General features: G+C 39.8%; 4 protein-coding genes and 1 pseudogene across 5 annotated transcripts; 2 read left to right on the plus strand and 3 right to left on the minus strand.

The window, feature by feature from the left end:
- Positions 1-12,934: 12,934 nt before the first annotated feature.
- LOC139647479 (alpha-2A adrenergic receptor-like) lies at positions 12,935-14,140 on the minus strand. Its single transcript, XM_071523378.1, has one exon. It carries the CDS (start codon positions 14,138-14,140, stop codon positions 12,935-12,937), a length of 1,206 nt encoding a protein of 401 aa, XP_071379479.1.
- Positions 14,141-16,617: 2,477 nt separating this feature from the next.
- On the plus strand, positions 16,618-21,082 carry smndc1 (survival motor neuron domain containing 1). The gene is made up of 6 exons (XM_071523376.1): positions 16,618-16,755; positions 17,162-17,281; positions 17,432-17,574; positions 18,757-18,918; positions 19,195-19,348; positions 20,462-21,082. Exons 2-6 carry the CDS (start codon positions 17,162-17,164, stop codon positions 20,597-20,599), a joined length of 717 nt encoding a protein of 238 aa, XP_071379477.1. The 5' UTR covers positions 16,618-16,755; the 3' UTR covers positions 20,600-21,082.
- Positions 21,083-21,107: 25 nt separating this feature from the next.
- LOC139647477 (max-interacting protein 1-like) lies at positions 21,108-32,738 on the minus strand (annotated as a pseudogene).
- Positions 32,739-36,425: 3,687 nt separating this feature from the next.
- On the minus strand, positions 36,426-58,836 carry add3b (adducin 3 (gamma) b). 2 transcript variants are annotated; one of them, XM_071523367.1, is made up of 15 exons: positions 58,679-58,836; positions 49,434-49,673; positions 47,951-48,095; positions 46,999-47,150; positions 45,971-46,051; positions 45,166-45,315; positions 44,703-44,846; positions 43,907-44,005; positions 42,963-43,136; positions 41,393-41,653; positions 41,050-41,166; positions 40,413-40,502; positions 40,044-40,167; positions 38,541-38,636; positions 36,426-38,277 (listed from the first exon to the last, which is right to left on the minus strand). In XM_071523367.1, the coding sequence occupies exons 2-15, from the start codon at positions 49,632-49,634 to the stop codon at positions 38,027-38,029; spliced, it is 2,085 nt and encodes a 694-aa protein (XP_071379468.1). In that variant the 5' UTR covers positions 49,635-49,673; positions 58,679-58,836; the 3' UTR covers positions 36,426-38,026. The 2 variants fall into 2 exon arrangements, with proteins under 2 accessions (XP_071379468.1, XP_071379469.1); XM_071523368.1 differs by lacking the exon at positions 58,679-58,836 and adding an exon at positions 50,693-50,816.
- Positions 58,837-79,676: 20,840 nt separating this feature from the next.
- Positions 79,677-119,519, plus strand: LOC139647472 (VPS10 domain-containing receptor SorCS1-like). Its single transcript, XM_071523369.1, has 27 exons — positions 79,677-80,408; positions 91,676-91,743; positions 92,551-92,650; positions 95,752-95,910; positions 97,568-97,641; positions 101,060-101,124; positions 101,866-101,984; positions 102,326-102,415; positions 103,486-103,665; positions 104,757-104,903; positions 106,557-106,659; positions 107,034-107,110; positions 107,432-107,523; positions 107,666-107,773; positions 108,119-108,236; positions 108,401-108,534; positions 109,570-109,683; positions 110,037-110,208; positions 110,572-110,758; positions 111,174-111,307; positions 111,430-111,553; positions 111,681-111,793; positions 112,667-112,801; positions 115,642-115,741; positions 116,077-116,185; positions 117,279-117,433; positions 119,461-119,519. The coding sequence occupies exons 1-27, from the start codon at positions 79,677-79,679 to the stop codon at positions 119,517-119,519; spliced, it is 3,768 nt and encodes a 1,255-aa protein (XP_071379470.1).
- The last annotated feature ends 3,849 nt before the right edge of the window (positions 119,520-123,368 follow it).

Genomic DNA, 123,368 nt, shown 5'->3' on the forward strand with positions numbered 1-123,368 from the left:
AAATATGCAAGTGATGTCTATGGTGCTCAATGCGATTTGAATGAAAAGTTCAAAGAGTATATCACAACAGTAATATATCTAATAATATGGGATACCAAAATTGCAACTGTTTCTGTTGACTTAAGTTTTTCCTCATGTTCATTCAGTGTTGTCAGCGTCTATAATGGAGGCAATATTGGTAGTAATATTGCTAAGTATAGTAGATGTTGTGTTCTGCTCCACATCCCAGCACTCATCACAAGAGTGCTCTTACCAGATGGCATTGGTACCACAATGAATGCTGTCTACAATGTTATGATAATGCCCCTCCATCACGACACTGAATTATTTACCATTTCAAGAGTACTACATGGCTTTTACCAAAAGCTTTCACAGCTCAGCACAGAATCTAATGGAAGAGATACCGCAAAGCACTGATAAAGTAACATACCAAAACACAAACAACTTACTTTGCCCCATGTATGAGTTCACAAGACCAGTGTACAGCTGGTCTTGGGAATACCACTGAATTTCAGAGTTCATATACCTATTGTTTGGGACAGTACGACCAATAAGCCAGAAACCAAGGAAGACTTAAACCTATGATTATATCAAGATGTAAAATCTGGAGCTGCCCGACCAATAGAGTTTTACAAAACTGACTGGAAGCAGCTCAAACACAGCCTCATTATTATAAGATTATATAGACTATATATAAAGGGAGAGGTGCTCATCCATATCAAAAATAAATAGTTATTATTGTAAGGTAAAGGGGACCCAGAGGAAATAATATGATGGCAACATATAGGGAACTTTACTATGTACAAAATGTTCACCAAAGCCCAGGAAGGAAGTCTCCCTTCAGGCCATTAAACTAGACCAGAAATGAGCATCAGGAAGTCAACCACAGATAACCACAGATAACCACAGATAACCATAATCTGCCATTATCAGAGATACCGTATCATCCCCTACACAGGAGAAAGCCTCATCCTGTTTTGCATCAACTGAGACAGAGACAAAAAAATAATAAAGCAAAACAAAGCTAAATGCCAGTGGTATTAGAAAAGGATCAGGGAGTGGATAAAGTTAATAAAAAATAACATCTCTAACAATATTAGTCATGGCACACAAACAGAGCAACTGTCCACTCAAGAGTCAGGCAATGATGACTGCTAATCCATTCTCTAAGCCTAATAATCAAGCCACACGATGGAACAACCCATGCATAGGAGGCTGCCCTTTTTGAGGAGTAAGAGGTCTGCAAAGCATGGTACAAGCAAGGTACAAGTCCAACATGAACTGTTTCACAAGGACAAACTCTATGACCATGGAACAAAGTCATCCTAAACCTATCTGCCCTGTACCTGTTGTATACCTATCCACCTGACTCTGCCTTGACTCCACCTTTACTCTACTTTTAGTGGCTCAGCAATGTCTTTTGCAGACCTACCCACAGGTATGTGGGTATGTCCATTCATTCATCCGTCCCATTTTCTTACTGGTTCTCCAGGTCAAGGTAGTGATGAGAACAGGGCAAGCAGAGCGGCCTAGATGTCCATTTCCCCGAGAAACTTCCTCCAGCTCCTCCTGGTAATGTTTTTCCTTTCATGATGGACAAACCACACTGTACCTGAAAATATCCAGAGCAGTACTATTGGGTCCAAATCTGACAAAAGAGTAACCTATAAAGGTAAATCATTTTGCAAAAAGGAATAAGCTAACTTTGTATTATAGATCAATGTAAACAAATTCACCTGCTGTGTAGGTACAGTACCTACAGTATAAATGTTAATCTGAATGGATTTATGTTGTACTCGGTTTTGGCTGTAATCTGCAATGCAAATGGGACAAATCTACATTCTCTACTGAATTTGTTTGATCGTGATCTCAGCTCTCTGGCTCCCAGTTCATCAGATGCCTGTATAGTAACGTTAGGCTACTTCACTTGCTAGTTAACGTTAGCAACTAAACCGTTAGCAAAAATAGCTTTTAGCGTACATTAGGCTACATACTTAGAAGCACTGCTTATACAACAACACTGCTTATACAACAAGATTTATTACAAAGCCAGAGTATGTGTTGTCTTACAATCATCCAAAGATTTATATCACCGTACATCACTCGGCAGTCCATGCAAACTATGGATGAAGCACCAGAAGTTCGAACTCCCGTCGTTTGTTGACGGTTATCATTTAAAATCATTTACAAAGAGGATTGTGGGAGTTTTTTACGGAGCCTCTAAAGTCCCGAAAGGTGATATTTTTTATCGCACAAGTTAATTATCTTGTAGGAACAAGTTATTATCTTGTGCGCACAAGAAAATTAACTTGTGCGCACAAGATAAAAAAAAATATATCACCTTGTCACAAGTTAATTATCTTGTGGGAACAAGTTATTAGATAATTATCTTGTGCGCACAAGATGATATTTTTTTTATCTTGTGCGCACAAGTTAATTATCTTGTGCGCACAAGATAAAAACAAATATCACCTTTCGGGACTTTAGGGGCTCCGTAAGTTTTGTAAAAAAAAAAAAAAAAAAAACACACAACTAAGATATGAACATTTATAGTTAAAGAAATTTCAGTAGGCTATATACAACTTTTACTTCCATGTTTAATTAAATACTGTTCAATAAATGGCTTCATTTACAAAATTATTTTTACTACACTGAGATGAAGCTAGGACCAAGTGGGTTGCCAACTATTCTCAGAGAAACTATATAATTAAACTGTTATATTGGGAGAGCTGAAGAATTACATAATGGTCTTGTGGTCCACAACTTAATACTGAATACTGAGTTTTCAAAATTGGCTCATTTGTTAATTTACTCATTTAGTGATGAGGACACAAATTCATCCATGGTTCCCCGGTTCTAGTATAGCCTGTGTAGCACAAATATAATTTACACTAAAAGCCAGCTACGTTAATGCTACACACTAAACTCAGATGAAAACGTTACACCAACGTTACACCTTCCCTACGTGTGTTTAACACCTGTGTCTCCATCCTATGTCTTAGAGTTTTGGTCTCTACAGGTCTGATGCTAGGTAGGCTAGACGTTGCAGGCGCTGTTGCCAACTCTTTTCCAATCAAAGTAGCGATTGGCTGCTCAAACAATTGATAGAAGTTGCTAGATGGCATCATTCGCAATATTTGGTACAGAAGTCATGCTCTGGCGAGGGGAAGGGCTACACTGTGTATGGAAAGCTCTCTGGATTAGACAAGCTAACAGCAAAAATAAAAAGCGTACATACTGGGCATTCACTTCCATCTTCCACAACATGTTACTTCACGGCACCATTTCCATATGGTGAGGCCTTGCAAACTACCTTCACAGGTTTCTGTGGGTCAAAGTGTCACTGTCAGAGGCTATCATTTTCTTTTCATTTTGAAATGCTTTCTCGCATTGTTTACGTCCACATCCACTTTCTTCTTGCCTGTAGTAGTTTAATACATTTTTTATCAAAATCTTCTCACCCTCATGTTAGTCAAAATCTGTTTCAGTTTATGTGCACATGGCACACAGCGAGTTGCGCAGCTCCATGTCAGCCTTCTCCAAAACTACAGAAGTGGCCGGGGATTGCTTCTGTAGAGTTCCAAAAAGGGTAAAATTTGACCATAAAATCATTCCCAGCTCGTGCAGCATAATACAAGTGTTCTGAAGCCAAACGATTGCACTGTGAGTCCAAAATATTTATATTTACACCAGTATTGAGTATTTAGCGCAAGTCTTCACATAAACCGCTGTTTTGGAAAGTGTTCGTGCTTGCACGTCGCTTGTTCCTGACGTGCTCTTCTTGACGTGAACGCATGACCTTTCCCCATTTCTGTGTTTACACTCCTACGCAGAGGTCTACTTCACACAAACAGAAAGAGCTCTCCTCCAAGTGCCAAGATCCTAACCACTTACAAACCTAACTTTCAAACAAAGATGAAAAATGTCAGATGACTTTGATAGAGAAGAGGAACAACAGATATTTGGTCAACCTTTTTTATTTGAACCTGAATATACAGAAAAGTTGACATGAGCGTTTTTTTCCCATGTCAGCAGATCATATTTTCTGAAAAAACAGATATGACTTGAATGCAGCATCAGAGTACTTGAACAGTCTACTTGTCAACTAGCTCACACAAGTTTAAATAATATATCTAATACCCTCCCTAAAGCAATACTCCACTCTAAACCTGTACACTATGTTATACAATATTAAGGAGGAGCAGCAAGCACAAAAGGACTTGCAGGATGCAACTGAACTGGCGCTTGAAGCGGCACCCTGCTGAGGTGTTAAAAGACATACATGAAGCTGCATCTCCCACAGTGCGCACCATCAGCCACTTACAAGAGGAAATCGCCAGCTGTTCTCAACAGCTCAACAGTATGAGTCTTGAGGTTGTATCCATTAAACAACAAACCCTCCCACCCAGTACCCACCCCATCTATGATAAACACAGCAGTTAAAACTGTCCCATCTAACTTAGCTTAATTTTAGTCTCAGAGGGGGTGATTCTTGAAAAGCATGGCATACACATTATTTTCCCTCTTCCCCCAGAGAGAGAGAGTGAGTGAAAGAGAGAGAGAGAGAGGCACAGATTTTCATCAGCGTAGATGTTTCTACACCCATTCACCAAAATATAATGCAAAGACCAAAATATTGTTTCATAAAGGAAGATTACATAATGAGTTGGGTAACTTTCGAACAATACCATGTTTCATCTACAGTCATAATAAATTGAAGCTGGAGTTGATAGGTTTTTGATCAAGGAATTGTTATTGATCTAAAACTATCATTTTGCTGTTGTTCATATGTTGTGTTTTGGTTGATGGCAGGTTTTCAGTGTGTTATTTTTTACTTTCCAGGGGAGGAGTTATCTAGATGTTACAGTAGTTTCTAGATTTGATTGAAGTCTTCCATTCTGGTTATCTGGTCATCATTATGGTATGTGATGTTATACAAGTATTTGTATACAGTGACCTTAGTGTATTGGGTGCAGATGAAGTTGTTCTTTATCTGAATGTTGTCATGGGCATCAATGAAGGAAATAATTAGAAATGCTTTCATTTAAAGAAGAAGAATAAGAAAAGAAGGATTTAAAAGTAACTTAAAACTACGAGGCAAAACTCTGTCCAAGCTCTGTCATAGATGAAATGCATCATGCTCATTGTAGCTCACCTTGGTGCCATCTGTATTTGGCAGCATTTAACCCTTTCCAGTCTGTTTTTTGAAAGCTGTTTTTTGAAGCTATTTAGCAAAAATCACAGGTTTGAATGGCAGATTGGTGGATAATAAAACTCAAAATATAAAACAAAAATGTACTTTAAGAGATAGTAATTTAGCATAATCAGTATATGGGAAACATGTTTTACCCAAATGATCATGGAGCTGTAATAGTCTTCATTTTCACTGGCAGAGAACTTGTCAAGCAAAACAATCTCCTGATGATATCCACTAATGGCAGACGCAGGCCATGGAGAAATTTTACGGTGTGAACCACAAAGGGCCATGACTGGAAAACAACAAAGAAATATGAAAGTAATTGCACAGCTTAAGGAGCTATTAAAACACATGTTGAATCTAACAAATTATATTGAGCTTGAGAAAACTAATACAATGGGCACAGTACAGTGGATAAAGTAAAGGCACATTCCAACATTTTGTGTATTTGCAACAAATAGCTACATGCCTGTCTGAGAGACTTGTCCCATATGGCGCGTATCCACAATACGTCACAGCCAGTACAACAAAATACAATTGCCATTTGGTGGTTCATTACCATATTCAAAACAACATTATGATAATGATAGTAAATAATTAACCCGTTAAGTTTAAAATCAAAACATTTTCTTCCCTATAAAGTCCCCAACATCACAACCATAGCAGCTGATTTGATAATTAGAAATTACAGTGATAGTCTTCAATTCCTATTTCTGCACTCCCCTTTCCTCCTGGGTCCTAGTGCAAGCCTGGGTTTACTCTCGGGTGTCTTGGATCTTAATACTGAACCTGTCACACTCAGGTTTTGTTTTGGGGTTTTTTTGTCATTTTTGTCCACCACTTTTGCGATGGGGCATCTTAGCTGTTTGCTGTTTTCTTAAGACTTCCAAGCTAACGCACACTAAGTGACGTTTTTTCATGAGTGTGCCAAGTCGGCAATCATAAGGGAATACTGTCTGACCTGTCACCTCTGCCTAATTTCCCATCATTATTGCCACTACATCATGGTAAAAAGAGAGTCAGGATTCTCTATTGAAATTGTAAAATTAAGTGTTGTAAATCTATTAACAAATTCCATTTATTCAGTGTAATTTTGCAATAAAGTATGATGATAAGAATTGTTTGCTGATGCCATGGTAAAAAAAAAAAAAATGATACATAGCTTGAGACTGACATACATAATGACACTTTCCGTTAAGGCAATGCAGCATGATAGTGCAGACACTTTACAAATGACACTCATCAGTGATTCAAATTTGAATGCCTGGTTTGTATTTAGAGGACCTGTGAGGATGAAGCTCTTGCTCAACTCAAAAATTTACCTCCAAATATGTTTAAATCTTAAGGGAAACTCATGAGGAGAGAATTCACTCACAGTATGTCAGTATGACAGACACCATCTGTTGTATTGTATAGTCTAATCTCCATCCCCAAATGACTGAAGCTGTGTTTTATTCATTTCAGAAATTGCACACATATTTCCATGTTGTTGTTTTTTTATTTAACCTTTGGTAGTCCCATTGAGATTAAGTACCCTTTTTTCCAAGAGTAACCTTACCATGAAAACAGCATCATGGCAAATATAAAAGTTGTTGGCAAACAACACAAAAGCAAAAATACAATCAAAACCATATCACAACTAAATACAAAGTCAAAATTCACTATATTAGTTTAGATTGGAAAATGTAATGACAGTGAATTAATTTTGCTTTATTTTTTATATATTGTATTGTTGCATAAGCAATTCTATTTCAATACATCTGCAACCATCCCTGATGCCCTTTCACATTATTTGTACACCAAATAATAACCTCAAATATTACTTCATCTGCATCTACTCCATCTCCATCAATCAAGTGATATTTTCGCTTAAATAATTCAGCAACACTGTGACTTATGATGTCAGCATTAGCTTGAAACATGTGGATTAATCAGTTGAACGATTCTTTTCAGATTTGCGTCATTCAGCCTGAGAACCTGTCAAAAGGAGATAAAAAAAGAACAACACTGTTGACAACCCAGCAGTACATGGTGAGGGTGAAAAGGAGCAGCAGAAAGCCCATGGAGAGGTAATTTACAGTCGATAGTGTGACACAGCTTGCTGTGTGTGTGTGTGTGAGTTAATTGACAGCATACTGAGGGATGAATCGTGGTCCAACACAGCTGGCTGCTGAGGACAGTGATAAAGTACACCAATGATAGCGAGCTTGATCAGGTGTGCGTATATGTGTTGTCTGTGTGTGTGTGTGTGTGTGTGTGTGTGTGTGTGTGTGTGTTCATGTAAGTGTGTAGTTGTGCAGGTGTGGAGGGAAGTCTGGTCAGAAAAGGTAGACGTGGTCCAGCAGCACGGGGGCAGGCGGAAGGCTGTGGAGAAGCTTGAGAAGAGAAGAAGAAAAGGCCAGACTGGAATTGGATACGATCGATAGCGCAGACAGGGCAAGATGGCTAAGGAAGAATTATGGTGTCCGGAGTGGGAGATTTGCCAGAGCTTTGTGTGGTTTCAATGAGGATTCGCTGCAGAGAACAGAAAGCCTTGTTGTAGATGGAACTTGGTAACAAGTTTCACCCAGAGAGCCCAGGGCAGAGAGTCTCTTCTTCTGATGGTGATGATTAATAAGGAGAATCAGTGGTTTCAAACTAGTAAGAACTTACAGGTATGGACCAAATCCTTATTCCCCTCTAAGTAAGACTATGGTCGCTATCATGATTACACAGTGCTCAAATAATTCATTCATAAGTAAGTCCCTTACTTTCAGCTTGTGTCCCAGCCATGGGAATATTTACAGCAGCTCAGCCTCTAACCTCTCACCCGGATCCCCACCCACCTCTCTGTCCCTCTCTCTCTCTCTCTCTCTCACACACACACACACACACACAGAGGCATCTGTTATTACAAGACAGGCTCTAGGGTCAGAAAAGTTCAGAATATCCTTTAAAACATTTTGTTGTTTATTAAATGTAACTTTAGAGATGTGTTTTAATGCACTCAAAATGAATAGATGAAAACAGGCAGACAGAGTACAGCCAAAAAAAGCTTGGCACCTCGTGTGCTTGAAAAGGAATAACCTAGTTATAGTGACTGAATGAAACTCCTGCAGGAACATTAGATGGGGGCATTATGGTCTAACATTTAAACCTTGCTCCTCCCAACATAACAGAAGGACATACCGCATTGTATGATGCCAATAAGAGATCAACTGTTTTGCAGAACATTTGCCCCTACATCAGTTGAGCCCACATGTTTTTGCGTTCTTATGTATGAAATTAGGCAGAGATAAGACTGATGTGACTAAAGTTCTGTTTTTCAATCAGAAAAATCTCGAGCCATTTTGAAATATACTCATATCAACTTAATCTGATTTATGATTTTTGATGATTATAATTTAACCACTGTTTTATTTTCTGTATCATATCCATATGGTCAGAAGAGAAAATCTGATTGAATGTAGACATGAATGAATAAAGGCTACACTGACTGTCCCAGAGAGTGAACTACCATTTGTTGGTAGGTTTGTTATCCTTGGTTAATTCCACATCCTCCATGGCTTTCTCAAATCCCGATGGGGTCCTCTCTCCCAGCGGGGTCATAAGCCGCTCTCAGACAGGCATGTTTTGCTTTTGTGATGAGCTAAGGAAATGCAAGAACCTAGTAAGATTTCTTCATCCCTGACACTAATCGCACTCATTGTCTTTCTCAAGGAAGGGAGATCTGAAATGTGTCTTTATAGGTGCGATTTCATCGGTCAGAGAGCATTGGGCTTGGCAAGACAGTCTGGAAATAACCATATTTTCAGTTTTCTCATTGACATGGCAGGTCATTTGAAGATTTGTACATCTTGCATAAATGCAGCCATCTTCCCCTCTGTTACTTAGATAGCTAGAGAGATGGTAGTTAAATATTTATGCACATTTTTAATGCTACATGCATTCAGAAACCAGAGTTTAAAATAGGCTTTTTCATTATATTAAATCTCCATTGTAGATGCAATGGTGAGACGGAGGAGGAGAGAGAGTGAGAATGAGATTACATAAGGCAAATTAAACTGGATCCTCCTGCTGCCTACATCCCTCAGTATGTAATTTGATTATCTTGTCTCCTTATCAGTTCAAGAGAGAGGAAGTATGATACACCCCACGTTGCATGACACATTGTACTCTACCCATAATAAACGACCCACCATTCAATTAAAATTCACTCTATATATCACTGGCAATGATTTAAACTCATTAGTATGGTCTTGATGCCTCTTCGTCTGAGTCTTTGTGTGATCCTGCCTTGACACTCTCAGTATTTTTGGGGAGCAGTCTTTTCTATTTGGTCTTATATTGCCTTTGAGTTCATCAGCCTGTTTGAAATACATGAGTTGGGGCTTCAAAAAGAACATATTGTGTTGTAGGCAGGAGGAATTAGGAAGAAATGGAGAAGGCTGACTGGGGAGCTGTGTGAAAGTTGTGGGAACCCCTGCCAGCAGCAGCTTATAAAGCATAGATTTATAAGCTGTGGTGTCACAGACATAAATTGTGACGCTCTAAAATGACCTTTAGAGTGGGAAATAAATCACTGATTGCGGTCCCAGCAGACAGCAAAAGTGTATGTGTGTGTGTGTGTGTGTGTGTGTGTGTGTGTGTGTGTGTGTGTGTGTGTGTGTGTGTGCACTTTGAGAATAGCAATAGTTGCGCAATTTGTAACCAACCAGAATGTACATGGATGTGGAATGAGATATGAGATCATCAAGAGGAAATTTAATTCATGCCACTGAAACATTATATGTAGACATGACACAAAATATTCAGTTAGAAATGATTCATTCAATAGTAATAATAGTAAACTAATGATAAGATATTTCCAAGTCAAAGCTTGATTAAAGTTTAAGTTGTTATTTTGATTAAAGAATGCATTCAGAGGGGCAATCATTTTGTATTTTCATCATTCAAGTCACGTTGATGTCTCCTGGATCAGGGCCAAGTAGAAATATTTGAGGGATTTACTTGCAAAACGTTACCTTATGTTACCAAATGTTTATTCCTCAGTATTAAAACATACACAAATGATTATGTCAGTTAAAATGTTAACTTCTGTAAGAACTCATAGTGAGTTTTATTTTTATGACAGCAATCGTTTTGTAAGAGTAGGAGTAAAAGTTTTCAAATGATGGGAATCTCATTTTGGAATAAAACTCATTCATGTATCAAGTGGGTACCACAACTTTTTCATGACGTGTAGGCAGCTAATAGAGGCACCCAGCTACTGTATAATTTAAGCATACTGATAGTATCTGTCAGCATTGGTGCTCTAACAAAAAGCCTTACAATGATTAAACAACCTTGTGGAAATAGATCGGTCTTGCATAAAGTCTCAGTGACACACAGAATTTCAAAAACCATTTGTTTTCCAACAGTCAGTGACATTTTGGACTACAGCATCAATATTTCACGTGTCAGATTCTCCGTGGGAACTCTATCAGTAATGGGTCTATAGTTTACCATTTGTGGTGAGTAATAGATGTTGTATTTTAAGACTTGGAAACATGGCTGAACCCAGACATGTGTACCACAGGAATCTCAAAACACAAGAGTCCCAGAAAGAAAGTCATGGGGATTATCCCATTATTTAAAAGGAGAAGGGATCGCATAAGGGATCACAAATGTTTGCTGAGTTAAAGGGACTATGAATGCTGCATTCCAGGGTCACAGACAAATATTGGTCTGAAAGGCTATTTGATGAAAAAAAAGAACAAAGATATACAGTATATAAGTAGTACAGCGAAAAGTAAGCTAATGTGTTAAGAAGGAGGAGAGAAGGGAAATGTTGATAACAGACCCATTCTAGCAACACAGCACCTTGATAAGCTTATGTGGATATTAACCTCAGAGTGTAATTTGCTGTGGCCAATCACATTTGTATTGCGGCATGATTTCTGTTTGACTTAAGGGAAGGATTTAATGATATCTCCAACTGAACAATTATAATTTATGGTAAACTGCACTCAGTATTGTTGTGCCACGCTTAGCTGCAAGGCGTAATTTCCCTTTCTTATAATTGTCTTATTCTCACATGCTTATTATGAGAGCAGTGGATAGTGGGTGGTGGGGGGATAGCACATTTTTGTGTGCAATTTGTTTTCATCAGGCACTTCCCTTTCTACTGTACAAGGATAATATGTGTTTTTCTGTATTTGATAGTATTTGCCATTATCTGTTTTTCACAGTCTGTCTTTTCTTCATTTAATTTTTATGGCAATGAGCAAGTGGGGGGGGGCTTACTTTCAAATTAAGATGCAGCATTTTACCATTTCATTTCTCTTGTATAATTGCTGCCATAAACATATAACTCAGTTTGGAACATTAATAAAGTTATTAGCCATCTTAAGCCTCTTACAAAATATTGGCATTTCAGTGGATGTAGTATCTGTATTGTTAAAATATTAAGCAGTGAACACCAGAAAACATTTTTTCCACAACAACATGGATAGTGTTAAGGAATTAAAAGTTTGATGTAATATTGAATAGAATTGAAGAAATAAAGCAATAATCCAGTTACATTTAGTAAGCACGTATCACAGATGCTGCGTAATTGCCTGAACTAAACATTTTTTTAATATATGGTAGCCTTTTGTCTCGATTATCGAAGAAGACTGTGGTGTTAGTTTTCCAACACCACAGTCTTCCTCTATAATCGATAATCAGATGTTGAATACTTCAGTTTATATTCTCCCAGGTAATGCACTCTAGTTTACACTGAAAAAGTGGCCCTAATTGAGGGGCATCCTGGGCATTCAGCAGCCTAAGGCTCAAACCATTTACTTAGAATATCATGAATTTGAATCCAGCTCACATATGTTGCATGTCATCCCGTCTCTGTCCTGGAGATACTTGTCACTCTCCTCCATATACTGTCTAGTAAAGCAGGACTTCTATAAAAAAATTTCTTTAAAAAACTCACATATCAAATTACATGTACCAACAATGTCATATAAAGATCTGATAGCTATCCCTTTTCCCATAATCCAGACTGACTCAAATAGTGTTGAGTGAGAGTATGGCAGTCCATCATAAATGTTATATATCTCTGTAAAAAAGCCAACATGCCAGATCGTTACCCACCTCCTCACCACTCCAACACACACACAAACACACACACCATATATCTGGAGTCACAAGTATTGCTATCACAATTTGGCATTCACCTTTTGCAATACTTGCTACTGTAAATAAGTAGTGTGGGTCCTCAACTGCCTTTTATCCCCATGTAAATCATACAATCAATCCCCTTCACATTGACATCCATTTGAAAGTGTATACTGATACCATAAACATCTGGTCCCTGATAAAGCATCAACACAGTTACATAATACATGGCATACCTATAGAAAAGCATCATCCATGAAGTCACAGTCCCACAACATCAAGTTTTAAACTCCAAGTTCAGTACATGATAGATAATATATAGGGTTGATGTAATACTAGCTGTCAAACAAACTGTGTACATCACGTATTTTCTGCATGACTTAATATTACAAAACAGTTGTATGACATGAAACACAGAAGCTCAATGTGCTACAGTTCACATACGTTACTAGATTTCAAATATTAATAATATTTCAAAAAATCTTTTTCAGGTAATATTTACATTCATAGGAGACTCTGTATATTCAAGGAGCTTTAATAGTGTAAAATGACCAAAATTGTGGTGATAAATGAAAGCTTTTCTGAAATGTTTACAAAAAACAAACGTATTTATAAACCTCTTCTGTCCGACTTGCAAAGGATCTTTTTGAAAGACCTCCTGAAGTCATTATTGAATATGGTGTATATAACCGGGTTTAGTGAACTATTGCAGTAACCAAACCAGAAAAACATTTTGAACAATGTCTCTGGGACGCAGCAGGAGTCACACACAGCAGTGAGCGTGTAGGTGAAGAAAAAGGGGAACCAGCAGAGAACAAACACTCCCATGACCACAGCCAGAACAAACGTGAAGCGCTTCTCTCTGTTCTGCCTTCCCTTCCACCTGCTCACTTTCACACAGGGCTGCACATCTCCCTTCGGGGAGGTTTCTCCAGGCTTCACCTGAGTCACTTTGGTCTTTCTCATACCCCTCATCTTCTTCAGGGAACATAGGCTGGTTTCATTCCCATCAGACGAGGAGCACTCTTCCTCCACATCCACCCCGTTGACCTCCCCGCCTCCCCCCTCTCCCGCCTCCCTTCCTTCTCCATTTTTTCTCTCCAGGGGGTCCGAACCGCGCCGCCTGTCATCCAAGTTGCCATTTTCTCTCCTCCTCTCGCCTGGCGGGGCTCTGGTTCTCTTCTTGGCGACCTGGTAGATTCGAAGGTACACCAGAATCATGATGACGCAGGGGGCGAAGAAAGAGGCGGTGCTGGAGAATATGATGTACCATTTCTTGTCATTAATTCTACAAGTGGGGCCGTCCTGCTTGTCCCCTTCCTTTTCCATGGTGATGAGCGGTGGGAATGAAATGATGGCAGCCAGCACCCAAACTATGAACACTATGCATTTAATCCTGCGCGGTGTCCGTCTCTGGTTATACTCAATGGCTTGAGTGATGGACCAGTACCTGTCCAGGCTGATGGCACACAGATGCACGATGGACGAGGTGCAGAACAGCACATCCAAAGCCAGGTAGATTTCACACCAAACTTTACCAAAGTACCAGTAGCCCATCAGCTCATTAGCCAGAGAGAACGGCATCACTAAAGTGGCTACCAGGATGTCTGCACATGCCAGTGAGACTAAAAACAAGTTCTGTGGCGCTCTCAAGGCCCGACTAGTGATCACCGCAATCACCACCAGGACATTGCCAAACACGGTCAGTAGAATCAAGATACCCACCAGTATTGTTAGAGGCACAGAGGTCTGGACAGTATAAGGGTGCCTGCTTGGCAAAGTCCCATTTCCACTGGTTAAATTATCACACCCCATCAGGATGATCTGTGGCGTCCTTAATATTGGCCGGACAGTGTTTGGTTTGGAGCTCTGGAGACTGTGCTCACCAGCAGTCCATAAATGTAATCCATTCAGGAGCACAGCATCACAGAATGAAGTGTCTTTTCATTTTGCTCACTGGAAGACATTGTTTGAAGAAATTTCCGCTTCTTTCCTCTTTGTCAGTCAGAAAAATTGACACCGACAGACAAAATCACAAGCAAAATATATATTAAAAAAAAGACGAGAAGAAACAACAAAGGGAACGTTCATTTATTCCCAGTTTCAAGCATCAGATGTTTGAAAAAATCTTAATCCACCAACCTTTTTGATTAAAAACTCGCCGAAAGGTCCCTTGCAAGACTTTTCACAGAGTGGGATTCAGCTATACAGAGAATATATCCCTTGTATCCCTGAAAATGTTGGCTCAGGCAGATCTTTTCATCTGCTGTGGCTGAAGTGGGGAGTACGTCTTTTATATGGGCTTGATCTGAGGCTGAGGATCTGTGATGCTGGCTCCAGTATATCAGTGGGAACGGTAATGGGCGGAGTTCATCTGCTACTGGAGATTCAGAGGCAATTTACTGTCACTCCCAGAGCACGAAAGCAGTGGCTGGTAATGACATTAACAATATTTCTGATTTATAAAAGTAATACCTATAGCCTATTGAATTGCAGTGGGCTAAGACTATGCTTTATTTCAGACTTGGCAAAATGTGGAGAAACAACATGACAGAGAAATAGCTTAAAATAATGTCTCGAAGAGGGGAGATCAGGGCGAGTTGTTGAAGGGATCGGCCATTATAAAGCAGTCACACCTGTAAGAGCAAACGTTTCAGCTATGCCAATGTTTGCTTTCTTGATAAGAGGTGATCCAGAGTAGTTTCAACAGAAATGAATGGGTGCTTTTTGATACAAAAATATAATAATTTAACTTTTAGCATGCTTGTCCTAAATTTGTTACAGTGCAAGCAAGTGGTGCTGTATGGCATATGCAGGCAAGGGCTATCTATCACTTGAGACTGAATATGTGCGGCTAAATTAAAGTATGTGTTGGATATTTGGTCACAGTAGCAGCTTGCAGTGCTTGTGACAACATGCCACACAGGAAACACAATTTCCTTTGCCTAAAGTAGCAGCTTCATCACAGACAAGCCAGCATTCAATGCCAATACATATTGTTTGATATAAGCTACCATTTATCCTACTTAATCCTACTGTTTAGGATTATTATATAACTGTGTGATTAGATAGCACCATTCACTGTGACTATGTAGCCTAAATCTAAATAATTATTATCATATAGTATAAAGAGTTTGTATTGCAGTATTAATGTTTTTGTCCTTATTCATAAGATTAGCAAAAGGGTATAGGTTAGTGTCCATAAAGTGATATATTGGGGTTTTAGTGTATCTCCATGCTGCTCTCTACTCATCTGATGGAAGAGCCTGCCTACATGCAGTGAGTTTGCCACATAAATAGCACAAAGCCTATGTTATGTTCTGTTGTAGCCTACATAGCACAACTTTGCTCGCCTTGCTTTTCAGCAATCACAGTTATATTCTCTGTGCTGCAGTTGTAGGCTATTCTTTAACTTTGACTTGTCTGGCTTAAAGAGGGGAAGCTCATCTAGCCTTTAGTGACATCTAGCAGGAGTGATAGGCAAATGTAGGGTATTATGAGTGATTTTCACCATGATATCATGGTTTCTCTTCAACCCCCTGTTTTCCATGATGCCAACTGTTTCAGGGGATCATTCTGCAATTGTGAAATTAGGAAATTAGGGGGCAGTAATACAGATTTCCCTCCCCATAGAGACTAAATCTCAAAAGAGAGCCATTACTGATTTACCCGTGAATAAATGGTGTGATAAACCAACAGTCTCTCCCCTAAAAGGCTGTAAGCATCTGGGCTGCAGTTCCAACAGACAGGCTTATTCAAAAATCATATTTTTATTTGATATGGTTGCTGTCTCCATTGATAAAATCAATACCTAAATGTATGAGAGACCATGGGACTTAATTCAGACTTTGCACACAGATAAATTATGTATATTCTTTTGTCTTTTGTCTTTTGCGTTGACTATCTTGTGGTTAGGGTGCAGGCCCATCTGCTGGCAATTTGTGGGACAAACACCAAAATTCAATCAAAGAGAACACAATGATAGAGGGTCGACATGAATGTGGTCCCTGGGAAAGTGTTGATCCAGTTTGTAATTCGGAAGTGCATGTCTCCAATCTATTATTAATAACACGTATTATCAGTGTCTATTCTATTGTGTGATTTGACGGAACACCGCGCACAGCTCATGGAGGTAAATATTTATGAGAAATAGCAGTAGACAGAGATGGCAATTACAAGATCGTGCAGACTTAGATGCACGTCCCCCCCTAGCGTTTACAAGTCAAAAGTCTCTCCTCTGGCCATCTTGGACACAGTGTTATCGCGAGAGGGGTTTATGTTAACGAGAGTCTACAAGCTTCCGTTTGGCTATTTGTTTTTTGGGGAAGACGAGCGTTCTGTTGTTTGTCATTAGGCAGTCATTTTGTGATACAATTGGGTTAATATCTGTCTGTTTATCGTATTTATTTGTCAAATAGAACTATACAGAGGTAAGATTGTATACGAGACATGTTTTGAAGTGTAATTAATTCTGTATTTGTGATGGCTCCTTCGTCGCTCATAGCTAACGTTAGCCGTCGAGCGTACCGTGCAACATTTTAATTTACGTCGACGGGAGAGGGCCTGACGAGCGCGAGGGGATCTCGCTAACCGTTCTCAGCTAAATGTTATAACTAACATGATTTATTTTCGATTTTAAATGGTCCGAAGTGCTTTAGCTTTGCGACCAGTTGAAACGAGACGAGAAACATGGCCGATTGGAACCGTAGCGTACTGCTAACCCTAGCTAACTTAAGCTGTGTGTGTGTGCCTTTAGCCTAGCTATCATGTGTGCCGATAACGTTAACAGTTACGTTAGCTACCGAGGCTAACTGTTTCTTCTTTGTCATCACACAGATGTCAGACGACCTGATGAAGCAGTTGAGCAGCTACAAAGCCCAACTGCAACAAGTGGAAGCTGCCTTATCTACCGACACAGAAAATGAAGACCTCCTCAAACTGCAGAAAGACTTACAGGTGTGTGTGTGTGTGTGTGTGAGTGAGAGAGAGAGAGAGAGAGAGAGAGAGAGAGAGAGACTGATCTCTGTAATGAATTTACAGTCTACTTGAGTAACATGCCCTCCACGAGCATCTTAACTCCCTCTGTTGATTATCTTTCCTCTTCAGGAAGTCATCGAGTTGACGAAAGACCTCCTGACCTCTCAGCCATCCGAAGGAACTACCAGTGCCAACAGCTCAGATGCCGCTCCCTTGAAGCACAGCTGGAAAGTGGGGGACAGGTGTATGTCTGTGTGGACTCAGGATGGACAGTGAGTGTCACCAGCCTCTTCTCACTGAAAACACTACATGCAGCAGCCTATCCTATAGCACTGTCATATGAGGATGGATGGATGAGCTGTTGCTTATGAAATTGGGATAGGGGCTGCTACGGATTGGGCTTTGTCCGTGGGTAACTTAGTTGTACACCATATCCCAGTAAATACTGCCCCGATTTTAATAAAACTTGTGATAGATGTGTGTGGTAAAGTTAAAGGATAACACCATTGTTTTTTTTTTGTTTGTTTGTTTTGTCAGTTGTCTAGTTTGCCCCTCTCCTTTAGATTATTTCTGGTGGCATCTACAAACAGTCAGCATTGTTGCCGATATCAAGGCTTATTTTCCTACCTTCAGAGCAACCCCTTTTCTGCCATTCATTTTTGGAGAGTATGAAACTTCTTCCATAGACTTGGAAAAAATATCCCGACCTAGATAATCCATCACAGTTGACATGAAGCCCAAATTTTCAAAGTTCCTCTGTTTCATCGTTACTTCATTGTGCCAGAGTTGAATGTTTTCATATCAGTGCGTGCATTACGTTTCACTCTGCTTACTGTCAATCACCTGACACCCACAGGAAGAAAGTCTCCACCAGAAAATAATCCTTCAAAAACATGTCGCCTTACAAACTCTTTAACAAGTTTTTAAAAATGACAGGGTGTAACTCTAAATGATGCCAATATTCTCCTTTTTAAATATACTTTCCGTGAACAACTAGGTTAACAGCAGTGAGAAACTGATTCCATTCATTGTTTAAAGAGAAGACTGTGACGGTCTGTGATCAGCTGAGTGTTTTTTTAAGTGGTTGCCAATCAGAGCAGCAAGGTTAGCGAATGCTCTTTGGTGTGTGTGGGGCTGGCTCTGCAAATTCTTTGCCACATTGTGCAGCATTACTATATTTTAATGATTATTTTTGTTGTATTAGATAGTTGACAGTGGAGATTGATGAGGGATGAGAGAGAGAATGTTTGATTTAAAGGGGAGCAACAGTCAGATTTTAGAAATTCATATTCTTGAGGTAAACTATAATCATACAAAACACACTGTGACCGTGCCCCCTGTAGGATCACCTATTCATCTATATTTCACATTAACATTATTCTTAAGCTTTGCTTGTTAAGTAGGGCTTGAGTGTGACTCGTACTCACCTGCTTACAGACGTGATTCTTTGGCAGGTTGTATGAGGCTGAGATTGAGGAGATAGACGGGGAGAACGGCACGGCAGCCGTCACCTTCAGTGGCTACGGGAATGCAGAGGTGATCCCACTGCAGAACCTCAAACCCTTAGAAGAGGGGAAACGTCGTGATGAGGATGGAAATGGAAAGCCCAAATCCAGGTATGAACAAAGGGTTTTCAATGTGAGTGCTCTTCTAAGTTTACCACGTATACATTGTACCACAGTGACGTCTTCAGTGTGAGGCTTCAGTTTACTGTACAATATCTTAACGGCATGCCTGTTGTGTTAATGGTTATAGTGCTCTGTTAATGCCGTGTTCCTTCAGTCACAAAGTTACTCACTGATATTACAATCTCATCTCTTTGTCATAACATGGTTGTGGATGTCATCATATATATTGTGGATTTAAATGTCCCCTTTCCCTTGTCTTTCTAGGAAAGAGCAGATAGCTGAGCAGAGGGAGTACAAGAAGAAGAAAGCCCAGAAGAAAGTGCTAAGGATGAAGGAATTGGAGCAAGAGAGGGAGGACCAGAAGTCAAAGTGGCAACAGTTCAACAACAAAGCCTACTCAAAGAACAAGAAAGGACAGGTACCAATTTTGGTTCTTCATAGGCCTAAGATTATTCGGGAATAGTGGTGGCAACCCCGTGATAGATTGTGCAAATACAGTGGAGCAAGGATATGTAGATGTCTGCTACCTGGTTTGATATTTGGTTCTCGGCAGCGATTCTGTAGTGTAACGCCACAAAGGAATCAGCTCATAATTAGAGCAAGCAATGGCTCTCACTTCGGCCTGATACTACCAGCATAGTAGAAAGTTTCAAATAGGCAACTAGCAATAAGCAATGGTCATAAAGTCACATGGTCAGGTGATCTGGTCTTCTACCTCTTACCACAATTAAGACTTGACTAAATGAATACAAAAAGACAGTGTGTCTGTGTGCAAGCTACCGTTTATCTCCACTGCAAAGAGTTACTGCAGCAAAGGTCTATTAGCGTTTAGGGTACTTTTATTAAGTTGAGCTCCACTTTCATGAGTGAAGTTCCCAGTTGGGGACTCTTGGGGGGGTGCTAGCTACTACAGAGACACTGCAGAGAAACTGTACTTTGATTATTTCATCTGGGCTTCATTGTGGTACTTGGTCATACCACCATGGTAAGACAGTGACTTTAAAACCAGCTGCTTTTGCTGCCTGACTCACTGTGTAAGTAATCAATTTCCCCACAGGGATCATAAAAGTTTCATGTTATAATCAGACCCAAGCCATAACTTGTGTAGGGTTTCAACTGAAGTTTAAGCTGCTCGCTAGGTAGATTTCTAGCATTAAGTGTGTGCTACATCAGTAAAAATACAAATTGTAACAAATCCATGTAAGAAATATAAAGCAGTTCAATCATCATTTACGTTTTGAGTGGGAAATTGTACAAAATAATAAATGTAAATTTGGCTTCAAAATTGTGAATTTTGGCAGCTATTTAGCCAGCTAATTAGCTCACTGCTTGTCCTTCACGCTGCATGATGTTGCATAATGTAGTGTGCTGTGGGTCTGGAGGATTGTCTAACTTGAAAAAGTTGGCACACAGTCCATTCAATGAACCCCATGAATTGCTGCTTAAGATTTACTTTGGTAAAAGCAATCCATAACCTCAGATTTTTTTGGTTCTTAACCATTACTAATGAAATTTCTGTTGTGTTTTGCAGGTCAAGAGGAGCATATTTGCATCTCCAGAAAGTGTGAACGGGAAGGTGGGAGTGGGAACTTGTGGTATTGCAGACAAACCCATGACCCAGTACCACGACACATCGAAATACAATGTCAGACATCTAATGCCACAATGACCTAATATGCTGTGTAAATAATAGCCCACTGTATACCAGCTGTATCAGTGCTTTCCATTGTGTTTATACATGATTTAAGTTTCTCAAGTAAAAGCTTTGAAATGAATCGCTTGCACACCATTGGTTGAATTATTGATGTAGTTTTCTTATATATTATGTAGGCAGAACAACAAAATTCCAAATAGAAGGAATTTCCCCTGTTGTGTAAGAACGGGAAATGGTGTTTAGGATTTTCATAGAACTTGCTGTTATGTATTTGGATGCCACAGAGGCCAAATACCCGCTAAGATTTGTATAATTGTACAACTGTAGACTGTTATTTGAGACTAGATTTTGCAGGCTGAGCTGGATTTTAAACACTGACCGGTTCTTCTGTACAGTAATAATAATGAAGATTTAAAAGCGGATATCACAAGGCTAAATTTACATTTCATATTTGTATATATACCAGTGAAATAAACATTGTTTGGTTTTGTTTTCAGATTTTTTGATACTTGCTTCCATCTCATTGTTTTTTTTTAATTTATGTTTCCATTGTGGGATTGTCAGTTCCTGTAGATGGCAGTAAAGACTTGTACCTGGTAGTAAATTTATGTCATGAGCAGCATGTCACAGCTGTTAATACAAACTTATATTTTTCTCCATAAAAATCAGGGATGAGTTTTGTTTTTGTTTTTTTTCCTGCTGTTCAGCTTTGTTAATTCAGGATGCTTTATGGACAGTATTACATCACACTTGACAATTTACATGGAATACTTATATTTTCTTTGAATAAAATGTGTCATTTACTGATATGGAGCATGTGCTATGTCAACATGAGAAACATACTGAAGTTGAAAACATGAACATTATAGGTACGCTTAAAAAAAAAAAAAAAAATGAGACAGCACTTCACTGTGGTGTACTTCTGGGTGGTAGAGGTTTATTAAGATTCCAGGGACAATAATCAGGAACCGTAACAAAGTATTAGCAGGGGACCAGCAGCACATGTTTTGCAAAAGTCACCTTGGATGGCTGATTAAGCACAAGAGAAAACATTCTGGGGTGTGCTTAGACATACTTCCTCAACACAAGTCTTTTTCATAGTGCATTTTACATTTTCCCAAACACAGATGTTGGGGAAAAAAAGACCTGTAACAAGGAGCTTTGTGCAAGAGTCCATTTACCCATGTTAAGACACATTTTGGTGGTGATGATCTACTTAGGACTTGTACCAGAAGAATGCAGATAAATGGTCATATATTGAAATGTCTTATTTGGTTTCTTGGAGTAGAACAGGATAGCAGTGCAATTCTGTGTCAAATAGGCATTTAATTATTGATGGGAAGTCTCCAAATGAATAGGATTTTAACTTTTGAATACTTTTCTGCTACAATACAAAAAAGAAAAGATACAGTATTAAACATTGGTGGAATATAAACCAAAATGACTGTTCTTTCTGTAGTGTTTGTGTTGTTCATGCTACAGACATTTTTTTTCAAGACTTGTCAATCCAAAGCACATTACAACATGATTAGAAAGGCTACATTCAATACACATGCACCATAGCTTTTTTTTTTCAACCATTACAATCATATTTTTTTACTGCTGATTATTAATAACTGATATAGCCACTGTAGCAAGTAGAAAACTTCAACTTGGTATTGGACGGACAGAACTGTGTGCCAAACACAGCCAATACTAAATATTCAACAAAACTAGGTGTTATTGCTTGAGCCTTGTGCTTGGACAAGTGCAGGATAGCTTATTACTGTCTAAATAAAATGAAATTGAATTTGCTTACAGTTTGACTGAGGTGTGTGTCATTTCTTTTTTTTTTTTTTTTTAACAAAATACCACTGAGTACATTAAGCCCGTCTTGTAGCACTGCATAAGCTTTGGTGGGGGTAATATGTCCAGTAATATCAGTAAACATAAGGTGGCAAAACATTGAGAAAATAACTTTTAACTGCAGAGTATTTTTTTTCCATTCTTTTTTTCATTCAAGCATGACCAAGACCTAGCTACAGTACAATTAAATATACCAAAAAAATAAATACTACACATATGATAATCATATGCAAAATAAATTAGAATAACATTGGTGGGCTGAACCACCTGTTTGGATAAGACTGTGTTTCAGTCGTGAAGAGGGATGCCACATGGCTCTAGGATGGTTGTGGGTCCTAAAGCAGCAGTTCTACAAATGTAATAAACATCTTGGAATGCAGATATCGTAGCCCTTGCCACTGGCTTGTTCACTGACAAGAAGTGCTGTTTGGATATATAAGGGGTATCCAAAGAAAAAGGGCAATGTTTTTACAAGGCAAATGGAGCAACCTTTTTCAATGGTGAGCTTCTAGCTGGTATTGGGCTTTTTTTCGCTGGTTTCAGGAGATCAACTTGACTAAAGGTACAGTTGCCCTTTCAAATATTGGACATTAGTGTGATTATGGGTCCTCTACAGGTTCAGATAGGATCAATATAGAATGCAGGTATAGTTGATTGAAGCTGGTTATGGGAAAAGAGACTTTCAGGTGATTATTTTAACTTGGAGCTGCAACTTTGGAAGTGAGGAAATTGTATATTGCCGGAGAAGTTAACTTGAGGCTCACTGTAGTGGAAAATGCCAGTTTCAGATTGTTGTAGAGGAGCCACCTGGTTCTTGGTAGGAGACCATTTTAAACCTTAGATTGAGTTGAACTTAAGGCTGGTTCTTGGGTGAAGGGTAGAAAGTTTCATGCTTCAGGTAAAGGTGGGATTTAGGCTGGTTCTTCTTGAGACGATTAGCTTAAATTGCAAGGCTAAGGAGCTGTAGGCTGGTACTTTAAAAGGTGAAAGCATATAAGACTGCAGCTGAAGTGAAAGTATAGGCTGGTGCTTTAAGCAGAGAAGGCCAGTTTTAGACTGCAAGTGGAGTAGCCCTCATCACTGACTGAGCTCTGCCGGCTGCTGTGTCGTCCAGGTCACTTCCACCACTGGTGCTTACGCTGTCCATTTCTCCATGGGAGAACTCAGTGCTTTCCACATCCACCTCAATCTCCTCTGTTCAAACACAAAGACAAAAACAACACACCAGTGAGTGGAGATCTTTTAAAATATCTCAAATACATACAATAGCTATAGATTGATGTTATGGAGCCATACTGTAGTAGCATCTAAGACTTAAACTTAGACATTAGAAGCACTCAGACTTATGGAAATAAAAAAAACATGATTATTGCCACCAGTACGCTGAGTTTGCCCTTGCATCAATGATAAAGTCCCTGATTTGGTAACTAACCTCTGTCAGACTCTGAGCGGTCAGAGTCCATCGGGGAGCCCAGGCTGTCCATGCGGACCCTCTCCCTCTCCCCAGGTGTCTGCAGGTGGGCTAGCTGCCTCTGCAGGTGCCTCTGCTCCCTCTCCAGGTTCTCCAGCTGGTGCTGACTCCTCCGGTCCATCTCTTCAAGTTTCTGAAAGAGAGAGATGCACAAGAGTTATTACCTTGTTGTTATGTAGAAAATGAGAGGTAATGAGTGTTTGGTTCCAATGTGTCACGCTTGATATTTATATGAATTATTTGCAGAAAAGTACAAAATCCTCCATTAAGAAGACTCCTCTCATGATACTGAGTTTCTATCACCTGATTATGTTGATGAGAGCATAGTGAAATTGTCTTGTATGCAGTGGGGTGATGTTAACATGTAGTTGCCTCTGGCGTCATGCCTGACCCCCCGTGCCCTCTAATAAATCATTAAACTAATGAGGACAGCAAGGTGCCGGTTGGATCCTGGAGAAACAGCTGATACCTCTGAGCTAAATGCAGCAGGAGGATGGATGCAACTGGAAGATGACAGGATGGATGAGGCAGGATAATTGGATTAAGGCTTTTGATATACGTACATGAGCGAATAGGAGGCTCAGCCTATTCGCATTTGGTACAAATCAATATTGGTTTACTCATATAGCCCTCGTCCCAAACCTACGCTGAAACTTCCCACTTCGGTCACCAAATTTGGTTAATTTGTGGTGCTCAATAGTAACTATACATTAAGTCTGTATATTTAAAAGAATGTGCTCAAACTGCTCATTAAATGCAAACAAAAAAAGTCCTACAGATGCACTCTGAACCTCAATAATCATATGGGAATCCAACCATTCACATCTGACCATGCCATAAATAAAAATTGATTCATACAACTGTCAAATTAATCCTGACATTGTATGCCAGCCAATTACAGAACAGGATTTACTGCTGGTAGGAAAACATGGGCAACTATTATGGTGTCTATGCAGCTTGCTAGGCTAACACAAATGAGGACTAGCAACTAATACTTCCACTTGAGTTGCATGGAAATGGAAATATGATGATATTACTGTATGTCAAAATGAATATTGCAGCTGTTTTTTTTATATATATATTTCACAACTTTATTTATACATTTCAGTTGAGTAGACCTATAACAGTAGGCCTCAGATAAAATGCGAATCAGCTTGCATAGCATGCCCAGACATGCATGTTGCTAATTGGTGAGAAGAATGTATTATTACCTGCATGAAAAACAAATGGCCTCTGATCGATCATTCTACAGTCATACAGTAGAGTTTCAGCAGTGCTTTTTTTTCGCACAGTATTTTTGTGAACCTGTCAGTGACTATCAAAGCAAATTTTTTTCCCACTCTTCAGAACCCTATGATATAGAGTGCAGAATGATAATGTATCCAACAATACAGCAATGCTCAAATTCTCTTTCCACTACATCTGTTATTGAAAAAGAGGAGCAAATACCTTCCAAGGCTAACGTGAGTGAGCTGGTGAGGTCATGCGAGGTGATGCTTTTAATGAGCAGTTTATATCCATACAAGCAGCACTTATTTCAGTACACTTTCAACTTTTAAAATTGATTTGCCTGTTATCCCCATAATTCTCTCTCATCACACACATCGCTGGCCGGTAGCAAGCAGAGAACCAATTTTAAAAGTTTTATTGAAATAAAGTGCTGCTTGGTGGGTCATCTATATGCCGTAATGGAAGAATAAAACACAATGATTCAGAAAAGTCTTGAATCATGTTTAAAAAGGTATGTACCTGTCCGAATCAAACAAGGTATATTATTAAATTGGAGTTTGGCATTTCACTCCATACAAGAGGAAACAGCACATATCCAGGCTTAACTCATAAGGCAATACAGGCTGGCTTTTCCTGCAGTTGTGGGTTTCACCCTGGCTCCACCCACTCCACCTTTTACTCCTCTGTGCAAACTCTGGTTCCAAAAATACAACAGGACAGCATCCAGAAACCCCACTTCCTGGGCTTCAAACCGGCCAGTTGAAAGCCAGCGTGTGACATCACTGTCACTTTGTCCATTATTCCCCCATGAACTGAACTCCCATTGTCTCACTAGACATAACATTAACACTAGCCATAATCTCACTAGCCATAACATTAGCATAAGTACACAAATGGTAACTGGTCTTCACATTCCTATCTGTGGACTCCAGCACATACGCCAAGCTATCAGTTATGCCCCTGGACAGGTATATCATTTTTGGGGTAGGGGATTCTCGTTTTTGCTTAATTTTGAGGCAAGACCCAGAGAGAATCACGTACTGTGTGATCCCACATCTTTACATGTGTGATGCCCCAGTTTAGTGTGCATATCTTTCCAATGACAAGGCAAGAACGTTCTCAAGACCAGTAATTTGGTCTGAACTGCCCATGTCGGGCACAATTGGAGCTGTCTTGTAGCCTGACCTAAGCTTAAGCAGACTGCCAAAACAAACAAAGATGTAAGTGTCACCTCTGCCTCCACAGTTACACCTACATGGTGTGAGTTGGTTTCAGTGGCTGACTCTAAGCAGGCTGCCAAAGCAGACAAGGAAGGTAGAATAAACATTCTCACCTTTTTTCTTCTGTGTCCTGTTGTCACCACATCTGTGACAAAATAGGATTCCATTTTTCCAACATCAATTTCAAGTGTTTCCAGAAATTGTACGATCTAAAATGTCTGCCAAAGTATTCCAGAAAGCTATTGATCAACTTCTTAGCTCTGCTCCTGTGGATCTTTTTGCCACCACAAATCTGACCACAAAGGAGGATTCCGTACTTTCGAAAGCTGATGAGCTCGCCTCTGAGGTGACCAATGAGCAGGCCGTCAAAGCCGACCAAGACTCCATTGGGAAATTTACCAACTGCTGGGATCTCTGCTGGGACCTCATGCCATCTCAACTGTGGATGTGAACAAGGTTTCCTGCAAATTTGCCTCAGAGGTTGCTATCAAGCTTGTGGTCACAGCAGAACTGGATCAGACCAGACCACAACATACCACCTCTGTACCTTTGGATCCTCTTTTCACTACTTTGACCACCACAGCTAAACTCTGAATGGGCCTCAGTGGCCGGTAACAAGCAGGCTTTCTTCGCACATTCCATGTTGATGTGACTCTAAAGCCGTCGTTACACAGAGCATCTAACCCGGGGAAAGGTGGGTTAAAATAACCCGGTTCTGACCCTCCTCACCACCAAGAAGAAAAGCCATAGAAAAGCCAGATCTGACCCGGTATGTGTTCTGTGTAAATGAAAGCCGGAGAATAAGTGGAGCAAATACCATGGTAACCATCTCACGCCACTCAGGCATTTGATCACTAGCCTAGACATAATGGCAAAATCAGCTTGAAGTATCAAGCGCCACGGTATACGCGTTAAGTTATTTCCCTCTGCAGTGTAAAGATGAAAAGCCGGATGAGAGGCGAATAAAGAACGTCAGTGTAAATTGATGATTATGAAAAATAACCCGGCTCAGCATCGGCTTTTTCACCCTGGGTTAACTTCTTGCTCTGTGTACAGACGGCTTTATACTCCAGCACACTTTTGCAGAGAAAAATGCATTAATATAATATATAGAACAATGGAGTGATATTAAATTTGACAAAACTAAACAAAATCTAGAGAAGATGTAACAAGGGAACCAAAAAGAAGAAAATAATATCAGTAATTTTCTTTTTTCTTCTTTTATCTTTCCATTGTACCTGGCACTAGGCCAAAAAGGGCGCAGAAGAGACTCTGAGGCAGACCGGCTGCTCTAACATCTACGAGGAGGAGGGCCCTCGAGTCCACTGAGATCCCATTCTCAAACAAATAAAACTATCAGCGATAGCATATACAACTATAAATTCCATTCCTAGTGTTTATACAGTGTCAGCTACGATTACAAAACAAGTAGGAGTGGTATCATATGTCTTTATCGATGGATAACTTTCAGGCAACAAGGACTGAACTGAGATCCTAATGCACCTAGGAATGTATAGAATTTCAGTTCAAATGGATTTCAGGCTAAAACTGATACTGAGCTTAAATATTTCCTATGTAGAAAGAGCTGCACTGTGATTATGTCTGGTGCCAAGTTTTTGTTCTTCTGTGAACTGATATGTGGACAGTACAGTACAGTACAGTACGGTACAGTACAGTACAGTACAGTAGCTTGTACCTCAAGGGGAAACCAGAGACTGGGGCTCAAACAGTGAGAGCTAGGATGGTAAAATACAATTTTGCTCGTCTATTGATAATTAAGTCTTCTGCTTTGAAAATTCATCACTCTGCAGTTACATTAGGCCATGTCCATAGAAATAAAATGGATTCTTCTGTGGTACTGTAGACCTACAGTGGCTGCCAATATTAAGTCAAGTGTATCCTTACTCAGGGAAGTAAAATTTATTTTTGCTTTGTGACTATTTTGATTTGAAATTCAACTATGCACAAATAACTAATAGTGACTGAATGGTTATGCTGCTTAAGACACTGATATAATCAAATGGAAAGGAGGAAGATTTGCACCGTGGATGTTTTTGAGCGTCTTCGAGCTAAAATCATGACATGAAAATAACTATAATTCTACCTTCCCACATGGTATTGCCAACCGTTAACGCGTGTGCAGTCAGGAAAAGGAAGGAGAAGGAACAGTAATTAGATTAAGTTGTGTTTACAAACTGATGCATCCTCTTGAGCAGAGAATTGACAGAGTCTTCCATTTAACCCTTGATCCCATGAAGTACCCATAATGCAAAGGCTGCTTCGGGCTACCCCACCTTGATATGTGCTTTGGCCTTATTGAGCAGTCCCAGTGTGGTGTGCCGACTGCAGTCTGGTCCCAGAGGTATGAGGGACTTCAACCTCTCCAAACACAAGCGGAGATGTGCTCGTCTGTGGGAGGAGAGACACAATCAAGAAGGGTTGATTGTTTTGTTTTGTTCTTTTTAGTGACAGCATACATTTAGCATGGTTTTACTGATTGTGCTTGTACACTGTAAAAGCAGACTAAACGATTAATTGCTGTATTCCTGTCCCTCTGCATTGGTTCTGATCAATTCAAATTATGATACTAGTTACCCCTCCCTCCCCCCAGTATTATGGCTAATAATTTTATTTATTCATTTTTTGCTACTCTGTGGCAGCCAGCCATGGACCACCATCTGTACATAATCATTATCGTTCATAATTGTAAATATTAATAATCGTTACTGTCAAATTGAATAGGCTATGCACAAAAGCTGGGGTGATGCGTTAGTGCAATGGGAACATTAACACCAGTTTGTTGTTGATGGGGCACTATTAGTGCAACACCAAACAAGGAAAATAAGATGCGTCCTACTCCCTCTGATGAACTGTAACATATTTTGTCAAGATAATGTTTGTGCCGACTGAAGTTTGTTTTTGAGATATGAATGTTTGTGATCTTATTTAACCCAAGTTAAATAGCATGGTTTAAAGAGTGTAAATGTTACCAGCATGCTAGCACAGGCTACTAGACTATCAAACTCAACCAAAACTTCTAAAAATGTATTTCATTATTGTTTTTTAAAACTGAAAGTTGCAGAAAATGAGTTTTGAGAACCTTGAAAATGTTCTGGCCCGTTGAATATATACTGTAGTTCTGGCTTTGTAGTCAATGCATGCAGGTAGGCTACTTGATTTATCTGTTTATCCATTCTGCTGGTTAGCTACACCAGCTGACCAATCTGCAACCCTCCTGCAATTACATATGGATCTGTCTGGGCCCAGCTTTAAAAGCTGCTGAGGTAAGCCAGATGACTGTTTCTGATCCACCAAGGCCTCTGGGCCTGTGGTCTGAAAGAATGGACATACTGGCAGAGGACAGTCACTTTCCTTTCAAATAATGGAGTAAAAATGTAGGTCAAGTTGTGATGTCATCTCTCCTCTCTGCATTGGCCACCATTTTGCAATGAAAAAGAGTCAAACGTGAAATAAGCCTTCATATTCGAGAGCCTTAACTCATACCAAGATTCTCACACACATTGGTTGCTCTTTGGAGATAAACTGGGCATTTAATTTGAGGAAAAATATGCCCTGACGTTAGTTTCTTCTTCAAAGCAAAGGTCCAGTTTAGCCCAGCAGCAATATAAGCAAGCTGCTATTAGATTTGCAGCTGAGAATCTCTCAGGAAGGAGCCCTGTTGTCTGGAAACAGACGGTTCCCGTTTGCTGAGTGGGGAAATGTCTGAATGTCCTCCAGGAACACTGCTGCTACAGTGGCTGGATTACACCTCCCTCTCATTTGCCTTGCAAAATGGACACTTCTATAATACACAATAGGTGAATTTCCAAGTTCTTGATAAAAACGGCTTATTTTAAGTCCAGTGATGGTAATCAGCTGGTTTATAGGCCTATACCCTAGTTTAAAATGGTATGGTCAACATATTTAGCATAGTACCAGGATATGCAAAAATGGCAGCCTGGAGAGTGTTTTTGGATTATCAGCTCCAAGCTCCATTTTGAGACAGCTGGCTCTTGAGATAAAGTCCCTGTGAACCTCATATTTGCTACACCAGTTTTAAGGCTGTGACAATGCTGTATTCTCTCCATCCTGTGTGACTTTTGCATGTCCACATTCTGAACTTGAAACCTTCTGCATACACAACGAAGGTGGATTAAAGTATGATTGAAGTATAAATCTAAAATGCCTGCCTCAATGTCTTCACCTTGCTCTCTCATCATGTCTCTCAATGCCTTTCAATATTGTCTTTACCTTTCAATACTGACTTGTTTTGCCAAAAACAAACAAATAACCACTTAAATTGATTTTTTTACTCACCTATTCTTTTCCAGTTCATTGTGTGCTGACCTGTTGAAAATATATATAAGGAACTGTAATACTAGTCTCAACAATGCAAAATAAATCACACCATACAATCTGTATATATGGACATATAAAATCAAACAGCTCTAGGTTACTACTTCAATAATAGTATAACCATGTCATAAAACAATTGTGATAATGAGGTTATTAATATGATTGATTTATAAATCCTAGGAAAACCAAATAAACTTAAATGGTGCAGGGAGGATTTAAAATCCCTACATTTTTTATCCAGATACATCAATGAAGATAACCATAGTCAGTATTCACCTCTGCTACATTTTTTATTTGTTGACAATTCTCAAGATTAACCTACCTATTGTGAATATTGTCCATTTTCTTGTTCTTGAATTTACGTTGTTTCTGATGATGTGCAGTCTGAGTTGCAGGGTATGTTGAAGCATACCCATGTTCACATTCTGGTGATGAACAAGAAAAACAATATTAAATACACTGTGCAGTTTTTTTTTGTCAAGTGCTTCAAACAAAAGGCTTCACCAGGACTTGGTTTTGCTAATTTGATGTTAATTTGGACTTAATCTGTGACACACACACACACACATCCCTGGAATTAAATTTAAAAGAATTACAATTCAATTCAATAAACAACCCTTCTTGGAAAATATAGTAACTATCAATAAAGAGTTGCAAAATCTCTAATCTCTATGATGCAAATATCATGTTATATTGTTGCAATATGTTGTATGAGTCTGCCTGTCGTTACTTATCATTCACAGTAGCCCACATTAGTCGGGGTCTGCTGGATTAACACATCTCAGCAAAGATAATTTAGGCCTAATGAATACAGGTTGATAGTAAAACAATTTCTCTGAACCAGAAATGTACAGTCCTCTCAGATGGGTTATTCTATTCTATTCTATTCTGTTCTATTCTATTCCTACTTTTGCTAACAAAAAAAGGGGCCTACAAGTCCCATGAACCCTCTCTCCCGACCCCATGAGTCCGACCCAGTAACATGCGACGTTAGATATGAACCTGAGCGTGATTGGCTAACTGCAGTGACTCTCGCGCTGGGAACATAAGCACAGACCAATCAAAACTTTACAATTTGTTCCATGTGGAAACCATGTGAACAACAGATACAAGGAAGCGCAGACTGCCTCTGAAAATGATAGCTGGGCTTTGAATTGGAAATTTTGATTGGGGAAAAAGACTAAATGTAACTTGCCATTTGCCTATGCAGAAGGTTCCATGAATGCAATATCTTTCCTTTATATATGGGCACTTGTGAGAGGAATACGCTCTATTTCCATGTCTTGAAATAAGCTGCAATAAACTACAATAAATTAAAGTTAAAGTTTGAGTCTCAAAATAGCCACAATTTAGACATGTATTAAGCTAAATATGCACATAGCCTACTCATGCCTAAGTAAAATAAAGAATAGACTATAACATGCTTAACTCTCACATAGGCTGCAAAAGACCAATATAAATGGTAGCAGATTATTTCTAGACTCTATTGTTGGAGAGATCTATTTCCTTTAAATTCCATGTCCAAATCGATGCATTTGCAGCCTGGTTCCCAACATTACATTTACCCAATCTTCTGACTTGTATTATTTATGATCATGTTTCACAAGGTTTAAGAGAGGTGGGTCGACTATACTGTTTTCCAAAAGCAGGTGAAATATTATTGGTCGCTGTCAGGGCAATTCATCTGTCCGCTGCGCGTCTTTTGTCGCCTTCGCTTCTATTGTTGTCTGCCCTGCGCATTACGTGTTAATATCCCACACATCCCATGTTTACTTACTTCCGTTGTTCTTTTCGATATTTTCAATGTAATTTGCTGCATCGAGCAACACTTGCACGTTTTTCATAAAAGTGCCGATTTGGTCCATTGCGGAACATTTGGAGTATAAAACGTCGTTGAAAGAATAGTCGGACATCTCTCTAAAATCCTGCTGGTCCATGGACGCATCAGACTCCGAGAGCACCTCTTCGGATTTCAGCTCGCTGTGCTGTCGCATGTATTTGACCATGTTGCCTATAGATTGTCGGTGTTAGACAAATAAACGACAGTGAAATTGTTCTCCTTGTCCCGGCTGTGCACTGAGCGGATGACTGAAATGAACTAGGCTGGATGGAATTGCAGTCCTTAGCCTCAGCCACTTGCCCTACTTGGTGGATAATCCCTCCCACTAACGCATGCACATTGCATTCATTGTCAACAGTGCCATAATAAATCCTCATTATCAATACTGCAGGAGAGTAACAAATAACACAGTTGTAAGTTGACTATGATGCCCACTGACATGCTATTAAAAAATAAAAGTTAATGCTTTCACTTCATCTGCTTTCTTTGCTATCTCACATAGCATGATTTGTAACAATACTGCATTGTTTCAATTGCAATAAACCTATTTAATGATGTACAGCGAGCTTAATGATAGCTTATTTTCATGTTAACACACTTATGTCTGAAAATAGGCTATATGAAGAGTGAAAAGACAAGGCCACGTGGCAGTAGACAATATCAGGTCTAATCAATACTGCAACCTGGATATCAAGGGCAGCCTCCAGGGTTGGCCTCAGTTATAAATATGTAATCACTTGAGGCCTCTATTTTGCTTAGTGGGCCCCCAGACAGTGATGGGGATTTGTTTCATGTTAAAAAAAAAACCCAGTTATATTACTGCCAAATTTTTATTTTTGATTTGCGATTTGCAATTTCTATGCAATTGTTAGGTAAACATAGAAGTCAGAAGAACAATTCAGAGTGACCCTACAGTTCCTCACATATTCCTCCTATCCACCTATTTTTGCAGTCTGTCTCAGATCACTGTGGCCACTACTGTCTGACAGTGACCACTGTCACAACCAAAAATGACAGCTGTGGGATTCAGAAGCCAGTTGAATGTATGTTTGGCCGATCTCTACAGTAAAAATTATTCTGTCATACCACAATGCTGTGAAAATGGGCCCTAATTGGATGCAATTGTGTGTGTGTTTTTGTCAATCACTGACAAAGTGCATTGTCAGGTTTCAGTCAGGTAAGGTGTCCTACATTGAATGCGATGTGAGACTTTGAGGTGATTGATTACTCCCCCCCAAAGTCAGGAGTGTTCAGGATTTCCCTGTGGACGTGAATGCAATACATTCAAATGACCCGAGAGGCAACTTGAGATTATTTGCCTACAATAAATCCATTGTTTTCCCAAACTAGCGCCTTTCTTGAAGTCTCTTGTTGCCACTTAAGCCCCCCCCCCACCCCCCTCCGGGTGTGTTGTTCCAGTTCTAAGACAATCTAAATCCATAAGGAGATAACAAGGAAATCTAAGATCTAAGATAGCAATAAATCAGTAAAATTATAGTCTATTAGAGTCTGTGAAATCCTTCGGGGATGCCTCAAACCCAGTGGACGACAGCATGTATATGATACTGCAGAATGACCATAAATTATTTCACCATCTAAAGCTAACCTTTTAAGTTACCCGTCCATTGAAAAACTAACCTTGAAATTGAATTCACTTCTAGCTGGACGGTCCATTTCTGTTGTCCCTTTGACTGATTAAGAAGTCATTTTTCCCCAGACTGAGAGGGATGGAGGAGGACAGAGGGGAGAGGGCCTGCCTTTAAGGGGGCAGCCATGCGTGCAAGGCTGTGTTGTGCCTCTGAGACAATGGGTGCAGATGGCTGGCCCGCTGCAGATGTGGCCAGGCCTGTAACGGACGCCTGTGAGAGAGAACACCCTCCCATGGAGTCTATTTCAGCTGCCTGGCAATGCCTGACACACACACACAGGCAGCCCTAGTCTGGACGCTGAAACACACACACACACACAACTGGCGAACATAAAATCAAAAACCAAATGTGCTTATGCTAACAGACTATGCATGCAAAGGTACTTTATCAAATGACTAATAAATAGAGATCTATTTTTAGAGATCTATTTTTATTTTTAGACATTGAGAGAGTTTTGCGCCTTCCTATCCTACTATGCATTTTTACATTCAAGTTAACATTCCTTCTCTTGATCCTGGATTTCCCTTCCACTTTGTCAAATGGCAACATTCATGTTAAACTCAAACATCATGCTCTCAAAAAGATAGATAAATAGAGATGTACATGGACAGATATTTCAGTGAGGGTTGCAAACTGACAGCATTTGAGCAGGAAAAGGCCCGTCTCTGCTGAACGGCTGTGCAGGCTGCGCTTGCTGCACGCTGATAGCGACAGCATGGAAAGCTGACCCACTGTAGGTTGGTGTAGAATGTGACCCCAACTGGAGTAATCTGAAAAGCCTGAGGATTACACCAGTGGCTCGGCTGTCACAGAGGAGGCAAAGTCACACGGTGTGTGTGTGTGTGTGTGTGTGTGTGTGTGTGTGTGTGTGTGAAAGAATGTGCCAAACATCCCACACTGGTCTCACTCAGCAGGGAGTATATGGCATGATGTGTGTTGTTGAACAGAAAGCTGAGTATTTTTGTACAGAAAAAAATAACACATGGATGAATTGCACAAGTACCTCACATTTGAAAGTGAAATCTATGCATCTATGCATCTATCTATCTATCTATCTATCTATCTATCTATCTATTTCTCTATCTCTATCTCACTCTATCTATCTATCTATCTATTGATCTGATGCTGTTCCTCAGCATGGTGGTGGTCTGCAAGACGTTGGTCTCAGATGCAGCATTGTGTGGCTGTGTCCTTTTGTTTTAACACAATAGCTGCACTTTGCCCCGAGGTCGCAGCAGAAGGACACTGCAGCCGGCCCAAGTGTGTCACCTGCTCCGTCCTCCTTAACACTGTCAGGAGACGGAAGAGCTCAGCGCTAAGCTTTGTCATCCACACATTGTAAGGGATTGTTCAGATGACAACTTTGGAGTCTGTCAGCTGCCCTGCTTTCTGTGTCCTTTGGAGTAGATTACAGCTGGAAGAAATTACAGAAGAATCCTTTTGTGAAAGTCTTTTTCTTTCATATCTGCATTTTCCTGACCAGAGAACATTCATTCTCCTGAACTGAAATGTAAATCCTTCATAAATGCCAAATTGTGACGCTGTTTTATTAACTTCAGCTTTAATGTGACTTGTTTTAGAAGAAATGCAAAGAACGTCATTCACTTCTGTTTCCTAAGAAGTGCATTATTATCTTTGACCCTCTCGTCTTCCCCTCGCGTCACCTCGCAGGCAGGGTGTGGGTGGGGGTGGGGTAGGTATGGATCCTGTCACTCCCCTAACATGAACACCTGTTGGAGACACCAAATCCCCTCTTTGTCTCCACGGCCCCTCTCAGTGGATTACCATGACAACACCCATTCATATCATGGCAGAAGACTGATTATACGGCTCCACACGGACAATTATCACTGAACAGAGCACATTGTTTTAGGGGGACGCTGCTGTTTTTTTCACTGAAAGCTGTGTAAATAGTTTTGTAGAAAGCTTTAATTTGTACCTGGGGTGTTATTTTGTCTCTAATGAGGGGCGTTCAGAATCTACGAGCAGTATGGTTAGCTGGATTTCCATACCCATCATAATGAAATATAGCAAGCGAAATAAGGAAATGATGAATAAAACATGCTACTTGGAATATAGCAGGTGAAATAAATGCATAAATATTCAACCGCATCAAAAACCTGTCCATGTTTTGAGCTATATTTGTGTCAAGGTAAGACGTACCAAAATCAAATAGCTTTCAGTCAAAAAGCAAGAGAGCAATAAAACTATTAAGTAAACACATCCCAGTTTTTATTACATCAGGTGGAATGCAATTTTAAAGGGACTATCACTGAGGCAAGGGGGCTATAATGCAAAGCACCATAACCTATGCAAAAGCCCAGGCGATACAAATAGCAATGTAAACAACAGAGGAAATACAAGCACTAGGCACACAAATTACTTTAGTAATACAATCTGTAAACATGATTTACTGTGTATATTCAGGTACGAATGTAAATAAGGAGCTTACAATGAAAGGCATTATGACAAAAGAAATGTTGGAATATTGATATTAGATTGTACTGTCACATTTCCATATTTCATCTTTAATACCTTCATTTTGGTTTAGCGTTACAAAAAAACTTCACAAAAACATTCTATTTACAAAGGCAAAGAGTTTTCTCCCTTTGGGTCGAAGCAAATCATTCACATTATTGACTGGGATGTTAATATATGGTCCTCTAAAATATTTTATATCAATCTCAAACAGTGGCTACAAAGAAAAGCTTTCCACAGCAATATTGCCATCAACTTACTATTTGGACACTATTAGTCAAAATATCCATGACAACATTCAACTTTCGGGATTCAGGCCTGGCACTTCTCATTGTCAACTCACATCCGTGCATGTGCTGATTTGCTTCCAACTCTGTAAAAGTCATAGCTTCTCACTGATAACCATCAATATGCAAAAATATGTCTTAGGCCTTTACTTTCCTTAACTCGCTCTGTTAGTCACAGTCAGTTCCTTGTCACAATTACAATTAAGCAGCAACCATGTGAAAAAAGCATCACTGACATTATTAGAATAACATGCCTAACTTGACTTATTTTCTGTATTATCATCAATTATAGAATGTTTAATAAAACAGTCAGAAGTATGTAAAGAATATCAAATCATTTATTGAACTATCAAACACTAAATTGTATTACCTATTATATAAACCAACATATATTATTACAAGATAGTATAACTATGGATAAGTTCAGATAGAAATCGTACTGCTTAAGGCTCAACTTCAGATTTCCAGCCGCTGTGACTCTACTGGTGTGATCGTTACTCTTAAATTGTTTAACAATTTTCCTACCTTTCAATATACATTCAAAAATGAACTTATGCAAAAAAAATAAAAAAACAGAAATACTTAGTAAGCCAACATTTGATGTATTCATGAAGTTCAAAGCGTTGTTAGTGTTTTATGGCATCCGTTTTCTTAAACCCAATGAAAATATGGGTCATAAGAACCACCAGTATGCAGCCTTATGTTCACCTTTCATTTTGTTTCATTTTGCCGAGCTCTCAGAAGCGGTCAACTAAAAACTCTCTCAGGAAAAACATACATATTACCATCTGCTGGCACATCTTGGAAAAACTTTCACATGAAATAATAGCTGTGAATGAAAGATGTGTGTAACAAAGGAAGCAGGGTATGGCCTTGAATACATTTCCTGTGAAACCAGAATTTCCCCCAACTGAGGAAAACGCGACACTGTCCTGGGAGATTTTTTTTTGACCAAATGATATTCAGTCATTTCTGTTATTTTACTTCCCTTCAAAAAGCTGAGAATCAATTAAAAATCACCTCTACGTTGGCGATTCACTTATCTTTTTTTTCAGTTTATGCACTTTTAGGCTTCTGTTTTTTCTTTCTCCTTCGGCTTTTTCTTGCTCTTTTTCAGGAATGAAGGTGTGCGGAACTTCTTCTTCTTTTTCTTGGGGGACTTGGTTTGGCTCTCTGGAGTCTGCGGCTCCCCCGTCTTCTCCGTGGTTGTTATGGAGATTTCAACCGTTTCTGTGGTGCTCACGCTCAGCTTGGAGACCTTGATGCTTAGATCCTCCTCCATCTCTGCCAAGTGGTCTTTCCCATTGGGCATTGTCTCTGTCAACAGATGAAACCAAATCAGTGAGGAGGGATGTGGGAAAAGAACTGCAAGCATACAGACAAGGCTGTAATGATAATGATACAATGAGAGCTAGGCTGTCCATACTGTGGCAGGCAATACAATGGCCTTTTATTTTAATTTAATTATATTAGAAAAGCCTAAAAAAACACACAAACAAACTAGCAAACAACAGTTTTCCTCTGTTAGGAGCAAACAGTTAACACCTAATAATGTAAATACCTATTGAGCAGTTAATTACCTTGCTTAGCTGGAGTCATTATGGGGGAGAGGGAGAGGGAGATGGTCGAGCCGTCAAATGTGGTCATCTCATCTGCATCAGTGGCATCATCATCATCTGCAAAATGATTCAATTCATCATTCAGAGGTCATTCATCAAAGTTGGTGTGTCCATGTGGTGTGAGGATTATCAGATGAACAAATTTCCATCTTTTTTATTGTTTGGAGAAGCAAAACTAAAAGCCGAAGCCATTGAATACTAGGTTGGATAAACAACTTTGCTACCTGGGGAGCTAGTTGTTTCTGAAAAGCACAAAAATACAGAATAATTCAGAGCTTCAGCCAGTGTACTTTCATATAACTACTACTTGCTACAAATAGCTCCTTCACTCCCAAAATTATACTGGAAAAATTCATTCTGTTCCCCTTTGAAATGTGTGAAAATATGCTGCAAAGGCAACACAATTGTAGATGCGAAAATAGGCTTCTAGCAGAACAGACTAGTAGTTGGGCCTGAAAAGTATTTCTCTATATACACCGCAGACCTCAGATGAAAGCTGAGAACAAGTAAAGTCGGAAAAGGCACATTACTATGAAGGTCATAGAGGTGTTATTCTAATACACACTGATAGAAAGTGGTTGCCGTCCTGCACAAAGCCACATTTTTGCCTTTTGCATGATCAAAACCAGGAGATGAACAGATGGGCCGCCGTCTTTTCTGCCGGTCTCCCTCCATCCCTGTGACATGACTTCATGACTCAGAGGACGAGTGAAACCACTGCTTGACTATTTCTTCCTGATTGCATTTTTCCTGGAATCTCCTGATTTCAGTGAACACAGCCCAAACACTTCACCTCAAACTCAACCACAATTATAATTTGGAATATAACAATCCAGTTTGATTGGATGCAATATGTAGGCTAGACCATGGGCCAGCAACCTGGCAACACTTTTGGCATGTGTTTACATGGATCCAAATGAGTAAAGCAATACTGGTGATGATTTGTAAGAAACAATTTAGACTGAGGAAAGCAGAGCCAAAGATACTAGAGTCGCACCCTTGAATCATGTAATTTAAAACTGTACTTCAAGGCCACAGTTGCCCGTGCAGTAATGTCTTAGATGCATCTTTCTTAATCTAGAAGTTGAACAAGTTTAATTCAAAGCCAAAATTCTTCACAAATCTGCATTCAGCTGGCCCTAAAGTCTCTTGAACCAATTCCAAGAGTTCCTCTGTCGGCCCTGTATGATGATGTCATCTCTGTTAGGCTTGGAAATTGGCTTTGTCTATGCATCTCAATTTCTTTTTCGACCTCTGGTGACCGCGAGGATTAGCCCCAAAAAAACTGTACACTCATAATCTACATGAGCTGATGTCAAATACCATGAAAGCCCAAGTAGGATTAAAATAAGTCAGGGTTTTTTATGCCTTTAAAGAGAAACGAGGCAAAGTGGGGCTTTATAACAGCATCCCATGATATAGAAATATAGATACCAGTAGGCTGTGCAATACAGAAATGTGTACCTTCTTGTCCTTGCTGCTTTCGCTCTACTGTGCTCTTGTATTCCTCCAGCTCCTTCTCCGTCAGCCCGCTGAAAGGGTTGGGGGGAAGAGAGCGAGTCTGCTCCTCATCCTCAATGATGAAAGCCTGACAGAGAGAAGAGCATAAAACCATATTAGGGTCACCTGATGTACCATATTTTGTGATCACAGAGCCACAGAGACTTTGTCTTTATATCTGTATCAGCTCATCTCAAGACTAGCCATACATTAAATTCCAAACTAAAATGACAGGCTATATTCTGTATGACACAGCGTGGTTGAAGCTTCAGTGATGTGCTACTTTATTGTTTACTTTTATTGTTTTTTTTTCTTTTTTGTGGATGTACTCACTGGTCCTGGTATGGTGTCCACAACGATGCCTGCCAGTAACTGAGACTTGGGTCCTGGAGTCATCTGGTCGCCTCTGTGCTGGTCTCTTATCTAGACAAATGAATTGAACAAATTTGCCTTAAAACTGATTCAGTTATCTCCCGCGTTATATAATGTAACTGGGACGCTAAAAGTGCTGCCACAGTCTTCTTCTTACAGTATGGTCAGAGTTTTTCATTAGATCAGTGCAGTGGCTTTATGATTGACTGATTCTGTGTGAAATGCAGCTGTCATGCCAGAAGGATGCTTGTCAGAACATATTGGTCACTCTAATCAATATCAGTTTACTTGGAATACAAGTTCAATAGTCATTTCTATACAGCACATTATGGAGAATGCAACTTTCTGCCTATAAAATGCTAACCTGAAACGATAGAGCTTGGAGATCAGGGACATAAACTGGGTGGCAAGAGGATTTTTCACATAACTGACCCAATCACAGTTTAATGTACTGAACCATGATAGACTAGAGTAGTTCCCGTAGCTGATGAAAACGAGCCAAGAAAGTGTGAAAAGTCTTTGTGGGTCTTTGGTGTGCGGGACTGTAACACTTGGCGGGCAAATGTAGTGTGAAAAGAGCGATGACGTTCCGACTTACCCGGTTCCTCTTGTCCAAAGCCTCCGTGGGATCAGTGTTGAGCGGGACAAACTGGTTCGGGTCCTCGATCCTTATTGGGGTGCCGCTGCTGATGCCCGGCTCTGAAGACTTCATCCACTGAAAAAACGAGACAAGAATCATGAGGAAAAAAAAAGGAAAAAAATTAGGAATACAAGATTTTAAAAGATGCATTTATTAAACTTTCCACAAGAGGGCAGGCTAATATAGAAGAACTGCAGCTTCTTCTCTCCATTACAGGGTTACAATACCATTTGAAGCCAAAACACACTGGTGGTAAGGATTAGGATGTTAAATTCACAGAGACACTTTGTTTTCAACGCACCGTGGTTTTGGTCCTGGGGCTGCACTCCCCGCTGGGCGAGCGCTCAGGCACGTTGACCTTCAGGTAGCTGTTGGGCGAGTTGAGCCAGCGGGTCCTTTCCCTCTGCTGCTTCTGCGCCATGAACTTGAAGGGGCTCCGCAGGCCCAGCTCGCTGTCCTCCGGCGGCACGGCAGACACCGTGGCAGGGATCTCCACGTCGTTCTTGGACCGAGGCTTTTCCCGCACAATGGGGTTCCTGTGAGAGAAGCCCGTCCTGTATCCCTACCAGGTCACAGAGAGAGGACATATTGTTCTTGCTATACTTATTAAACAAGCATCCTTTGCCAGAGGTGAAAACGCTTGCACTTTTCTGCAACGTTACTTAATATTCTATCACACAATCTGTACATTAAGGAACTCACAACATCAGCTATAAGATATATTGAATGTAAAGGATGCACAAGCCACCCAGGATGCACTTACACAACGCTCCTAAATGTTTTAAACACTTTTCACAGTATATCGAAACAGCACTTTGCAGACGTGCCCAGTTTCAAAGAGAAAAGACAAGACTTGGTCTCAGTTGGCAGCAGGGATCGAAGGAGTGTGTTGTTAAGAAGGCATCAAAGGCCGGGAGAGACAACTAGAATCTACTGATGGGAACCCACAGTGTGCCGAGTCCAGTCCGACACTAAGTGATTGTGCGGTCTGTGTGCTCTTAACTCCCCGCAGCATGCCTTGCCATCTGGAAGCTCTGGCAGAGAGGGTGGGCGTGCTATGATCACAGATAGCTGTGCAAGATAACACAGCTGCAACCTACTCAGTTGTCAGCTAGTCGCACACACATGAGATCAGACATGGTCCGACATCTTTTGTGCCCACAGAAGTTGTCAGGCACTGGTCTTTAGCAGTAGAGTTAGAATAGCAGTGTGTAAAGTGACAGAATTACAAACAGCATAGAAATCTTCAAGGGTTGACAACACCAGCACACAGCATGTTAGCCACAGACTAAGATGAAATCACTGTCTTTGGTGAAGGCCAAAAGTCCATAACGTGGTCTTGTGATTATTACTAGAGAATCTGCTATTATATTGAGAAAATACTAGGGATGCACCAATATATTGTCAGACAGCTTTAAAAAACAATATTGGTGTCGGTATTACTGCCGATATTTGGCATTTTTGTGAGCTTTTTTCTAGGAGGGTGTCATTTAATAAAACTGTCAAATTAGCAACAGAATAAAACTAACATTGTCTTTTGTTTAAAAAACACTTAATTATCTTAAGATAGGCATGTCTGAAAAGCTTCACCTGTTTTGCACCTGCATTTGTACTTAGATTCTTACAAAAATGGGTGGGAATATTGGATATCTGTATCAGTCTAAAAAAAAAGAAAATACATCTTCATCAGTTCACTTAGACACAGCTGCCATAAAACAACATCATCCAATTATTCAACTCCTTTTAAGATTAAAGAACACTCATTGCGTTTTCTCTGTTGGTGTTCTGTAATCAGACACTTCCCCAGGAAGTCCCAGAGAGAGGAAACTCAAAGCATCATGGGTAAGGGGCACAGGTCAGGGTTCACTCACCAGGTTGTCGAGCATCCTCATCAGGGACTCGAACTCCGCCTCGCCCACTTTCCATTTGACCTCGTTGTCCATCAGCACCCCGGCAGCAGCCACTCCCTGGGTCAGGGGTTTGAACTTCTCTCTGTCCAGCAGCACGAGGTTGTCGGCTCCACCAGAACACCTCAGAGCGTTCACCTACAGGAGGAGGTTTATTAACAAAATTATTTACAAGTTAAAGATTTTACTAGCCATATTATCAAGGCTGTGCTCAGTCGAAGTAATTTCAAAATTCCATTAGTTTCCTTGATGCAGATGCAGCATAATTCTGAAATTTAAATAGGACTTGCAAAAGAGAATACCCAGTCTGGAATGGATAAATATTTTCTCTCTTCTAGGATAAGGCTTTCAGTTCAGGGGAATTGTAATTATGTGTAAACTGAGTTGTCAATATGTGTCAAAAACAATAGAAAAACAAATGCGGTCCAGACACATAGGATGATGAAAAAGCACCCAAGCTGCCTCCCATCACAAAGCAATGACAGACCGTCTCAGCAACACTCCCCAAACACCGCAGGGTTCCACCTGCTGCCGGCTGGGAACAACGGCCTCAACCACATATTTGATTTAGCTTTGTTCAAACATATGTTTGAACAAGTCTGATCTTGTCAGCTTTGCTTCCAATGTAGATAAAGCAAGAAGACCATGCGATTCAAAATATAAAATTGGAAAACGGCCAAAACCAAGTCGGAGTGATTTCCAAAAACTATTTTCTACAAGTGAAAGAAAAATAAAATAGTATATCACTATGATTTATACATACAGTATGTAGTTAATTCATAAATGTGTAAAAAGTGTATCAAGGCCACATTGTCGAGTTTAGGAAACAGTTCAACCTGAAAGTTGTTGTTATTATATTTCATTAGCAGACAGAAACAGTGTCAAGAATAAAATCAGGTCTTATCTACCTGGATTTCACAAGCCTGCTGTGAATGGTAAATGTAGTGAAAAGCCTCTTCAACGGTTTCCCCCAGAGCAACCAGCCCATGGTTCCTCAGGACCATCACCTAAAAAACACATAACAAGAGGCACTTGAGCTGCCTGGTGTCCTGCTATAATCACCATGACATAAGCAGTTATGCTAATGAAGGCATTCATTAAGCTCATTAACACATTAATTAGCAAATGTTTCTATGTCAACATACTCGTCTTCACATAACACATGGGTGGTATTAATATGAAGTCTGTATTGTAAAGCATCAAGGAGTTATAGTAGCTTAAAGAAAATATATTTTTCTCACTAATATGCAAATGTATGCAGCAAGTTTATCAACTGTTCTTGATATATTGTGTTCATAAGAATGTGTCTGAACACAGACAGAAAGGTGAACAGACAGATATCACCATGATGACATAATGCCTGCATACCATGTACCATGGTCCTTTTTACAAATAGCCTGAAATTACTGAGTACAGTTATTTGAAAAATCCCAATTTCACATAAAATGTTAAAGTTGTAAATATAGGATTAGCAAAGCAAGCATGTTCAATCTTAGTTACTATGCATTAGCGTAACACTGACTAATACATTTATTGATCAACAGGTACAAAACACAGTAATATTAAGAGTAATAGCAGGTTGTTGAGACTACTCTCAAATGACTAAACATACAACCAGCTGCCTATATCATCAATATGGATTTTTTTTCTAGTGCATGCAGAAGAGCCTATTGTCTTTAATGGAGTCCCTTCGTCTGACATTACCTTGGCAGTAGGGCCCAGGGCTTTCTGGAACTCCACCTTCTCCTCTTTATCATCCAGGCAGCCATGGTAACCAAAGTAGCTGACGTCGCCCAGCAGCAAAGCCTCCTGGGAAATGGGCAGGATTCCACATTTCATAGAGGACACCTGTTAAGATAGGATAAAAGCATCTGTGATTATGATGCGTCCACAACTAACTAAAGGCAGCTTTTTGCTATAAGGGACAAATAAAACTTTACATGGCGATGTTCATCATGTGCTGTGCGTTTTACAGCCGAGCTTCAAAGGAAACGGCAACATTACATTACAGGGAGTCTGCATCCAAAATAACTAGGCATACAGGGGGCTGGTTTTAATTCAGATGTTTTCCTCCGGTGCCAAATAAGCATTTAGCTGCGGCTTTTACACCCTGATTAAGATGAACCTTACTGTGTGCTCATTTAATGTCAGCTTGGAGCGTACTTACAGCAGCTGTGGCAGGAGTATGTATATGTATGATGCACCTCACATCAGGGCGCATGGAGTAAATGGCAGCGTGAGGACTGAAACCAAACTGGTCAATTCCCAGATCAGTGGAGCCCTGGTCCACCACATCGCCAATCATGTTTACTTTCACCTGAGGGTGGCAGAAAAACAATAAAATAAGGGGTGTGATCGCAGTCAGCTGGCACACTGTTATTATCATTATTATTATTGTTATAAAAGGAGAGGAACATATAGATTCAATGTAATTTCAGAAGATGATAGAATACTGATTATAAATACTAAACCTAGGTAATTACATATTGGCAACTATATGAAAATCCTTCTATTCAGCACAACACTAAACATTTTTTAGCACACAGAGTCCATCTAGTCTAGTCAAGTCATGTTAATTTATATACCATCATATACATGTCATATACATACTACATCATACTACATCATATACATACTACATATACATCATGTACTACATTTATGCATATACTACATCATATACCATACTACACACAAACACACTAACGCCTATGGGCGCTTTAGAGTCTTCAATTCACCTGACCATCTTTAAAGCTAGCTATCAATTATTCTCTTCTATTAATGAACAAACTATCAAATCTAAATTACTTTATCTTTACTTCATTGTATACCTTCTGTACCTTCTTTCCATCTATACTGATGAACATTTGCTTAATGAGAAACACTGATAATCTATGTAGCAAGGGTTCCTGACAGTGCGTACTTTGCTTATGAGTGGAGAATGAAAACACACACACTGCCACTGCGCTTACCAAATTTGCTCCCGTAACTTCAGCAAAAGACAGACCTTGTGGACTGATAAGAACGTGGTCCTGCTCTTTGCTGACACGCACCTGTGGCAAAAGAAAGGATGGAAAAGGAATCAGGAAAATCACACGCAAAAATGTCAAATTGAATAGTTAGCAATATCTAACATTTATACAACAAGTTATAATTACGTGAACAGCATGAGTAAATGTCAGTGATTGGAAATTACCCCCCCCCCCCAATCACAATAGTAATATATTTGTTTCAGCAGGAATTATCTGAAATAATCTACATCATTGCATAGAAACATAAAGTATGTGAAAACTCAAAACCAGTACGACCAGTAAGACTAAGACTTGTAAGAAATCTGTGATACTGATCTGTGCTACTAAGATGTAAAATCTGCAACTGCTCCATAAAAAATGATTACTTTCGTCGAGCTCTTACACCGAAATTGGGGATACAGGAATATATTCCTGGCTCAACACTGATAGCACTACTGCAGCAGTTTTTTCCCCCCAGAATCTTATTCTTGTCAGGGTGGAAAAGCTTCTGAAACAGCATTTAAACCATGGGAGACTAAAACTCTCCACCGAAACCATTACTCATGAAATTCTTTTAGGTGGGTTAGCAGCTCCTTCAAGCAGGATGACCCACCCCACCTACTCAATGGTAGGGGAAACTCTGTACTGCAGCATAAAGCTCACTTTACTATTAAAAACCTCAAAAAACATAGTGTGGTTTGACAAAATTGACTTTCCATCCATTGTTTTTGGGGCAACTCCAGGTTTTACATTTTAATATTACAGTTTTAGCTCTTCAAATTCTGGCTATGGGAGAGCGGTTCATGTTCATAAAATTCAACTGCTTCTAGTCCCATAAATAATATACAAATTCTTAAAATATAGAGGCATTCTCCTTTAAGTCTTTCAGTCTTACTAGAAGAACTTAAGGTTCACATTAAGATACACAAACCTTGTACAGCATAAATAAGCAGATGTGCAATGGAGTCTGATCATGAAGCTGCACTCACAGTAATGTATGAGCTTGTAAAACGAGCCCAGCTGAAGAGGTCAACCAGTCTGTAGAGGCTGGCCAGCTTGCAGCGACTCTGTTTCTCCCCTTTGGCAAAGGACGGAGACTCGATGCCGTACAAGTCGTTGACTGGACTCACCATCCCTAAGCCTGGCACAAAACACATAAAGCATTAACATAATCATCTAAACAAGCTGCTTGTTATGCATTAACAACACTAAATTCTGATCTTTTTCGCTGAAACATTTACAGTATGTTTACATGATTTACTTCTACAACATTTAGAAGTTTCTCTCTGGGTCTAGCTAAAGTGTTTGTTATATAAAAAAAGCCTACATATAAAATTAGAACATCCCAGGGAGCTTGAGTGCACACAGCTGAATCACAAAAACGGCTTTTCTCAGAACTTCTAACAAGAAGCTGCAGGGTATTTTTGGACCATAATACTATATAAGGGCATTCAACGAAACAGGACCCCATGTTTTATGGCCACTTTAGCTGTATAAAAGAGCAGGTCTGCCTCAATTACTTCAAAGTCATTTACTACGGCCGCCATGTTTTCATTTTTCAAACAGTAACAGTTTCGACAGTCAAACTTTTTGAAAATGGATCTTTTTAACCCCAGGCAGGCTGCGCTGTGACCTCCACTGAAACACGGAGGGTAACATAATTGACACAGCAGACAGCTGTAATTCATTATTGGGGCTGGTCATGTGGGGCGCTTAATAGAAACATTCAAGATGAAGAATGCTGTCAACAAGTTTCTGCCTTTCTGCTGTTTCAGTGTTTTTCAATGTCACAAGAGTCTGAGAATTTCAGCTTTTCACAATGAAGATATTCAGGCTGCATAATGCATACCGACAGAGAGAAGACATGCGGAATGACAATCAGACACAAAGAAAACAGACAGGCACATTCACACACACACCCACACACACAGTGCCACTCACTGATGGGGGAAGTCAGGGGGCCGGCCCCTCCCAAAGTGCTGGCCATGATCAGGTCAGCTATCTGCCTCAGAGCCAGGAGACCTGTGGGGTTGTTGCCCTTTGTCATTTGATCCTGGATCAGCCCTTCCAGCTCATCTTTAAACACCTGTAAAAAAAAAAAAGGCAGATAGGTTATAAGTACGTCAAATAAAACAGTCCAAGAGAAACATCCTCCATTAGAAACATCCTGGGGAACTCAGACATTCTTCATTTCCCAAGCCTTTCCTCCATAATAGCCTGCTGTATGACAAAGCTGGATTGACTGCTTCACTTTGCCTTGTATGAGTCAGGCTTTTTTTTTTTCTTTTGGGCCGAGCAATGACTTGGTGAGGAGAGAGGGGGAGAGGCGAGGACAGGACAGGGGAAGAGCACATTATCCTGGTAGCTCATGTGTACCCAACCTAACCTTGACCTAGTTCCAACACCTTTTCAGGATCTGTCAGGGAGCACAGCGGGCTCTCAGACTCTCCTTATTACAAGTTTACACAAATCACGAAAGACCACTAAAAACCTCTTTGTCTGTGTGTGAAAAGAGTTGACTGGAGGGAGGAGAGGGGGGGTTTGTATTAAGCTTGACTATCAATTTATGCCTTCAGAGTGGCCTGTGAATCTTGTGCATCCCTTCCAGTGAAACAGCGCTATTCTCTGTGTGCCACAGCTAAGCTCCAGCATTCTGCCTCATCTTACCACGGTTCCCATGGTGATGAGATAAGTTCCACTTGTTGGGGCCTGTTATGCAATCACAGATGAGTGTGGGCTCATCTTATTTCCATGCACTTCATGGGCATGTGTTCACTGTATCTCCTTGTACTACATTTAACAAAACTGCACAGCTCAATTTTCCATCCTTCTGGTTTATATTATATTGTGATAGTATCAGCTATTATCCATCGGTATATATATACATAATGAAAACAAAGCAAAACACTGCAATACAGGTATATATTAAACCAGCATAGGAAATTGTAGAGAATATCCCCTTCCATTTACCTCTGAATATATTTGCTTAGTATGCTTCATCAGTAATAAATAAATATTGTAAGACACCAAAGATGCATATGAGATTCAATCTGATGTGTCAATATTTTAACACACAGCAGGGGGATTTTGGCTGTTTATCTCTGACAGTAGTACATTCCATTGTAGCTGCAGCTGCAGTCAAACACAGATTATCGCTGAACACCCGCTGTGTGTTAATAAGCTTGGACAAGGGCAATATGGCTATTCTACCAAGTAAACTGACAGCTAAACCCATGTCTGGTAGAAACACTGCAGAGTGGATGAAATAGCCTTCACATAAACATGAAAAAAAAACCCAAATGCAGTTCAATCCATCTTGAGTGAACTACAAAGGTTATACCACTCCAACCTTAAAAGCACTGTCCATTACTCAAGAGACACTGAAAGCTAATAGGGCACACATATCGAGCTGCGGGCTACGTACCGGACTCTGGAGGATCTGGGTCACCCTCTTCTTCTGCTCCATCATGTTAAAGTCCTGCCTCAGGTCCGGGGACATGTTCCTGGAGCGGAGGTACTCCGGGTCGCTCTCATCCACGCGATCAAAGTAGCGCTCCTTGGAGTCGTTGCTGGACAGCGACAGGGTCATGGACCCCGCCGTCTGCCTCACCTCCACCAGACTCATGAGTCTTCTCTTCACGTCCGCTCACTCTTCCTCTGGAATCTGTAAAGATGGAGGAAACAAAAAGTTAGAGCTTTGTCCACAATCACGCTGTCAAGGTAACGTGTGTCGGATGAAGACAAAAGATATGGGCACAATGGTGACTCACGTAATTACAGGGATGGAGACAATAGAGAGGAGGACAGTTTCATATTATTGAGGTTTTTATGTAATCTGCAAAAGGATATTTCAGCCATATCTGCTGTGCACATACACTATGGAAGTGTTTTTACTAACTACACTGTAATAACACAATGGTATCTTACCCCCACACCCCCAAAACACACACACCTATACACAGAGACAGACACACACAGGCACCACCTCTCAAAAGTCAAAAGTATTTTATTAATTTCATCAGTTTAGGCATAAAGGTTCACTCTCTCTCTCTCTCTCTCTCTCTCTCTCCCCCTTCCACCCAGATGGAGGCTAGCTGAGAAAGTGGGGGATGAAAGCAGCAACAATTTACCTACTTCTACTGTCCAGCCAAAAGCTATAAAGCAAGTCAATAGAAAACAACAGTGGGCCTCTGTAAGCCTCATGCAAATCAACTGGTTTGAATAGCTGTTAGCACCTTTGGTGTTGCAGTGTTACCTTTGGGGGGAGGGGGAGAGGAGGGGGGGTGGCTGAGTAGGAGGGTTACATGAGTGTATCTTCTGCCACTGCTACATGAGGCCTGAAGGAAATCAAATACTTTTAACCTCTACTAACAGAAGTAACTAAATGGAAAGCCAGGAGCCAATAGTCAAGGCATGAATAAGTTGTGTATGTTTTCACTTTCATTAGACCTGGAACTCAGTACACTGCATCAAATTACAATGTTAAAGCACTTACACTATGCAGATTGATGCGGGGGGGATAAATTACCCAAACGACACTTAGTCAAAGCCGTCTTCACCATTTAACTAGACTTTTTGAGACTTGAGTACAGTTTGCGCTGCAGCATCGCTCCAAAAACAACAACAAAACGGACAATAATAATACAGTAGCAAAACTTGATACTGTATGTGTGAAAATTTTACCTGAAAGAAACCGCTCAGTTCGTGAATTAACTGCCTCCAGACGATGTCGAATTTGCTGGATAGAGGCTCCAGAAATAAGAAACAAGGCAAAACAGGCGTATTGTGTTATTCCCGATTCGGATACATTGTGAAATCCTGCAGCGCGCAACTTCGTGCTTCTATCCACAAAGCGCAGATAGCCCGCTGCGTGTGTGTGTGAGAGAGAGTGAGTTGAAGAAGAGTGAAGAGTGGCTGCATGGAGGAGGATGTGGGTGTGTTTGTGTGGGAAAAAGGAAAAGTGACCATGTGACCCAACTTATCCACCCACCAGGCCTTCTGCCGAGTTTAGCGGGACAAAGGAATGGACACTACCTTCAGGCTTTTCTCCCTAACCAGAAATCACTGTATCGTTCCTATAATATTCATATAAGGACTTATGGTGTGGCTGTGATACTCAATAGTTTATAGTGACCTTATTTCTATGGTATTTTATCACCTGTGGAATCCCTGTGATATTCTTATTATATTCCTATAGGAACTTATTATAGGATTACAGTTCTTTTTCGCGAAGACTGTAACAAGGGTTTTGATTTTTTGATTAAAGGAGGAAAGTGACTACTCATGCATCATGTGAATTTCCCAGTGCAGCTCCCCCCTCTCTCTCTCTCTCTCTCTCTCTCTCTCTGTGTGTGTCTATGGTGTGTGTGTGTGTGATGTGTGCTTCATTAACTCTTACCACTTTAATAAATAACTGAGACGTCTGTGTTCCCATCGCCCCTGAGTCGAGGTTTTCATCAAAGCTGTGGCCCAGCATTACCAAAACAGAGCACTTCAAAGCCAGAACAAGTGCCTTCCTCTGTGAATGAAGAAGTGAGTGCAGCCAACAGAAGTTTTCTAAAACATAGGATGTTTGCTCGCAGAAAGCAATGCAACACAGATGTGGCCTTATAGAGGAGAGACTGCATGGTTTCTGCCTCATTCATTCACAATTAGAGGGCAATCTCAGAGTTAATCCCTCAACCACAAACACAACCTAAAACATTAAGGCTAGAATAATATATCCCCAAATTATACATTAATACATATCAATTAAATTAAGTATATAAATGGATACATTTCAGTTGACAGTCCAAACTGAACTGTGTCAGATGTAATATAAAGTCATTTATCCACTCATTTTTCTCAACTTCTTGGTAAAAATGACCATCATTGAATTTCCTGGTTTAGCTTTCTAGGAAAAGCCTAGAGCCCAAGTTGCAGCTAATGATAATTTAATGATAATAACAGCAAGAAACCTGGCTAATGAAATCTCATGATGGGCTGTTTCAAAACCACTTGCGCGCTGTTTTTGTCCAAGTGAATTAAATTGCCTCTATCACTGCAAACAGGAGATTCGATCGAGACTAAAGCGAATGCAAAGCCGCACAAATTTACTCTGTGAAGAGCAGGGGCTGCCTCACCGGTCAGTCTCTCCAGAGAGCCTTGTGGCAATATTCAAATCTCTTCCACATTATAAATGTTCAACAGTGAATGCAGCTATGGACGTTTCTCAGCCTGCTGCTCCCGCCAGCCCACACAGTTATTACCCTTTAATCACCCACAAACACACACACACACACACACACACACACACACACACACACACACACACACACACACACACACAAATACAAATATCTGGGTTTTTGGGGAGAGAGAGAGAGGGATTGGATCACTGACTGACATAACAATTCCAGGAAACAGAGTGGAGTCTGGGAGGCGGAGCAGATATGTGGACATATGGGGTTGATGTAATGAAAAGCAGAACTTTCTCACTGCGGAGCTGTGTGACCCCTCAACTCCCCATGGTTACCCTGAAACCCTGCCTGCCTGTTCTGGCACAGCTCCCACAGAAACCACAGACAAACTTAATACCTATATATACACACACCTATATATTATGCACAAACACACATATACACGAATACGAACGCACACATGCATAAATACAGGCAGCACGCAACATCCTCCCACCCAGCAGCCCCCGGATTCTTGCTGACTATTTGAACTTTCCAAGCAGGGCAGTCTATCTTGGAAGCATTGACCAAATGTCAGATGTTATTAGCAGAAACCTCATTCATAGAGATTACTGTTGAGGATATTGATGCCCACAGATAAAAGCACACCTTTGTCTTGTCACACACCCCACTGGAAATATCTTCCAGACACAAACACTCAAACACAGCCTGGATAAATCCATCCAAAAACATTTAGAATAGAAATATAATATTTCCCGAATGCATTATTAGTCTTCATGGGATAAATTTGAGAGATACCACTGTAAAAAGATATAAATATTGATGCAGTAACTCAAACAAACTTGCACATGACAGCTTGACAGGGAAAAACATGAGAAATAATGATGTGAAAATTATTACAGTTTATGAATATAACTCTGGTTCCTTCAAGAAAGGGAAGGAGGTAGCTACTACACTGTGAGACGAGCAATTTAGAGACCCAGTGTGAAGTCTGTACTGTCATGTTCATCGGACCAGTACGTGCTTTTGTGTGTCTGGGCTGACCCTGCCCTCATCTGAATCACTGTGCGTCACATGCTTATTTTCTCAATTCTTGTGCAATTCCCCTGACATGCAGAGTCTGCCTTCCTCACAAAATGGTTCTTATTTTCTACAGTCACCTCGTCCCACAATTGAGAATGTGTCACTGGAGCGTTGATACAAACTACACTTTATGTCTGTTGGCCTCTGTGTTTTGGTGTGTTGGTGGGCTAACCTGCCTGGCACTACATTAACATGTCTCTTTGCAAGAAAAGAGCTAGCAAACTCGGCTAGCCACACTGTATCTGCTCTCAACTGGGATGCGATTAGGCCTCGCTAGAAGAGACTGGATGGTGTTTTGGAATAGCCAATGTCCAACAGGTTGTAACTCATGGGAGACACACAGGAACAATCAAGGTCTCCTTGGCCCACAGTGCAAAAGTTGTAACTCATGAACTGACTGTGCAGAACTTGAAATATAGAGTGAGGATGGTAAAAATGTTTTAAGCACAAGATATAAAAAATAAATTTGAATTATAAGGTAAGCGGAGGGTAAAGAAAACACTCCACAATTGACTGGATGTAAGATTCAATATGGGCTTTTAGAATGAACAACACAATGTCTGGAGTGCTGCCTGAGTTGAAAAGTAGCCTAAAGCAGCTCGAAGGCGTTCATCGGACAAGGGTCTGAATACAAAATCATGAATAAAAACCAAGGCGCTCTTCCCCTATAAAGAAAATTAAAATCTTTATTAGGGTGGCATACCCACAAGGAAATCTAAAAACATATTAGCCACATTTACTCAGTTCAAGCAGAGCAGTCGTAAAGTCGATGAAGGCAACAGACCAATGACCACAAGCAAGCAATGCATTATGTGGCAAGGTATGCAAGAATGAGAGGAGCCTGAAGATCCATGGCATCCGTCAGTTTGACAGTGATGTGGATGGGAAACTGGAGGCAGGAGTTGGAAACCCTGAGACATCAGCACAAAGTGGCAGAATTAAGGAAGCAGCCTCTGGCGCTTCACAGGGCCGTCAGGAAAGAGCCTGAAAGCGCGCAGCCACCTGTTGCCCGGTGGATTCTCCCCTGACTGCACAGCCAGGCTATATGATGCTAGCAAGCCAGCACAATAGAGACAGGGATCCTTCAACTGCCTTGTCTCTGCCACTGGTGGGTTGGAGAAGGATTGTGATGACACACGGTTAGGTTGCTGCTCCAGCTGATCTGCCAGATGACCAGGCAAAAGCTGACGGATCCCTGTCCTTAACACTGGGCTAGCTTTAGCAACATGCTACAGTCTGTGCAGATAGACTGTGGGAATCCACAGACCAACAGGTGGCTAATGAAGACTCCTGCTATGCTGTAGCATTAGACAATGGGTGTGTGTCATCTAATAAAAAGGAGTAATCTAATAATAATGTGGCCCATGCATTGTCAAAAAAGGCGAATCCAAGGCACTCTTCATATGATTAAAAAGCTTTAATCAAAGGCTAGCTCATGGTCGAACAGATAAAATCAAGCCAACATGTTTCGGCCACACACGGCCTTCATCAGGGCATAGCAATGGCCCATGCATATTGTGTAAATGGTAAAGCAGTAGACAACTTAATTGTGAGAGGGAATAGGAAAACACATTAGTAAAGAGAATGACAATCTTTTTCAAAATCATTGTGCAAATCAATTTAAATTTAGTAATTTATTAATCGATTAAAGACAGGTTTATGAAATTGAATTATTAATTGACCTATTTGATTTAACTTATACAACCTATCTATGAATTCATCAATAATAATTATTACTGTGGCACAGAAAATGCTCCATACATAATCATGTAGTATTACTGTATTGTATGCAGCAAGTGCTTTTTGTGAATTGCCCTGTTCCAAATATCATTTCACAAATTTGGCTTTGTAATTTAATAAATTTTTGATAGTTTGGGCCTTTTTATCCTCAGGTCAGCAGTAATTGCAGGACATTCTTTTTGCCGATTTGTAATAATATTGGAATATAGAGCATCATTGCCAAGGCCAATCACAGAATGCTTTTACAATGAAGTCAGATCTTTTATGACCGTTATTTTGAAGTCAGTGGCTCAAACAGATGAACTCATGACCTCTCTTACAGCGGCGAAATGCAGAGGAATGAAAAGAAGCAGCATGTCTCTTTGTGTGTAACCTTCTCAGTGTTAAACTGTATTTCAAGCTGAGAGAGGGAAGATGCTAAGAGTCTCCACTCAGCCTGTATTCTCAGGTACCACAAATGTCACCACCAAGTGCGGCGGGACAAAAAATTGTAGACCAGAGTCTGCTCTCAGTGAATTGGTGTTAATGGGAATATTGCATAATATGGTTATCTGTTGCAGATATCTGCGGTTAAAACCATCTAAGGATTAATTGGACTAAATTATACCCAAGCTGAAAGTATTGTTAACATTCAGAGCAGTAGTATTTTTTAAACAATTATCCAGGTACTCGATGACCCATCTGAGATGTAAAACATGGATGATGCGAACGAATAGCGAATAGCTAATTTCCATAAAAGTATGAGCCAATTATTCACATGGAATATTTTGTATGTTAAAACTGTAGGAAAAAAAGTGATTTTACAGTCCCCCCCATCCCACATACACACACCGAAAGAAAAGAGTAATCAAATACTATTAGAAAAAACGAGTACTCAGTACAGTAACTACTAAATTACTTGTTATTTACATCCATAATTCAGACCCAAAATGTCCATTTTTCGATGAGTAATTTTTGAGAAAAAAACCCAACTTTTTTTCAGCTCTGTACCAGCTCGGTTGCTATAGTAACAGTGCTTATGCTGTCTGTGTCTGAGGCAAAATTAGGAGAGTGAATGAGTGAGGTTTAACGTCTATTTTTGCAGAACAGTGGGTGTGCTTTTTTCCTACTGACCAGTTTATCTTCGAAACATTGTCAGTCGTTGATTTAAGCCAGAAAATTATATAAGAAAGAGACAGAGGGAAAGCGACAGAGAGAAAAAGAGGAGAGATTGTGTATAGTGACAGTGTACCATCCAACCCAATAAGGCTTCCTGCAAAAGGAAATCCAACGAGGTGAACATATCTTCTCATCAAGGAGAAACACCGGTTGTGTTGCCTCCTTGACTGATTATTCTTGTCATTAGAGCATGAGGTAAAAGTTCATAATATTTCCTCATTAGCCGAAGCCATTCTCTGTGGATTTACTTAACTACTTAAAGATTGAAAGCACAACTGTTTCCCTTCCGACTAGAGTAGTGTATGAAATATTGGCATAACACTTAAAGAGCTGTGTCGGCCCGCGCCCACATATCAACTTCTGGTAATTATGCTTTGGCCCCTAAGTTGGGGGGGGGGGGCACCATTTTTTATCAGCTCAATGACCCTTGACCCTGAACCCAAGCTAAATGATACCAACTGTTGGAAGCCAGATGACAGCACAGTAGTCTGGAAAGCATCATTTGTGTTAATGCCTAAAACTATTAAAAGTTCCAGAGTATATTTAACTAATTTCACCAGCCATCATCTCAACTCATCTCCACAAAGTAAAAACTTCCCTTACCAAAAACTTGAATGAGAATATTCGAAGAGTGTTGGACAACTTGAAGACATTTGACATCAGTTAAATTCTCTAAACATTCACAGAAAGGAGACATGTTGTCTTTGGGATATAATCTTCTCTGGGATATACAATATCCTATCATTTTAACACCTTGTGCCTGTGAATGTGCTTTTCTCCAGTGGTTTTGCTAGTCAGAGAATATAATTAAATTGGTGTAATCCTGTAAGAAATGCTGCCTTACTGTATATGAGAGATGCTTTCTGCCCTCACAGACATTTGGGCAATTTAGATGATTGATTAGAGCACTTAATTATCCACACTATCAAATGGCTGAGCATGGTCTATTTCTGAAACACAATTAAAAGATATTGAGCGCAGAAGGGTTTAATTGCACTCTCTTTGGCTTTAAACAAGAACCATACCACTATCTGTTTTTTAGGTATACATTAAAATACACATTTACATTAACCTTTTTGCATCAACCTACAGGAGAAAGGTGGGGAGAAAAGAAAACTTTTACCACGGGAGTTTTTTGCTGCAAAACATAGGCATTGTTTTGATAACTTCACACAGCATATTTCAATCCACAACCTGCTAAAAATGGTCCTGCTACACTCCCACAGCATGGTGGGTGGCAACAACAGAGGCCACTTTGAACCTGAAACAATTTACATTGTTACAGTTGGAACGGTGCCTTCACAGCTTTAGCATGTAGAACTGCATCAGCACACACACACATACACACACACACACACACACACACACACACACACACACACACTGCAATCGTCTGGAAAGAGAACGGGTTTGTTTATCTAAGTGGAAGAGCTGGCTGTAGCCTCTGCTGTGGTTGTCTTTGGATGGCCTCCATGTTGGAGCTCTAGTGTCTAGGGTGCGGTTCACTTTAACCCAGCGCTGAGGTAGAGGGTCTGGCCGACTGAGTCTGACTCCTGGTAAGTTATCACATTCAAACCACAACCAGATTGAGAGGGTAAGTAAATTGAGCGGGAGAATGCTCTCTGTTTAGAAAACAGCATAGTAAAGCTGTAAAAACCCTGAGAACGAAACCAGACTGCTGACATTTACCATAATAAACAGTCAAATTCTACTTTTATGATTTTATTTACTGGAGTGAAAGAATGCCAAATTAATTATGAAATCGGTTTAGTAGTTTGATGGGCACAAAAAATGTAGAGTTGATCATATGATAAAACTTAATCTAACATAAAATTCATAAAAAGAAAACAGCAATAATCTATTACATGGGTGAAAGGGTTTGGGTCATGATCCACATTTTCAGTTTTATGGGTGTCTATAACTCACAATGCGGGACACAAGTATTATGAAATCCAGTGCTGCTCCAACCCCACATCTAAAATCAACAAATGCTTGTTCAGAGTAATGTTTCTGGAGGGTGACATTAATTGAAAGCAGCTGTTAGAAGCCGCTGCAGCTGCAGTTGCAGTTGCCAATACAGACGCAGACGGGCCAGTCAGGCTAGGAAGATGTACTAACGCTATCAAGATCTTGACAACACTGTAAAAACAAATGGAGACGATCAAGTCTACATGCAAAACAATCAAATGCATGACATTCTCACTTGGCTGCATTCTACCCCACTACTCAATACTGTATATACAGAGGGGAACCATTTATTATGATATATAAAAAAAAAAAGTATGAAAGCCTGTTACCAAGAAATTCCATTCTGATGGACCTTAAATTGTCCTTTATCTGCTATCAGTGCATTTAAAATAACCTCTTGCTCTCCAAAAGTTTCAAAGCCGATAGATCCTGCAATTGCACAGTGCCAGATAACTTACTTTGCTTTGATCTTAGCTAACTTCAAGCACCAGCGCATGCCTGTCATGATAGATAAAAAAAAACGTAAAAGAATAAAACTTACAATGTCTGTGGATTTTACCCTCTTCCTGAAGGAGAGAATTCTTCACTTTTTAGTTCAAACTCCCACGGTTCCACCAGTTGCTAGATAGCTGTTTACATTATCACTTTGAAAAGGGTCATCTGGTTTCCCAGAAGAGGAGAAACTGCTGCTTTCCTCTGATCTCCTATACTCCCTCAGCTCCTCTGTGACAGGGGCTGCCTATTCTCACAGCGTAGTTGGAGGAAAGCAAGAAAACTTGTCAGAGGAGGTTGTGGAGAGCAAGCTACTACATGGGACTGGTCTGGACTGAAAAAAGAAATGGGAGGGGCAACACCTCCACCCCCACAAAACACACACTAAATATCTTATATATACCTAGAAATACACATAACCCTGCTTTTGTAATGTAAGCTCATTTCCCCTTTTCAAATCTGTGTAAAATCTCAAAATTCAATGACAAGAAATTATTTTACAGGTAAAACTAAATGCTGTGTTGAGGAGGAGTTACTAGCAATTATACTATATCTCACAGTAAATGGAGAAAACTGCTGCAATCTCCTTCCAGTAGCTCTGCAAGGCATATTTTTCCTCAGCATAGTGAGTGCAGCGCTTGTTCTATATTCTGCTGTTGAGGAGGACATTGCACACAGCGAATGCTTGCCCGCTATCACCTCCTCCCACATACTCTCTGAGAGCGAATGAGTGGGAGAGTGCTGCTCTCCCTCTTTACTGTGCCACCTGAATACATCAGGCATCTAAAGAGGTGCGCTATTGCCGGGGAGAAAGTGGATAAACAAGACAATTACACGCTTTAGGCAGCGAATTGCCGTTCTGCTTGAGTAAAGAAGCAAACGCACAATGAAGACAAAGTGACACATGATGTGAAAGGGATGCAGAGTTGGGTTATGTGTAGGGCACAGTCGGGGTAAACCATGCATGGTCATGATAGGTGGGTGTGGGTGTAATTTGTCTTATCAAACATGATAAGAGGAGAGGAAACCCATCAAGCATCATCAAGAGTGTGGAGTATATGCTAATTTCTCATATGTATAGATCCCAGCTCTGTATGTCAACGAGCCTCTGTTGTTATTTATTATGCTTTAATGTAATAGCTTGATAAACACAGATAATATCCATTTAATGAATCACTATCTGCTTGGGAAGGGAAAGCAACAGGAAACTTTCCAGTGGTGATTTTATTTGGGTTGGCAGCAGCTGATGAGTTAAATTTAGATCTTTCTTTTTCCCCACCCACTATGCTGTTGTTGTTGTTGTCTTTTTACAGGCTGATAAAACACTCATTTCCTGAGCCTGCTGCAATCACTGAGCCACACCCGCAGGATACCCCCAGTCAAAAAGCACACCCAGCAAGGTCAAAGGTCACGCTCCACTGAAGTCATGTTATTAAAATAAACATGGTGTATGTTTCAGAAGCCTTAGCATACCATAACTTTAAACAATTCCGATGTATATGGTGTCATTATATCCACACACACACACACACACACACATATGAATGAGGCAGTTTTGAAAATGATAAAGTGACTGTGGAAACATGTAACTTTTGTTTGTATCTTGCTAAATGATATTCCAACACTACACTGCCATCTAGTGAAGATCAGGCACAACACTGACAGCAAAACATGTCACCTCTTCTTCACTGTCTCCTCCTGTCAAAAACATTCTCTTGCTCTGTTTCTCTGTCTCTGTGTATCTATTTCTATCCCTCTCTCAGAAACAAATAAAGGCTTTTAGGCACGCACACACTCACACACACACACACACACACACACACACACATTGCTCAATAAGGCGCTTTGGATCTCTGTGTCCCATTCCGGGAAGAAACTGGAATGAGTAGTGTTCCAATCATGTGTTATAAGCTCATTAACTTTTAACAAGATGTCACGGATATTTTAAGTTGTGAATGGTTTGTAATAGGTTATGTAAGTATAGAGGAATTAAAAGAGCAGTATGTGAGACAAGAGATTTTTCAGCAGGAATTTTACAGAAGAAAACATATTGTAGTAATGACTGTGAGTCTTGTCAGGAGCGCTGGCATCAAACCTTGGGCTAGAGTCCTTCAGAACATGTAACCATTCACAGACGGCTTTGAACGGTTGGTTTGTGCATCGCATCTGGACGGATGATTGTCTGAATAAGGCTGACATTGGCAGAGGTGCGAGTGACAAATGAGCAGCATCTTGTCAGGAAGGACAAGTGGTGTGGCTGTTTGCTCGAGCTGCTTTTATTTTGGCAACAACACAAAACACGCACCGCTGGTGTTGGACTCAGTTCTTGCTGCTCAGCACCGAGCCCAACAGTCTGTAAATAAATCAATGCTCCTCTTTTGGGGCTATACGGGGCTATGGTCTCTATATTCAAGAGCGTTTGCGGGCTGCCAGTCTTGCGGCGCGCTCTTGTCATTCAGTGGCAGGACGTGTGCCGTGGCCAGTTAGTCCTCCAGCTCCTCTGCCAGCATCTACTGAAACACACAGATATAGAATGAGAGGTTAATCAGGCGCGGGCTGCCCCTCGTCGAGTGGCTGGACCACTCCTGGCTCGCTTCCACCTTCAGCTCAATCCCTGCCCCGCCACAGTGAAAGAGCAGCACTTCTCATATGAAGAGCAAAGCTTGACTGGGCTTTCCCTTTTGTTCTATGTAAGAAGAAGGGCAGGGTGCTGTCAGACCAAATTCCCAAGTACTTGAGGAGACTGTCTCCGGCACAGAGCAATTAGCTGTTGGTTGTGATGGAACCAGCTGGGGTGTGCTGCTTCTTTAATTATACATAGATTTTGTTCTGCATCAACTTTGATAATATCATAAGTGATAATATAATTGTCAGTGTTCATTTTATCTCATTTTCTCTCATGTTTTGGGGTGTATATCATCATTATTCTGTTTTCCCCTCACACAATATTTTAGAAAAAAACATTCAATTATATAATGGGTTTCATTACCTGTCTGTTCTAAGTAATTTTCTTGACTACAGACAGTGCTAGCATTAATAATTGATTGGTAGAGAACTGAATCCTAAAATGACCCAAGATAGCCTAATGGCTGTTGAAGATGCAGAGTAATTTCTTTCTGCAGCGCCATAATAAAGACAGAAATAACCCATCTTTTTCAAACAATTATGCCCCAATCATTCCAAACAATACCAATGGACTTGGACAGGCTCACTCAAGAGGACGTGAGGCACTTTCCCTAACTCCAGCACTCTGGTCTAGCCTGTCTTTGAACTCTGTAAAAGCTCTTCATTTCATCACCCTCTTCAAACTACCCCCATTCGATAGCAGACCCTATCTTTACAGAGTGTGCACGCACGCGCACACACACACTGACACACACAAACACTGTCTCATACATATATATTACCCCCCATACTGCACCACAGATTGCCAAAGCCAGCTAGTTTGAAGAGCTGCAATATCTCCTGAGGTGACTCCACACCCTAATTACCCTCGGAACAGAGGCATAGATGGATATCTAAGACAGCGTCTCACTGAGTGCTGTGCTCCCACTGAATCCCTCTAAGGCAATTACTACTTCTGCAAAGAATCAGAAGGTAGGAGTAAAGAAGAGAAAGCAAACTTCGTTAAAATGAAAAGCATATCCCCTCCTCTGATCATCATGTTCTTGTCCTGCAGTTCCCTAAACCTGGCTAAAGCCCAGAATCACAGCAGCATCAAACTTACCAAACTGAAAGGGACTCGGAGAGCGCAAACCTCTGCCAGAGCTGAACAATTCTCCAACTTGCTGTTAAACCCAAAGACATCATTGCTATGACTTCAAGTTTAAGTTAAATTGATTTCTTCACCCTGTAAACATGCCCGAAGGATTTGGAATCAAGCCTCTATCTCCATTAGTTTTTATGGCTAAAAAACAATAATCATCTAATGGCGGAAATCCCAGTTCTGGATAACCACCAAACTCTAATTGTTTGTTTCTTTGGCCCAAAGCCTATCTGTCCACCGAATTTCATGGAAATAAGTTTTTGAGATATCCCGCTGACAGACAGACAAACTAACGGGCAAAAACATAACCTGCTTGGCGGAGGTAATAAGAGTGCTGATCTGGGCTAAATATTTCCACTTGGATCATTGTGAATGAGAGAGCTGAGAAACTTTCTATATTTTCTAGGTCAGTGGTTTCTAACATTGGGTCCTAAAAATCCAATCATTTTTTGCTATTTCTAGCAGAATAACAAGGGAACATGTCAATAAATCCTGCTTTCACTGACCTTTAATAGCCTAAATAAACTAGATGATCACTCCTACGCTGAGAGCCTTGATACTGTGATATGCCATAGTCCTTTGTTGTTAGAGTGACACAAGCTCTTTCTAATGTAAAACAATGTTTGCTGGAATTTAATGTGGGAACTTTATGTGGGAAGAGACAGTGCAATTTGTTATCTTTTTATTGACAGTCCCCCAATTTTTAATTATTTGTTTGATCTTCCTGAGCTTCAAAGGAACAAAAACATCTGCAATCTGGAATACGCTGCTGTGTTCTTCACATTTCTAACAAGCCTGGTAATTCAGATTCAAATCAGACAAGACAAAACTAGACTTGTTTGCAGCCTAGTGTAGGTGCTTGCAACACCACAAGATTAGAATACACACATTGCTCATCGTTAGAACAGGTTTCCCCTGCAGAGGCAATTGATAAAAACACTTCTGATCGTTGTCATCTGGTTATCCTTTGATCAGACCTTTAACAGAGCATCACATGTGCCCCGTCAGCACATGTCCGACCTGAACCCGATCTGAGCCTGTCCCTTGATGTGATTGTCATTGAATAGTTTATGAGGCTTTTCGCTGCGCACCACAATGACATAGTAGCAGCACTGTAGCAGAGCCATTCAGCTCTTTGTCGCGTTTAGTGAAGGGGCCACGGACATAACAGGTTTATCTCACCTCAATTTGATGTTATCTATATTTTGTCACTCTTCATCACTCTGGCACTTACTCAGAGACGCACAATTAAAGGCACCATGTTACACTGCTGTGTGTCAAGCCAGGACAGACACACTGCAAACATGACAGACTTGTTAAGTTATTTTATCTTGTATCCAGATTTATCAAGCTTATTTTAGGATTTTCTTTGTTTTTTTGTGAAATCATCTTACAGCACTGGCAGATAATTTTACCGGTTTAATAAAATTTGACTGTTTTCAGGATAATTTAACTTATTTCAGGACATTTACTTGGTAAAAGTGAAACTGTCTTGGAGAAAGTTTCTTAAGATAAGATAAGATAAGATAAGATAAGATAAGATAAGATAAGATAAGATAAGATAAGATAAGATAAGATAGCACTTTATTGATCCCCTTGGGGAAATTCAGGTGCCACAGCAGCAATTGACGGACAATACCAAAGAAGTAAAGAATGTCAAAGTACAGGTAATAAAGAAATAAAGGAAATAGCTACTAACATAGAATAAAGGTAATGAAAGATTTTCTTCATTGTTTGAGGATGATTTCTTGAAAGAAGTCATGTTGACATTTATCAAGTGAAATTTACTGCAACCAGCTGGATTATCTGCCAGTGCAGTGAGATAATTTGACTAAAAATATCACAAAATAGGCTTGATAAGTCTGGAACCAAGATAAAATCACTTGACAACTTGTTTTTTTTTTTTACAGTGGCAGCTGTTGAGAAAATATAAACTCTATTGGGTATGATTTCTATTTCTATTTTTCACTCATCCAAACTAAAACCATTATGATTCATTGCTAGCTGGTTCCTTTCCTTTCCTCTCTCAAACTTCAGTCTGATCTGCCAAGTTGGTACAGCAGAATGTACTGTAGAATGATTTTAATGTCTTTATTTCTCTTTTATTTATGTAAGGCACTTTGAATTGCCGTTGTGTATGAAATGTGCTATATAAATAAACTTGCCTTGCCTTGCCTAGAAGTATAGGTGAGTCCCTTCTGAGTGATTAAGAGACCAGGTGGCAGTCACTCCCTGCAGGCGTTTATGTGCTGACCAACAAGATGGCCGCTCCACCCGTGGATTATAAACTGGTGGAGAGAGTGAGAGAGTGAGTGTGCCAGCAGGCTTCTTTAATTGTATTCTCTCTGTGTGTTCCGACTGTGCTGATCCTGCCTATGCATCTTTAACGATGAAAGCAGGGAGGGAGTCATTTACCGTTCAGCGTAGAGAATGGGACCAAATGTATGATGAGTGTGAAGCAAACACACGGTCTCCTGAGTTCAAACTTCACTTAACTTTGGCCACAGCTGACGATTTAGATTCCTAGATACAACTCATCTCTGGCAAGACAGTGTTGCTCATACCCAAGAGGAAACCAGAGAAAAGCTTTAATGATTTTTTTTTTTTTTTTTTTTTACATTGAAAGGATTGTTAAGTCAAGTGTGAAACCATCCAATATGAATATTCTGGAGCTTTCCATTATTCACGAAGCAATTGTTGTCGCAGTTAAATTGTCCATGACGTAACTGATAAAGAACTGGACATGCAGTTATTATTGAGACAAAATCCATTTTGAGTTTTTTTCTTTGCCTCTTACAAAGGGTGAGCAAGAGCACATTATGAATAGATTTGTCAGTAATTCAGTAATAGACAATGCTGAATTATGTTTCAGAAAACTCTTTTTTTCTGCCTTTAGGGCGGAAGACTGGCTCCAGGACATTTACATATGCTAGTGGGGCATTTGTGTATATCAGTGTGAATTTTACTTTGTTTCAGACATTGTAATTTTGAGAGAACAGCAGTGAAATAAGGACTTTGCATGCCACTGACTTTTAGCATTTTATCATATAATGAGTCCTATGGAAATTGTATGCGCTGCTGACTCAATCAGGCCAGGAGTGTGCATGGGTGTCACAGATTTTTTTTTCATTGCAACTGTTCAGGCACTCTCTGCAAAACTATAGCTGTTCATTCTACCATTAATTTAAGGAATTTATTCATGCAGTCTACAGAAATACTAACTGCATGCCAAAGTCAGTTTTTATGATGTGAAAGCATGCATCGTAGATATGCACAGGGACCAACTGCAAAAACAAAGAGATTCAGATATTTATTCAGGTTACATTCAGGTGAAATCGTGCCTCTACTGAAAAACAAATACATACACTAAGGGCTAACTGTCACTGTGTCACAGAACAGAAATCTGACTTACATGGCTCTAATCCATTTAAGCACTTGTTTGCCTATTTTGCTCCGGGGTAATTTAAAATACATTAAAGCATTACAGCAACTTCCTATGCCGTGGTGGATTTTGGTATATTCAAAGCGTGTGCAGTTAATACGCGCTTGCTCTCCTAGTATGCACTCGACATTCACTCAATGGAAAAAGTAAAAGGATGTGAAGAGAGAGTCTGCAGAAAACCTGAGGGAATCTTTACCTGTAATTCAATACATTGAATGTAATAGATAGCAATGAAAACCCTTTTGGCTTATGAAATATAGCCCTAGGTTTGGTGCCGTACGTGGTCCTCTTGGTTGTCATTGTCATTATCACAGAGGTGCGTGGTTAAATGAAAGAATTAAGGTCATGACCCCAGTATCTTGGCTCTGATTCATGTTAGCCCGCTGTTCTGGGATTTGAACTGTAGCTCTTTGAAGACCACCTTCAATCATCCTAATGAGTTCATCATGCTGCCGCTGACTGAGATGTCCCCTGATGTCAGACTGCAGGGTCCACACAAAATATATTCCATTGTTGTAATCATTGATTTTTTTCACCGCCTTCCTCTAATACATTCATTTTTAATGATGTGAATCCTCTCCACGCTCCTCGGTGGCATTCACAGAATGACATGCACAGGATCCCCGACTGGCATGTAGTGCTCCACTCGTTAAACATGCAGAAAATCCCTTTGATGGCAACACATTTTAAACAAATGAGGACTGTGGGCTGTTCACATTGTAGGCTAGTGTTGCAAAAACAATACTCAGCTCCTCAGGGAGACAGACATCATACACTGAGCTGGTCAATGACAACTGTTCACTGGCAGACTGCATGGTGTCTGTGCAGATTTAAAGATGCATCCATTTCAAAATAAAAAACAGATATTGTAAGTCATTTTCATTTATGCGTGAATTTTCTATAGATCACATTTTCACATGAGAGGGTCCCACATACAGTCCTGACTCAAAGGGAACTGGGAAAGTCTGGTTTATATTTGAATTATGCAAACCTATCATTATTACATATGAATGAAATATGGAGTTAATTATAAAGATCAAATTTGAAAGAAGAGAGAGGTGCTGTCTTAACAAATCTGTCATCTCTTACCCATGCAGATACACGTCAACGCGTTGACACACACACACACACACCGGCACATGCATATGTGTGCATACACAAAGAAAGTCAGCTTACCTTGACTTAAAATTTGGTCTTCATAAGGCATTGAATATAAGTTTTATTTGCCTTGTTATTGTCTGTTTTAGCATTTGAACGATAGCTGCCATGACGGATACTTTTATGAGTAGAATTAATGGCTTACTCACCTATGAATGGCTTTATCAATTCCACCATGGGCCTATAATCTAACAAACAAATGAATCAATTTTGACTGCATCACAATGCAATTAAACCATCGTTAGGCGTCTAATTTACAAACATAATGAGATCAAAACCTCAAGAAACTTCACATTTGATGGATTTCTTCAAGTCAGAGCAATTTTCAGAGGGATGGCTTTGATTACTCAAAGAGCCACATCCTTTGAAAGTGACAATGACTTTATGTAGCTTATTTTCTCACAAAAGATCTATTCGAAATCACTGTAGAACAACCCAGACAGCAATTCCTTTTGTTGCTTAAGCACACCCATGTGAGTGTGATATTTTATTCATAAAGTCTGAAAAGTGTGCCACAGAGAAGGCTAGGCTTCCTACGTCAAGCATAAAAAAAATTGGATGGTGCTCATAAAAGTTTTACCTCCTTTCAGAATGGCGAGTTCAGACATGTTGTCTTTAATTATTTCATTTCACATTAAAAGTTTGAAAACATTCACTTCGTATCCAAAAATGGGTATATTTTATGGTGCAGTCTGAGGGTATCCCCTTCTGGACCTTCCATCTGCATTCATAAAACATATGGGAAAGGTTTGGCGCATCTCCAATTACCATATCTGACTGGCTTTTCTCTGAGGACCTGTTCTTGTTTATATCAGATGTATGCTAACTGAGGAGAGAGACATTTATTATATGCTAACTATCCAGACTATGTTTCCTGCAAATGAAAAAAAAAAAAGTGCTGGTGTTTTAACTGTAGTGGATCCTGTAAGATAGTCAGTCACACTCTTTGAATGTTATCTACTACAGTTAGTGCAGCCTACTTCTATAACTTGTAGCTAATTTAGGTCTCTGAAGATTTTTGTCTGGATTTCAGATATCCTGAAATTAGGTGCAGAGTTCTTTGAATTATAAATCACATGGAAATGAATGCATCTGTGTGAAATCATAGGTTAGTATGTATGTTATGTCATATGTCCAGCGTTCAGATCCTGAATTTTGTTGGAACCATATGATAGCAGTGAAATTCATCATTAGGAAGAGTTTGCCCCAAAATTTGTAGCTTTGATGTCAGCAATATTTCCAATGCTGTCACATCAAAAATGTTCTGAGCAGCCACTGAACTCTGATAGTCTCCCATGTGAGATGCTTGTACCTCATTTGTGACATGCTTTTTATTTAAATATTTATACTTTTATAGGCGGCGTAGTTAGATGGTGATAAGGTCATGCAGTTAAATAAAGTATCAGTGTCATCACCCCTAACAGTGAATAGAATATAGATGCTTCCATAAATAGATCAGTAGAGAGTAGCTTGATGTCAGCATATGACTCCTCACACAGACTAATTTGAACCTACATAAGGCTTGTGAACACATTTCTGATGGCCCTGACAACTCTCTCTTCTCTCACACCTCACACCGATAAAACTCAACTGAGGAGTCTGCAAGCCTTTGTGTGTGCTTTTCACAGAGGCAAATCTCTGAGGAGCAGCAGTGCGTTGTGCTATGACAGTCAAACCTGGGACGTCTAAGTCCCACACTCTTCTTCTCTTCTTCCTCTCTCTTTCGCTTTCCTTGGCTACTGAGAGCAGGCAGAGCCTCCCCAATTAGCAGATTTCTGAGAAGGTGTTGTCACAGCTAGGGGATACAATTTACAGTTGTTAACGCCTATCTGAAATCACTGTCAGTGTCTACCAAAGATAATATTAAGATTGATAATAATCCAGAAAACCTTATGAGGTTAAGTATTGTGATGATTGATTGGACATTTTTTGATCAAGGGTGGCCTAATCCTACAGCACATCTGTGCAAGCTGCTTAAACCCCCCTTCTGAAATTGCTGTGTGCTGCCAGATAATGTAGACCAGTCACAAATCACACCTGCCTATTGTAAGCTGGGGGAAGACCTATGCAGCTTAGCCCAAAGCTGGAAGACGGTTTACAGTGGGGAGACTGAGAAAGGTTATGTGAGATTGGCACTGCTTTCTTCCCTGAATTGCTGTGGTTTCATTTATTATTATCTGACAGGAAACAACGAGCAGACAATATGCAGACTAGAAATGGAACATAATTTCACAAATCTCACTAGTCCTGGTGCAAGTCCTATGGAATGTCTTCACTGAATATCGCACCGACTGTGACTCATGCTGTAGAACTTCTTTTTGTTTCACAAATAAAAGAGCAACTATGATAAATCAATATTTTCCCAGCGTTAGTCTGAGAATAAATTATTTTTTTCCTTTTAATCTTTTTTTTTCCCCCCACAAGCAACAGGCAACCAGATCTGAGTCAAACATGAAAGTGTTTGCTCAGGGAAAACTCTTTGTACCTCATGGGCCGTACTGTGAAGCTGCCAGAATAATATCTTGCTAGTGGCATCGGAAGAGAAAAGACTCAAAAGTATTGATTTCTAATGGTGGCTTTAATCTTGAATGACAGCGCTGTGTGAGAGCCATTACGTGAAAGCTGCTCCAATGGACTCTATTGATTAATTTTGTCTTTTGAAATGGCAGCCCTGGGTAGTGGAAGTATATTTCTTTTATACAGATACAGACAGTCAATATGATGGCCTCCTATGCTATTGTTCCTGGTTTTATTCCTTAACTCCTTTTCCACTCAGAGCTCTGTGTGTTTTGGGAATGACATAGCCAAACAGAGCATGTTTGTCAATAGAATGCACACTGACATGTTCACAATTGAGACACGCCCTCTCCCTTGGTGTGGAATTGACTTAGTCTCATTTTCTCTTTATTCATATGCCATTCATGACAGTAACCTGCATGCTGCTGACTTCTGAAATAGCCTACAGTTTCTGTATACCAAAGCATTGTAAATACAAGCACACACAGCTGCAGCTAGAGTTTGGTAAAACATGCTGCAGTGCAGACTTGCTCTCTGTATAATTGAGAACTGGGGATAGCAGTAAAGGGACTGACCTATATGAAAGAAGCTGTGCATTTTAGACCTTCAAACCATTAAATTAAAACCTTCATAAGTGAAGATTGACAGCACAGTTGCCTTCCGTGCTTGGGGATTCTTGGAGAAGTGCTGCCAACGGCTATACCTCTGTCCCTGAGCTGCAGTGCAGGGTCAGCGCTGGAGATGGCCACTTGAGCTGGGTGTAAAATGGGCCGTAAATCACTGAGGATAAGGGACAGTGCATGTGCATGTGCATGTGTGTGTGTGTGTGTGTGTAGCGTATGTGTAAAATCTTCTACATTTCAATAATGTGCATGCGCAGAGCTATGTCTATAGTATGTATGCATGTTCACGCTTGGGCTTATGCGCGTATAGATAGCAGTGTATATGCATGTATGCATGTTGTGTATATGTTTCCATCTATGCCAACATTTGCATGTGCATGTGTGTGCCTTTGTGTGTGTGTTTGTGTGTGTGCAGGTCACCCTGAAGCTGCCAGACCAGATGTGCAGGAGTCTGGATTGTGTGGAGTGATGAGTGGCTCCCTCGCTGACTCTGCAGACTTGGAACAATGCACACAGGTCTCTCCAACTAATGAGCTCTCTATATAGAGAGCACACGGAGAGAGCCTCCACTCTGCCTAGGGTTTCAATCAGGGCCTCCATCATATCTGGGGACCGGAGCTTTTTATACTTCTGCTGGCGCCAGACCAAACTTGACACAAAATGCAAAACAGTATCAAGTACGTGAGGCGGTTCCAGTTTGTTTGTGTCACCGAGTGGAGAGTGACAGGTTCTTTGGATCAGGGCGCGTTAGGCTTAGTAATGCAGAGGCTACATCAGGCAGCAAGGCTATTTTTGCTTTAGAGTTTAGTATGCTAACAGACACGGTTTAATAGGCTGTGCATTTTCAGTGGCAAACCACTTCTAATTTCTGGGACTTCAAGTAAAACATGTCACAACCCTTTTCCAAATAACTTCAGAGGTATTTTGCGTGGCATAACATATCACATTTACACATCACAGCACAAGGACAAAGATGAATAAATTGTTTTAATGTTGCAAGCTTATTCTTTGGAAAGCCTTGCTCCCCAATGGACTGTTAAAACTGACTCAAGCAAATATTTAAACATAGGTTAGAGGGGCTTAGAGAGTGACGCAGCACCCTTGAGGCAAGTGTCCTGACTTCTTACTGAGCAATGACTTTACATTATTCATTTCGCTAATGTCTTTGTTTTTCAACTATGCTTAAAGCAGCACAGGACCACTACCTTAACTCTGAAATGCCTCATTGCCTATGGGAAGCTGCCAAAACATCTGAGAAAGTTCACTTAGTGCATTCAATAATCGAAAATCGCTTTTTTTTTGGTCAGCTGGAAATATACCATGAAAAGGGCTATAGCAAGTGTGTCTCATCATCATTGGAATCACCCACAAGGGGGGAAAAAGTTTTATCATCACCAGTAGCTGCAGACTGATAGGGGGCATAAATTGAAACCTAGCTGTTCTAGTGCTAAATATGGCTCTAATGAGTCAGAGAGTTGTGGGCTTTTAACCCAGGGTAAATATTTTTACCTGCCTTGTGGTTTTTAACCTCAGGGGAGACAGTAAAAAACTCCGCCCCACACGTTTTTGGACTACCGGGTGCATTAATACTGTTATCTAAGGTTGGTAATGCTGAAATTTCTGCACAAGAGGCAGTTTGGAATGCAAATCTACTCTTATACTTCCAATCATAGCCTGGTAGCAATATCATAAAATATTCATTTTCACAGGAACCCTATTCTGTGGTGGTGCAAAATCCTCTGCCTCTGATGGAGAAGTACAAAGATAGACTCACATACCCTACAGTGCTCCTCTGCCATATCGTGTACCTGTCAGGGAAATTACAAAGACTCGTGCGCTCGTGTCAGATTTCAAACGCCTAACCTTTCCGTCTTAGATTTGTGTTTCTCTGGCAGCGCTAAATATATGAGATGCCCTCTAGTATCTTACAAGCTTGCCGTTTTGATCTATGAGGTTGTGATATAAGCTTTGGTTAATAATTGATGTCTGGAAGGATGTCTCTCTCCTACCCCTTCACAGGACTCAAAAATGACATTCCTGAAAATGAGAGGGGTCTTCTGCAAGATGAAATGTTTCACTTTGTGAATTACTGATGCACTGTGTGGGAGTTCCCACCCCCTCCCTCCTCCCTCATAATTGTGCAAAGTTCAGTGTTTTTAAGTTTGCCATGGCCTTTAGACTAGTAAGGAAAGGCTGCTCTGACCTCATTAGTGGTTACTGGGTAGCATATGGAGTTAGTGATCTGTGTCCTGAAGTTTCTATCTGTATGCTAAACAACAAAAATGACCTTCTCCTTTCCTCATATGTGTCTCTCCATGACTAATTAAGAGGGGAAAAGGGACTAGAATACAACTGCCTTGCATGGGGGAAACATGACAACAGCTTGTTGCAGCCAAAACTCAAGCGCTACAGGAAGAGAGTATGCAAGCCGAGCCAAAGTAAAATCTGGATTTATTCAGTTCCATACCACGCTATGTGACACAGCAGATCTATGGATGTACTGTATGGATGGATGCATGATAGGGGGATGGATCCACATATGGAAGGATGGGAGGTTGCCAGCTGTGGGAAGTTGTCGGAAATATAGGTAATAGCAAAAGACTAAAAAATTAGGTGTTTGGAGCAGTTGAAGACAATATAACAGCATCACAAATTAGTCTCTCCCTATCATTTCACTTTAACCAACTTAATCTCACAAGGCCATTCATGAAAATAACTCCAACAGTTGCAGACTTGTCATCTACTGAACAACTACACCTAAGTAGACTGACCTTGTTACAGGTAGGATTTATAACAGTTTCTGCACAGGCACTTTAACATTGATTATTTCATGGTCGAGGTGAACAGCCCACTTGAGTCTAAAAAATTTCATCTAAATATTGCAGTAGCCTGTATTAAAAACTCTGAAACTCCAACTGACAGCGAGGAGTTGGGGCAAGGTTGATACCTGTAAGAAAGATTCTTGTCCTACTTCTTTGATAAAAAAAAAGCCCCAAGACAAAGAATTAAACAAATACCCCAGCAATTATTTAGCACCAAGTGATTCGGTACCCTCAGGTGAATATATCTTTCTTCTATCGTTATTACAGTGTAATCGATATAGCTACAGAATACTGTGTTTTATTTGCAAATTGAGAAAACAGGGTGAAAGGAAACTTTGATAATATTGATAAATACAAGTCTGGGTGTTTGGGTCATGGTTCTGTCTGTGTTGCAGTTGGGGCTGATGAGGAGCTGATATGAAAGGTAGAACTGTGTGTGTAGAAGAACCTGATTTGTAGAGCTAAATTATTTAAATAAAATAGCCATTGCACCATCAGGTTTGTCCTGAATATCTCCTAAAGACCTTCAGGAATACTTTCCAAATGTTTATTCAGTTAATTTGATTAAAAATGTATTTGGACACTGGAGCTTATACCTCAGGGGCTTCTGGATGCCACATCTGAGCACCATTTTAATTCACAGACCAAAGTGTTGCAAAAAGGTGACCAGGTCAAAGAGAAACACAGAAGCAAATTAATTAAAAAATTAATTAAGACTTCTAACTTTCTCACACAGACTTAAAAGTGGACCTAGAGGAAATCTAAAAGTCTTAATTATAAGCTATTTCGGGAGACTTTCAGAGCCCCTTTGCCAACATTTCTACCAGATATTGCTACGGTGGCAGCCAGGATGTCTTGAATGAAAGGCTGAAGTTTCTTCTTTTTCTCCACAGAGGTCAGAACAGGTCAAGAAAAGTCTAGCTGACTTTCCAGGTTTCCACTGAAACCTGAAGTCACTCCACAGGAATTCAAATTGGTTGATTTAAAATAGTGTGATACAGTGCACCTAGCCACATCTCCCCAGGTTTCTGTTTACTAAGGAACAATAAGAAATGGGGCTGTAATATGAAGTTTTGTAGTGATGCAAAATTTGTTACCTGCCCATTTCAAAGGGAAGGAAACTCAACTGTATCTTTATTCTAGAAACATCTCCTCAGAAATTACTTATTACTAGATTTCATTAGAGGCGCTGCACATGTATAATTCAATGTCACTATACTGTTGAGCCAGTGTGACCATTTGTTAAACAAGACAAATACTTTTTCCAAACTATATTTCTAACACATTTCCATCTATTTCCTTGTTGGTCAGCATGGAAATCTACGCACTACCAGATCTAATGACTACAAAATTTCATTTATTATATTGCACTTAATTCTAGTTAAATTTTAACAAGCTATGGTTTCATTATATAGCCCATATATTGGATCTTGGACAGAAACCTTTTCATCCAAACATGCATAATAGATTAAACCATGATATATTTTGTGATAGACCATATCCATACATGATCATGGATTCACTTCTTTTCCCTCCGCTGAGCTTTCTTTTTCTGAGCATTTTTCCCCCCCTGGCTCTATCTTGGTCAGTGCAGGAGATTTTGGTGGTCAGACCAACAGACACAATCAGACACAACAAACACAGTGCAGCTCAATGGGTGTGGATCTATGCAGTAAGTCTAGGTGGATCTAAATGGGTTGGTTGGTAATGCTGGTAGACATTAAAGTGAAACAGATTTTGTATTTTGAATATCTTCAGTTGCAAAACAACCTGTGTTGAACTCAAACAAAAATCAATACAATATACAGTATATGGCAATTAATGTATGCATTGGAGCTCTTACAAACTTTCTGGTTGCCACTGGTTCGCTTATCAAATTATTCATGAAACAGGACTAGTTTAACTAAGGTGGAGAAGCCAAATAGCCTCATTCCTCCAATAGAAATACTGCCCTTTGTGCAAATCAGGAGAGCACACTCGGTTTGGCTCAATTGGCCAAGCACATACTGGCAAGTACAACACTCAGGATTCAAGACTTATGGTGAAAAAAATAAAGAAAAATCCTCCTTGCGAGTTGAATGACACCTCAGATAGGCCTAGGCTGCAGAATACAATGTTATGTCAAGTTTTGTGGGAGTAAACAACCCAGTGGACGGACATGGGACCACTGCTCTAAAACACAGCAATTACCAAGGTTTTCCTCAAGGTATAATGTTTAATTTTCATGCTGCTCTTTCTTTCTACATTGTTTCCTTGATATCTCACTAAAAACATGGACTGGTGCTGTGAATAATGAATGCCTGCAATGTCGAACAATCATTGTCCTGCTCTTTTAGTTTGCATGTGCTAAGTGCTTATTAGGGGCTGCATTAGCCTATAACTGATTTTTGCTGGCGTTGTTGAGGCTATTTGCGGGACGCATAATGTGAATATTTTAATATGATATAAATATAATATCTTGCCAGAATAATCAGTGAAACGATAAACAAGGTTGGGAAGGGCATAATCTATGAAAGTATAATCAGAAAAATGCATTTATCGGTTGAGAGCTTACTATCGGTCTTATAGGTCACTAATTGACTGGTTAACTAGTCTACAACCCCATACTTCAGGGCTTTAAAAAGTAGTAGTAGTTTTCTCTGGTGTGTTTTAACATTATTCTGAAAATAATAAAAAATGTACAAACCTGGAGCACTGACTCAGTTTCTTTTCTTCTATTCTTAGTTGGAGCCATTAATGGGTTTAGGCCCATCACACTAATATGTAGTTTTTGCTATGGTCATGAACATCCATTCTGGCTTCACAACAGGAGTGGAGTGAGGGAAAATCTGTAATTACCCTGTAGCGTAAAACATCAATTCCTTATAGTTTCCTCTAATTGTGTGCAAAATGTGGTTCTTTCAATATGTATTCATATGGATTTGGGGGAATGTTTGGCTGCTGTTGTTGTCTTATTGTTGTTTTTAAGCTGCATTAAGGCAAATTCTAATCAATGATGTTGACATGGCAATAAAGTATTGAACTTGAACTTGAGTCACAAAGTGCAAAACTTCCCAATATAGCTTTGGAAGGAAAGGATGAGAGGACTTTTCTAAGGAACCTGAACATACTGATAAAAGAGGGCTGGGATCCCAAAAGAATAAAGCCTAAATAGAGTTTTGGAGGACTGAAGTTTGGTTGAAACTGTAATGGCTGGAAAGGTACTTTAATGGGGAATTCCACCTCATTGATTGCAAAATCTGTGCTGAATATATTAAATGCTTCAGAATCAGACCTTAACTGCAAGGCCTGAAGGTCGACGAACAACATTATCTCAAAAGGGAATGAAGCAGCATCTGTAATAACTTTAACATAAAATAAGACGGGAAGATGTAAAAGAATGACAGTAGAAGAAACTCTATATTTTTTAACTATATGATTTTATCCTTCTCATAAGTAATATTACAGTTACACTACACTACAATTTCTATTAATTAGGTTGGACATTGATATTTATGTGTACAGACCTGTTAATCACATTTACGATGTATACCTTTCTGTAAGTAACACAGTAAAGAATCTTAACAATTTGTTATACTGAGAACATCGCCAACTACAAAGGATTCCCTAAAACCTTCCACCGAATATCCCCCCACTTCAAAAGAGAAACAAAGGGATTTGTGGCATCAAATGGATATAGCCTGCAGTGTTTCTTAGGGGTCAGAACACTTAACCTGCTGTCTGTATTGCATTTCACCGTATCTCTCAATAATGTAATTGAAATCATTATTTGAAAAGGCGATTTTCTCTTCTGGTGCCCCAGAGGTGTGTTCAGCACTAATTGAAGTGGATGTCTCAGGTGTCCATCATTAAATTGAGCTATACTATTGCTACCTCGAAGCCCCTCGACTCAACATCAGCGGTACAGTAATACATGTAAAGCCAAATGAAAAACCCTGCACAGAAGTTCACATTCAATTTATCAGCAGAAAAGTAGGATTAGGTATACATAATCATTGCATGGTGGAAAGAGAGATCATCTTACTATGGTAAGTGCGTGTGGTTTTAGTGGCACACGTACTGCTGCTGCTTATACTCAATACCAAGCCACAGCGGTGAAGGCAGATGTTAGCTGTTCAGTTGGAGCAGAAGGGGGAGGGAATGTACTGTGCATGAATAATGTCCTGACTGCCTTTTGTCCTTCTCTGTTGACTAAATTCCCTTGCATTTTCCTTTTGGGGGTTTATGCATAGGAGGTGTATTGCTGTTTTTGTTTGTTTTTTTCCCTCCTCATGAGCAACACTGTAATCAGGAGGGTTGTGAAAGTGAAGCTGACATTAGAGTGGAAAAGGTCTATTTTTAAAGACGGGCTACGGCGCTCCTTTCTCCTTTCATTGAATTACTAGTTTTGTTTAATTAAGAAAACAGAACAATCCACCAACACGGATTACTCTCGCCTCTCTTTCCTCTGTGTGCCTTTCACACCGTCTGCTCACAAGTTCCCATCATACTGTAGCACTATGAGCTGAGGGAGTATAGCGCAGTTTGTATTCAGTCTGTGTGACAGCCAGCAAAGCAGCAATCTTGTCTGTCGAAAGACAATGAATCCTCTCAGCTGCCATGTTGTGCACACAAATGTGATATACATCTTGTTCTGAAATCCGTCACCTTGCAAAGTGAAATTTTAAAACTGAGAACAAGTCACACTCATCTTATAAGATCCTCTCTGGATAGGATCTTTAATGGGCTCTTTGCACATACCACATTCTACTTGTACTTTCTTTCGCCAACATCATTCTTTTTTATTTTATCATATGATCTCAAACCCTCAATATAGGGTTCTTAGTGTATTAATTATTGATTCTGCAAATATTTCTCAAGACTTTTACACAACTCCCTACTCCCTCTGTAACTCAAAATAGCAGCCTCCTTCTCTCTCATACAAGCAGTAGTAGTAGCAGTAGTAGTAGTATTTTATGAATCCCTCTCTGAGAAATTTGTTTATCATAGAAACATCACAAGCAATGCAAGACACAGTACCAAACAGGGCATACACAAACCAAACAGCACATACACATGCACAACCAACCATCCATGTCTAAACTAAGCAGACAGGTCAGGCAAAAATCCATTATGATCATTCTGCAATTTCACTGTAGATTAATCTGAGTCGCAGCAAGCAGAAACTACAAGTTCAAAATACATGCAAAAGTCACATAGAAAATGCCAAACACTCTTTTGCATTTCTATAGCTGGGCCAACCTTTTAGTTTACATTACAGTTCAGAGTTGAGCTTTTTAGCCAGTGTTCTCCATGATTGAAATTCTCAATCAGCCATCAATCTAGATTATAGACTGGTTTCCTCTTGTCTGGTGGGGGCTAACTGAAACAGATTGAGACAGCTCTTGCTCACTGCATCACTAATGGCTGCCAATGAAAGACATCTCTGTGCTGTTGACCCGTATGTGGAACAGGAGCACGTTGGAGCTCAGAGCGATGGGGGGAACAGCTCAATATAGAGAGTCTCTTCGGCATCAGTCACCAGTCAACAGCATCCTCATCCTATTGACTAAATGTTGCCCAGAAATAGAATCTAATCAGAGGGTTAGGACAGGCTCTAGTTCTCCTAATGGTTTACCATTAACTGGCTGGATCAAAGCCCAAAGTATAGTGAAATGTGAACAATATATTCCAAAGGTTCTGCACAGACATACTGTAATAAACTATAGTTAGCTGTATTTTTTTTTTCAAGTTAATGGTTGACAAGAGTTGAGAAGAGTAAGCCTAGGGCAGCAGTGTCGATCAGAGTAGATTGATAGAGAATGTGATAATAACATACTTACCTCTGGTTTGGATTCTTCTAATCATCATCTGTCAGAAAATCCTTTAATAACCTGAAAAGAGGGCACAAAAGACAGTAGCTAAAAGTTGGACAAGATGCAGAAACACTTTGCTCCATTCAGCTGTGTTGAATGGATAATGCAAGAGTGTAGCCTAATTGAAACCATTTCCAAGCCATTTTCCAGCCCGGCCTCAACAGACTCATTACCTGCATGGCATAATAGACAGTGAACACAGGCGATGGTGTTAATTGATTATCTAGGTCTCAGCTAATGGAAAATGCACAGCCTGGATCTTCCATAAAGCCCCTGTCAGGAACCTGTCTGTAAAGACCCCCAGACTACACACAGTAATCCCCTGCAGATTTTGCCCCAGGGACCCCCAGATTTGAAGATTTTTTAATTTTTTAAAAATGATTTGGTTCAGCTTTTCATAATAACCTACAAGTGGAAAGATGATGATGTAGTCAAATCTTGCATATTCACATATATGACAAAACTGATCAATTAAAAACAGGGTGAAAGTATTGGGGGTCCATGCGCCTCACTTTGAGAACAACTGGCCTGTGCAATGCTTAAACCATCATTCTGTAGAAATATAATTTGAGTGCAAATCTAATTTAAGTGTAGGCCAGTGTCCAAAAAGTCATTGTATTTCCATCAAGGTTGAGATGAAGATGCGGGGGAATAGCTCCTTTCTCCTATCATGCAGGCTCCAGCCTCCAGCCCCTCCTCTAGTCTAAAATGCATCGTTTGCATCAGTACTTGGGAACACTTGTCCGCGCGCCACCGCTCCCTACAGTGCATTCACTGACTCGACTTTCCAAGCTGATGACAGACAAACCCCCAAAGAGTAAAATGATATGTTTTTAGCACGTTTGAAATCGGAATTAACGTAGAATGGAGACGCGCCTCGGTCGCTGCCTTTATAGCCTTTTTGGCAAGTGGATTTGGCTCTTCACCTTAACTTCCATCCCGGGCATAACAAGAGCGGAGGTAAGGTGCATTCCCTCATGCCAGCTGCCGGTTATCAGAGCTTTTCCCAGGGAAGTCTCGGCGCTGGATTTGGTTGATTTTGGCGAGGCACCGGCTGATGAATCGGTTGGATTTACCGAGGGGTCAACGGATGCCAAATCTGTGAACAACGCGGACCGAAAGCACAACAATGCGGAATTTACCGAAAGTTCGCTCAAAGTACTGCAGCCGTTGGGAAATAACACAGTTTGTCTCCAGAAGGAGCCGTTTAACGGTCAACGAAAACTTCCCGAAGTGTCTCCTCAAAGTGCTTCACGCGCGGCAATCCCTTCTCCCAGCGCCGGCAATATCACCGAAAATAGCAGCGGCGAGGGAAAAAATAACAGCTTCTACGGGGGAAATGGGGCGCAGGTCGGCGTGTCGGTAAAAGAGGACAAGGTTGTGGCCAGTTTGAGGAGTTGGTGCCGGAGACGAAATAAGCGCAGCGCTCCAATGGCGGAGCAGAGCGGAGGGACTTGGTCCGGATTCACATCTGACGGAGAGGATGCCTCGTCTTCGGGTCAGCAGGAGTTTCACTTGACAAGTTCCACATTTGCACTCACCGGGGACACGGCTCACAACCAAGCCATGGTGCACTGGTCTGGCCAAAATAGTAGCGTAAGTAGCGTCTTATCATGCGTGGATTTCACTTTTTTTGACGCAGTGTGGTCAGTATTCAGTGATAAATCATGTGTGGCGACTTTAGTTTAGCTAATATGAGGCGTCAGAGTGATAAGTGTCTACTGAGAATGAGCTGGCAGACCAGCAGACACAGTGGAGATTAAATGTGAGGCTGCATGGTTTAAGGGAATCAGTCTTGGTGTGTCTTTCTTTTCCTCTCTCTCTCTCTCTCTCTCTCATACGCACACGCACATGCACACACACGAACCATTCTGTTGTCTATTGGTTAGCTGATTTGGCAGATGGGCTGAAGTGTACAGACTATTCCGTATTTTAGTCTACTTCTTCAAGCAGATTACAAGTTGGACAGGTGTTGCGTGTGCTGTATAGTTTAAGGGAATCAGTCTTCTTGGTGTATGTCTTTATTTTTTTTCTCTCTCTCTTGCTCTGCTCCAACATGTCTCCCATTCTCATTCTCTCTCTCTCTCTCTCTCTCTCTCTCTCTCTCTCTCTCACTCACACACACACACACACACACACACACACACACACACACACACCACACACACACACACACATGAACCATGATGGTTAGCTGATTTGGCAGATCGGCTGTAGTGTAAAATCCATTCAGTATTTTACTACAAATTACAAGTTGGACAGGTGTTGCGTGTGCTGCATAGTTTAAGGGAATCAGTCTTCTTTGTGTATGTCTTTATTTCTCTCTCTCTCTTGCTCTTCTCCAACCTGTCTCTCCTATCCCTCTGTCTCTCTCTCCCTCTCTCTCTCTCTCTCTCTCTTTCAGTCACACACAGACACACACACACAAATGTGGGTCAAGCTGTTGTGTATTGGTTAGCTGATTTGGCAGGTGGGCTGGAGTGTAAAATGAAAAATGTATTACAAGTTGAACATGTGTTGCATGTGCTGCATAGTTTAAGGGAATAAGAGTATCTGTGTTTTCTCTCTTGCTCTCCTCCAACCTCCCCCAATGCCCTGCTTCTTCCTCTCTCTCTCTCTCTCTCTCTCTCTCTCTCTCGCTCTCTCTCACTTATGCACGCTCGCTCGTACACACACACACACACACACAAACCATGCTGATGTGAATTGGCTGGCTTGATTTGGCAGGTGGATATGTGGGTATTTCACAGATTACAGTTATGCTGATCATGTGTTGCATGTGCTCAAGCATTCACATTTTTTCTGTTGCAATTTGTGCTAATGTAAGTGAATAGTAGTGCAATGTTCTTGAAACCCATCAACACTGAACTAATTCCTTTATACAAAATGCATCAGCCACATCAGCCTTGGGACTTTTCATGAACAGCCTCAAAATTTTAAGTTGATCTCCTAGTTTCAGTGGACAAATTTGAAATCCTGAAATCTATCTATCTATCTATCTATCTATCTATCTATCGATCTATCTATCTATCTATCTATCTATCTATCCATCCTTCTATTTATTGACTTACTTACTGTACTGCAGTATGCACTCTCCTGCAAAATAAGGAGGGAGGCGAGGCTGGGGAGAAGGTTAGGTACTGTCTGCTAGACTGTAGCTTAAAATAAAGCACACACATTGTGTTCTGAAACATAAAGTTCAGCTATGTTGGGAACTGGAGGGTTGTAGTGAATCCCCATTATAGGTGCATATTAAATAGGTTTTAAACCATTCAAGTTCTCTAATACTTGACAAACTATTAAATCAATTTTTTGGTGTGAAAGTTGCAAAGCAGAGAAACAAAACAAAAAACTCAGAAAACATATAAATTCTAAAAGGCAACATTAAAACACCAAAAACAGCTTGATTAGAAGTCTTCCAACTAGGGCTGCAACTAACGATTATTTTCATTGTCGATTAATCTGTTGATTATTTTCTCGATTAATCGATTAGTTGTTTGGTCTATAAAATGTCAGAAAATGGTGAAAAATGTGAATCAGTGTTTCCCAAAGCCCAAGATGACGTCCTCAAATGTCTTGTTTTGTCCACAACCCAAAGATATTTAGTTTACTGTCATAGAGGAGTAAAGAAACAACCAGAAAATATTCACATTTAAGAAGCTGGAATCAGAGAATTTGGACTTATTTTTCTTAAAAAAATTACTCAAACCGATTAATCGATTATCAAAATAGTTGGCGATTAATCGATTAATAATCGATTAATCGTTGCAGCTCTACTTCCAACCAAAGTTTACATTTTTGAACTTTGAAAATTACATTATCAGACTATTGTCTTTCTAAAAAATGAAATAATATAGTGATAGTGTCCTGGTGACTCAGACAGCTAAGGCGCATACCATTCATATTCATGATGTAATGTGTTTGTGTGTGGCTTCCCACCTTTGTCACATGCCACACCCCTCCTCTCTGTGTTGGTGAACGGCAGTTGGTCGCCAAGGAAACTTGCGAGTTTTTCCAACTGACCTACGCGGCTCGTTGGCTGACTGCTGTGCTGATAAGGGTTGTTTTTGCCGAGCAAGCTTCTTAGACTGTGACCGCCTTTTTACTGACCACCATATATGGTCACTCTAATATTAATAATACCATCAGGGATTACTAATTCTAATGTTTTAGTTTGATTTAAAATCAGAATTATTTCCTAATTTGCCAAGTTATTATTTGTTCAAAAAGTTGATCATCTAATCCTAATGATTACAGTCAGTTCCCCCTGCTATGAGCGGATTTGAAAGAGGTGTGAGGCAGGCGCACATCAATAGACGACCTTAGCTTACTCTGAAAACAGCATGCCGCATTTAGGGAGAAAATGAATAGGCACACTTACAGAGAGAGGTGCGAGGAATAGGGAACTGGTGAAATTCTTGGAATGTGCTTTTATGCACCTACTCGATATCTTTCTCTGTCTGTCTCATTAATCCGACCCACACTGTTTGTGTGTGAAATTCCTGCTCTCAAACCAGCTGTTTCACTTCAAGCAGTTGTCCAAACACATATTGACTATAATAAGCTTTTTGCACATCACCTGTCTATTCAAACAGCTATCCTGTTTTACTGAAAAAATGGTTGCCTACAATTATTAGCTAATCTTCACTGTAGAGCTGCAACGATTAATCGATTAGTTGTCAACTATTAAATTAATCGCCAACTATTTTGATAATCGATTAATCGGTTTGAGTAATTTTTTAAGAAAAATAAGTCAAAATTCTCTGATTCCAGCTTCTTAAATGTGAATATTTTCTGGTTTCTTTACTCCTCTATGACAGTAAACTGAATATCTTTGAGTTGTGGACAAAACAAGACATTTGAGGACGTCATCTTGGGCTTTGGGAAACACTGATCGACATTTTTCACCATTTTCTGACATTTTATAGACCAAACAACTAATCGATTAATCGAGAAAATAATCAACAGATTAATCGACAATGAAAATAATCGTTAGTTGCAGCCCTACTTCACTGTGTGGAAAGTGAGAGTCAATCATAGGTGCCTCCCTGAGTAGCAATACACCTGAATGCATGAAATACAAAAAGAAAAGAATTGGCACACCATGGCCCTAGACAAATGTCAGATTGTTATTGATGTAACCATCCACAGACATTCACCCTTTGGAGCACCGTTGTCATTTGTCTGAGGCAAATGGGGATAAATTATCAGTTAAAGATCAAATCCTGAGCAAGAGTGGGGGCTACTCAGGATGGACTGAAATATGCTCTTCATCATTGCAGATCATCACAAGCTGTTAATTACAAGAATGTGCCTTGACTCTTTCCATAGCTGGATTAAAAACACTGACGTGATAATTGAATGTATGGTGACATTTTGGTAAATCGGATCATTAGGCTACACAGTGTTGCTTAATGGGCATCTGAAATTATCCAGTTGAAAGCCGATATGAAGTTAATGAGCTTTTTTTGATTTATATTTTTAATTATTTATTCAAGATAAGATAAGATAAGATGAAACTTTAATGATACTTGTAGGGAAATCGGGTCGTTGCAGCAGCAAATAGTAATAGGATACAGAAAAGAAAAATAATTAAAACAGATGAATCAACAAGAATATAGCAAACGGGGGTTATAAAAACATATGCAACCATCATTTTCAACACTAGAATATTTTAAATCGAATTTATTAATTAAAAGTATGGGAAAAATATGGATTACAGCATTGTTAGGGTGTGCAAAACAGCAGCAGTAGAACTTAACTATTGAGATGTAATGTGTAACAAATATAAAATATACCCTATGCAGTATGAAATACGTGGAAACATAGAAATATCAATACATATGCAACATATTACAATGAAAAGGATATGGGAATATGCTGGAAATAGATATGTTAATTCATATATTAATATGTTAATAATATGTTAATGTATTGAGTGTGAAAAATGTGCGTCATAATCACATTAACAAGTCTACAGAAAGCCATGCTCAGAAAGTATGTAGACATGCAGATGTGCATGTAGATGTGTTAAAATCTATATATATACCATGTCAGTTTATTCGCTTTACAGATGTAAACAATGTAACAAATGTACCAAAAATTTAAGATCTGGATATGTGCATTGCTATCTGTTAGTCTATCTAATCTTTTGGAGGTACCATATTTACAGAAAAATGTCATTGTACAGAGCACATGTGTGTTATCATCTGCTCTCACTATCATTATAGAGGTAGCATACTTACAGAAAATGTGTCCTATGTGACTCTGAGAATGTACAGAAATATTTACAGATCAGAAAACAGTGCAAGCAAGTCGTATAGAGTGGATGTGGTCCTGAAGGTTCAAGAACTGGAAGACTGGAATGCAAAAAGCAATGTAGGAAGGTTTATACAGACAGTGCAGGCACTTTGCTTCAGCACCCTCCTACTTGGTTGAGGCTGGGGCCATTTGGTCAGGAAACATTGTGCAGTCTGTCCTGTAAAATGCTTTGGTTGGCACAAAAGAGCACCCCGGGCTCTCCGTGTTGCACCTTGGGGGGAGGAGGGCGGAGGCTGAAGGTGTTCTGTAGCTGCATCAGCCCACTGTGGGAGGGTTTGTCTCAAATGTCTCAAATGGCGTTCAGTTTAGACCTCATCCCTCCCTCTGTTGCTGCCTGCAGGGTTTCTGGGCTCAAACCTTTTCCGCCACCTTGATGCTGCCTCCCGCAACGCAAAGAACAGTGTGCTGGCCACAGCAGATTGATACATGTGGAGTAGTCTGTTGCATATATGTTGACTTGCACATGCTCTCAGCACCCTGGGGCTGATGCTGTCATGGCCCACTTGCTTGGCTGTGTGGACCCCCCACCCTTCCCCCCAAATCCCTTCTCACCTGGGTGGCTGTGATGGGCAGGGTGGGGACTGTGGTGTTATCTCCTGGAATGAACATCACACATCCTGCTAAAGAATTATACATAAATTCATGAAATACACTATGAAAAGAATTATAACACCATGACTCAAACTTCCTGCCAAGACAAAGAATTTTTATTCTGACAAATAAATGGATGGCATTGCCTACATTGCATGGATAAATAGAGCGGCTGGTCTTAAAGCCCAGCACTAGGCAGAAACTACTGGCAGCCAGTGCACAGCTCTACCAAGCCTTCCCGCGGTGAGGTTCTCTATCGCCTTGAAATCCTGCCGAGTGTTTTCTTCAGCAGGCTGGTGTGGACCCCTCCTGGGTTTCCTTTCTTCTCCACTGTGTGCCGTCTTAAAGAGCATAAATGCCATAAAAAATAAAAGAACAACATATTATTTTAGACCGAGATAAAGTTGATTTGGCTAGAAAGATGCATAATGAGATTTTTGTGTCGACGAGCCCCGCTTTGTGTTCGCTCCTCAAATCCAAGTCATGCTGTGCTGTTCCATATTTCTGTTACATATCTCTTGTATTTGTTCTGTCTGTCTTCACTGTGACTCGTCATTGTCCTGTAAACAGCTGCAAAAGCAAGTGAGCAAAGTGTCTATTTGTCCGTTAGCAAACATACTTTTGTGTTAAAATCAGGAAACATCTAGACACATTATAAAATTGCTTTCTGTATCTGTGAAATGTGTTTTTAAAGCTCTGTTTGTATTTTGAAACACAGCAGTGTGTTTTGAAACTCAACAGTGAGTGCCTCATTACACTATTTATGAATCACATGAGTTGGTTGCTGTGTGTTGTCAATGTTCTTTGGTTGTTGCTCAGTTGCCACCACATTTTGTGTTTCAGACTGCAGACAGGGCACATGAACTCTTTTGCTCACCTCAGCCCTCACTCTTGACCTTTAGAAACGATCGCCCTCCAGCTATAATAACCAGTATAACAATTGCTTTGTAAAAGGTACAAATCAACCTCCTCCTTCTCTGTTTCATGTGTCAAGCTATGGTTGCTGGTTCATCTTCTATCCTAAATACTAGTTAATCATAGAAATATGTCATTGGCTGTTTGTAAATGGCAGTGTTTTCTGTTTTGGCCTTTGGGTGGCCACCTGCATTCTTGAACCCCATGAGGTACATTGTCTGGGTGCTGTAAGAAAGGCCTCCCATTCAAAACCACCCGACTTTGACTCACTTTATGAAATTCTTTTCTCGGTTTGACAGTGATACATTGTTCCTGTGAATGGCTAACATAGTGTTTCAAACATTGTTGGCGAGCCTAGAGGTCAGTCAAACATAGGATGAGAGAAATCCTTCCCTACATTTTTATCTAATTAGCTGTTATCCTTTTTTTTTTATATCAGAGGAGATGTAATTAGGCAGGCTGGGGAGCTTTTAGTCTGTCAACATGTAAGTAATCCTTTATCTCACTCAGCACCCCTAAATTTCAGAACGAGTACTGAAGAGTTATAAGTAGTTTCAAAAAAACATCCTCTGCGCAGTGGGTGCTACTTTTTGGCTCGGTTGAAAAACATGCCCACTTGATGTTTAATCTTGCCTGCACTGATCAGACCCCCTCCTCATGTACATTGAAGCTTCTGGGCTCAGCAGGATAGCCGAGCTGTTGAACTAGCCTCGGCTCTCACTGTTACTGAAGAAGCAAATGATGCAAAAAGTATAAGTCCAAAGTGGAGGGAAGCCGTTTCAGATGACTTCTCAACCGAGCTATATCCACATAGGACTGTTGTCTCGACATGAGGAAGCCAATAAGTCAGGCAGTGTCTGTTCTGCTTGAAAGCGGTAGCTAGATCACGGAGTATCTGCTTGCTGTCCATTTGAAATGCTGACTATTTGATGTTGAGAGATCAAAGATACAGTGTGCTAAGGTAGCAGAATGTTGCCATTAATCACATTATGGTTGAATTTTATCATGGTAAAGTTCATTATTAACAGGAATCACATATATGTAAAACTCTACTGGCCCCCACCGCAATACAAGTGCTGAAAGGAATGACAAAACACATTATATTCACATTCCCCATGTGAAGATGTCTGACTTCAGAATATTTATTCACTGCGATTTCACTCCCCAGAGGTTGTGCGTGTTTTATCAGCACTCTAATGATTTATTTTTTTGCAATATGATATTGTTGAGTTTCTTTATAATTCATGATTGAAGTGACCTGTTATCCATGGGAGAGCCAACAGCTCTGACTTCAAACAACGCAGCCTCAGCTCAACATCTGGTCTACTAGGAAACATTGCCTTTGTTAATAAAGTGATATAAATTGATGTGGCAGACAAAAGCCTCTGTACATTACACTTATAACTGAGGTGGTATTGAAGTATACTTGATGTGCTTCCATGCAGGCTTTTTTGCTTTGGCCTCAGTCGCAAAGGCTATAAACAATTGAACAGAAATTGGCAGTTCTTTCTTTTGTAAAGGTGTTTAGCTATGCCGTTTTATGTGGTGATTTTAACAAGTGAGGGTTCATACTATATGGTTCTCTGGCCCCAGGGGTCTTCAGGGGTTTTCAGGTTTCCACGATCAGTGGGTTTTTCAAGAGTTCTTTAATTTCTTTAAAGGCGTCTACTTTCACATTGTTATCGTTTTCATGGTGTAAAAATCTTGGAGGCATGTGTTGCTCTGCTTTAACTACTACTCTCCTCCCATAGATTGTCTCAATTCTTAGATTTAATATGTCAGACTCTAAGCACTAATTTGAGTTTCATTATATATGCAAAAATCTTGTCCATGAAGGTGAACTAGGATGAATATATTGCTAGCCTATAGCTTTTTACGCTGTTTGCTGCAAACTATCCCAAAACAAAAATATGTCAAGTTAATTGTCTTTTTCACTTTTTCTTGATATACAGTATGCATTTTTTCTATATTATTGATATTCTAGTCAGTAACTTCTGTTACAATTGCTTTTATGGAATCATCCATCTGTTTTGGCTAAATGTGATGACAGTTTTATTGATGAGGCAACTTAATTCCAACAGCCGATAAGGCCGGATCAAGGGGTTGGTGAGAGTGGGAATGAATTGTAATGTGTACTCCGTCTCGCCTTTAATTTGTCTTTTTCAGGTGTTCTTCATTCTTCACTAATAGAGTGCTCCCTCTCTGTCTCGACACCCCCACCCCACCCCTTCTTCTCTTCATACAACACCGTAATTTCACACTGGTAATCTCTTCAACCTAAGCCCTTTAAGTCACCATTAAGCCCCCATCCATTTCTCCATAATGATCAGATTCATCCCAGTCCATTTTACCTCCAAGGTTTGAGATTTGCACAGGATTTAGGGCTTGGGAATCAATTTGCTTGCTCTTGGATGTCAAGTAATCCATTTGGGAGATATTTTAGTGCTACCTAGTTGTGACTTGTGCTACATGTTAACTGATATCAAATGTCTCACCTTTGTCGAGATTCAAAGCGAAAAATATGCCAATTCATAGGGGGATATCCTTTGTCTAGATACAGAGGCGAAGATATGCCAATAAAATGGTGTTATCATCGAATGAAGCCTTTGTCCAATGATTTTAAACTAAAATGTAGGCCTAATGGCTTCTGTGAGAGTGACATGCAACCTCAGCTTCAAACACCCATTTCACACTGAAAAATCTACAAAGTGAATATTGTATCGCTGTATTGATGCATTAAGTGATACAACCAGCCACAGAGCTTCACCTTACACTTTCAATGTCTCTCAGAACACAAAAAACTTTTCCAGCTGCCGCTTTGGAGGATGCAAATTATATCTGACTGTTATACTGGATCCTTCCCAAGTAAATGCATAAAGTTAATTGCCATACAGGAGGGGGGGAAATAATTTGTCCTACTTTCCAAACTGCTACGGGTTGTTTTATTGTGTATGACAGTGTCCATGAGGCTGTGACTTTTAGAAGACATAAAGGCCATTTTATTGGAAGACCATAAATCTCTGCAACCCAATCTGGACACTCGCTACCACTGTTTTAACAAGCTATGCAGATTATTTCTGAACTAGCTCTCCTTATAAAGGATTTCATGCATTCAGCACAAAGTAATAGCAGAGTCAGAGTTTCCTCAGCCAGCTTATCAACCAAAAGGACAAATAATTAAGAAATAAATTGAAACTAACATTTGAATACATTGCATTCCTAATAGGAATAGGTTCTTGGGAAATTCTTGTTGTGTCATCATGAGGCACAGTACATATACTATGTACAATACATAGATGGACATTGCAGACCGGCTAGCCGTATGGTACACACTGACACTTAATGTAACAATAGAAAACACAAATGGACATAACAATATGTATGTTGTCTGTTATTTCCTTGGTTTCATTCCTTTTACTCTGTTAAGCGCTTTGTAACTGTGTTTCGATAAAGTGCTATATAAATAAAAATTATTATTATTATATGTTTGTAACAAAGGAAATGCAAGCTATGCTAATGTTTTTGACAAGAGTCCTGTACCTGCGGCCAGATGACATACTGATGCTGATTATGGGTGTGTTGGGTTTTTGAATATAGCATGAGTTTTGTCAAGCACAAAACTCTGAGGTTTTATGGAATAATGAGATGATGCTTAATTAGATTCCACAGATTTTGTTAAAGAGAGTAACGAGTCTATTTATTGACTCTGTAGGTGTAAAACAGAAGGTGAGGATGCTTCGGATAAAGTATATGTAGAATAGTGTCAGGTGTTTCATCAACGGTATATTGTTAGTGTCCACATGATTTGAAGTTGCTTTTATCATATTACGTGTATTGCATTTGTGTTTGTGTGCCTGGTGAGTTTATTATCTATCACAGTGACTAGGTATTTGTACTCTTGAATGGTTTGAATGACCTCTGAGTTTATGGTGATCATAGACCCAGAGTTTATTTTAATTTCTTTCCTTTTTCTTCATGTTGAAAGAGACGATTCTCCAAGCACCACCCTCCAAAAGATTTAACTGCTTCACTATAATGTGTTTCACACACCCTGAGATCATTCCCATGAGAGCTGTTATCATCTGCAGCTTTTATGATTGCATAGTGTGGGGTATTGAACAAGTGAACAAGTATTTGTGTAAAGTGTGAAGGGCAAAGTTGCCCCCTTCAAGGTGTGAAAGACCTTTGAGATTTTATCAAATGCAATGACCCACTGAGGAAAGTGCATTCTTTTGGACTAAGTTGTGTCAATATGTAGCTTATGTAAAAGAAAAAAGTTAACTACAGTTTCTCTTCATATTGTCCTCTTGCTGAGAAGAAAGAAAAATCATTCATTCATTCATTCTGTTTCCAAACCCACTTATTCCTAGAAAGGAAATTACTAGTTAAATATATGTAAACATGAGCCTATGCATCAATAATTAAGTCATGTGCACAGGCTTTGATTTAAGTTCAGATACTTGCTGAGGAAAAGAGTTTCTCTTTTCAAATTAAACCGAGGGAAATAGACCAGTCCACAGAGAGCCATTCATTAACATCTGGAGCAATTTACAAGACATCTTGAAATTTATGGCGTTTTATTCGTATTAAATAAAGGCCTGTATAAACCTTATATCTATGGCATTTTTATGATCCTCTTCAAAAAACATGTCCATGATATTTATGAGGCTAGCCTTGCTGTGCCTGGGATGAATGATAGATGCATTGTTTACTTATTTATTCATTTATTTATAGAGCAGCAGTAGTAGCATTTGCTGTTGGTGTAGTGTAACCCAATGGGTCTTAAAAACCATTACATAGCATATATGCTTAGCTTTATCCTTTGAGAGAATATGCACTATGCTTAGCCTTACAACAAACAGGGCAGTGGGCTGACATGGCATCTGAGTTTTATTAAAGCCGTGTCTTTTGGGGGATGAAATGAACATGGATGGCTCTGCAGTTTTGTTTCAGTGGCTGACATCTTATTGCTGCAGTTTTCTAAACTGTTGATACACTCCTCCACCTCCTCCTAATCTGTTTGATCTGTTTTGTAGGTGATCCTCATGTTGACAAAATACTTTGACTTCAACTCTGGCAGAGTAACGGAGAGTTCTTTATGGAGGTAAGATCCCTGCTGCTCTCATGGAGTATTTGTCTTCCATGTATGGGAATGTGGGAGCTACAGTAAAATGAATAGATGTTGCATTTACAATGCTATGACTTAGATATTGACTACTGACTGCATGATTCCCAAATGCTCAATGTACTACTGTGACATAAGCTAGATCAGAACAACAGATGGCATTATAAAAATCCAGGAATCCAAAATATTTGCTTTCTAATATGGAAAGTCTGACAAAATATTTGCTTAACCAGTTTATACCAGCGTGTCTGAAATATCACTAAGGAACTAAGACCAATATCTCTGATATAACGATTGTCGGATGAAAACCTCATATCTTCAAATGTTAACTTTTCGGGAACTCTGAAAAACAGTTTTGTTTTCAGACTAACCACCATGTATTTTTGAGTTTATCTAATTGTTTTTGAAAGGGTTTCATAAACCCAAGGGTTGTAGAATATTCTGAACCCATAGAGGAGCCTGAAGTTCAAACTTGAAAATTGGCAAAATCCGATTGTACAAGGTTTTCACCTGACAGCGACTATATAATAACAACATATTATAACACTTAAGTACAATTGTAATGGTTCCCTCACCATGCATGCCACACAGGATATTCTTGTTTATTCTGGTAATTAGAAAAATCTCCATTCATCTAGCAAATTACTTCATGACTTTTGCTGTTGCAATTTTCTGCTTGCCTGATATGCTTAATGATAGTGTCAGCATTTTAACTAGTAGGTATTATTCCATTCTCCTTAACTCTCCACCACAACCTATTTAGTTTATCCTGTAATTGAATTTTAGGTCAATCGATTATGGGACCACGTATGAGAAACTTAATGAAAAAGTTGGGCCAAAAACGATACTGAGCTACTTATACGTGAGTCCGAACAACAAAAGAAAGGTAAGTTCCCATATGCTTATCATAAACATATCTGCCTGTATGGAATGTTGTCCATACTATTTCTCGGCATTACTTGCTGTTCACATCAAATTACAGTAGATACAAGGCAAGGCAAGGCAAACTTTATTTACAGTATATAGCACATTTCATACACAAGACAAATACAATGTGCTTCACATAAAACAGAAAAAATACATACACAGACCACAAATATTTAAAATGACATTAAAAAAGAAAGAAAAGAAAGAAAGATAGAGATAGAGATAAAATAGGTAAAACACACATAAAAGAAATAAAAGAAATAAATAAAGATAATAACACATGTTACATCTACATACAGATGATTTAGCGGAAGGCCACAGAGAAAAGGAATGTTTTGAGCCGACTTTTAAAAGAGCTGACAGTGGGAGCACATCTCAGTTCTTCTGGAAGTTTATTCCAGTAATTTGACCTCAGAGGTCTGGGTGGCTCATATCCTAAGAGCAGGTCAGAAATGTATTTTGGAGCTAAGCCATTTAGCGCTTTATAGACAAGCAGCAGAATTTTTAAATCAATTCTATGGCACACTGGAAGCCAATGCAGTGACCTAAGAACTGGTGTAATGTGTTCTGTTTTCTTAGTCAGAACTCTGGCAGCAGCATTCTGAATGAGCTGTAAACGCCCCAAAGTTTTTTTGGGGAGACCGGAGAAAAGACCATTGCAGTAGTCTAACCTGCTGGTAATGAATGTGTGTATCAGCTTTTCTAAATCAGGTTTTAACATAAGACCCCTTACTTTGGCTATATTTTTAAGGTGATAAAAAGCTGATCTTGTAATGGTATTGATATGGTTGTTAAAATTGAGATCGGCATCCATAATAACACCAAGATTCCTAGCTTGGTCTTTACTCTTGAGAGACAGGGAGTCAAGGTGAGCCCTAATTGTCTGCCTCTTTTCCTTAGTGCCAAAGATAATTACCTCTGTTTTGTCTTTATTTAGCGGAAGAAAGTTTTGACACATCCAGTCATTAATTTACTCAATACACTGAATCAGAGAATCTACAGAACCAAAGTCACTTGAAGAAAGAGATATATAGAGCTGAGTGTCATCTGCATAATTGTGGTAATGAATGCTATTTTTCTATATGATATGTCCTAGTGGAAGCATGTAGAGGTTGAATAAAAGAGGGCCAAGGATTGAGCCCCGTGGAACTCCACATGTCATACTGATCCTTGAACCAATTTAAGGCTGGGCCAGAGAGTCCAACCCAATTTTCTAGTCTATCTAATAATATTGTGTGATCAACAGTGTCAAATGCAGCACTAAGATCCAGAAGTAGGCAAGGCAAGGCAGCTTTATTTGTATAGCACATTTCATACACTGGGGCAATTCAAAGTGCTTTACAGAGTGATAAGAATACAGTAAAGGTAAAAGATTTACAATTAAAAAGTGCAAAGGTACAGACAAGAGATACAAAAGATAAAAGACTTAAAAAGTAAACTAGTGCAGTTCAAATCAAGTGAAATAGAAAGATAAAAGAACACAACAAATACTCCCAAGTACAAGGATAGAAAGCTTGCCTGAATCTGTGTTCATACGAAGATCATTCACAACTCTAATAAGGGCTGTCTCAGTACTATGACGAGGTCTAAATCCTGACTGGAAATGGTCAAAGTGAGCATTTGAAATTAAATAGTTGTTAAACTGATTGAAGACAATTTTTTCCAGGATCTTACTAATAAAGGGAGATTGGAAATAGGTCTGCAATTACTTATCACAGAGGTATCCAGACAACTCTTCTTTAACAGAGGCTTAATAACAGTAACAATAACAGTTTTCAAAGCATTTGAGAAAACACCATACAAAAGAGAGCTGTTAAGAATTTGCAATAGCTCATTCGCCAAACAGCTAAAGACATTTTTAAAAAAGCTTGTGGGCAGAGGGTCAAGGCAGCAGGTGGACAACTTAAGCTGTTGTATAATGTTCTCAAGTGGTGAGTAGCCAATAGCAGCCAAATTTGCCATATTACTTATATATGCATGAAGGAAATGGAGGCACCTTCCTGTTAGACATGGAAGCACTGATGGTTTGTCTGATACTCACAATCCTATCACTGAAAAAGGCGGAAAATTCATTACATTTAGCAGTAGAAAGAAGCTCTGGGGCAATTGATGCTGGGGGATTTATCAGTCTGTCAACAGTAGTAAAAAGTGTACGTGCATTGTTTGTATTTTCACTAATGATCTTGTTAAAAAAGGATTGTCTGGCATTTCTCAATTCTATGTTGTAGTTTTGAAGCTCCTCTTTGTAGATATCATAGTGAACCTGGAGTTTTGTTTTTCACCATTTACGCTGAGCCTTTCGGCATTCTCTTTTCCGTTGTTTTACAGACATAACATTTCTCCAGGGTGCTTTTTGCTTACCAGAGAGTTTCACCTTAACTGGTACAATGTCATCAATGGCATTCCTAGTTTGACAATTAAAATTTTCAACAAGGTCATTAATACAACAGTGGGCATTTGTGACATAGATATGGCGTTCATAAAAGCTGCAGCAGTATTATCATTGATGTAGCGTTTTTTAACAATTTTTGGCCTAGCTTGTAGTTCCAGATTTATGGACACATCAAAGAAAACACAGAAATTATCAGATATGGCAACATCAATAGTAGCAGTTTTAGTTATATTGAGACCCCTAGTGATAATCAAGTCCAAGGTATGCCCCCGATTGTGAGTGGGCCCCGACACATGCTGAGACAGACCAAAAGGCAAATCTGCGGAGATTTTGGACAGCAGTTCACCAAACTACTACAAGATAGTGGAATCAGTTCCATGTTTGACTGTCTAGGTTTTTTATTTGTTTTGTACATTTTTGTTTCGTTATTGTGATTGTATAATGGTTAACATTTCATTTTTTCGTGCTCATTAATTTTTATCACTCTGTAATATATTTGTTATAATTTTAAACCCCCTGCTCATGAAAGGAAACACTCAGCGCCCCACAGATGCCTACACTGCATCTTTCTAACGCAGTAAATTGCACAAGTACACCTAAGCCCTGTGGAATGGATGCTGTCAAGGTGGGCCGCTGATTCCCCCGTCTCCTTTCTTGTCTCGTCTCAGATCATGTTACTGACCGACCCGGAGGTGGAGAGCAGCCTGCTCATTAGCCTTGACGAGGGGGCGTCCTATCAGAAACACAGCTTAGCCTTTGATATCCTCAGCCTCCTTTTCCACCCTGAGCAGGAGGACTGGATCCTGGCGTACAGCCACGACCAAAAGGTAACATAGCAGTCAAGTGGAATGAAATAGCTAGAATAAAAGTGAAAATGTGGCAAAAGAATGCCGCCTGACAGCAATAAATTATGTTGTGGAGTTGTTAACTCATGAAAGTTAACAATGCGTTTTACTTATTTTTTGTTAACTACTTTGCTTATCATTCTCTAGTTCTCTCAGATTGTATATATTATATGAAGCCTGGTGGATCATGATAAAAATGAATATCCTGCATACAGTAAATGTTACATAAGATAGGCTGTTGTCATGGCCGAAAGCCCTTAGTTTGTTAATAGTGGTTGGCTTTCAGGACCTGGTCTTCATGAGCAGAGACATCTGCCACTTAAGCCAAGGCTGCAGCTGCCAAGACAGCGGCGGCTAATCACCTGTTCCCCTAAACAAGCCATAAGGTCTGGCTGCAGATTCCAAGTTTGAATGAATGTGTCCTCAGCAACACAGCGGAAAGTTGACAAGGGAGACACGCCCCAAACAATACACAAGCTCACACATGCACACTCATTTGCACAGATGCGCATGTGTGTACACACTCCCACGGACACATACACACACACACACACACACACAATTGTGAGCACAAACGCACACACACACTTCATTACTCTCAGTGAGAACCTTGCTGTCTGCTTTACTCAACACCACAGACATCAAACTTGGCCTCCCTAGCCTGCTATTGGAAGACTTGATTTTCAGCAAGAAAAACAGTCAAGGGCTGGAAAGTGAGATAAATGGTGCAGGGGGGGAAAATGAAAGCTTGGTTGAGAGCCATCAATGGGTCGAAATAAAGATGCTCTGGAGAAGTTTGCCTTCGGGTTATTGTGTATGTCTTTGTAAAGTAAAGTGGCATCTGTTTTTCTTTTTTATGGTGGCTTGATTGAAATTAAGCTTAGTTTTAGACTTTTAGAAATCGTAAGCTCCTAGTTGAGCCAAAATGATGATGGTAATCCTTGGAAAGCTCAGAGCTGAAGAAGCGTGCCTACTCGATCATTATGGCAAGACGACATGTCTTTTGAGTCCTTGGACAGAAGTCCAACTTTGCAGTAAAAGGGAGTCTAATAGCTTTATGGGAAAAGATTACGATGACAGTTAAATGAGTCATTTTATAATGCCAATTAGGCAGGAATCCTGCTGAGTTACAATAGGGAGGAGAGAGGCTTCCATGAAAGATGAAGACAAACTGGCTTGTATGTTAAAATCTAAGTCCAATTTTCAACCCCCCCCCCCCCCCCCGTCTGTCTGTCTCTCTCTCTCTCTCTCTCTCTCTCTCTCTCTCTCTCTCTCTCTCTCTCTCTCTCTCTCTCTCTCTCTCTCTCTCTCTCTCTCTCTCTCTCTCTCTCTCTCTCTCTCCAGTAGCATCATAACAGTTCAACTCTTCTATTTTCCTTTGTATTCAAAACTTTTGAAAGCATATTTAGAGCTTTAGCTGTATGTATAACTAAAGCATTTTCAATTATGTGATCAGTATTTGGGACAGTCAAAATATTAGCCAACATATTATCAACTTGACTCCACAATGTCAGAGAACTGACAGCTGCTCCATAATACTGTTGGATGTGAAATCAGGAAAGAATTCTCCTGGATATTCTGTTTGACAAATTATTTTTCTTTTAACTCATTTGGTTAATGCATTCTTCTCATTTTTCAGCTCTACGTCTCTGTTGAATTTGGAAGGAGATGGCAGCTTGTGCATGACAATGTCGTCCCCAACAGATTCTACTGGTGAGATCCGCAATCAATCACTTGCAAACACACTATCTTTCTGGGACTCAGAGACGTGCTGCAATATTACAAAATATTTTAATATCCTCTGGAAATATTGTGAATAATAGATAAGCAAAGAACGATTTTACATTAATAAATTAAATTTGAGGTTTTTTAAACATTCTGTTTTACAAACAGTAGTGTAGAGGTGAAATGCCTTCACTCTGCATATTTACTGCTATACGAAATATGTTGGATGAATTCTACTGCACATGCATACAAGCTATGTTAGATACTGCATACTGATGTAGGGGAAAGATTAAGAAATAGTTTACAGAGCATTGACTGATACTGCAGTCACATTGCTTCTTCCTGATAATATGCAACTCCTTTAACTCATTGAATTCCACTAGTTAACACACGCTGGACCAACAAAACAATTAAGGTTATCTACCAGTCAGACTTGTATTTATCAGCAACTCTGTCTAGCATAATGGCTCTAAGAATGTAATGAAATATTTCAAATTGGTGACAGGAATGGTGATGTCTTTATTAAAAGTTCACCTTGAATAAATAAAATGCCATCCGATCTTGAGCAGGAAATTAAACATTCTCATCCCACTCTCACTCCCTTTCCTTGAACGTCAAGCTAGGTTTCTATGTAGGCAGATCCTGTACTGGTAAATAATGGATAATTTCTTTTTTTGTTAACATAATGTTCTAAGGTTCTAGTTTACACATACTATTTAATATTTGATCCATTGAATGCAGCCTGCTCATGAAATATGGAGATGATCTCAACACTCACTATAGTAACTGTTGGGATACCACAATGTATTACATATCCAAACATATCCAAACATATCCATCAGTTGTTCATTTATTTTGGACAATGTTTGAACTCTATTGCACAGTGTCAGTGCTGGTGATGTGGCATCTGTGAGTAAGCTTTGGGTGCTCGGGTGTTTCTGCAAGTGTTTTAACGTTATTAGATTTTGGATGGAGGTATAGGAATTATGGCCTAGGATAAATGCTTAATTTATAATGGTGATAGTGCCGTTTATAGCAGTTGGCTACAAAATACTTTTTGCACACTTCTCAATGGAATTAAAAAAGTATAAATATTACGGCAACATAGATTAATCAAGGATGTTAGAATGACATACAGTATGATTTACATATTTTTGATATTCATCTAATTAGCAGATTTTGCATTGGTCTGGGAAATATTATGGCCCAATACATTAACAGTATTACAGTCAAACATCTTGACATTATACTCTCTATGTTACAAATTGACAATATTCATAAACAAACAATATTTCTTTCTTCATTAATTTGTTCTTTCTTTCTTTATTTGCTTTTCTTTATCTATTGGAACGATGACATTTCATCATTATACCCAATTAGGCCAAATATATTACATTTCAGCTTTACAAAAATACTGTTCAGCATTCACACTGATTTCACTAGGGAACACATGATGACAAAGAATATTTTAGACAAAACAACAGCCAAAGAAAGGCACAAACGAGGCAGTTTATCATCCCAATAAAGACAAAGTTGGCCTCTTGTTAAAGAGGCTGATATTTTTATCCTCAAAGGGAAGGAGGGATATATGAACACTCATTTCCTTTGGGGGCGAGGAGAAATGTATAACTTGCTTCAGTAGTGGCTAACATATTTTCCCTAATTTCAGCAGGATATTGTGGTAAACTTTGGGTAAACTTCATATACTGTTAGCTTGCAATATTTGGAACAGAGAAAAACTCAGCTTAAGCTATAAAACATATTATCAAAAGAAAATCACTTGTATGAAGTCCACCCACATTAAAGGGTCCTAGTGGTTCTGTACTGTGTTTTCAGTTGCCCTTAGGAATATTCTCACCATTATTTACCGAGTGATTCCAAGTATCACCAGCAGCATTATAATCATGCTAGTCAATATGGTAAGTAATGTCAACAGGAATGGGTCTGGAATGGTGTCCCAGACTGCATTTTCTCTACCGTATCGTTAAGCTGGGGGCTTAGATGATCAATCACAAACAATATGTTTGCAGAGATGTTGCAATATATTAGCACTGGCTTTTCTCCTCTAGGAGATGAGTGGGCCAAATGTATGGCAGAATAAAAGCCCCCCACACCATCTATGAATTAGGGAAGTGTTTCAATTACTTTCACCACACGCTGCATGTGGACATCTTAACTAACAAATCTGACAAACATGATTTACAAAACAATGTTACCAGACAACCTTCCTAGGGAGACACGGTGGTATGTTCCCTATAGTCATAGGGGTACACACAGAGTAACATAGAAGGGGTCTATTTAAGAGTAAGGCCTGCTGTTCACTGATAGAATGGGATGAAGTATTTGACAGAAAGTCCATTAAAAGAGATGGAGCTGGGAGGCAATTACAGAGTGCTGAGGGAAGCAGGACGGGGGCTTTTTTTATTATAGTTCAGACACAGTATGGAAAATGAGAAGAAACCCATCTTCTGTCACAACAGCTGCTATTAATACAACAAGTGGTCGCTTAACAGCTATCATGAAGAATCTCTATTGAAAAGGAATGAGATGGCTAAATATACCTTCCCCATAAAGGGTAGTGCAGGTCAAGTGCCTGGCAGACCAGTCTGTATGGGAAAGGCTGTTCTATTGTTGCTCATGTGAGAAGTGTAATGAGCAGCCGCATCCTTAATTTCCCTTGTTCCTTCACAAAATCAAGATGTAAATCACAAATATTGCTCTTTTCTCTAAAAGTGGGAGTATTTGTTGTGTTCTTTTATCTTCCTATTTCACTTGATTTGAACTGCACTAGTTTACTTTTTAAGTCTTTTATCTTGTGGATCTCTTGTCTGTACTTTTGCACTTTTTAATTGTACATTTTTTACCTTTACTATATTTTTTATTACTCTGTAAAGCACTTTGAATTGCCTCAGTGTATGAAATGTGCTATACAAATAAAGCTGCCTTGCTTTGCCTTTTCTTTGCTCTCTGAAACGTTAATAGGAAACTGGAAATGATCACTGAGTGCTGAAAGCATTTGCTGTGCGAATACTTTTCTCCATTTTTGTTATTTTCTTTTCTTTGTGTTTGTTATTGGCACAGCATCAATTTATCCCATTTGCCTTCGAACACCAGAAAAATGGTTGATGAAAGCATGATGCCTTGATGTCTTATCTGCACTCAAGCCACCCGTTGTTCAGAATAAATAAAAAGGAAATTAAAATCACAAGACAAATAATCTTTAAGTCTTCTATATATGGCATACTGCATCACTCAAAATGTGGGTATATGATTTCAAAAATGCACAAACATACACTCTTGGATATGTAAATGAATAAAGATTGGTTTGTTTTATGTGCAGATCAGATACGTATTAAAGTACAGTTGAAATGTAGATGTTCCTAAGATGTTTGTCATGTTGTTACAGGTCGAGAATGGGTTTAGACAAAGAACAAGGGACGATCCACCTGGAGATCAGTGTGTCCGATGGACGTGAGTCAAATCACATGATGTGACCATGGCACCATAATCTTTTGTCTATAACAGACTGCAGTGCAAACATGAAAATAGTGGAAATCATGTCAGTTATATTCCAAACACAGAAAAGTAATTGTAAACTGTGTAAATAGAGGAAAAAAGCTCAGCATATTACTAAATCTCATAAAGTTCCTCCACCTTCTCTCTAACGTGCTATATGTGTTAAATTTTGCAGGTTCCAGTTATAGTTTATGGTATTCTCCATTGAAATGAGAACAGATGACAAATCAAATTGCATTTTGCACTAGTGCCAACCTTTATTGTAATTTCTAAACTTTAATTTCAAAGGAGGTGCGAGAGGTAACAGCTTTTTCATTGCACTTACCGGAACTCTCTCCCCCATCTGAACTGGCTGCATGGAGACTCTTCATACGATTAAGCTAATTCATTTTTCAAGGGCCAGGCTGCAACTTGGCAATTTTCTTGGCCACAGTGCAGAGAGGGGCACTTCCATAAGGCCTCTTGTGTTAATGCCCTGTCCCTGGAGACCGGCTCATTTGGCTGATGCTAACACGTTGGGACAGCTCTCTCTGCTTTATCTATTAGTGAGAACGGGAATTGGCCTCCAAAATTTTCCCTGTATGGCTCACTTGTACCATCAGCATAAGTAATGTTAAACCTTGATTGAGGACTACTGAAGGTTGTTTGTTTTTCTCTTTGTTACATTTTTAGCTCTAATTTCATGCTTATCTACAGGGTCACAGTACATAACGTGTAAACTGCAGAATTGCTCTGATGCAAACAAGGGCAAGCCTTTCCCTGGATTTATCATCCCTGATTCCCTGGTGGTTCAGGATGAGTACGTTTTCATCCAGGTGGGTTTTTATTGCAAGGTCTGGCTTCATTAAAAGACAATTAAAAGCTGTAAAACCGCTGCATTGAATCGCATCTTAATGTACAGTCCTGTTTTTCATTAACTAAAAGGGGCCATTATCCTGGAAAGGGATGGCATCGAATTGAAATCACAGTGTTGTGTATCGCTGCTACCATACTATGCTGTAATGCACAACATCCTAATTAGTAGTAAACTCAGAGGCTTCCATTGTAGTTTAAAATGTTTGATACATGCTGCTAGCAATGAATGTGCACAATGAAGTTTTATAAGCATTTACATGAAATGTGATGAATTACAAATCACACTGTATTGCTTCTGTAGGTGCCAATGGGTGGGCAATCTGTCCATTATGTGTCCTATAAAAGAAATGCTTTCTTCCCGATGAAGCTTCCTAAGTACACTCTGCCAAAGGTAAGCTTACTGAAAGGACACATTGCTTGGTGTGTTGAACACATGCAATGGAACAAGTGGCAGAACAAATGCAACATTAACTATAATTTGCAACACTCTATTTCTTCCTCAGATTTCATTGTGGTCTCATGATGCTGACATAGTGTGTGACATTTATTTTGCAAATGATTTTAAGTAGGGCTGTCCCCCAAACTAAAGGAATTCTTAGTCATCTAATAGTCAAAAGGTTTGTTGACTAATCTTAAAATTGTTTTCCCCACCTTATTGTCCTCTTGAAAATGGTTCCAATTATGCATAATAATTTCTTTAGATCTTGTGTTTGTCAAAGACCCATACATACATACGTTGTAATCAACTGGCCTCCAATCCATATCAGCAGATATTTACTTAAAGATGAGGTCTGTGATTGGGCAGTTATCAGTCTTCAAGCAGAAAGTTCCATTTGCATTTGTTTGCCACAAAACGGCGTGCTGCACTGCTTTCGATCTATTAAAAGCACAGCAGGATGGTCTAGCGGTTAGAGAGGCTGTCGCATAACCAGATTCACATTCCCAGATTCAGTCCCTGCAACAGCCAGCATTGTGTCCATCAATACATTCATCCACCCATGCACCCATCAATGTGTCCTGTCAAAATTTCCTTGAGAAGGACACTGATCTCCTACCTCCTTACCTGCTCACTCGTTGTGAGTCACTCTGGATAAGGGTTTCAGCTAAATGCCTGAATTTTAAATGGTACTACCAGCAAAAATTCGACTGAGCCTGTAGTCAGTTTTAGTGCGAGCTCTAAAAATGATCATCCTCGCTGAATGATGTCTAGGGGTGATGGATCACTATCTTGCTACACTGACTGTATGGTTACTGTCATGGGTTACTATCTTGCTACGCTGCAACAGCATCAATTACGCATCAAAGCTGCGCGCTACTGTGCAAATTTGCACTTGTTTGTTAAACGACTACTTGACTAAAACGTCAACCAAAACCTTATTGGCTGGTTAGTTGACTAATCCACAGAAAGGGTGCAAGCCTTATTCCAAGTAACCTACATCTACATATGAATTTCATACCCAGGACTTGCAGATAATCAGCACAGATGATAACCAGGTGGTGACAGCGATTCAGGACTGGAACCAGAATGACTCCTACAACCTGTACATGTCTGAGTCCAGGGGGCTATTCTTCACACTGGCGCTGGAGAATGTTGTGAGCAGTGGAGGACCTGAGGGCAACGTCATGATAGACCTCTATGAGGTAGGAGGATGACTGTTGGGGTGGTGCTGTCCTCTATTAACATTAACATTATTAAATTGTTTCATGTTATTCATGCCAAGCTGAGTTGGGCCAACTGTATCAGTGACCTGGTTATACAACCACTGCAGCTTATGGGAACAGGGAAAGAATCAACAACCAAAAAGTTTGATCAGAGTTACTCTGTACTCTCTGTTGTGTAGCTGAAGTCTTTTTTAAGTGTACACCACTAAGAAGTCTTGGATGTCCTCACTTTAATGGGACAGATGGTGCTACACTGCATTTCGGTCTGTAGCATTTGAGTGTCTCTCTCTCATATCCAAGTTCTGGCTGTTCTCTTTCTCTCCCTTGTGACATTATAGTCACCTGAACTAAAACATTTAGCAGTCAGAGTCTTGAGAACCCACTTTTAGGTACATACACAAGTATAGGATATGCTGTTATGCAGTTATAGCGCATAGATACAAGGCAGGGCAAATAGCAGCTTTAACTTGCTCCTGGAACATATTGTATCTGTGTTGACAGATGTGCTACAAGGTAAAATATTACTAAGCTTAGAATGCAGTGACTGCACATGTATGCCTCACTCTAGATTATCCTCATCTGCAGCCAGGAGTAAAAGCATTACATTGTTACAATCATACAGCCAAGATAGCCATCAGCAATGATTACTCTTACTGCTCATTGACCTCTATCCATACACATTTTATACCCATAAATATTCTGCTGCAATGGTTGAGTGGTAGATGTTATGAAAAGGTCACTCTTTCTCTGACAAAGATCTGTGCACTCTAAATATAAGAACAACGTGAACTCAAGTGATAGCTGCGTGTGTGTGCCTGCATCTCCCTGCTCGTAAATACAAAGAAGTAGAAATGTCTCAGGGCGGCGCCATATGTTGTTTTGATTCTGCAGAGTCCTACAGATGGTCCAAAATAGTGCTCCCTGTCAGAAAAACTATCACTTTCAGACATCTCTTCCTCTCGGAACTAGGCCTTCAGCTTTACTTAAGTTTGAATAATTCACGGTTGTTTTTTTTTCTCCCCTTTTTGTTATTTTTTCCCCTTCTCGCTCTCTGTCTCTCATGTTTGCAGGTAGCTGGGATTAAAGGGGTGTTCCTGTCAAATAAAGTTGTTGAGAACCAAGTGAAAACTTACATCACATACAACAAGGGGAGAGACTGGCGTCTTCTACAGGCTCCCACAACCGATCTCCAGGGAAACAAGGTCTACTGTGAACAGGTAAGTGGGCCACTGACAGGGATAGTATTGGTTATTTAGATGCCCCTTATCTGCCCACAACACCGCCGAATCGCATCAGAACATACCATGGTCAAACAGTATTTGCAAATAATTCTCAATATTTGAATTTAGCTACTTAGCATAAATTATTGTAATGAAAATGAATAGTTTATCATTTATATATTGTGTCATAACACATAATGATGATTAGCGATCATTCATATAGATGACCGGCATTCCCTGACATTCAAATTTAGTTTCACATCCAAAACATGAAAATACTTTATCAACTATTTCACAATTATCAAGCTAACTCTGTGACCCTGCTAACTGAAATACCCCCAGGTCTGGTTTTCTTGTGTTTACAAACATAAAAATTAAAACAAACTGTTTATACCCTCAAATTATTAGTAAAACTCTTGTTGAGTCTTTAGAGAATGCATGCATAAGAACATTTATTTACATTTGTTCTGAACAAAAGAGAGCCCATGTTTTGCTCCATTAGATACACAACACTGCATGTTACCAGTTTAACGACATGAAAGTTTCTCCTCACCAGAGGAACCCAAAGGCTTTTCCAGTCACCTATCTGACCTTGACTCTTATGGCTTTGTCTTTGTCTTCTTTCCACTTTGGGATAATAAAACAAAAAACAAACACCATGCTAAACTGAGTATAGCACCCACAGCAGTAAGCTCACTAGTATAAACCACCTGAGCTGGGAAACAGTAGCATGCTATACTGAAATAGAGACGATACAAATACAGCTTTGGAGTACTTCCCGCTCTCCATTTACTTTGTCCAAACAAGTTAAGATTTTCTGAACTGCATTTGTTAGGACTATTAAGTAGAAAACCTTCTTTTACGCTTCAGTGTGTTAAACCGCATTTCCAACAGTAACTCTGCTTCTCTCTTCCATTCCTTTCTCCTGAACTCCCCATCACACTCTGCCAAGTCCTGCCCTCCAGCCAATCATAATGTGATGTTTAGGCTGACAGGCTAAAAGTGACCAATCACATTTTTACAAAAGTAACAAGGTTGGTTGTGCTCGACCTGTGCAGATGTACCGAAATCTATCTAATTAAAATTGCTCAGGTAGTCAGTCATTTTATTTTCCAGCCTGTTATCTGTGGTATAACAATGCAAGTTCATATGGACTAGAAGTTTATTCCTAAATATATCCATGTGATTATACAAATCAGATGCATTTCTATTATAGGCACCTTAATACTTCATCTTTTCATGACCATTTATTAAACATTTAGTGGGGGATAAAATAGTCTGTCCTGATGCTTTACAAGCCACTTATTAACCATTTACTAACTACAGTAAACTTTATCATAGCTACCCAAAAAATATCTATTGATGTTTTACAAATCATTGATTATCATTTTACTGAGTATAATAAACACCAGTTGTCACAGATAGTTAAAGTAATCAGAAAGCCATTCTCGTCTCTTACCAGTTATGATACAATATATAAATGACAACTGACTAATGATGAATTCACCATTTTTTAAGGATGGTTATTACAGAGTGTTACCCAATTTTTTTTGCAAATAATATTTGACCTAGGTCTGTATCAAACCTTTCACTTTTATATTTTGACCATCACCAACCTAAGCCAGTCTTTTCTATGCCACTGTTTCTCAGCCCTACTGTTCGTTACACCTGCACCTCCATGTGTCTGAGAATCCTTATACCTCGGGAAATATTGTCAGCAAAGATTCAGCTCCAGGAATTATAATAGCATCAGGTGAGGAGATTATCTTATTTCTGCATCCATACCATTTTTACTCTCACCCTTAACACTGGTTACCACAGTGTCTCCACGTTTTATTTCCAGTCCCCTCAATTATCCCTGACAAATCCATAGTTTTTGCTCTGTTCTCTGCATAAATGTAAGAATGTTTCTTTCTCAATTGAAATTAGTCTGCAAAGTAAAATCAATTGCACTTTACTTGCACATCTGTTCCATGTTGCTTGAATGAAAAAATAAAACAAAAGCGTATTTACTTTGTCTTGTATGATTAAGCACTTCATTCTGAAATAAAATTGTACTGATGTGCCTGTGCATTTATTTCTGTAGATATACTAAAAAAACAACAATTATATACCCTCTGTATTCAGGTGTGGTTGGGCCTGAATTGACCAGTACCAATGTCAGTATTTTCATCACATCCGATGCTGGGAACACTTGGAGAGAGGTACAGCACGATGACTACAAGACATGTGCATCTCTAATCTTAAAAGATTAATCAAAGGGACCATATAGATTTTTTTTCATTGGCATAAGATACCATAAATATACAAGGAGAGCAACCCTTTGATGAGTGATGCATAAAAACATTGCTTGACACTGTTTACCCAACTGAGACAATAACAGTATAGAGTGTCGGTGGTAGTTTTCACTGATGTAATGTGTAGGTTTAAGTATGCATGTTCCTTATATTGTAACCAGTGCATGCTTTATGTGGACTTACATTTATCTCCAGTGTGTGACAGAGTGAACCTGGTCCTGTTTGCAGGTTTTTGAGGAAGAGTACAGCGTGTTGTTCCTAAATCAAGGAGGAGCTCTGGTGGCCATCCGACACACACCTCTGCCCATCAGACACATTTGGTAAGGCTTTATCACATCTTATTTTAGAATATATGCATCTTCAACACAGAAATCAAGATTGTTTGCCTGCTGCTGCTCTTCTTATGAATTCCTCTCTATTTGCGGCTGGTCCTCTCTGATCCCACCATTGTTCCCCCCTCAGGCTGAGTTTTGATGAGGGCAGAAACTGGGACAAATATAGCTTCACCTCCTCTCCGCTCTATGTTGATGGGGTGTTGGGGGAGCCCGGAGAGGACACCCTCATAATGACGTAAGATATGAAGAACAAAGTCAGTTTATTTGTTTCTAGTTTGTTCATTACATTATACTCTGACTCTAGAATTGATCTATATTCTTGAAATTCCGGAAAAACATGTTGCTGCAAGGGTGAAAACCTTGTATTTTTGAGTTTATCCAGTATGGCTTTGAAAGGGTTTCATAAGCCCAAAAGGGCGGAGAATTTTCTCAACACAAAGAGGAGCATGGAATCCTTCAGTTCAAGTGAAAATATGATAATCAGCTAAATTGGAGTTACTAGGTTTTCACACAACAACTGGATATACTGTATTTTCTTGACCTGAATCACATTATTTTCTGACTTCACTTGTCTGTGCAGAATATTTGGACATTTCAGTCATCGCTCTGAGTGGCAGCTTGTCAAAATTGACTTCCGGTTCATCTTCAATCATCGGTGCACAACCGAAGATTATCTAACTTGGCAGTTACACAATGAAGTAAGGAGATCATGCTGTTACTTGACTGTTGATAAAATCAATATTCAGTTAAGTCTTTGATTGAACTCCAGTTAGCTTCTTTGCTGCACTCACACAATGAAAACAAAACAGTAAAAGAAAAATCTGAAATGTTTATCATTGTATTGATGCATAATTCATTACAGGATGAAGTGTGCATCATGGGAGTGAAGAGAATCTTCCAAAAACTGAAAGCAAATGCCAGATGTGTCAAGACCAGAGATCAGCATATTTCGCAGATGTCAGACCCCTGCCCATGCACAGAGGCAGATTTTGAGTGGTGAGTGCGCTGCTATGCAGCTACTATTCTCACTTCATTAAGTCCAAACACTTGATCAATCTCCGTAGGCAGAATTTGTGAAGTAAAACTGAGGCACAGCAAGAACACATGAAGAGTTCTGTTACATTTTTTTTTTTTTCATTAAAAAAAATCATACCGTTATTTGTTAGGATGTAAGTTATCCACTATTCTTTAAAACCATGCCATAAGTATTTAAATGTTTTGCTATAAATCATTTTGTAACACCAGATGTCATGTTTTTCAAATGCGGGATATGTCATTCTGAAACCAAACTTGTCACATCAACCATGCTACACTACACAGTTACACAGAAAACATACAGGAAAACAATCAGATATAAGAAAGCAGTACACAGGTGCTTCATCTCTATATTTACATCAAGTGTGTAGTACGCTTAAACACATTTGCATAATGGCAAACACTAATGGCTCACACCACACTCTATCAGACATTAATTCTGTATGTCTGATCATCCCTCTTGTCAGGAGTACAACATTTCAGTGCTTGATGGACAGCGTTTCCTACTTTCTTTTATGTTTCTGACCTCATCAGTGGCAAATGAGCAGTGCTGACTGGTGACATGCATTGGCCCATATTTATCAAGTTTATCACCACATCATTTCCATCATAAACTTTTCAACTCTGGCTTCTAAGACTGAGTCCCTCTGATTAGAAGGCTATGATGAAAGGAAAGTGATACCACATCTTTCCAGGATAAAACATGGGGGGACTTTGTCAAGGTATAATTATAGTTTGTGTAAACTAATGCAGTGTCTCTACTGCCTCAGGAGTTGGGAGTTTCTTTCATATAACATCAAATTTCAAATACTGTGGGTTGGTGTACTGTGAAAACCTTTTTCTAGTCTAGAATACTTCTATTCACAGTAGATCTACATTTATGTTTTATCATTTTGTTTAGGATGAGTTTTGATATTTGATATGTTTTAATAAATCATAATGAATCATTTTAACACCCCAGTGTCTTTCTCTGTGCTCATGTGCCAACTCAAACAGCGATTATGGGTTTGAGAGGCAGAGCGATGGGAGCTGTACTCCATCGTTCTGGTTTGTTCCATCAACAGCATCTAGAGACTGCATCACTGAGGAAAGTTTCCTCAACACAACAGGGTATGCCAAATTCGTCTGTATTAACAAGAGAAAAGAGGATTGTGGGTTCAGAAATGTCTTAAAACAGTCAATCTCAGCTCCCTTGAAATTCAGCATGCTGTGATAAAAAGGTTAGGGAGATACATTACCCATGAAAGGTTCTTAACCTTCAAAACAGATAAAAAATCAGAGATGACAACCATGCTTGCAGATTTATTATTCAATATTATACCTTTTTTGTCTGCATGCCTTTGCATACAGCACTTGCATGCGTGTGTCTGCTCGTCTCTGTATGTTCAATTTGAGCGTATACTATGTCTTTATTTCTACAAGAGTGCGGTGCTCACCTGTGTCTTTTTGGGTATGTATTACAGATATCGCAGGGCTTTGTCCAATAACTGCACGGCGGGAACCCTGTTGAAGTACAGCCCCAGGCGACAGAAATGTCCCAGTCAGGCCCCCAGAGGCCTCCAGCTCCTCACCAGTGAGGGAACACTGGTAGCAACACTGGGAAGGAACGTCACCTTCTTGGTCTTCCTGGAAGAGGTGCTGGCTTTACTCAGCAAAGCAATAGTAGTGTGTATTGTGTGGTGACGCTGGTGTCCTGTGTCCAATGTCTTTCTTGATTTGATTCAGTGTTGTATCCGTATATTGAGCTGCAGTCGAGATGTAGCATGAAGGCTGGAGTACTGGCACATCCAATAAATATGCAGTGGTATGACTCAGCACTTGATGTTATTCCCATTGATATTATGGAAAAGGTACTCCCTTGGGTGCTAGCAGGAGAATCTTTGATTTTGGTCACAAATGTGGAGGAAACCGAGGAATGGAACATCGTTGTAAGGACAGCGAAAAACAACTGTGGCTACAGCGAGTGTGACAGTATTTTGTCTGTTTTTCTGATTGTAGGGTCTCGGCTCCACAACAAGTATAACAGTGGACTTTGGTGACGGTACGGCTATATCCTACGTTAACATCAGTTCCATCGAGGACGGGGTCAAGCATATGTACAATAAAGTGGGCATCTACCAAGTATCTGCCACGGCACGCAACACTCTGGGCTTTGACTGGGTGATCCTCTACCTCCATGTCTCCTGTGAGTCAAGAAGACCTTTGACCTTTTTAGTAATTGATGATTCACCAGTTGCTGTCAAGAGTATAAACAATAGTGTGATGCATAGTCTAATGATTTGGGGATTTTATTATCAGGAAACTATTGGAACATGTTTTCAGAACAGTACAGAAGTTATTGTCAGCATTATTTCGATAGATTGTGTAATACATAGTCTTACTGCTGTGGCAATTGAATCTTTCTATCTATCTGTCTATCTATCTATCTATCTATCTATCTATCTATCTATCTATCTATCTGTCTGTCTCTCTGTTTGTCTGTCTTGAGCACTATGTGCAGCTGTGTGTGAACATGCTAGCAAGTTCTTTTATGCTGCCTTTCATTTGTGCAACCTTGCTGTAAGGTGTGAGTTTATACTTTTTGTGTTTTGCCTCTTAAGGTCGACTTGAACAGGTCCAACTCTTAGCTCCCTCTGTGGTTGTCAAGAACAAAGCAGTTAACCTCACAACAGTGCTGCGCCCCAGCAATGTAGGAACAGTCACCTATTATTGGTGGTTTGATAACAAAACTGAGGTCAGCCTTACTTTCTCTTTATCTAGCAATTGCTTCTTCGCTGAATGACATATTACACTTGCAAGCTACATCTATGATTGATTCTCTCTCTCTCTCTCTCTCTCTCTCTCTCTGCCTGTTAGCCTGTGATGACCTTGGACGGTGGGATGTCCTTCACTTTCTCTAAAGAGGGAAGTCACACTGTCACTGTTCAGGCTTCAGTTGGCAACACTGTGCATCAGGACAAGAAGACTGTGGCGGTCTATGGTGAGGCACATTTGGCCATTTGACCCCCAATTCTACTTTGCTCAATACATTTCCAACAGCCTCTTGATATATTGTGTGAGTGGAATGGTATGGAGTTGCTTGTAGTACTTTTTGTTCTGTGTTTCAGAATATTTCCGGTCATATGTTTTGGCCTTCTCTTCTAATTTGGATGAGCTGAACCCCGGGGTGGCTGAGTGGAGAGAGGATATCAGCAGAGTGGTGAAGAGCTCCATGGTTCAGGTCAGCTCTCTAGCTGCTAGCTGGTGTTATAAATGTGATGACATGATCAGGGATGTTATGTAGTTAAGTCCAGAGGTCCTCATTCAAATTCTGGCTAGTAACGACAATTTTGCACTAGCCTGGGGTGAAAAATTCTAGACTCTAGCTAGCCCGCCAATAAAATTTCCATTCTTGGTTATGCTATATTTGTGATGTGGCCTGAATGTTGGACTCCACTCCACCACTATTAGTTATTAATCTCTACACTCTGACATAGCACATCATCATAAATGTTCATTAGCAGTACATGCTTCAGCTGAACTTGTCAAAACACTAAATGGCAGTAAAAGCACAACTATGATGGTTGCCATTTGCTCTCCAAGGGGCTGTATGCCATTGCCTTGAGAAAACACCAAAACCTCAAGTCGGGGGAACTTTGTGGTTAAGTGGCCCTGGTTTCCCTTCATAGACTCTGGGGATGTCAAAAAGCAGCAGGTTATGTAAAAGACCTGGATACTGAGCTCTATATATATCCTACAGTAGCCCTCAGTATGAAACATTCACTTTGACCTTCTGTCTTGTCAGATATTACCATGGTTTACACCAGGAAACTGACAGTAGACCTCTGGTTACGGCACAAATGCACTTAAAAGCCCTGCCCTTTACCAAAGACTGTCAAATTGAGCTTGCATGTTTCAGTTGATCTGTGCATTATATCTTGACAGTGACTGGTACTTAGGCAAATGATATCTGAAGCAGAAAGCCAACACTATTTAGTCTTTCATATAGTTTGCCCGCAAAGAATCATATTCCAGGGCCAGGGCATAGAACATCACTGAAAACAGTGTGAATTAAGATGCTTTCCAATTATGTTTTTTGTTGTTGTTATTAAAGGTCACAGGAATCAGTGAGGATCAAATTTTGGTCACAGTGCTTCCAGGTTTACCCACCGCAGCAGAGATTTTCATCGTGCCTGAGAAGAGGTCAAGAGAGGGACCCACGGATGAAAAGTGGGCGCACCTAGACCAGGTACCGCATCACAAAACCTCTGTAATGGAGCCAGGCAGTTTCCCCAATTAAATCTGCACAAAAGTAAGCTAAGCAGTGTGTACTCATGAGATTGTCTCCTTACTGAATCCCTGGGAACATTGCCTTTACTTTAGAGTGTCATACAGTAATATTGATTTTTCTGTTTAAATTCTGTTTAAACAGAAAAAAACACTGTTTAAAATATTGTTGTATTAATTAAAGAGAATATTTAATCATGTTGAGATATTTCTCTTACCTGAGGGTTATATCTGCTGTAATTTTAGTATTATGCAAATACAGATGTGCAGATGTTGCACAGATACCTTCTTTTATCTCTGATTTCTTGGGAAGGTGGCTTAGTCTGGCTGCCTCTGTTGTCATCCCAATGCCTTCCTCTTAAAGTCACACCGAAATGAAAAATGACTTTTTCACCTTTTTAGCTCATTCTAACTATCATACCACACACCAATTTGACAGTTTCTGCCAAGAAAATGTTAAAAAAAAATATTATATTGTATTTTTATGTCAGAATGTCATTACTTTTCCTTACTGGAAAATGGACGATCTTTAGTGGTGGCTTCATCGTGTACCAGGAGGCATACATAAAAATTTCAACCAATAAGCCATCACAGATTTTTGAACAATCTGGTCCCTCTGGCCTTTCCATCAAATACACCTGTGTTTCTCTCCCTAACTGATATCCCATAGGTTTACACTTTTCAGTGATCCCTGCCAGACCCAATATCCTGTTTCAACGGAAGATACATCACATTATTGAAGCAAGATGTTCTCAAAATGCTGTTTCATTGTGACTTTAACCAATCACACAACTTACTATACAGATGTTTATAGTTGCTCATCTCCTCACGAGGGGAAAGACATGAAGAAGAGGAGGAATGTGTTCACTATAGCCCTATTTCATTTAGCAAGGAACAGACACTCAACATGACACATCCCCACAAGACCAAAGACAGAACCATCTGTGAGCGCTCAGTATGGACACAGTTCACAAATAAATAACATGCCTATTCTCATATTCATTGAAGCCTTGTAGATTATAGGATATGCCCGTCCTTGTTATCCTACATGGTCAGTGAATCAAGTGAGAAATTATAGTTCTACCAATTTTTATTGTTTTCATGATATTATGATGGTTTAATCATGCAATAGTAAATGAAATTGTTAATTTAGATTTGTTTACTTAGCCACCTAACAAGAGAACACCTTTTTCCTTGACTGCACTCATTATATCACAGTGGTTCATGTTTTTTTTTTTTTATAATTAGTTTTTTCTCTTCGTTGCTTTAATCACACATGCTAAGAGATTTTAATGTTCCTGCACGTGCACATGGTCTTTTAAATCTCTACAAGAGTAATGCATAAATTCACAACTAGAGGGCAATCTCTTCCCGTCTACAAGGCTTGATGCAGTAAACCAAAATCCATCAGAGCACCAAAGCTTTATTACTCACACAGCATCACACTATACCTCACAGCCTTACTGTCACCTTTGAGAAGTTGTGAGACTTGCACAAACTTTTACTCAATCATGTCAGGGCCATAATAATTTAAAATCATCATGCTTTATGTGTTATTGCACTCTGAGGGTTTTCCAACGTTGTGATTTCTGGATCTTCAGTAGTGCTGTCAATGTTTTATCTCTTTCCATGCCTTCGAAAGCCATGAAATATGTATGTGAAACAATAAAACAGAGTTGCTGTTGAAATACTAGGTAGACAAGCTAATTTGTTCATCATGACAGATAGGACCTCGATGTATCACAAGTAAACATAATTCCGCTGGCTCGCAGTGAGTCTTGAACTAAGTTAATAGGTATTTAATTACATTGATGCATCATATAATTGGCACCATCTAGAAAGGAGACAAACTGTGGGGCAGGCAGCCTGGATTGGGAATTAAAGAGATGTATTTATCTAAAGCCTGTCTGATTACCTGGCAGAACCTCACAGACAATAGGGTAATAAATCTTCAGCTCACTGTTCCTCATCTCCAGTGAATGAGTTGCTGTGCGATGTGTATGCATGGAGTGAGTGTGCGACGTGCGCACACCCGTGCATGGTTGTGTGTGTGTGTGTGTGTGTGTGTGTGTGTGTGTGTCTGCAGCAGCTTATTAAAATGTGTAATAGATTTACTGACCCTGATATGCCACTAGAATAAAAAGTAATTATTCATACTGTGTAGAGCAGTCTAATTTTAACCAGTGGAAAGATTTTAGAAAAGAGCGAGATGGAATTAGTGAGGCATGGCTAAGGACTCAAATGGGCTCTGGGAAGGCATTTTGGTCTCTTGTTAAATGACTGCTTCATCTAGGTGTGAAAAGCAGGGGGAACTCGGGGCACTTCAGGGAGAAAAATTAAAACAGCAATTTCATGATATTAGAACATGCTTTGATTTCCAATACTTTTTGCGTCACTGAACTTCTAAATCATTTAATGTATGTTTTTTCTTTGGAAATAAGTGTATCAAAGAAACCGGTGAAAGAGACTCAATTGTGGTAGAAATAGCAAAAGATTTTTTTTTTTTTTTAAATGTCACTACCGTTGCCATTCCATAAGCAGAATGCCCTTTTAGCTAATAGGGTTTCCATCGTGATTATAAGCCCGCCAGGTTAGGTATTCTGTGCAGCAGGAATTGAATTACGGTTTGGTTTTCCATGTCATATCAACGTTTGCTCCTCTTTAGAAGGAAGCAAAAATTCTGATTCATAATTCAGGCTGGTGGATGAAATGACTGAGGTTGAAATATTGATGACCGTGGAATATTGCCGCGCCGCCGCTGCTGCTAACAGAAGCTTGTTTCCCCTCTCACTCTCTTCATAGCTTTCTCAGGTCTTGCTAAGTGCTTTGAACCAGGACCTCATCCAGTTCACACTCAGACCGGGCGTGCAGGTGAATGTGTACGCAACACGTCTGTCTCCAGGTGAGTCTGCCGTCTCTGCCGTAGACCTACCTATCTGTAGATCGTCGCAAATGAAGTGCTCTCAAATGGCTGTTCAGTCCATTTGCAAGGGAATATTTCAATTCATTGTTTCAGCTGTCTGTCTTATGTGAGACCAGACCATGTGCAAGTCTTCCGCTTGGGAAATGAAGTGTGAATTTGACATTTTCCATTAGCCCAGCCCAATCATAATCGTAATTCTCTAGCATTGTCAAGGAAATAAAACAGGTGTGATGTTATATTGTTACTTACCATCTGTGTAAATCCTTATTGAAATTCATATTTCACTCTTGTTTCCCTCTTTTTCCTTCTCGAAGCTCCTCTTGTGGACAGCAGTGACAGTGGCCACAATGGCGCTGCAGTCATCATGCTAGTGTCAGTCGTGCTAATGGGCTTGGCAGTCTTCGTAATATATAAGTTCAAAAGGTACGGTATCTTATTCTTAAACATAATATACTGTAATGACACATAGAGCGCAGTGAAAAGGGAAACTCTTAGGAATAATCATTCAAAACCAATCAGGGGATTTTCAGACTCACATCATTGCGAATATCGATAAGATAGATTTTTTTGCATAATGGCCCTAGTTAGTCTTGGCCCCATTATTAAGCAGCAGGCACCTCACTCCTGAACTCCTAAAACTTTCCAAAAGTATTCAGACTCACTATATTTCTGAGTTATGGACATCTGCGACACAATAATAGCCTGAGGAATAAGACAATTCCCCTCTGTCTCAATCTGCAGAATATTACTGGGAATGACAGTCTAATCAATTCTCCCAGAGTGCTGAATGGGTGTCAGAGTCCTGCAGTTATCAATATTCATCTATCTGACAATGTGAGGGTTGACCTTTTGGAAATGCTAAACACAGCCATTCAAGGAGAGGCATACTCTGCAGAATGGCAGGAAAGGTTGAGGAGATAAGTCCTGAGACAACATATATTATACAGTGAGGGTCATATGACATACAGTAAATAGCATCCTCTGCTACAGTGAGCCCCTTGCCTATCGTAGGAAAATGGTTTTAGTTTCACAGTAGTTTGTAGTATCTTATTCATTTGGAAGTAAAATATGAAACTTTCAGGATTATGGTTTATAGTGAATATCTAAAACTACCACAGCAGTAAATAAACTTGGGAGTTTCAAAGTCTGTTTTAAATGTCACAGCACCAGCTGCAGAACAAAATCACTAAGGGAGGATCTGAAATTAGCATTGGAGGACTTTAGTCTTAAGTAGAATTGGGGTGCATCTGAGGGAATGAAAAATTGATTGAAAACTGAGGTGAACAATGTGACTGTGAGAGTGCAATGCCCAGTGGAATGCAAAATGCCCCAGTTTCCTGCTTTCAAGCAATTCTCCACTATCCCTAACCGTTAAAAATAGTGTATCACTCACATTATGCTTAGTGAAATGCATTAGTGAGACAGAACTGATGGTAAGTCTCCACTCCACTCCATCAACTTGCCTTTTCAAATCTTCACTTTTTCTTTTTTTTTTCCCTCTCTGTACAAACTCCAGGAAGATCCCTGGCATCAACACATACACAGTGGAGCAGCCAGACAAAGAACAAGAGGTGATCCCTACAGTGACCTCTCTAGCCGTCCCAAACCCCGAGGGTGACATCGTGACCTCACTGGAGCATGTGGATATAAAGTTGGACTCACAAAGCAGAGGTATAATAGTGTCTTATTTATTCCCTTTAGGCTCCAATCAATCCTCAAGAATCCACATCCAACAAACCTCATTCGGAATTTTTTAAACTTCTGCTAGACAATGAAGTTCTATGATTATTATTATGTTTATGTTGTTTTATTCTGCTGTGCCTTTACATATACAGGGGGTAGAGAAAATAACAGAAACATCACGTGAAAAAAAAGGACTTTGACTTTGAAGTAAATTAATCACAATTACAAAGGCAGCCACACAGATGAGTCATATCAAGTCGAATGCCAATTAGCAGTACGTGTCGACTCTGAAGGGGGCATTAAGCAATCTATGTCCTTTATCGGCCTCTATTGGCAACCAGTAGGAATTGCAATATCGATAGAAATTACATCCACCTACACAAGTCTCTGGAACAGCTATCACCCCTACTCCTCCTGTCCCATTGAATTATGGAAGCCTGTACAATTCTTCCACTTGGGAAGAGCATGTTGTGTGTCTTTTGGGTATGGAAGCATGCACAAGAATGCAAAATACTGCAATAATAATACTGCTTTGTCATTTGCTCGTAGCACCGTCCTCCATCGTTGAGTAGTTGAAAATGCAAGGAGGTGGGGTGAGGAGATTGGTAGTGTCTTGAAATTTCAATGGATTTGTTGTGAGTTTTGAAAGCCAGAAATACCTGTCAAAGTAATTGTTGAGTCATTGGCATTGAAAAAATCGTACTTACTGAACCTTTAAAAGAGGTCTGAAAATCACCACTTTTATGTGCGAGTTTTCAAAGCAACACAAGGGCAGCCAACTTCAAGTTTGGAAGACGCCAAATAGTGTGTTGGTTACAAAAACTGTGAAATTATTGAATATGGCAAAGACAGTAGTTTCAAAAATCATGACAGCATATTCTAAACACTGACAAACTGCATTGCCAAAGAGGAACAGTGATCAGAGCTCACTGACAGGGATAGACAGACATTTCATAGGATAGTTGCTAAACAGCACAAGATTACAGCCTGACAAATCACCACAGAATTGGATCAACAACTGTGTGACACAGTCATGTCATTCGGGAACCATCTGTATTCAAGGCCATTGCACAAAGACGCATAATCTGGTGTAGGGAGCACGAAGCCCGGAGCCATGAGCAGTGGAAAAATGAGTCATCTTTCCCCCTTTTTCCTACATGGTTGTAGGTTGAAAGCCAAAGGATGCCTTCAAATCACAGTGTCTGTTGCCAGCTGTTAAACATGGTGCTGGATCTGTAATGGTCTGATTTCTCTGCATGGTCGTAGCATATGATGCCATTTTACAGGACCAGGTGCACACTATGATAACAAACATTGCTCCCTCACGATGCTGCCATATTCCAAGATGGTAATGCCCCCACTGCTAAACAAATGAGTGGTTTCATGACCACCAGGATGAAGTCAAACACCTTCCATGGCCTCGCCAGTTACCAGATCTAAACATCGCTGAACCTTCTGCGCAGGGTTCAAAGTAGATTTTCTCCTTTATCCCTCAAAGAACTGGAGGCTTTCCTTCTTGAGGAAAGGTCCGATTTCCCACTACACACATTTCAGGACTTGACATCACACCATTTGAAGGAGGATTTGAAGGCAAGAGGTGGCCCTACTCCTTATTAGGTACTTGATATTCATATATTGCTAGGTATTTTATCCACCCCCTGTATTATTTCACTCATATGGGTTGCCAGATACACTGTTTAATGTGCTTGCCAACTTGCTTTGGTAATGGTATGGTGTTAGTATTCACAGGTAAGTGAAGTGCAATAAAGTGCAAGGCAAAGTGATGTAAATGTCTTTGACCCTATAAATTAATTACTGCATCAAAGTAGCGGAGTGGTGCAAGCGTTTTCATCAAGAAATATCTATGTAGTTCTAGTTGATTTACCTCCACCCATAGCTAAACAGTCTACCTACTAGCCTCCAAGATAAATGTGTTTGCATGCAAAAATACACCCTTATGCAAATAGCTGCATAAAATTCCTCCTCTGTCTCTTTCTGTACTTCTCCCTTGCCAGGCTACCTGCCATCTCACACAGACATCAAGCTCTCTGATGAAGCGCCCCATGTGTTTTAATGTTGAGAGTCTATGACCGACTCGAAAGCAATACATCTTCTTTGGCAGTTACTTCCAGCAAGCTATGAAACCATGGTCTCAATGAATGGTCTCGAGTGTTTTGCTACCCATGCATGGATGGACCAGTTCACACTGTGCTGCCTAATCCCTCTGAGGAGACTGTACAGATTTATACTTGCTTCTTGAAAAAGGGACATTTTTTGACTGAAAATACTTGTATTTTTGCAAGGACATTGATCTTTTTATGTAAATAATGTACATCCAAAGTGGAAGAAGTAAAAGTTATTTGTCTCAGCTGCTTACAGCAATATGTCTGCTCAAAGATATAAAAACAATGGAAGTGTTGTATAATAATATTTCAAAGTATGCTTCTATCTCTGGTCTTGGGCTTGTGTTTGTGAAGTGTACTTAGTTTAACTACGTGGAAATAGCTTATCTGAGTAAGACAGTGAGGGAACCAGATTCATTAAGCTTTGTACAATCAGTAAATCTTATCACATGAGATTCTCATCAAATGAAAGCTTGCAATATCCAGGAGATGAAGGAGGGCTCTATCTGAGTTCCAGATCTGTGTATTCCATCAAGCCTGTCCCGTTGGAACTCAAAATGTTATATATGTCATAACAAAAATAAGAGCAGATGATTAAAGTCGATATATATAGGTATATAGATGAGCAATTGAGCAATCCCCCTTGTTTAGGGGACTCAAATAATTCATACTGTTCCACTGGAATGAATCCTAACATGATGAATGTTAAGCCTATCCTTAAAATGGATCATGCACTGTAGTGTATGCAGAAGTCTTATATCAAATATAGATCATACATTACTATTATTGCAGTGGCCACTACAGCTTATATTTGATTGCTTCAAAGTCAGTCTGAATAGGGACATTGCAAGAAAACCCATGTCTCATTTTTGTGGTTGCCCGATCCATCTTTGCACATTCTGGTGTCTGAAAAGAGAATAAAATGTAAATTTTCTGAATATGTTCTGTCTTACAAGGAAGCTACAGTGCAGCAAACGCTTGCTGTACTGCAGCAAGTGAGCAGTAAAAAGTGCTACAGTGCTCCATCTGTGTTTTAGTTCCATCAGTTATTACTTCAAGAGGTTTTTGTTATGAATCGTAGTTTGTTCTCCGATTCCAAGATTCCATGACTGATAGCAAACAAAATTAGTGCAAGGCTCTGTTATGCTCCTTGGCACACAGTACAAAGTAATTCTACTGTTTTTGTTGTTTGAGGTTTTCTTTCAACTGATATGAGGGTTAGGTCTCACTGTAAAGGTCTGTGAAAGATAATCGGTATTGTTGATACAAGTATGGTGCCTTCCTAAAGGACCTACCATGGCATAAATGCGCTCTAAATGGGCTCCAAAGGGACATGTGTGCATATTGTTTTATTCTCAAGACTAGTGTTACTCTCATTCTGGACTGCTTATCTACTGTGATGATACCAGCATCTCTTTACTGGCACTTTCTCAGTTTACAGTAATGCAGAAGACATAGCCTTGAGTTTGTTCTAGGTTTACCTCCAAGGACTCAACGGGCAAAAGGCTGCGGATCTGTTCGTCTCCTTCGCTGCAAGGGACACAGAGATAGAGAAGACATATCTGCTGTCAACAAGGCTCAGCCTACGCGCAGAGCTTTGGTCAGCTGCTGTCTCTTTGGGATAAGTACTGAAGTTCTTCTTCATCAAACTTTTCTTTTTAAGTGTTGTCAGCATCATATGTCAGTAAGATAAATTGACTAGAGGCTTCTCCATACTTCTCCCCTCCAATCCTCAGATTGAGCCTGAAGCATAAATAAACTCGTACTCCTCATCAGACAAACTCACTCTCTCAAGACCAGTATCAGAAGATCTGTTTTTATTCTGTGCTTGTTATTTATACAACAAATTTTGTTAAGCTTAATTAAGCAATTTGTGAATAGAATTGTGTACATATTTGCATGATGTTTTCTTCTCCCTTAAGATACTTACAGCAAGTCTTTAATAGGAGAAATGAAATGTTAGAAATGTGAACTGCTGTATTTTACGTTTGCCAGAGGCTAGACAACTCATTCAATACAAGTGACGTGATTATTCTGTGGGTTGTTTATTGTGTTTTTGGTTTTATCTTGCTAACAACGGGTGCAGAATAAAGCAGAAACACAAAAGATTATGCAGTATGGCTTGTTAAACACACACACACTTCTAAAACCATAAACAATTGATTTCTGCTGTTTTCCACCTGTCAGAATCCATGCAATTGACTGCGGATTTCAGTTTTGTTTGACCTTTGATTCAAGTTAATCAACAGACTTCATGAAGGACAAAATCGTGAATCTAGATTTATCACAGTTGACAGCGAATTGGTCAGCGAGATGAAATGAGAAGAAGAAAAATGGAACATTTGATCGACAAGGGCACTCTCAGTTTGTCTAATCCGTTGCTTTTCCTACTTTGTCTGTAACAAGTGTTGTTCAGCATACCCAAAGTTTCAGTGCATCCATTTGCATGATACAATAGGGCCGATTGGGAGGACAATTAAAAGCACCAAGTAGCCTGGAGTGATTCTAATGGGCTAGTTCCTTGGCTCTCCCACTGTGCAACAAATTAATTATCCCCTCTCCAGGAAATCAACACTCACACACACACACACACACACACACAATCAAAGAGGATTTTCACAGACAGGGTAGCACCTTGAATGAAAAATGTCCCACAACAATAGCCCACAGCAATATTGTGTTAGCCGCAGTGTGAAATTGATGAGCATGTTTCCTTTCATTGAGTGCTGCATTATAGTGTCTGGCTGCAACGAATCATCCATTAGTGATTGTCACCGTTCAATTTGATTGTGTACCGCAGAGCATCCCAGGGCAGTTAGAGGAAGGCCCTAGTGTTAATTCAGACTGAGAATAGCAGAGAGAGTCAGACTCTCAGGGAGTTGATGGCTTTTGGAGTGATGAAGATTGGTGTGTGATATCAAAGTGTTGAAGTGGCAAGGAAAATGTAAAACAGAGAAACAAGGGCCTTGTTGCTGCAGCTTTGTGCCTGAGGAGTTATTTCAGCCAATCATCCACACAGTTCGTCTCCTCCGACCTTCCTGTCTCTTTACCACTATATTGTACAGTTTTTTTCTGAGTCTGAGGACAGAGAAAGAGCAAATACTGCACTCTCACTTGGTAGTTTTGCTTGCCAAAATAATCTGTTTCTCATCATTCTGCTAAAGGCTCAGTAATTGTACATTTGCACACTCTTAATAATCAAATTCATTAAATGCAAATCATCTGTAATTGGCAACTTGAGTGAAAGAGGCAAACTGAAGCCCAGTCAGTAGTAAGGCAGTTGCAGTGTCAGATGGGTGTTTTCTCACTCTGCCTATTAAAGGTCAGTTCAGAGTCTCTCCAGGATCATAAGGAAGTGGTGTGTCTAGCCTGATACAAGGTAGCTGTGTTTCACGTCAGACTGTGTGTGTGAAAACAGCTTCATGACCCCGTGTGTTTTCAAGTTTATGTGAGAGGGCAACACAGACATTTCCCATACACTGACATCCATTTGGTGTTTCTCTACTGCTGCCAACAACAGCGTGCCATGCTGGCACTCTTTAGTTCTTTTCTATGAGGAAAACAGAAAATTATATTACAAATATAACACATACAGTGGGCATATGCGTGATAGAAAAAAAAAACATAATTCCATATAAAAATACATTTATTTTGAACAATTTGAAAATGGTAATTTGTTCACAGTAAGAAATATGATTCGAAACAAAGTGGTTTTCATATCATTAACATAAAATGAACAATATCATAGATCATGCACAACTTTTGGCAATTGCACAACTAGACTATTAGACAAGGTATTG

The sequence above is a fragment of the Centroberyx affinis genome, unplaced genomic scaffold, assembly GCF_046629955.1.
Source record: "Centroberyx affinis isolate AG114_WGS23_722 - 3 ecotype Tasmania unplaced genomic scaffold, CSIRO-AGI_Caff_v1 ptg001083l_1, whole genome shotgun sequence".
Classification (NCBI taxonomy): Eukaryota; Metazoa; Chordata; class Actinopteri; order Beryciformes; family Berycidae; genus Centroberyx; species Centroberyx affinis.

Excerpts from the sequence above, each read along its gene's own strand:
- smndc1 (XM_071523376.1), top strand. The coding sequence starts at position 17,162 with ATGTCAGACGACCTGATGAAGCAGTTGAGCAGCTACAAAGCCCAACTG. Across the intron at positions 17,282-17,431 it reads AACTGCAGAAAGACTTACAG|GAAGTCATCGAGTTGACGAA; the intron begins GTGTGTGTGTGT and ends TTTCCTCTTCAG. Across the intron at positions 17,575-18,756 it reads GTGTGGACTCAGGATGGACA|GTTGTATGAGGCTGAGATTG; the intron begins GTGAGTGTCACC and ends ATTCTTTGGCAG.
- LOC139647479 (XM_071523378.1), bottom strand. The coding sequence starts at position 14,140 with ATGGGGTGTGATAATTTAACCAGTGGAAATGGGACTTTGCCAAGCAGG.
- add3b (XM_071523367.1), bottom strand. The coding sequence starts at position 49,634 with ATGAGTCTGGTGGAGGTGAGGCAGACGGCGGGGTCCATGACCCTGTCG. Across the intron at positions 41,167-41,392 it reads GCCCCAGGACCAAAACCACG|TGGATGAAGTCTTCAGAGCC; the intron begins GTGCGTTGAAAA and ends TCGTTTTTTCAG. Across the intron at positions 38,637-40,043 it reads AAAGCAGCAAGGACAAGAAG|ATGATGATGATGCCACTGAT; the intron begins GTACACATTTCT and ends ATCATTTTGCAG.
- LOC139647472 (XM_071523369.1), top strand. The coding sequence starts at position 79,677 with ATGGAGACGCGCCTCGGTCGCTGCCTTTATAGCCTTTTTGGCAAGTGG. Across the intron at positions 104,904-106,556 it reads ACAAGGTCTACTGTGAACAG|CCCTACTGTTCGTTACACCT; the intron begins GTAAGTGGGCCA and ends ACTGTTTCTCAG. Across the intron at positions 111,794-112,666 it reads TGAAGAGCTCCATGGTTCAG|GTCACAGGAATCAGTGAGGA; the intron begins GTCAGCTCTCTA and ends TTGTTATTAAAG.